Source organism: Mixophyes fleayi, chromosome 7 (genome assembly GCF_038048845.1).
Source record: "Mixophyes fleayi isolate aMixFle1 chromosome 7, aMixFle1.hap1, whole genome shotgun sequence".
NCBI classification, from domain to species: domain Eukaryota; kingdom Metazoa; phylum Chordata; class Amphibia; order Anura; family Limnodynastidae; genus Mixophyes; species Mixophyes fleayi.
The window spans coordinates 40412655-40556833 of record NC_134408.1 but is presented as its reverse complement, the minus strand read 5'-3'; the positions used below and the strand labels follow the sequence as shown (position 1 = coordinate 40556833).

The 144179-nt window shown below is 38.8% G+C and overlaps 1 protein-coding gene across 1 annotated transcript; it reads right to left on the bottom strand.

The window, feature by feature from the left end:
* Positions 1 to 31228: 31228 nt before the first annotated feature.
* GPR139 (G protein-coupled receptor 139) lies at positions 31229 to 111837 on the bottom strand. The gene is made up of 2 exons (XM_075181501.1): positions 111441 to 111837; positions 31229 to 34140 (listed from the first exon to the last, which is right to left on the bottom strand). The coding sequence occupies exons 1-2, from the start codon at positions 111550 to 111552 to the stop codon at positions 33206 to 33208; spliced, it is 1047 nt and encodes a 348-aa protein (XP_075037602.1). The 5' UTR covers positions 111553 to 111837; the 3' UTR covers positions 31229 to 33205.
* Positions 111838 to 144179: the final 32342 nt, after the last annotated feature.

Below are 144179 nucleotides of genomic sequence, written 5' to 3'. Positions count from 1 at the left end.
CAAACCATTTATTATACATGAGATCTGTATAGGTTGATTTTGTATTTTTTAATAGATCCCCCTTCTCCTTTATCAGGTTTCTTCCAGTAGCTGGGAAGATTGTATCAGCTGACAAACATTTTGCAGTCGATAGAGACGTGCGCATCGTTAGTTCTTGGAAGAAAATAGTGGAACATATTTTCAGAACAGCTGGTGTATGGAAGACAGTGTGATAATAGCTGGTAGACAAAGTTAATATTATTTTCAATCAATACTGTAGTAACAATCTACTTGAGTCTTCCAGAACAGAAATATGTGGCTATTTGTAACATTTAAAGGAAAACTACATGTAACAATCAAGTTGCTTAGGTTTTACATTAACAAAACAAATAGACAAAATGCGTTAATGCAAATAAATCCTTATTAGAAAGAGCAGAAGATAAATATGTTCTTAATATGGAACTTTATATAGAAATAATGGGGGGATCTACAGGGGCTGGCTGGCCCGGGGGGCAGCGCCCCCCCCCCCCCCCCCCCCCCCCGGGCAGCTCAGTCAGACCGCTACTCGGGCCGGGGGGGAAGGCCGACCGGCCACACCCCGGGTGCAAAATTCAACACTTCCCCCGCGGCTGCGTCAGCGCACAGGCGGCTGCATCACATGACAGGGGATGTGGCCGTCATCGCGGCCGCATCTCCTGTCATGTGATGCGGCCACCTGTGTGCCCCCCGGGCTTCCCTCTCCCAGCCCGCGCCTAGGGATCTAATTTGCTAGGACCCCTTCTGTCCAAAGTGCTCACCTCTCCATTGGCAGCTCCAGTGTCAGTATTCTAAAGACTGCAGTTTTAAAATAGTTAATAGTAAGTATATCTGACGAAAAGTGTACAGAGATGCTGATTGGATGTACGCAGAGGTACTCACTGCTTGCAGACCTGCTTAGATTTAACAATTTCTATGCTTTGAAGCCAACTATTGGAAATGCAAAAAAAAAATGCAGGTTCATTTGGAATTCACCTGGAAAATATAGGATGGTGTCAAAAGTCAGACTATTCTATAGCATGCCTTTTAGGCCAGCAATAGGAAACTCCATAAGCTGAGCTTTACCCATTCATTTCAATGTTTACATCAATTTCAGTGTAAGTAACACCTGTGGAAACAACATTGCAATGAATTGGCCAATTTGTTTCATTGGTTGTGCATGCATAAAAATATTTTTTCTATTCATATCACTGGTTTTGACTAATCTCAAGTGTCTGAAACCAGGAAAACATTTTGGTGATTTCTAAGATCTATTTAGTCATTCTTTTTTTCATAGATTCAACTGTTCTCTACGTATCACTGAAAAATCTGTGATTTTGCAATGTTGGTGCTTTTTCATGGGAGCTTTGGGGTTTTCACGGCAGAATGTTTCCTGATAGGCTGACTAATAACATAATAAACATTGGCTTGTTTTTCTATGCTTTCATGGTTAAAAAACCTTGGCATTGAAAAATGACTCTTTGATATTGGTTTAAGGATTATTTAAAAACCTACAAAATGTACATTGAGGGGGCCTGGGGCACTGAAGACCCCCCCATGATGTAATATGTCAATACTGTGTGCACTACTGTGATGTCCACGCAGCTCTGCCTTCACATGCAGTATTGTATGGAGCAGAACATACCTCATAACTGTCCTTGTAGTCAGATTACATCCTGACTAAGCAAAACAGTCACCCAAATTCGGGATTGCCCCACCAGATTAAGGGCAGACTGTTCTGCTCTCTCCTGCCTGTTCTTGTCACTTTTTCCACCTACAAGTGCTGGTGTCTTTAGTTGCTGCTTTACTAGATACTGGAATGATGGGGTCCTATTTAAAAAAAATATGAATACATATAATTTAGAAAACTTCAACCACTCCCAGTGTTAAATCAATATCACCCACGTTTAATAATTAGGCCTCCCTCCAGCCCCAACATTAAAATAATAGTTATTATATGCTTTGCAGTCAGTAACAGGTCTATCATCAACATTTATTTATATAGCACCAGCAAATTTCGTAGTGCTTTACAATTGGGGACAAATACAGTAATAAAACAAAACTTAGTAATACAGACAAAGAGGTAAGAAGGCCCTGCTCGCAAACGCTCAGGTCTAATTATTATAGAGTGAAAAGACCTACTTCTGAAGAAAAAGGTGCCATCAACACCTGTAGTCCAAGCCGGAGAAAAGATTTGCCACGGCTTATGAAAAGCATAAGTCTATGCAAGTTTAGTTAACAAGTAACATTGCAAACCTTCAGTTATTGTCATGGGATTAAGAAAATCAATTGGAAAATGCTTTATTCTTAGAAAGAGCATTTATTCAATGTCTATATTTTTTTATTTACATTTTTTTTTTATCCATTTTTTACCATCTTTTTTTTTTTCACGAAGAGGAACGGAAAGCACAAGCCTATGCTTTTAGTCCCACTATGCTAGCTGGTTCACGGCATGTGCATATAGCTTGAGTCTATCTCGCCATTGCGGTATTTTACCTCTTACCGTTCTAGGCCAGTATCGCTGAGGCAGCTGAATATTTTCTATTGCCAGATCTTAATAAATAGACCCATACGTTCTGCTCTTCACCTATTGTTGACAAAGCATGATGAAAGTTGTATTACAACCTGATACATCCAGAGATTTACCATTCATTGGCACTGATGTACAAGATACACAATACAATGAAATATGACAGCAGTTGGTTTATTAAGCAACAGTTTATAAATAGTTTAGAATGTAGCATTTGAGCATAAACAAACATATGGGCTGCACTTGAGAAGTCTCTAAGCTCCTCTATACATAATGTCACCCTTGGAAATATTTTCTATGTCTTAGTAAGTAGCTGCCACATTTGTTATTGACATAAGAGTCAAATCTAAAAAAAAAAAATCATCATCAATCTTTATAAAGAGCAAAAAGCAATTTAACATATGGTGATATATTTTTTTTGCTGCATAAATATGTATGAGGGAACATTTTCATTTTGCGGTGAATGATTAGTATGTAAATGGATGCACCCATAATAATAGGTTCCATCGAGGTAAGTCTCACAACTAAGTCTCTTGTGTTGGTTTTGTAAAATAATTGGTTCTACTTAGATTTTGACATATTTCAGTTTTTTTCACAGGTAACAACTAATAACGTCCATGTATATATATATATATATATATATATATATATATATATATATATATATATATATACAAGAAAATTAGATCAATATTTGTAGATCGATGCTGATCTACAGCAGGTACGGATATATAATATTTTATATACCTGCATTTTATGGTTTTTTTTTACCTTATGCAAAAATAACATAATACCATATATTGTGTCAACTTAAAAATGCAAGTAAATCAACTATTTAACATTAATATTGACCTTAATATAATTAAGACTGTTTATTACTGAACTAAATAATATACATGAAAGACCTGGAGGGTACTTATATATCCACAATGCTCTGTTTCCTTCCTCTGCAGCAGGTTGCCCTATTAGAAAGGAGATGCTTCTCTAACAGACTACTAGACTAGAGATGTAACAGTAGCTCAACTACTGCATTCCCAGCTTTCATACCTGTTTCAGGCACCCATAGAACTCTGACCTATAAATGTGGGAGGGGCTTCGGCTCTCTGTAAGTGAGTGAAGTGATTACTTTTTAACAGAGCTGTAGTATAATATCAGGTTAATACTGGGGGTGGGGCGAAAGTGACGCAATTCACCGCAAATCTTGTAATTGAGGCTCACATCCTGCCCACTTCACTGGAAAATGGGCAGGTCTGCTCTCCCAGGGGTCCGGAAGAGCTACCCGGAATTCGGAAGTCTCCCGGACATTCCGGGAGAGTGGGTAAGTATGCTGTACACTGAGGGGATCATAAAACAAATAAATAATATACAATGACAGTTAACCGAAGGTAAAGATGACCCTGCATAAATATACTTGCAGTAATTTAGTTAAGATAAGTTAAGATATATACACACTAGCATTTACAATGCATTTTTTATTGCATGTTCAAATGCAAATTAAAACACACGTAAGCAGCATTTCATATATGTATGTGTTTAATATGTCCTAAATCTGCATTTAAAATGTGTTCAAATACGTTTAGATGCATTTCATAAATGCATGTAGATATCTTCGTACGCAACTTGCACGCAACGTGCTTTTAATAAACGAGCCCAAAACTTGAGCATATTTCCGACAGTATTCAAATACAAGCGGATCTCAATATAGTCTGGGTAGAAGTACGATCTAGCTTAATGTTACTAGCCGTATGTAGAGAGACAGGACAGAATGCAGGATACGCTCAAGCATATGTGCAACATAAAGACACATCAGAAAGCATGCAAAATATATTTTATAACACAAATGTATCTTTCTTAATATTATAATCATTAATCAAATTATTTGCTAGCATATTTTTTAAACAGTAAGTACTTAAATCAGGATGTTCTTAATGCCTACTATACATACAATGTGTTTTTATAGTCAATATTCGTTGTATACATATGTTCTGTGCTATCTATCATCATCATCATTTAATTATATAGCGCCACTAATTCCGTAGCGCTGTACAGAGAACTCATTCACATCATTCCCTGCCCCATTGGAGCTTAGTCTAAATTCCCTAACATATACACACAGACAGACTAGAGTCAATTTTGATAGCAGCCAATTAACCTACCAGTATGTTTTTGGAGTGTGGGAGGAAACCGGAGCACCCGGAGGAAACCCACGCAAACACGGGGAGAAAACACAAACTCCACACAGATAAGGCCATGGTCGGTAAATTAAACTCATGACTCAAGTGCTGTAAGGCAGAAGTGCTAACCACTAAGCCACCGTGCTGCCCTATCTAGAGGCACTCACATATGTAGTTTTTAATGCAAAGACTATGCTGTGTCAGTCATCACTATGAGTCGGCACTTACACCTGCCCTGTAGCTGGTACAATTGATACGGCTATAAAACATGAGAAACCCAGGACTTGAATCAACCACATCTACCTCTTCTATCCCTTGTTCTGCCCTTCAAGTCGTAAGCAGTTGTAAGTGTCATTTGTGTTTGAACATGAACTGCATGCAAGTTGAAGTAAGTCCCGTTCTGGCACATTCTCCTAGCAATTTCACGCAAGATACGGCGCGCAACGAGACTTACATCTGAAGATAAATCAGGCCTTTACTCTGCAGCTTTTCAGCGTGCATCTGTATTAACTCCTATACCAGTTTTACCCACAATTCATTATCCTGTCACATCTCTGAGTGAAAATAAGAGAGAACACATATGTAAACACTTTTTGATCACATGTAGTTATAAATACGTTCCTGTTGAGATGAAGGCAAATTTTTAACTGCATTGGTGTAAGTAAGACACCGAGATGGAACTGGAAGCAAATAAAACATAACAAATTCCAACACAAGTTAATAACATAGCAATAATGTACATTTTCATTTGAATATAATTTTCAGATATTTGCACGTGTTTAACTCATGTTACAGAATGATTCTTAAATGCAGAATTTTAACACCAGTATATATGCAGTATTATACAGAGTTTAGGAGGATGTTTAATCAGAAGACATTCTGCCTGGAATACTGTAAGCTATGAAAGGGGGAAATATCCAGAGGTACACTGAAACATCCCACAAACATCACAAAAACTCATATGCTGCTCTTGCAGGACTGGAATGTACAAATAATATAGGAAATACGCAAGATGAGGATATGGGGACTTCTACTAGCTATAGGAACAGAAAAATAAAATCTCCAAAAGGGACTACACTTGTTGGAGGATTCAATGATAAAAGTCATACAGCTGGGAGAAGCTTCTGATGTAGAGAAACCAGTAAGGTGCTTACCTGGAGCCACAGCTCCAAGGGATAAAGAAGGCATATTAAGAATTATGAAAGCAACAAAATAAGATGGGGAGGTGGATGTCATTGTCCACCTAGGGACAAACGACCTGGCTAATGCTGAAGTCATGGCAGTAAAATATGAATTTAGAAAGTTTGGGGCTGCTCTAAAACAGGTGGCAACCACTGTAACTTTTTCAGCAGTACTGCCAGTGCGTAGAGGTGAAGACAGAACTCACTGCATCAGAAACTTCAATGTGTGGCTAAAGAAGTGGTGTTATGAGGAGAGATTTGGATTAATAGACCACAGTCATGCCATCTGGTAAGATAGGAGACTATGCAACAGTGACGGCCTGCACCCATCTACAAGGGCAACCAGAATACTAAGTGAGCAGTTTGAAAGCTTCATCAGGAACTATTTAAACTAGCAGAGGAGGGCAATGAACTAAACGGGAATAAAACAATCTGCTCCCCCAACTAAGAGGTATCGTTTCTGCAGGCAAATAGTACAGGAAACATATCCACAGCAACAGAAGACAATGCAGATCCAAACAAAATAAACATAGAGAGAGATAAACATAGAAGATAGGAACAGAAGATGTGCACACAAAATTCTTAGAGCTATGTGTGCTAATGCTAGAAGCTTAGGAAATAAAATTCCAGAACTAATTGCTTTAATGGCAAGGGATGATCTGGATATTGTGGCTATCAGTCACGGTGCAATGAAAATCATGACTGGGACATAGCTATACCGGGATATACTTTATTTAGGAAGGACAGTGTGGCAGGAATCGGAGGAGGGGTAGCAATGTATGTGAAAAAAAGCATAAAGACTACTTTAATACAAAGTATTTAAGAAAAAACTGAGGCCTTTTGGGTGACCATAGAAACGGAGGACAAGGCTATTCTTCGTACTGGGGTGATCTATAGACCACCAGGTCAGGAAGAAGAACTGGACAGAAACTTACTGCAGGACATCAATAAAATGGCTTTAAAAGGAGAGGTAATAATCATGGGACACTTTAATCTACCTGATGTGAACTGAGAGGAGTCTTCTGCAAGTTACACTAGAAGTAGGGACATTCTGAATTCTTTACAAGGAGCATCCTTCAAGCAAATGGTGAGGGAGGCCACTCACAAAGACTCAATATTAGACTTAATTCTTACAAATAGTGACAGAATATCTGATGTAAATGTGGGTAAGAACCTAGGATCCAGCGACCATCAAGCAATATGGTTTAGTATAAAGACAGACACCGACTCATACCACACAAAAACAAAAGTGTTATATTTTAGGAAGGCTGACTTTGTAGAGATGGGAAAATGTGTAAGTGACTCTTTGGCAGAGTGGAAGAACTTGAAAGGAGTGCAGGAGAGGTGGGAAAAATTAAAAAGTGCAATACTTAAAGCAACAGACCTTTGTATCAAAAGGGTTAGGAAAAGTACAAGGAAAAGGATGCCAATGTGGTTTGCAAAAGAAGTAGCAAGTATTGTGAAAGAAAAAAGATGGCCTTTAGGAAATATAAGCAGACTCAGAATAATGAAGACAAAGAGGTGTATCTTGCTAGACAGAAGGAGGCTAAGAAGGTAATCAGACGTGCAAAGGCACAGGCTGAAGAGAATATGGTCCAGTCAGTAGGAAAATGGGGAAAAACATATTTTCGGTATATAAGTGAAAGAAAAAAAACAAAAGGAGGAATAATAAGACTAAAGACAGAGAGTGAGAGTCTTGTTGAGGGAGAAAAGGTAATAGCAGATCATCTTAATAATTATTTTTGCTCAGTGTTCACTACAGAAAGAGTGGGGAAGGGTCCATAGTTAAGTTGCAAGTATACTCATAAAAATTTGGTAGATACAAGTACATTTACAGAGAAGAAGGTCCTAACAGAGCTCTCAAAACTGAAAGTGGATAAATCAATGGGGCCAGATGGGATACATCCAAGGTTACTAAAAGAGCTTAAAGGGGTGTTGGTAACACTATTAACAGAATTATTCAATCAGTCACCAGCTACAGGAGTAATTCCAGAAGACTGGAAAAAAGCGAATGTAGTCCCTCTGCCCAAAAGTGGAAGCAAGGAAGACGAGCAACTACAGACCAGTGAGCCTTACATTAGTAATATGGACATTGATGGAAACACTCATAAAAAAAAGAGTTATAGAATATCTCAAATCCAGTCATTTAAAGGATCCCAAACAGCATGGATTTACTGGGGGGAGATCATGTCAAACTAATCGTATTGACTTTTTTGACTGGGTGACTAAAGTAATAGATCAAGGAGGGGCTGTAGATGCAGCTTATCTAGATTTTACTAAGGCTTTTGACACTGTCCTACCTCGCAGACTGTTAAATAAACTTGAAATCTTGGGATTGGATTCAAAGATGGTGGAATGGATAAGATCTTGGTTGCAGGATAGAAAACAGAGAGTTATAGTAAATGGAGTACATTCACTGGAGGGAAATGTTACCAGTGGAGTACCCCAAGGATCTGTACTTGGACCAGTGCTTTTTGATATCTTTATTGGAGACATTGCAAATGGTATTGAAGGAAAAAGTATGGCATTTTGCAGATGACACAAAGACATGCAACAGGGTAGACACAACAGGAGGGGTAAAACAAATGATTGATGATCTAGGTAGACTAGAGGAATGGTCGAGAGAGTGGCAACTACAGTTTAATGCCAAAAATGCAAAATCATGCACTTGGGTCTCAAAAAGCCAAAGGCTAAATATAGTATTAATGACAATATAATGACAATATAAAATATAATGAGGAGAAAAGGGATCTAGGAGTCACTATTTCAGGTGACTTAAAGGCAGGTAAGCAATGAAGAAGGCAAGTCAAATGCTTGGTTGCATAAGGAGAGGAATCAGTAGCAGAAGGAAAGAAGTAATAATGCCACTGTATGGGTCATTGGTGCGACCTCTTTTAGAATACTGTGTCCAGTTCTGGAGACCATATCTCCAGAAGGATATAAATACATTAGAAACTGTACAAAGAAGGGCAACTAAATGGTGCATGGCCTACAACACAAAACTTACCCGGAAAGACCAAAATAACTTAATATATATAGTTTGGAGCAGAGAAGGGAAAGGGGGGACATGACAGAAACTTTCAAATATATCAAGGGTTTGAACAGGGTACATGAGGGAAACATGAGGACATGCACTGATACTGGAGGGAAGTGGGTTCAGAGAAAGTATGAGGAAAAACTACTTCACAGAAAGGGTGGTGAATAAGTGGAAGAGCCTCCTATCTGAGGTGGTAGAGACTAATACAGTAGAACAGTTTAAACATGCTTGGGATAGACAAGAATATCCTAATAAAAAATAAGGGATCAAATAAGGTTTAAGGTTACCATAGGTTAATAAAACAATGGGCAGACTAGATGAGCCATGCGGTTCTTATCTGCCGTCAAATTCTTCTGGAAATAACTATCTTCACAATCACTCATATAAGGGTCCATATTGTCAATTAATAATTAACCAGCCAGTGATTTTGGATAGCAGCAACTGGAAGACCCCCCCCCCCACACACACATACGCTTAAGCCCGCGCCTGGTCCCCCTCGGCCCCCCTGTATTATGCAATTGATTTCTGCTCTGTTCGTCATGCAAATTACAGCTGTCCTACTATGCAACTGTCATATGTTTGACCTATGCATATACTTTATATGCTGTTTGCGCTTTTTTTTTCTTGGTGTTCTTTCCTCTTCCCCTTGTAGGGCACTGTAAACCCTTTCCAGCACCTAATTATTAGATAAATAATAATAATTATAATAAAAGCACATTTCAATTGATACATTGGATGGAAAATTCAAAGCACATAATTAAAAGGAAAAAAAAAAGCTTTCCCTTTAAATTTGAGTTGAATTGTTTTAGAATTACGTCTCTGTTTTTTATTTCAGTGCCTTAATTAGCATGACAACATCAATGTCTCCTATTTCTGTGTGAGTCCCAAGTCTTATATTTCACAAAATAAAACTAAGAAGATGTGTTTTTTTTTTCCAAGGCTGGATGTCTGCCAACAAGGCAGCAGTGTATATGATAAGATTCATTCCCCCCTGTACTCGTACAACATGTGTGCAGTCTTTTCCAATATTTCCCTTTTCAGAAGTAATAATACAGAATTTGTCATTGTTACATGTTTAGTCCAGGGACTAGCATGGTGCTATTGATGTTCGTCATTGGAGACTCTGTAAAACCAAATGATTTTGGAAACATCATGTATTATCTATCTGAACAAAGGATTCTTATTGTTGCCGCCTGTAGCGTTTGTGGGCAAGCACCCAACCACCAGCTGCATATTCCCTAAGATTAGTGCCATAAATCTGCATATTGTACTGTGAATTATAAATACTTTCATGTCCTGGTGAAAACATATCATTGTTATTGCAATGTTTTTTGTTGTTTATGTGTTATTGTCATTTACATTTGTTTCCCCTGAAGTTGCAGCTTTTGCTTGAGGTACCTGTGTACTACTTGCTGTCTCTTGTGTGGGTTCCATTATATGTAGAGATGCTCACTGACACCCGTGTTTTGGTTTTGGTTTTGGTTTTGGATCTGGATTACCGTCGTGTTTTGGTTTTGGTTTTGCCAAACCGCCCTTGCATGTTTTGGTTTTGGTTTTGGTTTTGGTTTTGTTTTGCAATTTTGTTTACAAATCAATGTTTTTGGGCAGAAAATAACCTAATTTAGTGCTCCACCTGTTTCTTGGATAAGTAAGGTAATTCTAAAGCCAATAAATTATGAAGAAAACAGTTTAATCCCTGGTAGGCCGTCCTTAATCTGCACACAAACCTGGTTGTCTTCCTCTTCATCTTAGCCTATTGGCAATGCAGCCATCGTCTTTGGGTGTATATTACACCCTCTACTTGTAGTTGAATAGAAAAAAAGCAGCCTGCATAGACTGTAGAATTAGAAAGTAAAAATAAATGGACCAAGGTAGTTTGGTGGCTATCTATGCCTCCCCCCGCCCTCCACTTTTAGTTGAATAGAAAAAAAGCAGCCTGCATAGACTGTAGAATTAGAAAGTAAAAATAAATGGACCAAGGGAGTTTGGTGGCTATCTATGCCCCCCCTGCCCTCCACTTGTAGTTGAATAGAAAAAAAAGCAGCCTGCATAGACTGTAGAAATAGAATATACAAAGAAATGGACAAAGGCAGTTTGGTATCTGTTTGCATCAGAACCCCTCTCCACTAGGAGTAAAAAAGAAAACTATTCAGCCATTATATAATCTAGAATATAAATAGAAATTGAGAAAGGCAATTTGGTATCTGTCTGCATCATAATCATGAACATCATCATTAATGCCCTCGTCGCATACACAAATCTCCCCCTCTTCTAATTCCAAAGTGGCATCCTCAATTTGGCATCACTCGGGCTGTTCAGGCACACATCAGCAGAACTGCTGAAAGGGTCCCTCTTTATGGGTACACTAACAGAATGCTCACAATTAGACATCCCAATGTTGGATGGACTCTCCACAGGGATTGGTGTCATTTGTGATTCAGAGCAAACATTATCCTCTAATGCCGTACTGTTTTCTTGCAGCTCGGCTTTGAAGCGTAACAGTAGTTGTGCACCACTTGTAGGCTCGGTAACATTTTTTGATTTGGCACTAATAGACAAAGGTAAAGGCCTCATTCTCTCTTTGCCACTGCGTGTGTAGAATGGCATGTTGGCAATTTTTTTTTATCGGCACTTAACTTTTCCTCAGTTACACTTCTTTTGCGCTTCAACACAGTATTTTTTTTTTTGGTGTGTGCTTTTTGGACTGATTTCAAAAGACTGTGTAGTTTGACATCGCCTTTCCCAGATGACGTACTGGGAACACTACCATTAGGACTGGTGACAGAACCTGGTTGCTGATTCTGCTCATATGTGGACTGCTTTGAATCCATTATTAGCCCAAAGGACTTGTAGTGCTACAAATTGTTTTAGATACTTCTGACAAATATGACTTTTGACAGCCAGAAAAATTAATGCAAAAGAATGGGGGACACCCCAAAAGCACTTCGGAGTGCTAAATATTATTTTTTTAGACTGCTGACAAACAGGACTTTTGACAGCCAGAAATATTAATGCAAAAGAATGGGGGACACCCCAAAAGCACTTGTAGTGCCAAATATTGAAAAAAAGACTCCTCTATCCTCCTCTCTTCTCTATCAATTGTTATCAGAATTATAATCAGAATTGGATGAAGAATAAGGTATATTCTCTGTCCCTGCTCTAATCAGCCTGTGACTACACCCTGCTCTGTTCCTCTGTCAAATGGCGATGGATTGCTGTGGAGGCGGGTATTTATGGATTTTAATTATCGCGAGAACCGAGCCCCGAGATCCGAAGACGTCACAATGACATTCGGCCTCGATTTGGAATCCGAGCGGGCGGGAGAGTACCGAGCCGAGCAGGCTCGGTACTCGGATAGGCAAAGTTTGGGTGGGTTCGGTTCTCGGGGAACCGAGCCCGCCCATCTCTAATTATATGGAAGTAACACATGCATTTTTCTTATTACACGTGAAAGTTGTTTTCCTCAATACAGATTTGGAGGAGTTCATTGTAATGAATGAAACCCTATGGCACAAAGGGCCTGATTCATTAAGAAACGTAAATGCCGATACGTGCTGTATTCTGCATATGCCCAGAAACAAACCATACGCCAGAGAACGCAGCAAGGTCCAATTCATCTTTGAGCGCAAAGCCTACGATTCCTGTAACAGAATTGGATGGGGAAGGTGCGTATCCACGTTTGTACAGTAAGGGCAGCCCAAACTCGAAAGCTTTGGTTATCTCAAAGGTACGTGTTTTTCTGTCAAATTACTTGCAACAGCTACAGGACATATGTAAGTGCTGATTACTAGTGATGACAGTCGCGTATGCAAGCTAAAACGTGTTTGCAATCAGGAGCAACTTTAAACATGCATTTTATGTACAGTAGTTATTCATAACATCCTAATAAATGTATTTTATGGAAAGAAAAAAAACAAACAAACCTAATTTGCACCCCTTGCATTGTAAAATGGTTTGTCCAGAAGTAAAGTTACTCCTTTTTTTGCCTTACGTTCCTCAATGAATCAGGCCCATCCGGTCTGTTAGAGCAGTTCTAGACCTGTATTCATTAACAGACTTATCTTTGCACCCGCTCATTTTTGAATACAGATGTGCATATGCCCGATTTATGTGCATTTTAAAAAACAAAAAACGCACAATACGATTGTTTTGAGTGCCTTATGGTTAGTGCAATCCTGTCATTCTTGAAGTGAGGAAGACATGACACATCTTGACTCATAAACCGCACAGACTCCATCATACATCATTGGTAGTGTGGCACTGTTAAGCTCCATTCTGCCATTTGTCTAGTTTAAATGGCATCACGCAATAGGATGTTGTCCTTGTAGATAGAACCACTGCATCCATCCTATCCTTATTAGCCACAGAAAGGGACACATTATCCCATGGTTTACATGTTCTAAGAGAGAACATATTGAACTGATAGATTGTCGGGCTTCTATGCACATAATTAAATTATTTTCTGATAAGCTTATTAAATAATAATATTGACTTCCTATCATAGGTCTAGTTTTCTATCAGCCGCTTATTAGGTTCTGTAATAGCAGATGTCTTCTTATCTTTAAAAAACCTGGCATGTAGGTCTAAATAAAGCCTAATTGCATTATACTGGTACTAACACGCACACTTTTCTAGAGAAAAACAGCTCTAATACTGTGCCCTCCCTGTCCTGTACAACAAGCTATAATGACTAGAGATGGTCACTGACCCCCGTGTTTTGGTTTTGGATTCGGTTTTGGATCTGGATTACCGTCGTGTTTTGGTTTTGGTTTTGGTTTTGCAAAACCGCCATTGCGTGTTTTGGTTTTGGTTTTGGTTTTGTTTGGTTTTGTTTTGCTATTTTTTTGGAAAATCCATGTTTTTGGGCCTAAATTAACCCAATTTAGTGCTCCAACTGTTTTAAAGACAAGTAATCTAATTGTTGAGGTAATAAATCATCCAAAAAAACAGTTTAATTCTTCGTTGGTAGGCCTTCATTTATTCTACACACAAAACAGATTGTCTTCCTCTCCATCTATGCATATTGGCAATGCAGCCATCGTCTTTGAATGTATATTACACCCTACACTTTTCTTGTCACGTGCCAGAACTGCTGCCACTGGTGCAGGACTTACACAAACAACCTCATCCTCATCAACATCCTCATTAGCGCCCTCGTCGCCTGCACAAATCTCCCCCTCATCCTCTTCTAATTCCAAAGTGGCATCCTCAATTTGGGTATCACCGGCTACACTCGGGCTATTAAGGCACACATCAGCAGAATGCTCACGATTAGACATCCCACTGTTGGATGGACTCTCCACAGGGATTGTTGTCATTTGTGAATCAGAGCAAATATTCTCCTGTAATGCCTCACTGTTATCTTACAGCTCGGCTTTGACGCGTAACAGTAGTTGTGCACCAATTGTAGGCTGGGTAACTTTTTGGAATCTGCCACTAATAGCCAAAGGTGAAGGCCTCATTCTCTCTTTGCCACTGCGTGTGTAGAATGGCATGCTTGCAATTTTTTTTTTATCGTCACTTAACTTTTGCTCAGTTACACTTCTTTTTCGCTTCAATACAGTAATTTTTTTGGGGGTTTTTGTTTTTTGCACTAATTTGGAAACACTCTGTTGTTTGACATCGCCTTGGCCAGATGACGTACTGGGAACACTAACATCAGGACTGGTGACAGAACCTGGTTGCTCATTCTGATCATATGTGGACTGCTTTGAATCCATTCTGAGCGCAAACCACTGGGAGTGCTAAAAATTATTTGGTAGATACTGCTGACAGATATGACTTTTGACAGCCAGAAATATTAATGCACAATTAGGGAGGACACCCCAAAAGCACTGAGGAGTGCTAAAAATTATTTAGTAGATACTGCTGACAGTTATGACTTTTGACAGCCAGAAATATTTATGCACAATTATGGGGGACACCCCAAAAGCGCTGGGGAGTGCCAAATATTAAGAAAAAATAATAAACCTCTATCCTCCTCTCTGCACTAGCGATTTTGGTTAGAGCAATTGCAAGAACAATATTGTATTCTCTGTCCCTGCTCTAATCAGCCTATGACTACACCCTGCTCTCTCCCTCTGTCAAATGGCGATGGATTGCTGTGGAGACGTGTATTTCTAAAGTTGAAGTATCGCGGGAACCGAGCACCGAGATCCGACGACGTCACGATGACGTTCGGCCTCGATTTGGATTCGGAACGGGCGGGAGAGTACCGAGCTGCTCAGCTCGGTACTCGGATACCCAAAGTTCGGGTGGGTTCGGTTTTCGGAGAACCGGACCCGCCCATCTCTAATAATGACTCAGAAAAAAATTCAAATGATTTGGTTATGGGGGATGTCCCATGGGCAGTGTAATATATCTCTCTCTTTCTCTCTCTTATCTGATATGATATAAGCTTATGGTATATGCAGGGCCGCCATCAGCGGGTTACGGCCAGTACAGCAGTGAGGGGCCCAGACAGACTAGGGGGCCCGGACAGACCTCTCCGTCTGTCCAGGCTCCCTGGACTGTCTGGGCCTCTCAGCCTAACCAACCGTGCTGCCCCTTCTTCTCCGCAATGCTGCAGCTCCTAAGCTCTGATAGGCTGAGAGCGCGGCGCGGTGACATCATCATTGCGCTCCACGCTCCCAGTCTGCCAGTGACCAGGAGCTGCAGCATCGCGGAGGAGAAGGTAAGTTAATTGGGTATTCATTTGATAAGGGAGAGGCAGATAGAAGAGGGAGACATTTACTGTGATTGCAGGGAGGGGAGAGGGGGACATTAACTGTGAATGGAGTGGGGTGAGAGAGGAACAATCACTTTGGGGGGAGGGTAGAGGGGTACATTTACTGTGATGAGGGGAGGGGAACATTAACTTTGGGGGGAGTGGAGAGGGGAATATTTCCTTTGGGGAGAAGGGAACATTTGCTGTGATTGAGAGGAGGGGAGAGAGGGACCTTTACTGTGATTGCGGGAGGAGAGCAGAACATTCACCTTCAGAGGAGGGGAGAGGGGTACATTTGCTGTGATTGAGAGGAGGGGAGAGGGGGACATTTACTGTGATTGGGGGGAGAGGGTAACATTTACTTTGGGGAGGGGGGACATTTACTGTGATGAGGAAGTGGGGGGGAGGCATGTGCTGTGATGAGTGATAGAGGCAGGCCCGGCGCTCCCATTAGGCAAGGTTAGGCACTTGCCTAGGGCGCCGGGCTCTGGAGGGCGCCACAGAATGGTAAATGACTTTAAAACTGTGCGACGACCGCTGACCCTACCTGTCACGGCCGCCGCACAGCATTCAGATGCACGGGGAGGGGGGAAGAGACTATTGCTCACCACCGCCGCCTCTCTGCTCCGTCTCCTCCCCTCCACTCACTAGTGTCAGTGAGTGGAGGGGAGGAGACAGAGCAGAGAGGCGGCGGTGGTGAGACAAGGTAAGGAAAGAAGGGGTGAGGGGGTGCCGATTTTGTAAAAATACCTAGGGCGCCATGGACCCTAGCACCGGCCCTGGATAGAGGGAATGTACTGTGATGAGGGATAGGGGACGCTTCTATGGCGAAGAGAGAGGGGGGCACATGTATGGGGGGGGGTCCCTGCCAGATTAATTAGTACTGGGCCCCACAGTTTCTGATGGCAGCCCTGGATACATGTGTAGGGAACAGGTAAACTTGTGATGTTCAAATCGTTATATACTTCCAAATTGTGCAAATAAATGTCCAAGAGGTATTCTATACAATACTAAAATGTAAATAATTTAAATAAAAACATAAAGCTAAATAAAAAAAAACGGAGGAATCATTAAGCAAAATAAATGACACTGTGTTGTTCTTTACGTGGGTTTTAATCATATGATAATATGATTATTATATTATTTTCATTCTTTAATGTGTCATATATGCACAGAATTTATATAACAGAACTTTCCAATCTAATAAATGTTTTATGGAGCTTGACAATATCATCAAGTTTAGTCCTTTTTCTATTGTAATCCTAATCTGTTGAGCGCTAAGCAAGTAGAAATGACCATAGCACCTTTTGCAATGTTATTAGAATAAGAGGAAAAACAGCGCCAATGAGAATCATCATCAGTAAGTGAGACAATAAGAAATTGATGATCTTGTAGCTACACAAAGGTCAGGTTGTTTGAGGCTTTACCTACTAACTGGTGCCCAGTTCTACATAGCTATATCTCAAATAGGGCCACTTACCATTTTTGAATGTGTCTTTCCTTGTTAAAAAGCTCCAGCCTTTTAATCTTTATCCGCCATTGCAGAGTTCTCTAAGGTTATGCTTTGTTTTCTACATTATCATTACATTACTCTAAAAATAAAGCTTACATGGCCCTGCTGCGAGTTGTGCAAATGCGCAGAGAGCGCCTGCCCAGCAACTAGATGCTCTCGGCCGGAAGAGACAGGCGGCCGTCCTTGAGCAGAGAGAAGACGGGGGCCTGACAATATCATTTAAATATGGACCTACTTAGTACTTAGAATTTTCATATCTACAATATGGAAGGATGTCCACTCTTTTTATTAGTGCTTATATTGCTGCTTTTATTCGTGCTTATAGTGCTTATGTTAATATTTTTAGCCAATTATCTGGCACCAACATATTACACACCAATCCTTGTCCTAGTAATTCTTACAATCTAATTTTCCCCACAAATACAAAGCACGAGCTGTGGGACGGACGGACATCTGATCATGTTCTAAAACCAATGCAAACATGGGTAACAAATGGTGTATAAACTCCATGCCTATAAATGACTTCCCCTGGAGTGCCCTTATAACGCTCACTAAATAATTGCTGACATTTTCACATAACAAGTAAGTGAGATTCCTTCAGTCACTGTTTCTTTTCATGTATATCTTTTACCATATAATGCTCAACAAAAGATTTTTTACAAAAGATAGTAAAAAAATAATAATGTAAAGTGTATTCCAAAAGTAACCTCCAAACAGATGCTTTGATATATCTGTTTAATAGAGACATCTGGAGCTTCGAACTCTTGCTATTCCATAATGTTTTACACATATTGTTCCTGGATACAATAAAAATATACAGTACATGCCTTGTACGGATGTTCTGTTCAAGCCATTTATTTAGCACAATGTAAACAACCACAGAGCATGAATTCTATATTGATTGCAATGCCCTGTGGAAATACTGCCAATGTAATTCTCTACAAATGTTTTGCCGGCAGCTTTAGCATGTAAGGTCACAGAATAGTGAGGCAGAAAAGTACATGACTAAATCAGCTCTGTGCAATGACAGGTTCATTGTTAAATTTCCTCTGTGACTATTACAGTAAGGCCAAATGTCATAGGAATGCCTGTCCACAAGCACAATAGTGCTGTCATAGATATATATTCATCAGCTTCTGTCTTTGTATCTTTTTTAAGACTGAAAAAGCTCAGAGACAGGGATTGTTCATGTTCGGGCTGATACAGAGCGAGTACTACCCCAGATTGCATACTGTATCTGGAATGAAATCCCTTTGCACATGCTGAGAAAGTGGCCATACACATATGTGCCCATACAGATTTGCGTGACAACCGGAGAGGTGTTCTAATGTAGGCCATGTACACTAAGGGCGTATTGACGCACTTGCATATATATATGTGCCTGAGACAGCCGTATCATTTGTGGGTGGTCAGGGACAGGCAAAATATCGGATGATGATGATAATGGTCTCCAGCACTAGAGAACCGCTTTTGATTGGCTGGTTGCAATTACACAGTTGATGATGATTGGAGCTTTCTTCTTAGCTTTTGCATATGTTATGCTTTGGTGTGTGTGTTTAAGCAAAACATTGTTTTTACGTGCACGAGATAGGTAGTTGTTTCTGCTGTATTAGAAAAGTTTTATTTTAAGTTTTATTAATGCCTAATAACGAATAAGCCTGTTGCACATAAAACAAATTGATAATAGTGTAAATACACTATTTTTATGTGCAGCTTTTTTTGAGTGTACGTTATGCCCAATTTGCTCCCAATTAACAGGCCCAATGTATTTAAAATGAATACTATCTTTGTACATCTATTTATTTAACTCTGCTGTATTTTATTATTTCCGAAATATATTGCATATACTCTGTGGCACTATGTATTGTAAATAAAAAGTTAATTTTTAATTGATATGCTTTTCATTAGGTTGTACACTAATGTTAAATGTAGCTAAAGCAAGCAACATATTAAGAATATAAAAATGTTAAATATACTAGTGGTAGTACGCCATTTATATAAGGAACTTGACAGGGAGGTTGTTCCAAACATCTTGAAAAACTAACCACAGATCTTCTGTGGATGTAGGTTGGATCAAATCGTTCTGTCTTTTCAGTTAATTATTATTTTTATCGTTTATTTATAAGGCGCCACAAGATTTCGCAGTGGCCTACACAATACAAGACAGTAGACCATGCATGGTAAAACAGTACAGAAAAATAAATGAGTATTACCAAGTCTCCTGGTACTCCAGGCATAGCAATTGTAGTGAGGCTGGAGGAGAAGAATAGGTATGGAGACAGGAAGGAAGAGGGCCCTGCTCGTAAGAGCTTACATCCTAATGGGAGGGCAAACAGACAGCAGACACAAACGGAGTCAGAAGGGATCAAGCGCTGGAGGAGCGAGAAGGTACAGGGAAGAAAGAGGAGAAGAGAACGAGTATAGCGAGAGGCTTAGGTGGATGGCTGGTAGGCTTTAAGAAAGAGGTGAGTATTGAGTCCCTGTTTGAAGGAGCACAGATTAGGGGACAGGGGAGGTTGGTCCAGTAGAGGGAGGAAGCTCAGGAAAAATCTTGGATTCGGGAATGTGATGAAGTAATCAGGGTAGAGGAGAGGCACTGGTCATTGACCGAGTGCAGGGAGCTTGAGGGAGTGTGAATGGAGAGGAAGTTGGAGATGTATGGGGCAGTGGAGTGTGAGAGGGCCTTGTAGGTGAGGGGGAGGAGTTTGAAAAGGATTCTATAGGGGAAGGGGAGCCAGTGTAAGACAAGACAGAGAGGGGAGGCAGAAGAAGAGCGTTGTGAAAGGAATATGAGTCTGACAGTGGGGAAGGTCGGTAAGGAGAAGGTTACAGTAATCAAGATGGGAAATGATGAGCGCATGAATGATGGTTTTAATGGCATCCTGAGATAGGAAAGGGGGAATGCGGGCAATGTTCTGTAGTTGGAAGTGACATGAATGGGCAAGGGATTGAATATGGGGGCAAAAAAAGAGGAAAGAATCAAGTGTCACGCCCAAGCAGCGGATTTGGGGGAAAGAACAGATGGTGGTGTTATTAACAGTGATAGAAAGAGCAGGGGGGATGAGAGTCTAGAAGGAGGGAAGACCATGAGTTCTGTTTTAGCAATGCTAATTTTGAGAAAGTGTGAGGCCATCCAAAAGGTGATGGCAGAAATGCAGTCAGAAACATGAGAAAGGAGCAGGAGGGAAAGATTGGGAGAAGAGATATAAAGCTGAATGTCCAAAGGAATAGAAGAGAGCACCCAAGGAGGTAGTATAAAGCAAGAAGAGTCCGAGAACAGAGTCCTGAGGAACTCCTACAGGGAGAACAGAGGGGAGGGGGAAGTGGATGAGCCAAACGTGGAGACAGAGTAGGAGCGGTTAGCAAGGTAAGAAGTGAACTAAGCTAGGACAAGCCAGAGAGGCCAAGAGAGAGAAGGGTCTGCAGCATGAGGGGGTGGTCCACGGTGTAAAAGACTGCAAAAAGGTCTAGGAGGATGAGCAAGGAGAGTGACCCCTGGATTTAGCCGAGCAGAGATCATGACCAAAGTTGGTCAGAGCCATGGTGGTGGAGTGGAGGGGGCGGAAGCCAGATTGGAGGGGGTCGAGAGGTGCCTGGTGAGGCATTTGCAGACAACCCGCTCAAGTAGTTTAATGGCATAGGGGAGAAGTGAAAAGGGGCGGTAGTTTGCAAGTGATGTGGGATCAAGATTGGTTTTTTTGAGTATAGGAGAGATAAGGGCATGTTTAAAAGAGAAGGGGAGGATGCCAGTTGAGAGTGACAGGTTGAAGAGGTGAGCAAGGTGGGAGCAGGCAGTGGGAGAGAGGAAGTGAAGGAGGTGAGAGGGGATGGGATCCAGGAGGCAGGTAGATGGGGGAGAGGAAAGAATAAGGGAGTAGCCTTCTTCACCCAAGATAGGGCAGAAGGAGGACCAGAGTTGATTATATATATTATTGGAGAAAGGTGGAGTGAAAAGGGTGAGAAGAATGGAGGGAGGTGGAGATGTCAAATCTGATGGCCTCAATTTTGGAGGAGACAAGGAGGTAAAATCACAGACAGACTCGATGATGTTGAGATCAGGGCTCTGTGGGGGCCATATCATCACTTCCAGGACTCCTTGTTCTTCTTTATAATGAAGATAGTTCTTAATGGTATTGGATGTATGTTTAGTGTCCTTGTCCTGCTGCATAATAAAGTTGGAGCCAATCAGATGCCTCCCTGATAGTACTGATGGATAAGTACCTGCCTGTATTTCTCAGCTTTGAGGACACTATTAACCCTGACCAAATCCCCAACTCCATTTGCTAAAATTGAGCCCTGAACTTGCAAGGAACCTCCACCATGTTTCACTTTTGCCTGCAGACACTCATCATCAGTGTAACTGGATCACTTATTATGGAGGAAACCTTCAACATTTACCCATTTCTCTGCTTTCCAGGACAATACCCATCCCTTTTCCAAACAGGACCCCAATGTTCAATTCAGCAACTGAGTTTAAAACACCAGCAGCAACACCAGTAGGTAAAGTTGCAAAAACGTAGGAGATACAGTAAACGGTTGGAGGGCAGTATAACACTAAAGGTCTGGGCATGCACCAACATAAGGTTGGAGATGCCTCCTCTGGTGGTGCACGTTTACTCTCACCAAGATGTGGGGCAGAAATTTTCTCTCTCTCACCCAGGGCACTAAAATGTCTAGTTACAGCTCTGAGCGGCACTTTAATGGAGATGCAGCAGCTGTGCTGGGGAAGAATATGATTAGAAGGTTGGAGGAGATTTTAAACTAGAAACCGGGAGGGGGAGGGATTATGCTAATGTGTAAGATTAGAAAGAGAAATTTTATAAGTTGTTGATGGAGGGGTTAGAAGAGTGGAGAAGGAATGCATAAAATTAAGTGGAAAAAAAACCCAAATCTATGGTAACAAATGCTAGGAGTATTCTCAGGGCTGGTGGAAGGAGAGTTATGCAACAACCGGGCTCTGGTGTCTGTTGGTAGTCTCTTCATTCTTGGTTGCAATATGCATATGTGCTACCAACTAATAACTGGATTACACATAGTATTTTAATACTTTTTAACATACTTATGAAGGATTTTTAATTCACCAAAGCAATATACAGATATAGTGTTATTGCAGATGAACACCTTATATAAAACAAAAGTAAATATATTAAAATATGAAAATTGCACTATGGGCAACTAAAACTGATCTCCAATGTTTGATGTCTGCGTCAAAGTCAAAAGTGGTTGAGATCTTTTATCCAAAATATTTCTTGCTTATAGATGGTGTAGATTAAGTGAAAGTATTTTGAATAAGTTTATTTTTTATTATAAATCATGTAACTTGATATTTATTATCACTGTATCACTGTATGTAAGAAATCTTTATTCTATATACTTACCAGCACTCTTCAGAAAGCCGGAGACCTTTCACTGTGACCTCTTATCTCAGAATGACAGTTCTTCAAAAGCGCAATGAAACGTGGCTGCCTTTCATGTTTAAAGAGTAATAATATGACTATGCAGTTCAACTGACTGGTTATTAGTAATAAAAATGAACTGCTAATTACATTTTCAGTATTTTGCAACTATTCGCAGTTTGAAATGAAATCGATCGAAATTTTTTTTTTTTTTTTTTTTAAATGTTTTGCCATAAATGAGTATTTTATTAACAGGTGACATTAATGGAATTTTCATTTCCCAGTGCCTTCTTCTTTAATTTTATATTCTGCATATGTATTCAATGTATCCTGCAGTGTATTATCTGTTAGAGCAGAGCAGAGCTAGACCCGAATATGGAAGTGAGTTTGCCCGTTTTACATGCGATTTAAATAAACACATAATACGTTCATTTTGCATGCCTTAATGAATCAGGCCCTGTATGCTTCTAGTTTATATACCAGGTAGCTTAGTCCCACCACCTTACGACATAATTTTGTTCTCTGGCCTCTTGGAAGTATGGAGTAGCTGATTTCTGGCGGGGTGCGTAGGCGCAATGGGGGTATATAAAGGCGATACTGTTTGTTAATATTTACATCCCTGCAGAAATGTGAGTGGCACTGGACAGCTCTATATGTCTAAAGATATACTGTATATATATTACATTCCAAATGATGGCACTCAATGACTCAATACAAATCAAAGCATCACAGAAATACTATACTAGTTTCTGTGAAACTTGATTTTTCATTAAGTCTCTGTGTGCCACCAGTTGGCCAACTGGAATATGTTAAGTTAAATCTTGTTTTGATAGGCACCAGGGCCAGTACAATCAACTAATGGGTTCAGGAGTGCCAAACTCTCTTGAGGTATTGGCAATCTCCCACAAGCACCAAAGAAACTAAATTCAGTATATGACAAACCACTATTACTTAGATTTATGAATTACCACATAACTGTGTCTGTGCTACAATAGTGAAAGAAAGCAGATGTGGTAACAGTCTTTTAAAGGGAACATTATTGGAACCAGGAAATTATAAATCTGTGGACATGATATCAGTTTATTTGAAAGTATCCTGGGAGGATATGATTTTGAAATATATTGTAGAAAATTATGTGATTAAACAATTCCAGCATGGTTTGATGAAAGGATTGATCATGCCTAATGAATAGGATTAGATTTTATGAGCAGCTGGGGCAAATGCAGGTTTTGTAGAGGGGGGTTTGCACACCACGCCACCAGTGGGTGTGACCAGCATGCATGGGGGCGTGGCTATAATTTTAGACAGTGCTTGGCTGCTCTCCAACTCTTCATATCCCCATAATATACATGGGGAATGCTGCGTGCACTACTGTTAGGTGCACGCAGCTCTCCCTTTTCAAGCAGAGCTGTGTGAAGCAAGAGCAGGGTCCAGCCATTTCAATTATACAGTGCCCAAGCTTGGATGAGGGGTTTCCAGGCATTAGGAAACCCCCCCCCTCCCCTTGGTTTGCCTATAAGGAGGTAAGTTTCAAATTGGATCTTGGTAGTGCAAGTGAGGTGATATACTTGGATATTACGAAAGTGGTTGATACTGCTCCATGAGAACGTCTGGTACATAAGATGAGAGGATTAGGTCTAGGGAGAGGTTGAAGGATAGAAGACAAAAGGGTAGACCTTTTCAATCATTTTATTAATGACCTTGCAGATGACCTAGAAAATACTGGAATCGCTTATGCATCTCTATTACAGAATATAAGCATAAACCACATTAAAAGTCTCTTCCAATTTGTCCAAGTGAGAACTTTCATCTTGAAAATTTATTATAGAACTGTAAGAATACATGGTGTTTTGCTATGAGTGTTTTTATTATTGTTCTGTTAGTAAAACATAAAAAAAGAACAAAATGTCTCCTCCAATACAAAAGAGAATCAACATACTTGTTTTTCTTTATTATGTAACATAAGAAATGAAAACGCACAAGTACATCTCCCAAGTTACACATCATTCAAGGATGCTTAACATAAGATAAGGCTTACAATAAAATGTCATTTAATAGCAGCTTTTAAAAAGACAAAGGGGACAGGAGTCACAAAAATGTCCCTTGAGAAATAGAATTAAAACCACTTTATAAAACAGTGCAGTTGAACTCAGAATCTCTCTGGTCATTTATCTCTTCTTTGTATTGATGCAATTAAAATACTGAACTTGTTGCAACAGCTCCTATCACGCTGAGCCATATATATGCATACACAATGCCTTTAATAAATTAATAAATAGACTGCAGTTACTGTACTCTTTCCCGCGAGTTCAGGCAAGATTATGTGATGGTTTTGTCATAACAACCAAATAAATGAGGTCTTGAAAGCCATCCTATAAACCACACTTATGCAAAATACTAGCAACGTGACATAAATATAGCCAATTATAAATAATGAACAACTATACAGATATATTTCTAAGATTTTTCTAACAAACAATTTAGCTCTTAGTAATTATATTACTAGATTCAATTTTGTTTTGAAAATTTAATGTAACCAAATATTAACATACAAAATGAGTATTCTGTATTTTATTTTCAATCACATGTATTTAACTTTCCTACATTCATATCAGAATAATGCCATATTTAAGTACAACAGTATTAAAGAAATTGAGCACGCAGTGGGACAAGCTGAGTCCAGGTCCCTTACCTACTTTCAAGACTTTTGCGGCATTAGCTCTAGCAACAGGGCACAGACAACTACGCAGGACACACAAATGCTCATCATGCATGGCATAATAATAGGAGTTGCTTTTCTGGCAGGCTGCTCCTGGGCCTGTAAGAGAACTTGGGTCGAAATGACCCACTAGCAACCAAACCTTGGCTTACAACAACTAAATGCCTCAGGTGACACTTCTCGCCTGGTCAGAATCCTGGGGGTAAATGTATGAAGCGCCAATTTCTGCAAGTTGCCGGAAATCAGCGACTTTGCAGAGGAAATTTAAAGCGGCGATGGCTTATAAAAGGCCAATTTGCCTTTACAAGTCATTTCCGCTTTAAATTTGCCCTGCAAAGTCGATGATTTCCGGCAACTTGCAGAAATCGGAGCTTCATATATGTACCCCCTGGCATTAGTGAGGCTCATTTACAAAAATGCAAACAGGCAGACCCTCAGCACAAATGCCTTATTTGTGATGTCACATGCCTACTTTTGAACAAATGTGCCATGTTTTCCAAGGAAGCTCATGAATCTTTGGGCAAGCATCTGCGGGGTTACAAAATTTGAACTGTCTGTTGGAAGGAGTTGGGTGGATCAGGGTGTTCCCTTACAGTTTAGGTGCCTGAGTGCACCTTCTTTTGCGCCAATATGCAAAAACAAAAATTTAGTTTCGTGGAGTGAGATTATTTCAATGTGTTAAGGTTATACAAAGGGGTGCATCTACAGAGGTATGTCCCGTTTTGCAGGAGGATGCACAGGCTTTTTTTTTCTTGTAAAAGAACTTCATCTGGTCTCAACCTATGTTTTCATTGGAAAGCCTTCTAAGTAACAGATCACCTTCCAATGTGATAAAAACTTGTATACATTAAAAATGACTCATAATAAATTAATAATGAGAGAGGGGAGGCATTGGGCCGTCTTTATGACACAATGCTAAACTGAGAACTATTTTAGGTGAAAAACTGACATATTTAATATCAAGAAGGGTGCTGTCATAAAGTGTTAGCAGGTTGGAATTTGAAATGACATTTAACTCTCTTCATCCTGCACTATTTCAGGTGTATCTACAAGTCTGAAAGGAAACAAACAATGGAACTGTAGTCACCCGCTCTTTTCTCACAGATAATCAATTGCAAGAGCAGTATTTTAGGATAATCAATATTTTATATAATAAACAGGGTGTTTCTAAAGTGACAGGAGGTTGGATTTCATGGATGCTTACACTTTTGTACAGTGCACCTCTTCAAATGTTTCCACTTACCCAACAAACAAAATCTGCATTTCTAAATTGTAGAGGCATCCCCAAAGAGCAGAGAGTAGGTGTGCATCTTGAAGCATGTTGCGCTGTGCATCGTGTGAGCATTCTATGGGGTTAATTTATCAAGCTGCGGGTTTGAAAAAGTGGAAATGCTTCCTAAAGCAACCAATCAGATTCTAGCTGTCATTTTGTAGAATGTACTAAATAAATGATAGCTAGAATCTTATTGGTTGCTATAGGCAACATCTCCATTTTTTCAAACCCGCAGCTTGATACATTTACCCCTTGGTGTGGTCCCCTTGATTCTGACATTGTCTTTTGCAAGTGAAAAATCCGCACTCCAAAAACTAACCATGCTTATATATTTACTAACTCTGCCCTTGTTCCTATACAACTGAAATATCAATTTATTACTGGCTTCCAGTTACTTTCCATTGTTCTCTACAATGTTACAATTGTTGCAGAATTAAAACTGCATGTTAAAAACCATTGCATGGGCTGCGAATTAAACTATTTATTTCAATAGTTTATTTTTTTGTGTTGTTTTATTTCTTTATTTGCAGACTTTTAATGGCCATCTTAAACATTAAAATGTGCTAAACAACAGTTTTAATGGAAGCAAAATTGTTACCTCTAATAGACCCCACTAGATTTTTATCCAGTCATCTTTATAGCACACACAATTTTAAGCAGTGCAATTTTTGCACAAATTATTTCAGACCGTTTGCCTGCCCTACTGAGCTTACAATCTAATTTCTAAAAGCCTTGGGCAAAGGGACAGAAAATGACTCATCCAAGGTCGCAAGGCGCCAACACTGGGACTAGAGCTTAGAGCCGTTGTTTTATAGTCATTTGAATAAACAGCTGAGAAACTTATTCTCTCTGAAAGCTGTAATTTCCACTAGACGTTTACACATTCAATGTCTATTCAATATGAAAAATATATGTACAGACAGTATGTAAACTCACCCAAGCATTTAAAAAAATATGCTATCTTGGCATTAAATTACAAAATGGCTTTTCTCCGCTACATTTCTTAACTCTTCCTGGCTGATGGGAGAGTAGACCTAAATAATGTTTTTTTCTGCTTCTAAAAGGATCCAACTATAACAAATAGGGAACAAAAATATTGATATTATTGTCAAGACAGCTACTTTAAGACTATTGTGTCAAAAAAGGCCAGGCAACATATATTTGTAACCTAGTTTAAAGGGTAACTCCTGCCACACTGCAATGCGTATAATGTAATTGTTTTAACAGAAATCAAGTCTGGCAAGTATTTGGATGGGGTTGTCAGAAACCTCTCAGCCTACACAATACAAAGTTGTGAAGCTCGGCACACTTGTACCAGAAAAATGGCTTAAGATACTACTGACCTTAAGGATTATTGTATGTTAGTTTAATGGTTACAATAGGCTGCTGAGTTGAAATTTGTTAAAATGTTGCCAGCCCTTCCTGGCTGTGCGTACTGTTTTTCCAACTCTCAATAGAGATCAATGGTACAGAAGGGAGACAAATTAAAAACACAGAAACCCTTAATCAAATCCTGGAAAAATAGACTTAGATCACTCAACATAGCCTTATCCCACTTTCTGTATTTTTTTTCTGAGTAACAATATTTTTAAATGTTGATTTATTGGGTGAAACAAGTAATATATTCTAAATATTTACAGTCCTAATTTATTTAATTCTCATTTGTGTGGACAGGCAATTCCTTAGGGTTAGAGAATTTTGATAACATCAGTATTTAAGTGCCATTGGTAGTCTTACTGGCCATTTAGATACATTATTAATGATCTGATCATCTGAATTCTATGGCACATTTCTGTTACTTACACCATGTTATTAAAGTGAAGCACATTCATGTTTATCTGCGTTTATCAATTAATAACTAAGCTAGCATTGTTTGTGCTCAATTAAGCTGCCTGCAAGAGCAATCTTACAATTAGTATTATTACTATTATTGTATGGCTCTGGTAAATGTATGTTGTTAATTAAATTGTTCCTGAACAGTTTTTCAATAAAGTTTTGATTGTTTTGGGCATCATTTATATGCATAAGCTTTTTCTCCCAGGTTGCCACATCCTAAATGAGTGTATAGCCCTTGAATATAATACATTTACATTCATTGTGATGGCATCTGCTTTTCTTAGATCTGATAGCTGTACTCTTTTATAACCATACTGGTGCTAAATCTGCTAATTATTGATCATGTCATAATAAAGTAGTAAATCTAAAAGTATGCACCAGGCATCCAAATGTGCATAAATCCCAACAAATATTTGATTTTAGTAGCAATATTCTTTCAGTTGGGGAAGCCATATTGTATAAGGTAGTAGGTTAATAACACATGAGCATGAGTGACCAGCTAGATCTCTAAATATTGCCATAATTATTGTGCATTCTGTGATTTTAGGCTCTAAAGAGCAGACAGTGAAAGCAGCCTTTTTGTAGCCTTAACCAATATGTTCCTAAAAATTGACCACTAATTTCTTAGGAACCAATGCCAACACTTTGGTTGTGCCTTATGAATATTGGTCATAAAGTGTCTCAATAGTACATTGATTAATTTCCATGAATATTGGTTCAGTCCAGAATATGGCTGTCTCCATGCTGTATAGGTGATAGGTGTTCTTAAAACACAAATAATCCTCTTCTTAAAATGCTACAAATGTTTTATATCATGTGATTTTTTAATATTCTTTTTAGAACTGCCGACATTTATATACATCTTGGTTCTTGGGATCTTGGTAAAGTTTCCTTCCCAAATGATCTACTCACAAACCACCCTGATCTCAGTAAGTTAGTTTAATAAAAGAGATAGGACATTACATTTATTTGGTTTAGATTCTTGTCCTTGCAGCCTTCTGGGCTTTCCTCTGGCTCTGCTCTAGACTTCCTCTTGTTTCTGTACTCGGCTCTTTGCATTCGATGAAGAAAGTGAATAATATTTTAATGCACAACAACATATCCAGTTACACCTGTAGCTGTTTAATCTGTGGCTGAAGATGTTTTTTTTTTAATAATTGATAATAATGCTAATTATAATATTAGTAGTCAAGGCATTCCAGCAGAAAGCATTTATGTAACCAAAGGACTGACTAGGGTCAGAGCACCCATTGTCTTCAATTTTTAAAACTGTGGGCACACAAAGGAGAAGAGGATGAAGTAGGTGGGGATAGATGAATCTATACTCAGTTAAACCATTCAGGGGCAAATGCAGGATTTGCAGAGGGGGGTTTCCACACCACGCCACCAGTGGGCGTGAACAGCATGCATGGGGGAGTGGCTATAATTTTAGAGAGTGCTTGGCTGCTCTCCAACTCTCCCTATCCCCATAATATACATGGGGAATGCTAAGTGCACTACTGTTAGGTGCATGCAGCTCTCTCATTTCGAGTAGAGCCATGTGAAGCGGCGGGGGCAGTGTCCAACCACCTCAATTATACATTGCCCCAGGCTTGGAGGGGGGTTTCCAGGCACTAGGAAATCCCCCCTCGGTTTGCCTATGCCATTGGCATGTTAATTAAAGCACAGAGTATTTTAATTTAGTCAACTCCCGTGTCTATGTGTAGGCCCTTGGGACAAGGGAGGATCTAGGCCAAAATTCAGCAAAACGAAGCATTAAAAGGTAAACATCATAGAATAGTCATTTGAGTCTCCTGTCCATCTGGTGAGGGAAGACTGTGGGATCAAACGTACCTCCATACAACCAACATGTTTTTAGCTTGGTTGACCTTTAAGCTCACGCTGAAGCCTTGATTAGGCCTTGATAAAGACTTCAGTGGAAGCAAAAATGTTAGGACTATTAGCTTAATATCAAGGATCCAGCTATTATGTTTAGGTGTATGTACACAAGAAAAAACAATATACCTTAATTTTAAATCCAGACATACTATTAAGTTCCCACAAACAATAACATCTAATTTCCCTGAAATTAATAAGTGAGTTTCTAAGAACATAATCTTTAAACTAGTATAGTTGAAAAAAAAACCACTGATTTGAAACTCTTAAAGTATAATCAATACCAAAATAGTATCTATGACATTTGTAAGAACAAAACAAATATGCTTATGAAGTTTAAGCAAAAATGCATTCTGCCTCAATAAAATTGCACATCATAGGTAATTTAATTACATTCCTATTTTAAACAGCATCAAATAAAAGTTTAGATACAGAATTGTTAAATACTAGGTTATATTGTTTACAAAAAGTCATCAGCAGTGCAGATATATTGCACCGAATTTAATATAAGTATTTACATCTAGATAATTTAACATTCACATTTCAAATATATAAATACAGTTCAATTTGTCATAGTTTTTTAAGTAGCTTATATTACTTTAGTAAACACGGGGTTAACATGGGAGAGATGGTCACATACATGGAGAAAATGGTCATATAAAAATCGTTCACTGCCGAAGATGACATTTTAATGATATCTGCTTACTAAACATCACAAGTGACATTCTGTAAGTGTATATTTTTGCACACGGTATTATTGCAGGTAATCCGATACCACGGTCTAAATAGTAACTGGTCACAACCTTTCATATGAAAGCGTACTTTAAGTGTACTGACACAAAGTTGAGGCAGCCATTTTGATAGAGGAACCAATATTTATCATGCCTCAGTGATGACCCCTTGATTGTAATCATTTCATAGGCTGAATAATTGCATACCTCCCAACTGTCCCGATTTTTGCAGGACAGTCCTGATTTGCGGACCCCAGAAGTGGGCATAATTTCACTCAAAAGTGGGTGTTTCTTGGTGTATTGGGTGGTGTTTGGGCAGGTCACAGTTAGGGGTGGTCACGGGTGGGGTTTTGGTGGAACGGCAGTGCAATTTGGGTGGATCGGGCTGGGGTTTGGGCATATTGTGGGTGGAGCTTCGTTTGACTCGATTTTAAATGTCTAAAAGTATGTGTTAGTTTGGCACACAAAATGGCTGCCTCCTCTATCTGTAACTGATAGACACACTTTAACGATTTTTAAATTAGTTAATATCTATGACAAAACATTTTTGTGATTCTTTTTTAGCATAAAACTATATTTTTCAAAGTGCATTTCACTGTTTTGGTTTGCAGCGCATATACTATTCTAAAGCTATGAAGCAATATGCATATACATTAACTTTTACAGCATTATGTTCCTTAAAGTAGACCTGTTATCCCTACATAAAACTACAGTTGTTTGTTTCAAATATTCAAACAATGTTTGTAACTGTATATTTGCTTGAATGATAATGGCGTTGTTACTAATTCTGTTCTTTATTTCTTCATTACTGCTACACAAACAGGGGAGCAGTATGCAGATCTAGTATGTATATCACGCTCGGTGTGATTACAGCCCTAAATAGTATTTGTGCACCGTATCGGCCTCTCTTAGCCAACAACCCCTTCTCCGTGGTTGGTAGATACCAAGTGGCTATATATGAAATTAATGGCAAAATGCAATCAGTAAACCTCAGATTCTCCTTTTTCTGTACTGCCCTATACATTTGCCTAGTTTGCCTATAAATACAACCGTACAGGGAAAATTGTTCTGTTTAAAATGTTAGTATATGGGATTATGATTACCGCTAGAAATACTCTTAACATACAGTGATGATAACGAAAAAAGCTTTTCTGGGAAAAATTGCTGAACATATGGTACAGGATTTACTATAAGTTGAAGAAATATTCAGTACAGATGAGCTGTCAACTTTAAGGGCAAAAGGTTACAGCCAGAAACAAATAATGAAAAAACAGACAGCATGCACTGTGGATAAATATTGTACACAATTATCAGTTGAAATGTTTGTTTCCGCTCATTGTGCTTGTGTGTTTATATGACCGTACTAAGGCATGTTTAACAACCAGGTCAAATTGTACTGTCTATGCACCAGAGGAAGTAATGAAAAGTGTGGCAACATTAATAGATTGCACTGAAGCAGATGTCTTTTTTTCTTGTTTTAAATAATACCTTCATGAATAATTCAAGCCACTAAAATGTACACATGATTGCTCTGCTGAATACATTCAGCAGGTTGTATGAACACATAGCTTACATCAGGCATTGCAGAGCATAAGCAGTAGGTCACAGCATATACAAAACACACTGTTACGTTTGACATATCAGCAAGAAGAAGTGCAGTATAGTATGTGTTAAAAATGTAATATACCTTGAACTTCAATTATTTTATACAATATGTTCCAGACGATCTACTCCGGCTGTTCTAGTTGCTTTACGGTACTATTTAAGTGTATTATCTTGTAAAGCAAGATCACATAACTAGCTAACATTTCAATTCCAAAATATTCACCTGGTACAATTGAAGAATTACAATAGCTGCTAAATATACATGTCTATTGGGTTAACTAAGCACCATTGAGTGTCTTTATGAGATGTTTCAAGAACCTTGTATTGCACTACTGCTTATAAATGGAAAATTTCTAAGTAATTCCACAGTAAAAAAAAAAAATCAAGCCATCAACATCCCAAGATATTTTCTACTGGAAGAATTCTGAGCTTCAATATAACATTCAGCATGGCGCTTTCAACTCCACCCTCGATCTTGAGATCACTTTCACTGTCGGACCTGTGCTTTCCGTCACCGGCAACGTTAAATAATATGACCTTTGGAAAGCGCCTATGCACTTGAGTGCAAAAAATAATTCTAACAAGCTTTTTCAATCAGCTGTATGTATTCTCAAACCAGACAATACACCTGCCCATCATGGGGATATTTTCAGTGGCTTACCATTCTTGTCATACTGGTAAACAAACATTTTAATACAATGAGAATTGGCAGGTGAAATCCAAGGGCTACTGGTTATAGAGAAGTTATAGTTTGTATAAAACTGAACAGGTTGTTTCTGACACTTAAAAAAAGCCTTCAGCGTTCCAGCTGCCATTGTGCGAAACCTTTTACTTATAAAGCAATAGAGGAAGAAATTAATTGCGGTGTTCAGAAGCGCTAACATGTTGGCAATGTCTGTAACTATGTGCACCAGCCAACTGTTATCTATTGGCGATACATAAAGATGGTAAAGTATCATAATAATTCTTGGTGCCCACAGAATGGCAAAGATGGATGTAATTGTAAACAAAATGGCAGTGGTTTTCCCTGTGGAGTATCCTCGAAGTCGGAAATTGCTTTTCCGCCGTAGTTTGTAGACAATGATGGAATTTAAAATAAAGAAAATGGAACAAGGAACCAAGTAAACCGTGAAACAATGTATCCAGATGAGAATATGATGCAAAGATGTACTTGTGTAATCCTCGGTCCAGATGTTTGGCCACCAATAATATGGGATACTAGTCAAAAAGCAAGTGATATATACACTTACAATTACTTTCCGTGTACGAGCTGGGAAAGATACAGTGTGATATTTCAGAGGGTGACACACTGCTATGTATCTATCGATTGTCAATGGGACCGTAATCCAAATGGATGTATGTATGGATGAAAACTCCAGAACTTCAATAACTTTGTTTAGTATGTGAGGCATCTGCTTGTTAAGGATAAAGTCCTCTAAAATAAAGTCCACAAATACAATGAGGAAGAGGACCATTATGTCTGCCGCAGCCAATGCCAGCAGATAGTTATAGGAGGACTTCTGTCTTCTAGCCACCAACTGAGACAAGATGATCACTGTCAGGATGTTTGCTATGGAGACAGAAAGAAAGAATATTAGCAGCTTTGTCTATTAATATTAATGTGTAGCACATTACACTTATGGATTTGCTTTGGGATTCAGCCAATACTAAGTTTTTTAGCTAAATTCTGCATTAGTCAAAGCCTTGAGATTTGATCATCTAAAACCAGCTTTTGATTACCCTGCAGATTCTGTTTGTATATCATCACTTTTACAAGCTAGAATTAAAGATAATATTTTATTAACAGCTTATTCAAATATTGTGTTGGAATACGTTGAATCATGGTGTATTTTTCTTAAAAATAACAGTTTTTGTTGTTTTCCTTGTAAGTAGTGGACTTTTATTCATTCTTCCTGCACCAATAACATTAACCTCTAATAAATGATACAAAGGAGGTTATTTATAACAAAATCCAAAAGTACAAATGTACAGTAATCCATAGCAACCAGACAACAATTAGCTTTGATAGCTCTAGTGTAAGTTAAACAATGGAAGCTAATTGCTGATTGATTGCTATGAGCTTCTGCACATCTGTACTTTGTTAGTAAATAACGCAATAGGCTCCAACATTTTTATTTTTATCGCCTTCCCATCCATTCTAGAGTAAATGTTTGTCTTTGTGCTGAGCCTTAGTGCAACAGGTATAGATCATCATTCCAATTAAATAGTGGGCAAGTGCTTGTTCCTCCTAATCAGACTGGAAACCCAGACACTTGATAAGTAATAATGTTGGCACTGGAGTTACCATGGAAACCTGGTGACATTATAGTGATGTCACTGGAGATTTTTTTCATAAACGGGTAATTCAATATAGGAATATACCCTAGCACACCAGGAATAAGAAATACGTTGCAAATACAGTATGTTCCTATAGTAACTACTCTGTGATTAAATCATTATTCTAAGTGATTTTACAAAGCCGACGTGCAGGGAAGACCAGGAAAGGATCCTACCGCAACCGCTGTTTTAAGAAATAAAACAATAAGAATTAAAATAAGATAAATTATATAAAAGGAATAATAATAATATACACACGAGTAAAAGAAAAAAAAAATCCCTCCAACTCACTTCTCAGTATCATGACACCGTATCAATGAGGCATTTTACATGGGTGACAAGCATTTATTTATTGGGAGAATCACAATAAATGAATATTGCGCAAACCCATAAAAAGAAGCCCCATAATGTGTCCACCCACCACTGTCCTTTCTTCCTTCACTCTCATTTTATAGGTGGGATATATCAAAGTATGGTTTATTGTGAGATTTTAAAACCACGACCAATCGAAAGCAGTTTTAAAACACATACCACATTATTTATTAATCTGCAGTTTGTGTAAACTGACATACAATGTGTGGGTTTAAAATATACAAACTGCATGCGTGAATGTAACTGAAAAGTGTGTCCTTTCCCATTAGATCTGGTTTTCGCTATACAATGCCTATCGGGTAAAAGCATGTTTACAGAACTGTTTTACAAGAAGAAAGCTCTCTCCCCAAATAAACAATATTCGAGTCATCAGTGTAGACTATATAATACAAAATGTATTCCCAGTGAAACCACTAAGCCTTCTTGGTATGAAATTGTGTTTGGTCATTAAGGTTTAAAGGATTTTAGGTTCTGAATGGGTTAAGAATATCTACATGTCCTTGAGAAATTGCTTCTCATAGTTATTTGAGTGCAAAGCATGTTATGAGATGCCACATTTTCATAAAATCAACAGTTTGAAAATTGCATACAAAATAATTATTTTCATGGACAGTCAATTACCTACTACCTTATAGTCTCGATCTGTAAAATTTGATATTTTAAACCGGGCCAGGACAACCTGTGGCTATCCATCAGGCTCCAGCAGGCTTTACCAGCTGATCGCTGGCAATGTATGCGGAGACTTGTGGTTTTACAACACCGATAGAGCCACAGGTTGGCCAGGCCTGTTTGAAACCATACCCAAAATCTGCCCAGACTACCCACCAAACTGCCTATACCATGTCCGATTTCAATGAGTTAAACTGCTAGGCTCCAGCTCTTTTTAGCCATAGAAATTATGACTATCCCACCCAAAAAATATATTTTAGAAGAAGTTCGGTAAGTTCAGTATAACATTGCTCTATATACAGAGAGTCCCCTGAAAGAAGTGAAATGGATCCAGCTGATTACATGAAAGTTTGGGAGCTTTGCTTCATTCATGGAAATTAATGGAATGGAGTCCTGCTCAATGTACATCTCTATGCACACTCAATTTAAAATGTGGGGACACACGGATATCACTGACCTGACAACCAATACTATATGCGCACATACTCTAGTGCAGTGATGGGCAAACTTTTTCAGGAGCGGGCCAAATAAAAAAGAAAAACTTTAGGCGGGCCAATATAATTTATTAAAAAACTCAAATATCGAAATATATAATACAATTTTTTTGAATGGGACGGCAGGGTGTTATATAGCAGTGTTACCTCTATAAGTGCAGCGATCGTACAGATACAGAACTTATTTCAGTAGGTTGTTGCAGATCCGTCTTTCTGGTGAGCCACTAACTGACAACACAGCAGCCAATCGAAATCCGCCTTAGTATATGGCCCAGCCCATCTCTTCTCACATGACTTTCAGCCATTAGGGGGCGAGCAGGTGTTTGAGTGATTGACAAATGAAGTGTCCTTTTAGGAAGGAGGATGAAGTGTAATGGAGGAAATAGCTCGGAAGGCATAAAAATGAAGGTTCTGACACACAGGGTCGGCCCTAATAATTATATGCATATTTTAATGAATTTTTTTTAAAATATTGGCGGGCCGGTTAGAACCTCTAAGTGGGCCGGAACTGGCTCGCGGGCCGTAGTTTGCCCATCACTGCTCTAGTGTAATGCTTCTTTATAGGAAAGGTGCAAGTAAAGTTCCATTTATACAGGGTAGGTATGGCAAATTGGTGGAACATTCATTAAAACAATCACTGCGGTCATTATTAAATGCATTTTATGCACAATTTCATGTTCACCTTTTTATGTTTTAGTGTAAAAAAACCACAGCTACATTTTTTTGTAACTTTCCTCCACTGGTGCCCCCCTTCCATTCAACCACTCCCCCCTCCTCTGGGGTGTTTGCACCCTCTGCCCTTCTGCTGGCTGCTGTTCCTCCATTGTAGTGGTCAGCGACTAAGCTGGAGGCGCAGTAGAGAATATAAAAACACAGAATGAGTTACCGCCTTAAGGTCGCCTAGTGGTAGCACCATCCCTGGGTCTCCTCAAAATTTGCGATGGTGACATGTTATGTTTCTTGGAAGGTCTAATTATTTTGTTTGAGAAATGTTGACAGAATTAATGTTTGCAACAATTTTGTTACGTTTTTGAGAAGCTAAGTGCTCATCTAATGAACTGTCCCAATGGATTTGTGGAAGTCATGTGTCCATGGAATGCCATAGTCAATGCTAACTGGCACAAGAGAATATTACAAAAACTGTAAACATTAGTGGTTTTAAAAAGTAAGCTAATGTCTACAATATAGGTACATTCAGGAAGCAATGGATGTCCCATCCTGATTTATGGGTAAGTAATCAAGATAGCACAGTAGCATTAGTTAATTTGAGAAACTAACAAACTTGCGACTCTCAGTGGCTTAAACTGAACTGGGTGAATCTTGTCCTAAACAGCTCATGTCAGTTTATTTTTCATACAGTTTATTCCCTACGGCAACAATACTGTGTAGTGTGTTTTCCAAAGATCTTAAACTCTCTGTAAATCTATCATGCTATAGATATTTGTTTTCACAGTTTAGAAGCAGTTCAGAGTTAATGCAAAACTGTGAACAGCATGAACCCTTGACTCTCTATGGTAACCAATCAATCTGTGACCCAAGACAGTAGCTAATGTTTGGGATCTTTGATTTAAGTAAAAATGTGCCTGCTACTACAATGTGTTTATATGGTCTCATAACACCCCCAAATTTATTGAATGATTGCAGCTTCCATTCTCTATGTTGTATTCGCTTTCTATGAAGTAGAATCAATCAATTATATTTTTCATTCATTAGCCCTTCAAATATCTCTGTTTTACAGGAAAAAAAAAATGTTATTTCATATGTAAAATTTCATTGAGAGTCCAATATGACATAATATAATAAAGGTCAACACACATGCTTAACTGTTATTGATTTGTCATCATATATGATGACATTTAATGTGTTCGATGAGCTACAAGAACAGCTCAAAGATAATCTAATAGTTTTACCTCCATGCCTATCAAGCTACCAAGTAGAGATACCTCTGAGACTGAAGGTCACACAGCCTAGTCCTAGTCCTGCTCTATTGCCATTTGGAGGTTCTTGGGGTACCTCTTGGTAAGTTAGCTCTCAATTTAAAAACACATATGTGTATGACTCAAAAATAGGGACTCTCATTGATTGGGTTCACAAGGCTGGAAATGCCAACAGTACTTACCCTGACATGATTACACCGAAGACCTCATCGCCGTCTGACTGGTAACACAGGCTGCTTGAAACGGAGACTTAAAGAAACTGCGGCATCTGAACATCCCGACACAGTTCGATGACGTCACATTGAAGGGACACACTGTCATCCGAGCTGTTAAGGTAGCAATTTCAAGCAGTCTGTGTTACCAGTCAGTCAGCGATGAGGTCTTTGGTGTAATCATGTTGGGGTAAGTACTGTTGGCATTTCTAGAGTCGATATAGTGAGTACCACCGCATTGATTAGAGTGAGGACCGCCCTATTAGCAGAAGCACTGTGAAGTGGTGGGTGGCTTACCATACATTTGCAAATGTGTGTATCTAAGAATTCTGCATATTTATGTACAAGTAGAAATAGCAGCTTTGTTACTGGTTAACAGCAGTGTTCTGGGGGATTTTTCTTTGTATTCGCTCCTTTCAGGATAACCCCACCCTTTCAAGCACCCGCTGTTAGCCTATAAATTGATTGAGCAGTTTTCCTTTCTGTTTAGTCCTTGAATATATCTGTGCAATTACTTTCCTTTCGGATTTCGCCAAGGTGTTTGTTTAGGAATTTGTAAACAATCTTCAATTTTTTTCTCTGAATTATGATGACCTTATGTGCAGCTACTATAGGGTTAAGGTGCATGAATATCTTAAGTCCTTATAGATACAATTTCCTATTGAAATAATAAAACAATTAATCAAAATAGTCTAACCATTGTTAATAATAATGCTATACACAGGCTAGAAGAGAAGACCTCAGCGACCTCAGTTATGGTTGAAGCAGGTTTGGAGGCTGCATTGATTAAAATGCTAAGCTTGCGGGTACTTCATGGGGAACAGTGGCTACATCGCATGTTAGCATGATTGGCGTCTGAGAGAAAGACATCATTGACTAGTTGGATTCTATGGGGTAAATTCAATTAGGACGGCAGATCGCGGCTGCGCGCATAAAGTGCCAATATGGTACTGCAACATCGCGGCTTTCCCTTCACAGCGCTATGGGGTGCGAAAGGAATGCTGCGATGTTGCGGTAACAGGAAGTGTGCAGCCACACATAACCGTTATCTGCCGTCTTAATTGAATATGGCCCTATGTGTGAAAGGGCATAATCTTCGACCATGATGACAGAGCTTAGGTTCAACATACCGGAGAAAACAGACAAATGATTCTTAATCTTGTCAATCTGTTTTAACATTTTTGATGCACGAGTTATGCATAGGCACAGAAATATCTTTTTAATATCTATTTGCTGGGATTTTTTTTATGGATGAGCTGGTAAGTGCTTATGGTATGACTCATTAGTCAAGGATTGCAAATACTAGTAAAATTTGAAAACATCTCATTAGCGAAGCTTCTTAATTTCTATATTACTTACATTCTATTAATGTTTTTTAATTGGTGACCGCCAATATAGTGTATTCTGTTTCCAAAGAAAAACAACATATTCACCATTTACTAAGTTTAGCTTAATTTGCGTACACTTTCATATACACATACATTTATTATTTCAACTGATACGACGATATTAGATTTTAAAGCTGACTGACTATTGCTGTAGCCTACCCCTGCTTCCCAAATCCAGTCCTCACGGAGCCCTAACAGTTCATGTCTTCCAGGTCACAAGTGAAGCAATTAGCACCATCAGTTGATCCTGTGCCAGTCAGTAATGAATACACATGTGCTCCAGCAAGGATATATGGAAAACATGGACTGTTAGGGCTCCCTGAGTACTGGACTGGAAATCACTGGTGTGTACTAAGAACATGCTCAAAAAATGTCTATTTCCAGGCATGGTCAGGCTGGATAGCAGCTAGGCTGGTTAAGTATGCAGCACTATTGTCATATTGTCCCAATCATACTGTTTATGTGGCCCAAGAAATGATCATTACACTCAAAATAAATAAGACTGAAACAGTTGGGATCATTTTTGGAAATACCATTAATTCTGATCAGCAGATTACCACTATTTGTCTATGCGTGGTACAGTAACAATAGGCCTTTAGGTGTGTGGGTAGAAAATAATAATGTGCTCATAGTGAACAAATCTATGCAATCTAATTGTATCAAAACAGAAATATAAGTCATTTAATTTTCCATTGCAATTTATCTATATATCTCTCTCTCTCTCTCATATATATATATATATATATATATATATATATATATATATATATATATATATATATATATAAACACCACAAGGTAAAGTGAGATAAGTCATCTAGAAATATGTTTGTAGTTTTTATGTATTCTTGACCAATTTTGAAACTCTCGCCATTCTATTTAATGTACAACTACTATATGTACTCAAATTTATTTTGATTAAAAAAAAAAAAAAAACTATCTTCAGTTCTTGTTCGTCTGCTCGATTTGCCCTTCAAAATGAAAATATAAAATTCATATTATATGAAAAATACCCACTGCAAGATAATTACTGGAGCTCATCATGGCTTATTGATCATTGTGCAGTATTTCCTTAAAGTGGTTGACCCTGAATATAAGCATTGCAGCAAACCTTACCAAATTAAAATGTCAGCGAAGCCCAGCTGACAAGTTAAGTGAATTGCTGCCTTTACTCGTTCCAGCTCCTGTTCAGCCTTTTAAATCTAATGACTCTTTTGAACAAGATCCAGTCTTCCCTTCCAAAACTGTTTGCATTAATGATTGTGCTGTGTTATAGCTCGCCTCTGGTTTTCAGCCATGCTGTCAGATTAATACACCCCCTAATTTTGCAGGATATGTGCCAACAAATTCTACAAGTGGGAAAAATTACTCATTGATCATGTAAGCTAAAAATTATGTGCACCTAGTATTCTCAAATATTAAAAGCCGGATTAAGAGACTCTGCAATAAGTGGGTTTGACAAATGATGTGCTGGATAATGTGTCCATGGCTAAAACTGACCTTCAAGTGGCTATGATTTAAATGACTTATATGCATAACTATAAACCCAGATCTTAAACCTAGCCCTGTGCAGTCATACAAATGCATGATCATTTTGCTACTGAAAAAGTATAAACCCCAATTCCCAGACTGTGCCATATGTCCTGAAAGGCAGCCACCTATTACTATTAGCCCTATAGGCAGTAGTAATAGGTGACACTGCTATCAAGCATCCATTTTTTTTGGTGTGTGGTTTAATACGGAAGAGCTATCCCCACAATGTACATTGATGGGCATCATGACTCTACATTTATAATAATATTAGCATGTATGTAAATAAAGTTGAGGCAAATTAATCAATGGCTCAATCCTCCCAGACCCCACCTAAACCATACCCATTTTGAAGGATGCCATGCTCCATTATGGCACATTACCCTTCTTTTGATGAAAATCTGTAGTATTTTATGAATGGACTGTTGGCAAGTATCTTTATTATCTTCTAGTAATAACGTTTCAAACTGGGACACTGGTTCTTAGCATCTTGTGCATTCTAGTTGCCCTTTAGAAATAGATTTCCAGGTGAACTTTCTCTAATGTAAAATAACACTTTACAAAAACATAGGGTCTGATTTTGAGTTAGGAGCAGAGCAAAGAAAAGGAGTAACTTTGCACCTTGAGGCCCTTAATGAGCAACATATATTGAAGACAGTCCCAATGCTCCTTCAGGTTGCTATGCCTTTCTGCAAATCTAGGAGTATTATTAGTATGTGGAGGAGTCTCCCAATTATGTTAGGCATGCACCATGATGTTAGCAAGGTGGATCACCATGGCACATAGGTGCAAAACAAAGGTGTACTCATTGAGTGCCCATCGTAGAAGAGGTCCACTGTATCTATTCAAGCAAATAACAATGTATACTATCCAGTGGTCGAAGTGGAAATTTAGAAGTGGTGGTATGGAAAATGTTAGTGAATGGAATGTAATAGTTGGGGCAGCATGGTGACTGAGTGGTTAGCACTTCTGCCTTACAGCACTGGGGTCATGAGTTCAATTCTTGACCATGGCCTTATCTGTGAGGAGTTTGTATGTTCTCTCCGTGTTTGTGCGGGTTTCCTCCGGGTGCTCCGGTTTCCTCCCACACTACAAAAACATACTGGTAGGTTAATTGGCTGCTATCAAATTGTCCCTAGTCTCTGTCAGTCTGTGTGTGTGTGTGTTAGGGAATTTAGGCTGTAAGCTCCAATGGGGCAGGGACTGATGTGAGTTCTCTGTACAGCGCTGTGGAATTAGTGGCGCTATATAAATAAATGATGATGATAGTTTTACAATGAAATGGCATACCAGCATATACCAGCCCACTTCCACCACTGATCTATAAACACTCGTGAATCAACTGGAAGGCATGGTAAGCTTTTTTTAAGTTTATTAGCAATGATAGAGGGGTGATGATAGGTAGGGTATGTTTAACCATGTAACTCAACCTGGCGGAATTATTTGGAAGAAAGATACAGAGAGAATAAAGACATATGCTGTGTACAATGGTAGAAGCTGATAAATGAAAAACACGAATGAACTGCAGACTACGAGGATGCACAATGCATTTAATTAGACCAAATGTGACAATTTTTCTACCAAGCATATACAAGTTACAAATCTGCTTCCCACGCTTTTTGCAACTGTTTGTGGGATTTCAGGACCAGATGGAAATGTAGATGAAGGAAAGTAAAACGGTCACATCAAAGTCCAGACGGCTGTCACTTAGCGTTCACCCCCTTATTAGTTTCAAGTTTTACATTTATCTCCTAAAATACTATTTGTTCAAGCAGCATTTATGTTTCAGTGAAGTCAAGACATTAAAGGGGCAATGTCGTAGAACATTTGAATGTCTTTATTGTATATTTGCACTGATAGAAATGCACTTTAAAAGTCATTTAAATGTCTTTTCTCAACATAAAAGCTTACCATTGCTGCCACACAGACAATCTAAGCCATGTGCAAACCTGTTAAAATTGAGCAACAAGATGTCACAAACCAGAATATAGTACAGTTGTTTTGGGGGTTCTTGTTTCTTTGGTGAGTGGTTGTTTTTTTCTTCTTAATATTTTATATATTAACAATAGCAATATGTTTCACCCATGAGCTCTTGAAATATTTTACAGCATGAGGCCCAACCACAACTGCGGGAAGACTATTTGAAAATATATTTTGGTACCATTTCATCTTAAATTAAAAATGACTTATTTTGAAGACATACAATAATGTGGGTGTTTAGTGGTTCTCTGCTTCATTTTGTAAGCCTTTGTACCCCCAATGTCTGCCTTTGTCCCCAAAACTTGCTTATAAGTGTCTATTTGGTCCACTACTCTCATTAAACTAACTTTTTTAAGATACAGTTATATAACTGCTTGCTCTCATTAAATTATTAAACCATTCAGGAAAGTATAGAAAAATAGGGGGCATATCAGTTGTTTCACAAATACAGCCTGTTTGTGCTTTTGGAATTATATTGCTTAACATATGAAGAAAAATGAAAAGCTGTTGCTAATTTGTATGCATACACAAGCATAATGCTTAGCTCCCAACTTTTGAAGTTGGAATAATGGAACAGTGCACTTGTACCACGGAAAATGGGGAATAACCACGCATCACAGGGCATGGCCACATACCACATAGGGTGTGTTCAGAACTTCTGAGCAATGGCACGTCCTCAGACACCTTCACAACACATTCCAAATGTGCTGCACGCACCAGTAAAAGCTGTGCGAGGCGTCTTGCAGAGCTGCAGCGTACCCGGACATACTTACAAACTTTCCCACCTCGGGACAAAGCTTGGGACTGTTGGGAGGTATGATAATGGATACAATCTAATATATAAAAGCCTAGCGGCGTGTGTTAGTGTGTGTGTGTGTGTGGAAAAAAATACCGGGTGACAGAGTGCTCAAGCTGCAGCGCCACCTGCAGGGCGGAGTTATATACTACACTGACCTACTAAATTCTTAGCATTATCTAAGATATATAAGCCTAGCAGCGTGTCTTAGTGTGTGTGTGTGTGTGTGTGTGTGTGTGTGTGTGTGTGTGGAAAAAACTATTTTCTCAGAAAGGGCTCATCCAATTGACCTGAAATTTGGTATACTGACATTATTTGACAAAAAAAATTATAATAGTGAAGTCAGTTAACTTCCATCATCCCCCCTTCCCTCCGTGGGAGGGGTAGTAAAGGCTAAATTTACGAGTTGAGGGCTCAAACTCATTTTCGTGAGGTAATTTTACCTCATGAACACACATGCTGTGTTAGTGTGTGTGTGTGTGTAAAAAACTACCGGGTGACAGAGTGCTCAAGCTGCAGCGCCACCTGCTGGGCGGAGTTATATACTACACTGACCTACTAAATTCTTAGCATTATCTAATATATAAAAGCCTAGTGGCGTGTGTGTGTGGCGATGAAGATGACAAGAACCTTTTTAACACCTTAAGTAGCTTGATTTGACTAGAATGCATCAGTATCATGCACGGGTTAACTTGTAAATATATATGTATTATTGGTAGAGTGTGTATCTCAAGCTCAGCTCTGCTAGGAAAAGCTTTCCCGTTTATAAAACTTTATTTGTATGAACCTGCAGGTGACAATTCTGCTGCACCCTGTTCTAATGTACTTGCTGAAAAAATGGCAAATAGGCAAAAGTACATTTTAAACTGGCACTTAACACAGCATGCCAGTCCATGTCACATCTACACTTAAATAATGTCTAATTTATTTGAAATATTTTAGATGCAGGTGAAAAAGCAGCTATATCTCTTTAGCAGTACTTAAATGGATTGTTGTCAGAATCTTGTAGCAGCTAGACTTTCTTGGCAGTTCTAAAGATCAATGGGAGAACATGAAAAAGAATTACTTGGTTAACACAGGGGTCCAGCAACTAATGTTTTGCAGATAAAAAAAAACAAAGACTGAAAACCAAAATCATTACACAAAGCAGTAGTGAATGCTTCAAATAAAAGGAATCCAACTGAAATACATTGTAGCTTGTTTCTCCTGGTAAGACTTTTGCACACAACCTGCCCTATTTTGCCCTAGGAGACTAATACGTGTCACAGCACATTAAACAAACACTATGTAATGTAGGAAATAATTGAATGTATGCGTGGAGCCAATGCAGCCTGCTGGTTACATTTACTCCGGCATGTGGGTTTTCTACTAAATAGCCATATTGCTTTCATATTTGACAAATTGTGTCACAACAGTGAGTTGTACTCCTTTGGCATTAATTGCATGATCATGCTCTGTGAAGGAGATTTCCTACTGATGACTAAGAGCCATTATAATGATTCAGTGAGAGAAATGATGCCAATCTTCTTCTTAAATGCTATGGCTTTGTGATGACACATCGGTATAATGTGAAGATCCAGGTGGACAGATAACCTGACAATGCAAAGTAACTCATTGCAGGCCCAGTGACAGGAAGGGGGTTACATTAGTCATTCAGAAGAGCAGTGTAACACTATTCTCCACAAGGAACCTAGACCCAGTGTAACTTGAAAGACAGATTACAGGAGATCACTCAATGAACACCCCCGGATGACAATCCCTACCACTGGGCAGTCTTCTGTATCTGCTTCACATTTTAAAAGAACATCACATTTTTAAATAAAGTCATTACAGATAGGGTTTCTAGTACGGTTTCGAAAGTACAGTGGTAGACCAAAGCTAATCCTAATCTAAATTAACCCTCTGCCACAAAAGTAAAATGCTTAAGACATCCTAAAACAGACTCAATCTCTAACTGAAACCTAATCCTAAGGACATTCTTTAAAATGTGATTTATTGTCAAGATGACAAGAGCCATGACTGGGAATATACAGCTTTATCTTCAGTGGGGTCTACACGGGGTGGGAAGAGTGCTGAACCAAGAGGCAGCCCCTGCAGATTTACTGCTTAAGTTGGCTTATGTGGCTTTTCTAGAAATCTGGTAAAGCTATAGTCCTGTATAATACACAGGGGACTATAGAGAGCAGCCCCAGTACTGCCTGAAATTCTCTCTACACGTAGGCCTGTTCTGCTTAAAATTTTAAAGATATTTACCCATTACTTATAAGTATGGAAATTAAAACGGGCAACTGTATAACATGGTTTGAACGACTTTGAATTTCCAGTACAAAGTGAAAATAGCAACCTCTGTCTTGTGCCTAGTCACAAAAACTCATAATTTGATAAATAGAGATATTGGTAATAAAGTGAATGCGTAAGAATGGTTGTGGAATCTGACTAGTTTTCTAGTGAATATTGGATGTGCATATCAGTGCTGATATTTGTTTGAAATGTTTTAACTTAAATGGTTTTTATGTTCATGAAGTGAAATCATTAAAATATTGTTACAAGCATTTCATCCACGGAGACAGATTGTTTTTATTAATATATTTTTTATCACACATTTTCATTATGCTTTAGTGCTGTTGTTTGTACATTTCTGGTTTTAACTCAAAGGCAATATAGAAGATTGGGAAATGGTTGTTTTACAATGGGACCAGCTATATGTCCCAAAGCATCTTCTGAAAATAATTTGACAATTTCTTGCATGGATTATGGAAAGCAGATTTTTAGTTAGTGGGAAATGGAAGCATTGTTCTGAAATTATATCTTGAACAGAAATAAAAATCCCTCTAACAAAATGACAACCCTTCTGTCTGCATACCTATTTAGGTATGAAACAATTTCATCATCTCTTTTGGTTCATAACATCTACAGTATTTCCCTTATTCTTTTTAAAGCATCTAGATAAACTGTTGGAGCACTGCAACCGGAGCACTTATGCTAAAATTTTAATTTTTGTCCAAATCTACAACGGCCTTTGTTGTACTGCCAACTAAAACCTTTTAAGAGAAACTGGATGTTTTGATTTCTAACCACTCCCCAGAAAGGACTAAACACAGCCTTCACTGGTGTTATCTGCTTTATCCTATAGCTCAGTCATCACACTGAAGACTAACAACTTTATGCTGATGAAACTGTTGCTCATACTTAAGCCGGGTGACTCCACCATACACCTTGTACACTTTGCACATTGCCTTTGCCAAAATAGTGCTTAAATAATATTAACAAGGACAGTGAATGCTTGCAACCAGTTGGAGAAGGTCCTCAGGATTAGCCTATAATGCCTCTCTTCTTCTCCCACTCATCAGTCTAGCTATGATCTAGATTAAATTTATCGATATGTAACAATCAGAATATCTCTATTATTCATTCTTCAAAATATGCTCTTTAACTTCAGGCTTTGAACATCAAGTTGTCCTTAAAAGCAAACTCATCCATATGTGTCGGTCACACTTAACCTGTCCACTTTTTTGATTTTGCAACCCCCCGACACGTCCCCTTCTGCTTGACCTGGTCCTGCCACTTTGTTTGAACCACACAACTTATGAATCCAGTATGCCATTGCTCTGAGCAGCTCATTACTACTGTTTGACCCTACTGGCTGACCCTGCACAGTTACCTGGCCTTGCCCTGCTTAGCCACACTGCTACTGGAACTACTGACTAGGGGGCATTATACACTGGCCTCTTGTCTTACTAGTAATTCTCTACAGCAGACTCTCTGCCCCTGCACCATCAATGAGTGTCCAGATGCAGTGGTCAGCACAGACACTGCACTGTAGATTCTGACTACTGTCCCCTTGCTCTACTTATACGGACACAGAAGGAAAGGTACCATGTGACTCTTCGGCTGCTCCTGTTCATTAGCAGTTGCCCCAGAGCCCTTGTGGTCATGCCACTAAAAGTGCCCTCACAACAACATCGTCTTCTTCCATCCTCATAATAGACACTCACAGGGTCCATTCTAGTTGAAACCTCTGACTCGTACTGTAAAGATTATTGATTTTCAACTTTTCCAGAAAAAGCTCCAGTAGATAAAAAAAAATGTTTCCTACTTTTAATGAGAGATGATAATGCTCAATATCCTCTGTTTTTAAATCAATTTTACTTGGATTTCAGTTCATTTAAATTATTATATAGTTTGTAGGTGGGATAAGACAATGTAAAATGCTGAAATGTAAATTGAAAAGTAGAGTTTTTTCATATGCAGGTTAGTGTACTTTATCATGTCAAAGAATCACACTCCAGTATATTTTAAGGATAAGATAATAAAAATACTCTGTCAATGAAACATGGATTCTGATTTCAATCTATGACACCTGTAATCTTATATTGATTTATAATATTGATTTGAATTTGTGTCACGGAATAGAGATTGGATGCCACCTTTTTGACAGTTAAACATAAAAAGTATGACAGAACGTTTTTCTATATGCATGATGTAGTATAAATTGAAAAGGAAATGGATAATAGTTTTAGTCGTAAGGCTTTATAATGAAAACAAAATCAGTTTATTACAAAGTTATCACAGTTTAGTTTATATGTATTAGTATGTATTCGTAAGCTTACTTGCTGTATTTTTAAATTATTTATGACATTTTGTAAAAAATGGGAGGTGACAGAAGAGATGGCAAAAAGGTTTCAAAAAAAACAATTGAAATAACCCACAATAAAATAAATACTGTCAGTGCATGGCCCCAAACTTCACCACATCCAAATAACAGAAATGTTTCTGACTAACATAAAATGAAAACAGAATTTTTCAAAGTAAAAAAAATATTTATTCTCTCCAACCTTCTAAAAATTGATTTTCTTTTCATGGGGTTCCCAAGCCTCATACTTATATTTACATATTAGAAAATCCTTTCAGCCACTAATGAGCATAGTCACACTAGACAATGTCCTTAGTTTGCTCTAGCTGCAGCAAGGAAATATCTTAGGGGTAGCTGTCACCTGCCCACAGTGGGTCTCATTTAGGAAGCTCATTCAATGTGCACCATGGTTTTGTGCTGGTGCATGTGGATAATCCACCAAATACACATCAAGGTGCACACCAACCCTTTAGAGACAACCCCGCAAACTAGAAGTGTGCCTAAGGGCTATATTTACTAAACTGCAGGTTTGAAAAAGTGGAGATGTTGCCTATAGCAACCAATCAGATTCTAGTTATCATTTATTTAGTACCTTCTACAAAATGACAGCTATAAACTGATTGGTTGCTATAGGCAACATCTCCACTTTTTCAAACCCACAGTATAGTAAATCTAGCCCTAAGTGTCTTTCATTGACTGAGATTTGACACTTTTTGTACAAAAATATATTTCGTTCAGCATATTTAGCTTAAATAAAACAAGAAAGTAAGTGAACATAAGGACTGTGTTTATTATATGTGTCACTTTTGTGTATGTGAAGGCTTTTACTATATTTATTTGAGGGTGCCAAGAAAAGTGATTCTCCACTGAGGTGCAAAATGGGTCCAATAAAAGTAAAGACTAAACTCGAAGACTACCAGCATTCAGCTGGTGGCATATTAAAGTCTTTGGCGGATTGCAAATGGCCATGAGCCCCTCCACAGAGCAATGGACTCTACTACAAATGCACCTTTTCTGATACTTTCTTTTAATTTAATTTAATTATTCATGCTAGGCAAGTGACGCCATATCGCTTTACAATCCCCTGTGCTTTGGCAAGATCTAGGTGCACTTGCAAGACAAGGTACACGAAAATACCAAAGCTGAGTTTGTACTATGAATCAAATGTTTTGAACTTTATTAATAACATCTAGTGTTCTGTCATCTGAAACAGTATCCATAAAAATGTGATTATCAATTCAGTTGCAACTAGAGATAACACAGAGATATAATTCACAAAGTGACCCACATGTCAGTGATGTCCCCAGTTGTTAGTGCATTGATTAGTTAAATATTGGTTCAGCCCACAACATGTCTGTCTCCACGGTGTATTATTATTATTATTATTATTATTATTATTATTGTTGATTTGTAAGTTGCCACAATGCTCTGTGGTGCCAGACAGCGTTAAAACAATACATAGATTAAACAAAGACATAGTAGTTAGACAAAATAAATGCAGACATAAAAATAAATTCTATGGATGACCCTGCTCATGAGAGAGCTTATATTCTTTTTGGAAGAGGGCACAGCTGAAATAAAGTATGAATTAGAGATGTGATTAGGACACATGGGAGGATGCTTTAGTGTGGGCAGTGATAGTGGGAGTAGGTTAGGATCTAATATAAATGGTTTTTCAGAGAGTGTTTAAAGATTTGAAAGCTTAGGGAGAGTCTTGCAGGGGGGAGTTAGAGGTGGCTACCAGAGACAAGATAATGCGTAGGTCAGTGGTAGATCTAAGAGGATGAGAGGGAGAGTATTTTGAGATGTGTGAAGAGGTGGAGCTATTAAGAGCTAGAGGTGAGTAATTTGAATTGGATTCTGGAGGTCACTGGAAGGCAATTTAGGGATTTGCAAAGTTGTGCAGCAGATGTGGAGCAGCAAGAGGAAGATCAGTATTGCTGCAGCATTTCAGATGAATTGAAGCAGGAATAGATGGGTGAGGGGGATAACAGATAGGAATCGGTTACAGTAGTCCAGATGGACGATGATGAGAGAGTGGATAAGAGTTATGGTAGCATCTTTGGTAAAAAAAAAAGGAGTGTATTCTGCCAATTCTAAGATGAGGCGACAGGACTGCGAGAGAAAATGAATGTGAGGAATAAAGGGTGGAACCAAGGCAGTGGGTTTGGGAGACTGAGGAAATATTGTTATTATTGAGGGAAATTTGAGGGGAGGTGGTCACTCTGGGAGATAAGATGATAAGCTCGTTTATGTACATTTTGAGCTTTTCGTAGTACTTGGACATTCATGTCTTGATAGCAGAGAGACAGTTGGTTAAGCAAAATAGTACAGAAGGGGAGAGATCAGGGGAGAAGAGGTAGATTTGGGTGTTGTCAATGCAGAGAAGGTACTGGAGGCCAAATAGACAAATTAGTTCCTCAAAAGAAATGGTATTATAGCAAGAAAAGTAAACGGCCAAGAATAGAGCCCTGAGGGATCACAACAGATAGAGTGGAGGGGAGGGTGTGCTAGATGTAGGAGCACTAAATGAGTTTTACAGAAAGGAAGTGAAGTAGGACAGAATTGTGTCATGAAGGCCAATGGAGTGAAGGATATGCAGGAAAAGAAACTGATCAACAGTGTTGAAATTAGCAGAGAGCCCTTTGTGGATGAGTATGGTAAAGTGACCCTTAGACTTTGGTGTGGGAGAATGTTGTAGGTGAAAGTCTGATTGCAGAGTGTTGAGAATGGAGTGAAAGGACAGAAAGTGAGATAGCCAGTTGTACATAAGTCACTTAAGTAGTTGAGGTTGCAGTTTAGAGATGGGGGAGAAAGAGAGATGAGGTTGAGAGGGAATAGGAAAGAGGGTTCAAATTGTTATGTGAAATGATGAAATGAGTGCAGAGACTTTGTCTATGGGAGAAAATTAACTGTGGGTGGATTGGGGAGTGTAGGAGAAGGCGAGTGTAGTTTGTTGAATTTGGCATTAGGAAATATGTGGTCGAATGGTGTTGATTTTGACTTTAAAGTAGGTGGAAAAATCATGGGCTGTGAGGAAAGAAGGGGTGAACAAGGAAGGAAGTTGAAGGTGGCAAAGAGGCAACAAAGGTTTGAAGAGAAGTATGTTTGCTTGGCAAGTGAAAGGGCAGTCTTGTAAGATGAAATATGAATCTGTAGTGGAGAAAGTCAGCATTAGTAGGGAGACTTCCTCCAGAGGGGCTCAGGAGTGGGAGCACTTTTGTAGGTAACAGATCTGTTTGGTGTGCCATGGTTGAGGTTTCGATCATCAGAGATTATATGGAATGTCTGGAACTGCATTGTCTAGGGCTGAAGTAAGTGTTTTGTTGTAGAAATAGTCAGCCTGATCAGTGCAGGACAGAATAGTGATAGGAGAGTAGTTATTTGATTGAAAATAAGAAGTGGTTGGGGACAAGTGTATTTAGTTGTTGCTGTGTGGGTACATTAGGCACGGTGAGGCTGAAGGAAAGGAGATTGGTGTCGGAGAGAGTGAGATAGCCAAGTTGAAGAAACTAGAGGTGGAACAGAAGCAGGAAAGGACAAGGTCAAAGGAATGTGAGAATAGGCAGGTCAAAGGATAGCAAATAATTGACCCAGGCAATAAATCTGTCAAGAAAAAAGGAAAACTCATCCTGGGTGGCCATAAATGACAGTAACACAGAGGTGAATAGAAGGTCTACTGTAAAGAGCAAGTAAAATTAACCTTTGATACTAATATCTGTCAAAAGCTATGTATTTGTGAGTTGAATAGTATACATGCAATAAACTGAATGTATATACTTAACTAAGTAAGTCCAACATGCTCTCTGTTTCCCTCCTCTGCAGCAGGGTACCATCAGTAGATTCATCTAACACAGTAGACACATTGTGAATGACAGCTTGCTAGACTTGCCTTGCAGAAAGGCACTGTGTGGATTTGTTGAGTCATACACAGTAGTAGGGCCAGTGATGTCACATTAACTTGAGCTGTCTGAAATAGAGTGGGGACATAATACTTTACTTTTTAACAAAGCCTCAGTGGAATGTTAGGATAGCACTAAACAAATTATTTCAACTTAATGGTTCATATGTGAAAGTTTCAAATATGGGGTTTAGTGGTCTTTGTTTCTAATGGAAAGAGATGATACTGGTAAGATGGAAAGCAAAAGGTCTGTGTGGTCATTAGCAAGCCAGTAGCTACAATCATCATTGTTTTTATCGTCCTCCAATAGGATTTAATTAAGTGATAAATTGACCAAATATATGCGCTGGGGTCATGAGTTCAATTCCCGACCAGGCCCTTATCTATGTGAAGTTTGTATGTTTTCCCAGTGTTTGCATCCTTCCACACTCCAGAAACATACTAACAGGTTAATTGGCTGCTGACAAAATTAACCATAGTGTGTGTGTTAGGGAATTTAGACTGTAAGCTGAAGTGAATAACAAATATTCTCTCTACAGCGCTGCAGAATTGGTTGCACTATATAAGTAAATGATGATGAGATGATGAGGGGGAAGTGATTTATCTTACCAAAGCATACATTGCTGAGCAGGCTGTAGTGTACATGTCTTTTGCTATCCTTGACTATATTTTGAAAGATCTGTTGAGACAGCTGGTTTGTTTCCAGGCATTAGCTCCAGTCCACAGTAACACATGGTATCAGGGATGGAATCAGGATACACATTACTAGGAGTTTTCCTGTTAAGTTGCTGAACCCATGATATCATGGGACTGCCTGGACTGTGGTAGGCTGGGACGGGGGCCAGGTGTCCCCTTGGCCTGACTCACAATGAGCATTTTGGGCCAGCATTCAGTCTTCCTGGTGGTTCAGTGATGGAGCTTAATGCAGTCTATACTGCATAGAGGTATTGAGGGTGCAGGGGAACGGCCGCTACTGGGACAGTGGTGAGGGGTTTGGCGATCTCGGGTAGCCTTTGTTTTCCAAAGCCTCCACTCCTCACTTGACACCCCAGATTTCTGCATGAGAATGGCCAAAGAAGAGCAGAGGCCTCTTCTGACTATGGAGGTCACTTGCATTCTGTATTTTATGTCTATCATTAATGCTCTTCAAATGATCATGCAAACAATATAATAACTGCTTGGTTTTATTTGCAATACATTGTGCATGGCACATTCATGGGAGTATTTTCATGTAATTCAATTAAAAAAACATTTGTTGAATTGTTGATGCTAGTGTTTACAAGTAATAAAAGTTATCATTAAACATATGTACTTTTTTTTATCTTTGAAAGCCACCCCTGCCAACAAGAAGAGGACCTGAGGACAATTAGAGAGTGGAACCTCTTATTGAAGGTAAGGCCATACCCACCACCATGGTTGGGTGCAGGTAAATGGATGCAATGTGATTTATTTTTTCTTTTACTTTACTTTTATTTTTCACCATATTGGTGCTCAGATGACCTTTAATGGGCGAGATTCAATTCAGCGCGATGTGTCTCCTTCGAGACACATCTAGGTGATATCCGGTAAGGAATCCTCGCTCATTTTTTTCAGCCGTTGCTGGATGTCCCAGTGATGTCTGGCAGTACCTTGCGATTAATTCAATGTGCCCGAATTAGTGAGTGGCTGGTGGCCAAGTCGCTCCAGTTGGAGTCACAAGTGACTGATAACAAAAACCTGTGCAAACTGTAAATTGTCAGAGTAATCCCATCATTTCACACTACTATAAGAAATTAGTCTTCCTGTGGATCTGTATTATACGATACATTATGTTAATGCCTTGCAATATACTGTGATAAAAAAATGAGCTACTATAGACTGCTTAGGTTTGTGTGCATATTATTTCTATTCACCCCATGTTAGGTAATGTATACCAATATGCCTTAGGATCCCTGATATACATGATCTAAAAATATTTAGAAAATCAAAAGCACTGTTTTAAACACAGAAAATATGCATGGTCTTTACAAATAACTGTCTTACAAAAGTGCCTGGTTTACTTAGGAGCCAGCATTACACACATGCCACAGGCCAAGATAGGTGAAAAAAAATAATATTGGCTACTAAATAGAGTAAAATAATCCCCTTTCTGATAATTTGTTATGTAAATGAAAACTCTGCTTTTTTGCTTTCCATTTATAGTTTCCTCCATGGTTTATTCGATGTGTTGATGTCTTAGGTGACAAGATATAGCTGTGAATGAGTGGGTGTTTTATAATTTAGAGAGGCTACTGAAAATGTTCACAATCTCAAGAGGAGAATTATACTGAAACTTGGAGAAAATCACCAGAAGCGTTTTCTGGAAAGTGAAATGACCTTCTCACTCCTATATATTAAATAGCTCTGGTTTGTACAGAACACAAAATAATAGGAATTCTAAGCTGTAAGATTCAGCCATTCTTAAAGTAACTGTCAGTCATTATGGCACTATATTCAGTTACCTAAATGTATTGTTGACATAGTGAATGAAAGAATGCTATTCTGCATTAAACGTTATCTTTGTTATGAATTCTTGTCAAGACCGATACATTAGATGTTAAATAAATAATACATTGTTACTTGTATGATTGATGTAAAAACAAAACAAGCTAATTTCATGATATGCCCCTTATATTGTAGTGTGACTCAACCTAGCTATTAAATACTCACATTGAGAATGTATGTGTGCAGCAAGTGGGCCTAGCTCGAGCATTTGCAGCAGCGTTTGATTTAAGCTTTGCGTATCACTTGCACCAGCTACAGGGCAGGTGTTAGTGCTGAGTGATATTGATGACGGCTGTGTGTTCATGCTAGAACATGTGTTTGCAATCATGAGCAACTGTAAAAATGTATTTTATGTGCAGTGGGCATTAATAACATCCCAATAAATGTATTTTATGGGGAAGGGGGAATTAAAAAAACAAAACTATTTGTTATTCATGTTTTATCATTAATGACTATAATATTAACATGTGACGATAACAGATTACTTTTTTTTTCTGTGCATTGGGACGTTACATTAAACATATATATTGTATGTATCCAGCACTGTGCGTTTTGTCTGTCTCAGTACAGCAAGTGCTGTAATGGCAGAGCATACTTAAACTCATATTCAACAAAACGTGTCTTCAGATCCGCTTGTGGTTGACGTGCATTTTTTATTGTAAAAAGCACAATACGTTCATTTAGCATGCCTTAATGAATCAGGCCCAGAATATTTCTAGTGGAAACATTTTTAAAAATGATACAAAAACATTATACAAACTCCTCTCTTTTCCCAATGATGACTTGCCTTGAATTACAGCTTCTCCGCCCAGCTCTTTGGACCAGAAAATGTCTGGGCCAATAACTGCGCTACTTAGAAAGAGGGGCAGTGAACAGTTTAAAGAGATTATTTTAAATGTAGTAGTCATCACTTTCCATTTGTTCTTACAAACACTGTAGGTAGAGTTCAAAAAGAGGTTGGGATTATGTAGAAGTTGAACCGTGGCCCAAGAAGCGCACAGATGTCCTATGTTTTGTATAAGCTGATGCAGGAACACTGGGGTTTGAAAGCTCTTGGTAAGATAAGATTGGGACAGAAAACAACGATATCAGATTATGAACCATGTATAGAATTACATTGCCTTGTTCTTCTCTCTACATGCGTTATCTGTTCCTTTGAACAGATGTTGCAAAATTCTCAGTAAGATGTAATTTCTTACATATGAATCAGTTGTCAGTGGTGTTTCACACAAGAGTGTAGAAAATGAACAGCATATTTATGACAATTGGTACAAAGGAAAAAAAGGTTGTATTTCCCATAGCAACAAATACAATTGTCATTTTTTAATTTAGAAAATGAAAGCAAATATATGGCTGACTTTCTTTTCCTTTGCACCAGCGTCCCACTCTATGTTTTCGATATGTAAGTTTTATTTTCTGATGCACATGTTAACTTGTACATCCGATTGTAGATAATAGATCATGTAAAATAGTAATTTAAGAGTATTCCATTATTATTTAAAATTAATAGAAAATAATATTGATAAATTTAATTTAAATAGAAGAATATAACATTTGACATCAGAAAAAAAAGTCTAGATGTCACTCTAGTCTACCCTTTTTTGTGTTTTTTTGAGGTGAGGGTTTGTCTTTATGGGGATTTTTTCTTTTTTTCTTAATATTTCCAATTTAAGTCTTGATAATAGCAATATGGTTGTCCCATGCCATCTTTATTTTAGCATGAGTCCTCACCACAACTGTTGGGAAACTATACCATGGATCTACCTTCCTTTCTGTAAAAACAAGTCCTTATGGTGCCTTTCAGTCTATCTCCCTTCAAATTCAAAGTTTGTCCCCTGGTTGTAGAAATCCTTTTATGCTTAAAAATACTGCCTTCCCAAATCCTGTGAATACTTTTGATGTATTTGAATGTTTCTAGCATATCGCCATAGCTCTGCTTTCTCCAGTAAATTGTACATTCACCTTTTGATGTCTCTTCTGAACATTTATGTTATATAGCCTATGCACAATCTTAGAAGCTCTTATTTTTTTCAGTTTTTACCAATGTCTTTGGAGATATGGCCCCAGAATTGTACATAGTACATGGGGAAAGGTATTACTAGAGACCTATGAAGTAGCTTATGGATACTTATACCTTTTCCTAAATAACCAAACATTCTACTGGATCTTTCCACTGTCTGACTATACTACGTGCTTGCCTTCATATTGTCTGAAACTAGAACTCCATGGTCCCTCTTATGCTGTTGACATTACCTCACAATCCATTCTGTGTTATACTTTTGGATTTTTGTGTCTCACATTATTTTATAGTTTGCTGTATTAAATGTAAGATTTCCCACTTTAGTACATCCCTCTATTTACTCTAAATCCCTACAAATTTGTTTCTCACTTACTATTTATCAACCCTGCTACTAAACTTTGTATCATCTGCAAAGGCCTACCTTCTTTTGTATTCCACAAGTAATAACGTTAATGAATACATTAAACAAAGCAAAGCTGGACCCATGACTTCTGAGTTACACCACTAGCCCTTCTTCTGAACTTACACCATTGACTAGAATGCTTTGTCTCTTTACTTACTCAGTCGGAAAAATCATTAGATTTTTGTTGAACATAATCTCTAAGCAGCGAATTCATGTTGTCTTGGATCTTGTTTATTTAATTGTAAAGTGATTCCATTAATTTCACTACTATTAATATAACACTCATATGCTGCTGTGCTTTTGACACTAGGCGGTAAATGTATTAACATGCGGGTTCTTCAACATGCGCAAGTTCAGCGTCTTGGGCGATTAAATTTAAAGCGGCGCTGCATTGTAAAGGGAAGTTTCCCTGTACAATGCAGCGCCGCTTTAAATTTAATCGCCGAAGACGCTGAACTCGCGGGTGTTGAAGAACCCGCATGTTAATACATTTACCCCTAGATGTGGATTAATGATCTCATCAAAATACACTTGTTTTACATATCCTGTTTATTAAACCACTCTGACTAATGGTCAATAATCCCCAAGTTCTCCCTACATACACGTTTGATACTACGTCTTCATTTATGACAACTAAATCTAGGCTTGTTCCTGGTTTGTCAGTTCTCTAGCTAATTGCTTGATAGATGACTCACACAAGCAGTCCAGAATGTCCCTACTCTTGGCTGATTTAGCAATTTGCAGATTCTAGTCCATATTGGGCATATTGAAATCTTTCAAAGTTACCACCACTTTCTTTGACATGACAGTGATTTCCCTTATTAATAATCTAACCCAGTGGTTCCCAAACTTTTGCAGTTCGCGCCACCCTTAGAGTCTCTATAATTTTTTCAAGGCACCCCTCCAAAATAATTACTGAGCAGTCCTGTTTTATAAGTAGTTGGGTCAATAAATTGTAATAAGTATTTAGGTCAGGACAGAAATACTTATTTAGTTGTATGCAAAAATGCCCCTCTGCCCCCAAGCACTCTGCCCCCTCTGCATCCAGACACTCTGCCCCTTCTGCATCCAGACACTCTGCCCCCTCTGCATCCAGACACTCTGCCCCCTCTGCATCCAGACACTCTGCCCTCTCTCACGCTGCCCCCTCCTCTGCCCTCTCTTACGCTGCCCCCTCTCATGCCGTCCCCCCTCCTCTGCCCTCTCTCACGCCGTCCCCCTCCTCTGCCCTCTCTCACACCGTCCCCCTCCTCTGCCACGCCATTCCCCTCCTCTGCCACGCTGTCCCCCTCCTCTGCCCTCTCTCACGCCATCCCTCTCCTCTGCCACGCCGTTTCCCTCCTCTGCCACGCTGTCCCCCTCCTCTGCTCTCTGTCACGCTCCCTCTCACTCTGCTCGCTCTGCCGCGCACCAGCCATAGAAAAAACAAAGAACACAAAGCTTACCAATCCGCGCGGCGCCAGGACCCAACCCCCTCCTCTCTCACGCAGCTTGTCACTGAATGTCGATATTCAGTGACAAGCTGCGTGAAAGAAGTTTTTGTGTTCTTTGTTTTTTCTATGGCTGGCCCGCGGCACCCCAGTGACATCGCCGCGGCACCCCTGGGAGTCGCGGCGCACACTTTGGGGACCGCCGATCTAACCTATTCCTCACCATCTCCTGGTGGTCTATACATTGTTCCTGTGCTGGACAGCTTCTGGGACATTTCTATGATCCACAGTTCTAACTCATCCATGTCCTACTGTGGTCCAGTCTGGTCATCTGGAGAAGTGGTGACAATTTAAGAGGGGACTATCATATACAGAAGATTACAATTTCCTCCTTTAACCTAATCTATTTAGCATGCAAATGTAATAAATGCATACAGATTGGACAATGATTTTATCTCCAGAATGTTGTATGATACACAAATGTCAATCAGCCATAGCACTGCGGTAATCCAGCCATGCTTACAATGATATTACATATCTATCGATAAACTACTGTTTCAAAACTACTGATGATTATAAAATTACTCACTACAGTTGTAGGTCAGCTTCAGTTTCTTCCTAAAATATTTTTTCACAATAACAGAAATCAGCCTATTCAAGTGGTTATACAATGCCAATTAATTACAAAGTCAGAATACACACCCAAACCTAATTCCCCAACAAGACCTGCAAGCAATATGCACTTAGCAGTCAGGGTAACAATACTAAGGGATCTAGTTATCCTTGGAGGCTAGTGGGCAGCAGTAACTATTATTTTGTATCACTGCTGCTATGTAACATGTGTTAATTTAGCATTGGCGACCTCCAGCAAAAACACCCTTCCTAAACTAACAAAGAACCCCTTAACCTGCAAAAGGAGGAAGTGGCTATTGCTTTTTTTTAACGCTGGCTACTGTAATCATCACTGGTAATTTGCGTCACATTGCACATACTTGGCAACTCTCCCGGAATGTCCGGGAGGCTCCCACATTTTGCGAGAATCTCCCGGACTCCCGGGAGAGTGTGGCAATCCCCCACATCTGGTGAAGTGGGCAGAATTAGGTCCCAAACGCCGCGATTCCCGGTGAATCGCGGCGTTTTGCCCCACCCCCCACTGTCAAATGACGTGGTTGCGTCATTACGTCATGGGGGGCGGGTCCAAAATTCCCACATTTTGGAGCCCCGCCCCCGTCACGCCCACCTCCTCCGCAGGCTCCCGAAATTGAACATCATAAAGTTGGTAAGTATGACATTACAGTCTCCATAGAGGTTTCTCCTACTTTAACCCCTTGGTAAATTCAAAGAAGAGCTGAGATAGCCATTTTCCGCAGCAAACAGCGGTTTTCTGTGTTTGTTTGGCTCACAGCAGATTAATAAATAGACCACTAAATCTAAAAGTGAACCTTAAACAAATTGTAAAAATGATTTTAACAGAGGCCAACAAAACATTATAAATAAAATCTACAAGAAGAAAAATTGCACTGTACCTGATCCACAGTGATGTTTCTAAAACTGCGCACTTCTGTTTTTGTCATACTTGCCCACTCTCCAGGAATGTCTGGGAGACTCCCAAATTCTGGGTAGGTCTCCCACACTCCTGGGAGGAGCAGAAAAGTCTCCCACATCCTCCCCATCGGGTGTCAAAATGACGCGATTAGTGGGGAATTGCGTAATTTTGATCCTGCCCTCTCAACAAAATGACGATTTTTGAGGGACATTTAGGGCACACTAGTTCTTCATTGGCACTAGGCATCACTTGAGTGATGTGGTATCAACCAACATGCTGCAGCTACACCCCAGTGTGGTGTGACCTTGCTCCCCTTTTCACTAGCACCCATCTCTTTGTCCCAATTAAAATGTTGGGAGGTATGCTGTGGGTCAGTACCCAATTTGGGGTTTGCAAATCTGCGGCTGTCCCACAACTGGAAGATATACAAATAGGTATTATATACAGATTTGCCTTTTTTTGAGGTGCCAGAAAAATGGAACATTGATTCATGGTTTCCAGCTAAAAAATATTTAATCACTACCATAATCACCAGTGTAATAGCAGAAAGGTAGCGATCCTCCAGCTCATATTTTTTACCTTTTTACATGCTATAAACTAGCTCATTACACTATTGTATTTCACTGATATAAAACTTATATTAAACCAAATGAGATATATATATATTTTTATATATATATATATATATATATATATATATATATATATATATATATATATATATATATATATATATATATATATATATCCACAGCCTATAGGTTCAGAGGGGGTTAAATCTGCACGAAAACACACACACATAGCACAGGAAACCAGGTGGAGCACCTGGGTCTAAACAATCAAGGAATCAGCTAAAGTAGTGCTGGGGACGAGGCATAAATAGCTATCTTGTGTTGTGGGTGGGAAACTGGTGCCAAAAAGTGGCCAGTGACTAGTTAGGGACCTAACTGTTATAGCCAGTGTTTAGGGCTATTGGACTATGTTTATTGCTGTGAAAATTTCATTTTGTTTGCTGAAGACACTGCCAAGACTTTTTATTCATCCTGACAAGTAAAATAAACGTCAAAGTGCTTCAGAAAACCCTTGTGAGGAGCCATCTGTTTGCACACTTTCCACAATATATATATATGAATACAATGTCATTACAGTCCCTGTTGGTGCGATAAGCAAGCGACCAAACACTGTTGTCCATATAGTAGTGTATGTCTGTATGTATGTATGTATGTATGTATGTATGTATGTATGTATGTATGTATATATCTCAGTATCTTATTTTTTGGGCCTAATTGTTTTTTTATAGGCTTACTACTGTTAGTCCACGTTTTATAATTGTTGGCTGTTGTTACAACTAGACATATTGATATAATCCCTTTATATTGATAGAAATCAAATCTTCATGTAAGATGGATATTAGTTTATTATGACTGTTTTTATATAACTACAGTAGTTACCAGTTACAGTAGATTGCTGGCAGCATCTAAAATAGGTCTGTGCAATCAAAGCACCTATGACTACTAAGTGGTAGGAGAGGTTCTACTGGCCTCTCTAGCATTGCACATCAGTGTCTGGTGAACTTCCCTCTGTGAACCATATCTTTTAGTGGTCATTTAACAAGTGAAAACCATTTTATGAAAATGTATTCTCATCAACCTGCCAATCCTTGATTTTGTCTGAAATGCATTTTGCACACTTAGAAAGTGACAGCTGAATCCCATTTCTCTTGAGTGATTGTGTTTATGGGACCTTCGTAGCAAGGATAAAATAGGCTACAGAGTTAGTAGCTGGTTTGTCCGCTTTCCTTGTACAGTAAATGTAGGCTTGTCTACTACAATAACGCTCAAAACCAAGCTTAATATAAATTAAGATCATTATACTAGGGGAAACAACAAGATGCTTGTATGAGGTGAGCCCCGTACTATATGTTGGTGTGTTTGGCCATCTGTGTCTATCACTGAAAATGTAACATTTTGCTAGCTGCATAATTTGATAAAAAACACATCAAAAGTTACCAGCATATTGTTTTTTTGTTGTCAACTAAAACTAAGTTATACTAACTGTACTGAATGAAAGCCAGCCACCTGTATCTGAGGAAACAACCTCAACTCTGCTGTAATGAGCAACTCATTTTATTGCTGCCTTTCTTTCTGATTCCAGTCTTTGAGAACCTCCAACAGCCTCCACATATATCTATCTGACACGGTCAGTAATTATACTACTTGTTTCCAAGAAGTCCCCAAATTATGACCTATACTTAAGGATTAGATTTAGGAAACACTGCTCTAATTATATATATATATATATATATATATATATATATATATATATATATATATATATATATATATATATATATAAGGCTGCTCCTCACCTTTATAAATACACAGACAAAACACACAAACAAATTTGCAAAAATGTTTGCAAAAGACTCTTTTGTGTACTTGACTATTGCTACTAACTAGATTTCCCTCATTTCTTGGGTTTATTTTGTTTGGTTTATTTAGTTTTTTGGGTGGCAGTTACCATTTACACCGGCCTTTGTTATTCCAAATTAACTAAAATTTTCTATTCATTCCATTTATTTGCACTTAGTGTTAAATTGATAGGAATATACTAATTAATTTAAGCAACAAAGTGTAACTGCGATTCCACCTAAAAGGCAAATGTCTGCTGTCAGAGTAACGAAGGGGTGAAGGGCAGAGTGGGATAAAGACTGACGACAAACTATTACTGATGACCAAACACGAACGAGAGAAAATAATCGAAGAGGGATCAGGACAGATGTAAAATCACGTCAACGGCTACAAAGTCATCAAACAAGATGCCACGCCATTCTCGATTTCGGTAACTTTGATGAAATGCTCATAACTGTGGTCCCATGAACAGTATTTGCTGCCACAAAGGTAAAGTCAAATTGGGTGTAATAAGGTCTGCTCCTGTTATTGAGCACTTAATGAAAGGACAGGATGAATATCTAAAACATTTCTTTGACAACATAAGATAGATTAATAGTACTTTAGCATTTGCGTCTATAGGTGCTAATATTGCCCCGCCACCTGGCTGTGGTCACTATTGTTTCTGAACTAATGATCAAATTTACCATTTAATCAATACCAAAAAACGTCCAACATGATCTTACTCGTATTTTTTTCCGTAATTTTGACGGGCATTTAACTAGTATTTCTATAATGCTAGAGTAATGAGTGCTGCTAATCGACTCACTCTCACCTACAAAGCTCTCAACATCACCCCATCATACACATCAAACCTCGCCTTGAAATTCTTTCCCCTACGTCCTCTGAGATCTGCCTGTGACCTACGTTTCGTCTCCTCTATTCACCATCTCTCAAGACTTTTTCTGTACCACTATCCACATGTTAAAATTCTTTTTGGTAATTCAAATTTTTGCTAGAGCCCACCCTACTTCCATCTATAGTACTGACACTGGTACACACTTGCTGCTGTCCTAATCTCCAATCTCATAGTTCTACTCATGCCTCCTGTCTCAGCTATACCCTTCTTTCACTAGAATCTAAGATCTCACATGCAGCGTCCTTCCTATCCTTTCTTTTTGTCTGCAGTTATTTTGTTTACCTTGCATGTCCCTGTTTTGTGTATGTATTTTCCCCACTGTCTGGCACTGTAGAGCACTAAAGTCAATAGGAGCATTATCACTAGTAGTTAGGAGTCCACTTTATATTATTGGGTGCAATTGTGCACCTGGACTTTGTATCAAAGGTTGAGGATTGGTATTAGTTGCATTTGGTTTGGTGCAATTCTTATCTCATAGGAAGATTGCTATTACCCAATAATTACTACTGGCCTATGTTATTTTGAGCACTGCAGAACTAACATTTGTATTTTCTTTAAAATGGTACAGATCAGTGGTGATTATCAGCAAGTCATAGACTCACATGATTTGGAACAAAGGGAGAAATCCTCTATTATTTTACATTTTTAAAAAAGTTCTTTTTCTTGTTCTTTTTACATTTTTTTTTAGTATTATTGTTGTTTAACATTTTTTTAATACTTATTATATATTGCCTCACTGCAAGCATGTTAATGAGAGGGGGAAAGGTTGACTTTTGCAGAGTTCCACCGAGGTCACTGGGATTAACGTCTCATTGGCCCAGGGTACTGCCAGTAGAATGGTAATATCACTGGCCCACAGTAATTGCAGACAATATTGTGTTTAAATTTGAGGTTTGCAACAAAAATCATCAAATTCAATTCAAATAATCGAGAATTTATTGCAAATTCTCCAATTTTAGAACCTGTTCAATAAACCAGTTTGAGGTCCACTTTGAAACAATATCCAGCAACTCTACCTAGTATCCCCTTGAGGTTCCTATAAACCCATGATCAGAGGCGATGGTGAAACAGGAAGCAGATGTGCTACTTATAATAGAGAAGGACATTCAGTTCCTATGTATGTAAATATATTTACATAGGATCTTTCCAAAGTTATGGAGGAAGCTGGAACATTCTCCAATGCTGAGCAGAGACCCTGATAGATAGTGAAATCCACAATCACAGTATACTAATACAGATGTCTCCCCCTCTCCATTAAAGGCCAAGGAATTATTTTATTAAAATGCCAAAAAACTAAAATATACATCGAGTTAAAGAACATCACTGTCTCTTTCACTTACAACACATGCAAATTTCATGCTTGACATCTGGGCATATTACAAACCCTCAGCACTCTAAGAGTTAACAGACCACTACCACTACATCTACTATGACAACCTCTTACTTAAGAACCTATTTTATTCCTAGAAATATAACAATTGAGCACAAATGCTGTTTAATGACATCACACAGCTACATGCATGGATATCTGGCCCGGATAGTATCTACAGAGGGATGAAGGTCCACATTTTATCTGGTCTGACTAGAGGAACTCTGCTGAGTCAGGTGAGCATGAATCAGCCTAGGTATCCACCCACATGCAATAATGAGTTGAAGTTAAACAAGATTATTGTAACGAGATTCAAGGAGTAGAGAAAGCATAATTAGGGGCAATGTGTATTTCAGGGCCCTTTGAATCCCTCTACTGGCACTACATATAAATATATTTGCTTTCATCTTCATTTGATTCAAATATTCATTAACCACTATACTTTGATCCATTCAATAAAAGAAAACTGAACCTTAATAAACTTCTAAGCTGTCCATATACATTGGAATCTATTATTTGTGCTTGTATGCCTTTACAAATGCTGTCAATATTTCTGTGCATAAATCAACTGTTTCAGCAGTTTAAAGCATGGCAGGCTGTTTTTATGTCCATTACTTTCAGGAACTATGGTTAATGCATCCTGTGAGCACATAAATATGCGGGGCTAGTGAAATTCAGAGGACACAAGGAAGGTCACCCAGTCCATATAACCAGATAAAATGGGCTGTCATGCACTATTTAGAGAAGCAAAATTGCAATGAAGGATCATTATAGTACAAACTCCATCACTGCTACTTACTGAGCTATGAATGAAAAACATTCACATTTCAACTTTTAAAAATGTATGCTTTTATCGCATACATTTAGTTTAAAATTTAGGCTGATGTTCACAAACCCGAGCCGAGTAAGAAAAAATATAATGCTTCCATAGGCAAACCGAGAGGGGGTTTCCAAGTGCCTGTATACCCCCCTCCAAGCCTGGGACACTTTATAATTGAGGTGACTGGACCCTGCTCCCACTTCACATGGCTCTGCTTGAAGGGAGAGCTGCGTGCACCTAACAGTAGTGCATGCAGCATTGCCCATGTGTATTATGGGGATAGGAAGAGTTGGAGAGCAGCCAAGCACTGTCTAAAATTATAGCCACGCCCTCATGCATGATTGTGAGGCCTACTGGCGGCGTGGTGTGGAACCTCCCCTCTTCAAATCCTGCGTTTGCCCCTGGCTTTGAGACTGGCATCCCATGGAGATTGTCTGTATAATTTTTCTCAGTCCTGGGACTCTATAGTAAATGGCTGTCTGTCTTCAGAAGATTTTAATCTATTGGTTAGTATTGTGCGTGCCCTCCTGCTGCTATTTATAAAATACATTATTTTTCCATTCTGACAATCTTCAGTGCTCTTCAGCAAGGTTTGCATCATCAGTTGTTAATTTTTGTTGCCCATTGAAACAACACTAATGTCTGCTCTGTGCATTAAATATGATTGTTTTGAGTGGGTGGGGTAGGTTATACCGATGCTGATAATTCCGACAATCCGTATAGTGACAAAATAATGGCGATTTTAATAACCCCAATATAAAGAAAACACACACAGCTTGTATACATTCGGACATCAGGTAATGCCAGCAATTCAAATTTACATAATTTACAATGGAGATAGTGAGATATACTGTTTTAAAGCGGCAATGCCAGGATCCTAACCCTAACCCTAACCCTTTGATTACTTTATCCAAGCGGTGGGTGCTGGCATTGCTGCTATAAACCAGCTGATCTCATGGTCTCCATTGTAAGTGACGTAAATTTGAAATGCTGGCATTTCCTGCTGTCAGAATGTATACAAGCCGTGCAGGAGGCGTGTCACACATGTTGTCTATCTTACTCATAGTAAGTCTGCATTTTCTCTATATCGGTGTTATTGCAATCAGCATTATTTTGTCGTTACATCGATTGTCGGAATTATCAACATCAGTATAATGACTACCACCCGTTTCGAGCGAGCCTCTGTGTATTGTTATCCAAAGGCAATGGCAATTTGTAGCTCTGAGTCAATGAAGTTAAGTTTTGCTGAAAAAAAACAGAAGAAAACAACAAAACTATGTATTTAGTAAAAGCTGCTGACAATGCGTGTACAAGCCAATATTTTAAAGTTAAAGATAAGAAAACAGGCAACTCTATTAAGTGTGGATGTTAGAAAGGAAATAAATCCAAAATATATTCTAGCAATAAGTGTGAACAAAGATTTGGGGTCATAGAAGGAATCCAACCTACTTGAAGAAATATATGCATACAATTACTGTACTCCCCTGCCAAATTTAAAAGGGGACCACAGAACCTTGGTGCAACTTCTCAGTAATGCTGAATGATTACCCCTTTGGGATTCTGACATAGATGACTGAACTCTGTATATTAGTATGTTTACATTAAGTACTTTCTGAATTGTATTGTGAATACAACAATATGAAGCCAGAATGAGGGGGGACTTAAGATGTACAGTCCAGTAACAAAGCCAAAGGTCAAGACAGGCAGCAGACAGGGAAATCAAGGGACAAGGCAAAGGTCAGGCAACCGGTGGTCAGTAGTAGAAAACAGCAGCAATATAGTAGGATCCAACACTGCAGGAACAAACTAATCACTAGTGGCTGGATAGAAAGTATTTAGAGCTTATTTGAAACACAAAACGATAGAAGTGACTCTCGGAACAGACAGATAAGTGTCCTTACTGGCGAATTAAGCCACCATGTGGTAAATATATCAAGCTACGAGTTTCCAGCAGGTTTGAAAAGTGGTGATGTTGCCTATAGCAACCAATCAGATTGTAGTTACTAAATAAATGATAACTACAATCTGATTGGTTGCTATAGGCAACATCACCACTTTTCAAACCCGCCGAAAACTTGCAGCTTGATACATTTACCACCAGGAGTGAACGCCAGCTTCCAGGAGATCGGTCCAGTAAAGATAAAATAACCCCTGCAGGATCCCTCTATGTTTCATCCTCAACACTTTGCCAGGGATGCAGTCCTCAGGTGAGCAAATATATTCCACTTACTATAGTCTTCTTAATAGATCAAATGATCCTTGATAATAATAGTTGATGTATAAAAAGACTGATGTACAATTGTTATATACTTTAATTATGCATGATAAAGGAGTTGCAGCCTGTAAGGAATTCCTAGACATGGATTTTACTCTTATTGAGGATCACAAGTCTTTTATCTGTGAATTTATTTATTACTAGAGCATCATTATTTTAAATGTTTAGATACATTTTATTTAACAATATGTGGGATGGCTATGGGTATGGTATTAAAAAAAAAAAAAAGACATGGCAGCTCTTGGAGCTGAAAAAGTAGATATAAGCAGAACTCTGTTAGGCTAGGAATCTTCTGGTTTTTATTTCGGTAATCAATGCAGTGTTTGTAAATGTACCTCCTCCTAAAGGAAAACATTTAGTGATTCCAATAATTCTACTGTATATAACATCAAAACTTTAATGAACTGTACATGCGACGTCAAGATTGTGGGTAAGACCAAACGTAATTTGAAACTAAGAATTCAAGAGCGTATTAGAAACATCAACAATAAGTGACTTTGCATTCAGTTTCTAAGTACTTTGCACTGTATCATAAAGGTAATATCAGTCATTTGATATAAAGCTATTAAACATGTGGCTGTAGGGAATAGAGGTGATGATGTAGAGAACAAACTCTCTAGAAGGGAGACATTTTGGATTTTAAAATCACAAACTTTAGGGAATTGAATAATATCTTTGAAATTGCTCCTTTTACTTGAAATATATTTTATTTAGCAGACAATTGATGAATAATACTCCGTTTTAGATTGTGTGAACTATGTTTGAAATACGACTCTTGAAAACTTTCCAAGTGTGTTGCATTAATCTGGTGTCGAAGTCAGCAAATTGGATAAAGTAATTTCAAATAATATCGAGTCTTTGTCTGAAAAGATGCATATTGCACGTTACAGCGTGGAAGGGCGTACGCAGCCACAACACGTGGCAATTGCGGTTTTTACACATTTACAGACATTCGCAGCAATACGCATCTTTATAAATAGTACACATTAATTATAGTCGCAACACATAGTTATTTATGTCCATATATAGTAGCGTTTATGTGTAATATTATAAGTCATATGCACATTAATAATACATATGGTACAGGTTAAAGGAAACGTGTCATGTCTGGTATCATATTGATCCCCTTTACATCAGCAGCTGTCCGGTTCATTCAGCGAAGAGATCGCACATTGCATACTCTAGTTTTGATGTTAGGGAATAAACCTTTAATATGATGCTGACTATAAAATGCTAATAGACTAGTTGAAACTGGAGTCGTGGCAGGAAGAAAGGAGCACATCCCCTGGAGAGATGACCCCCACCTTTGGATTCTTTAGTTTGAACTAGCCTATGATCTGCAACCCCCTGGACCCTCCTGAAGCCTGGACCAATAGAAGCAAGCCACACCATCTGCATGGTTTTACTGTATTTCTGTTTGCATATAAGCAGTAGCTCTCATCTAGTGTTCAGTCACATTGACCACAGACTTCAGACCTGAATGACTGTTCACTGGATCCAGAGCGCCTGCGATAAGTAACGGCTGTACTTATTATTATTTTGCTTGAATTATTCTGCTACTTATTGAGAATAAATATTTGTGCATTGGAAACACAAATCGAGATTAGACAATCATTATTGGATAACGACAAAATGTGCATAACACTGAATATAGACAATATGTGCTCTTACATACTTTTTTGGTCCTATTTATTGGAAAAGTGCTTTAATGTATTCTGATTACTGTAGGATATATCAGTTATGGGTAATAACTGATTATACATCACTGGAAGAAACCTCGAAATAAACTGGTCTCCAATATGGCTGAACCATAGTGTTGGCCGAGCATATCTTTTATGTTGCAATATTGTGATTAATGTAAGAAGAGGTCTCCAATATGGACATCATGGCCATTAATAACTATGATGAATGCATTCTCAAAGAGGGTGGCTTGTTGCTGAATCAGCCGGTGCAATCCATTAATGTTAATAGTTATTCTAACACTGTGCCTAAAAGGATTACCCTGGGGTTTTGAGCTTCAAGATGGCTATGGAAGCATTAAGCACGCATGGACCTTACTTGGTGAGCGATGGATAGATGTTGTATACTGTATAGTGGAGACTCCTGTGCATTATTTCAATTTGCAATATTATCAAATTTGGCCACAATTAGCATACAGAGCCGGCACAACTTTCATTCTATCACTAGGGCACAAAATTATAACTCTTATATTGCAGGCTTCTGTCTGCAAGTTAAAACAGATATGTTGTCGTGTTTATTTCAAATTGTTTTTTACACACATATAATTATATCTACTACTATATTTTAGATTATTATTGTGCTAAGTTATCTGTTAAATAGTTTTTTACCATTGATGATGGGACTATTTTATGCAGAACCATTTGACCTGTTAACACTCATTAAGGAGACTATAAAAAAAGGACTGTTCCATTTATGTTTGCTTAACTGAGGACTGTAAAAGTCTTGGGGACAAAACAAGCGGTGTTCATATAGGTGCAATTCTACCTTCACCGGACTGATCTCCTCATTAAAAAGATTTGTAAAATTATATAACACTATTCATTTGCATATCTTTTTGAAGTTTGCATAAAAATGATGTCTTGCGGGAATTACCTTGGTTAATTCTAAAAATATATGAAGAGACGCTGTGACAGATTGAAAAGATCCTCTTGTGTTTCAGATAAGCTCCTAATACTTATCTATCGGGTACGATCAGTTGTATTTTATCACGGTGCAATATCTTGAGTCCCTTCACCAATGGGCGCTCCTTGTTGTTTTCCACATATTTATCTTTCACTGTGTAGAGAAGGGTCATTACTAATGACAGCTGCTACTGTTATAATGGGAATTAAGAATTAAGAGGTCTATTGGTGGTGTTCATTTACGTTGTTATACTTCTATATATGTTTACTTAAAGTTACATTTGTCAGCGCCTATACCTTCTTCACGTATTCATTATGTATATAGTGTTTAAAAATATTTTTTCACAAACCCCCAACCTTGAATACAAACAGCGTGTATTCCATCACAAATGGCAAATGCAAACTGCGAATGGGAGCTGCAACCTTCGAACCACAAATTGTATTGCGAAAATGTTTGAGGCTTATCAGTGACATTCGATTACATTTTAGAACCTTGTGTCCCAATCAACAAAAATAGATGGTAAGTTTCCATGAGAATGGACATTTGTACATGATCAATTCTATCTACACCAATATGTAAAACTGCATGCGCTACATCATCATCATCTATTTATATATATAACACACTCACATCAGTCCCTGTCGTCCCATTGGAGCTTACAGTCTAAATTCCCTAACATACACACACAGACAGAATAGGGTCAATTTGATAGCAGCCAATTAACCTACTAGTATGTTATTGGAGTGTGGAAGGAAACTGGAGCACCCAGAGGAAAGCTATGCAAACATGGGGGGGAACATACAAACTCCACACAGCTAAGGCCATGGTCGGGAATAGAAACTCATGAGCAGAAGTGCTAACCACTAAGACACTGTGCTGCCCACAAAAATAATAACTACAAATACAAACTTTACTCTCGTTTTCAGTGGTACGAGCTGCGGTGGCCAGCCGCTCGCTCTTACCTGTGTCCCGGCTATCATGGCAACAGCCGGGTCGTCACTTATGGGACTTCCGTCCTGGCCGTTGTCAGAGCAACGGCCGGGATGCTTCTGTAATCAACGCCCTGTCCCAACATCTGGGCTAGCCGGCTGCGTACGCAAAGGCACCTAATCATTTAAGCACCACATGAGAGGCTTATTAGCTGGCCTTCCTCCCCTGATTCTGATTGGGCAATTTCTGTATTTAAGACATGGAGGGCTTAGCCTCCCTGCCGGTTATAGCTTCTGGATTCCTGTTGCTGACCTGTTTGTGTGCTTTGAGCCCTGCTGATTCTTTGGATTGATCTCTTGTTGTGACCTTTGACTCGTTACCCGGATTCTGCTTGTTTGTTGGTTGCCCTGACCTCTGTACCTGTTTCCTGGATATTCCTGTTTGCTGCTGGCCCTGACCTTATTGCTCATTCCTGACTATCCTGTCTGCTTCAGTCCTTTGACCTTAATCTTCTGGACTCTATGTTAATTTTCGGATTGGCTCCTCCTACCTGTCTGCTGGGGGCATCCGAGTACCGGTGAGCAAATCAAGCTTTACGGTACAGGTGGCTGCTATAGGTGAAGACCTCTAGCAACAGTTTTGTAAGCTCAGGACAAGGCCTGTCAGCATAACATTCAGTTGTTGTACTCTGTCAGGTAACTGGTGCAAATTCATTGACTGCTATGGCTGTATCTGTACATGGGAGACTGTATAATGCATTGTTATTTGTTGCAGATATAAAAGGCCTGTCCAATGAAAGTCTTTCAATGCATAAATAATGTTCTAATTTCCATTGCACTTTGACTTGTTTTCAGTAATATGACATATTATATTGTACTATAATAAAATGTCTTGTCTGCTAAAGAATACTAAAATGGTTCACTCTAACAATGTAATTACACCAACATACTTTCCTTCCTAACCTTGCTGGCTCTTCATTCCAAAAGACCTTTTCAGATTTTTTACATAGCTAACAAACCTATTTCTCATGAAACTACAATATGATTCATTTCTAGGCTGTAAAGCGAGATCAAGTCTGCCTCAGATTAAGATCAAGTTAAGATTCACAAAGCTTAAAAGATTTCTAGACGACTGCTTGTAATAAAGATAGATGAATGACCTTTTCAAGGGCAAATATATAATGCAGGAAGAACGAAAATGATGTATTTATTAAGGCCTGGATGCCATAAATTGTACATTACAGTACTGAAGACAGATAATTAGGCACTATAGAGAGACACAGAGCAAAAAGCAGTTTCATTTTTATTAACTTGTTTATGTCACATCCCTTACACTACTGTACTAAAGTTGTGTAATGATATGCGGATTTATCTTCTCCTACAAGTTCAACTGACATTAGCTTGGCTTATGTCATAAATGCTAACCGATTTCATCATGCATTTATGACAGCCAAGGTGTTCTAGGAAATAAAGTTATATATAACATATCTTCTATGAAAATTAAATAATATAGACAGCATTGACAATTCATATATAACCCATTCAAAAATTGTCTGTAAGCATTTGTTTTCTGGAAGCCGTTAATAAAATGGAGCTTGGTTTTACTAGTTCTCTCTGGGTTTGTTTTTTCTTGACATAGTAGATTTTAGGAGTTCTGTTTATGAATGCGACTCAAGGCTTTTAGGTACCGTGGTGCTTGATGATAAATGACTAGTGGTGAAATTTGTCAAAAAGAATTATGTGTCTAAAATGCTATTTAATAAAGTTATTTATTGAAGCAGCTATTGCGGTTCAATAAATTGCCAAATCCTCTCCAGCAGTTTCAGAGCTTAAGATGTGCCAGAAAAGCAACACTAATCACCTGCTGCTCTGCTTTGATAAGAATGATGGGACAAGTATTCCTCATAACAATGCAGTAGCTCCAGAACATATAGGGGGACATCTATGAAAACTCTTGCATAGGTAACAGAACAAAGCAGGTGCTGTAACCTACAGAGATGTGTGATTTGATTTCTAAACTGTACTGATTTTTTTTTTTACTCGGTCTATGGGTTACTGCTGTGTACCTGTGAACCCATTTTCATGAATGGTCCCAATGTGTCTATATTCAATAACTTACAGTACACACCCTGAATTCTTAGACTATACCAACAACTGTATGTTAATGCACTTCCTAGACTCTGTTGTGGCATTGGGACATATCCATAGTCACATACTGTACGTTGAATGTGCAACACTTATTTATAATCATTGATGCAACAGCTGAAGTGAGGCTATATATGAAATAGATAAAAAAAATAAAAATTTTCATACTGTCCAGCAGAATATTTGACTCATTGTGAATCTGGCTGGAATTTGACCTGAAATCTTCCACGTGGATGTCCCCCTATAAATGTTATTGCACCCAGACTTTTCTCCTTGGTGTCTATTTATCATCCTTACCTTTTTTGTTGTTGAAACTTTTCAATCCTTATCTCCTTGATAAGGATTGAAAGTTTCCGGCAATGTATAAAGAAAGATCTCCGGGACAGCAGTGCCGATAACCTGCTGTCCCTGAGAAGTGACTCACCTCTTCATCGCAGTCTCTTCTCATCCGAAGAAAGCTGCGTTGAACTTGTCCTCTTTTTTTTGTTAGTGCATGCGCCAACCGAAAACCTCGGGAAGGCGCACTAACATCCTGGACGTCAAGAAGGTGAGTCATGGGGTAGGGAGGGATCACATGATCCTTCCACACATACACTGTCCAGCTTTGCTCTTCGGAGCAGAGCTGACAAATGAGAAAGTTTTCAGTTAGGAGAATGTACGCCAGCTTTACATGTAGAAAAAGAGAAAGATTTCATTTCTTAAAAAGAGATATGCATCATAATATATTTATTTATATACTTTTGGAATGTTATAATTATGTTCACAGGGCACTTTTTCATGTATGTAACATATTTTATAAATATATAGCATATCATAGATATTTTAAAAATATCTGTAATTGTACTATCTACATATTACATATGTAACAGCCCACAAATGTGCATCATAAGTCATCCCAGCTCTATATCCATTATTTTATACTGTCTGGCTGAAACTCACAGGAGTTGGGGTTTGCACACAAATGGCAACTCCTGGCCCATTTCCAAATGTAACATTGTTTGTTTTTTTTATCAACTCTTAATTAACTCCTTACTTCTTCCAAAAGCTTCGGACCATATGGTGGCATCTGTTTACAGTTTTAAATACACACTAATTATACAGATCTACAGATGGCTATTTTTCTGTGTGTACTTATTTAGTTAAAATAGTATGTCAGGCCGTCAGTGACAATATCAACAGGTGGCAAAGGCTATCAGAAAGCCATGTTTGCCAAATCGGGAACTCACGGAATTCTGGTAAATGACACTGGGGTGTTCATAGTAGCATGTTATATACAATGAGCCTGAGTCATTAAGAAAAGTAAGGCAAAGAAAGGAGTACATGTACTCTGGGACAAACCATGTTACAATGCAAGGGGTGCAAATTAGTTTGTCATTTTGCACATAAGTTAAACACTGGCTGTCTTTCATCTAGCACACAAATACTTTGACAGCTTTATTTTTACATGGAAATTTAAAGTTGATCCAGGACATGCCCTACCTCAACTATAAATCTGTTCCCACGTTTTAAATGTACTTCCCCCACCAATGCAACATGGTTTTGCCCACGTGCAAAGTTTCTCCTTTTTTATTTTTCACCTTAATGACTCAGGCCCCATATCTGCTATGGTAGTTAGTCTAGGTTATGTCATGCTTTCCATGCGGTCAGCAAAACCGTGACTGCACATTGCACTGTTGCCATACCTAGCGTTCGCACCCTAACTGGTAAGGCTATCAAAACTTCCACATTGTTATGAAAATGCTACTTTTATTCTCTAAACCTCTTCCTTCCCTCGTACCGGTACTCTTTAAAATAAAATCATTATAACCCTTTCATTGCCATGCTATTTGAGGAAATTCCAGACACAGTTTAAAACTGGTTTTGACAATCTGTAGTTCTCCGTCTGTTCTGACCTTACAGTGGCTGAATGCTCCACAGCCTAGTGGTGTGGATTATCTTATCATTTGTGACACCACTGCAGGTTGGGTGGGATTATTCATTAGTAGATGAACATCTTCCCTGCACCAGTCAATAATGCAAAAAACACTGTTGACCACATCCTACACAGTCTTAGGGGTATATTTACTAAACGGCGGGTTTGAAAAAGTGGAGATGTTGCCTATGGCAACCAATCAGATTCTAGCTGTCATTTTGTAGAATGCACTAAATAAATGAAAGCTAGAATCTGATTGGTTGCAATAGGCAACATCTCCACTTTTTCAAACCCGCCATTTAGTAAATCTAGCCCTTAAAGTGTTTGCAAAGGATTAGTCCTACCCTCGATCTTCAGAAGAAGTGTTAATAATACACTGGAATATTTATGTTTTTAATAATCTGCAATTTGATAATTGAAACTTGGGGACACAATCTTGTCATTTGGATTCACCAGATCCATTTCCAATTTGGCCACATAGAAAATGACCAAAATGTTCAGGTCCAGCAACCAGATCATTTAGTGGCCAATTAGTGCAGTTGGTGTGCAGCGCAAAAACAGGCAGCCATCTGCTGAATGGATGTAAAGGCATACCAAAAAATGATTTAGTGGGTCTCAATTTGCCTATCACAGGCCAAATAACTATGTGTGTTGCCAACTTAAGAAGAATGCCTACCTGAAATTCTGCTTCTGTGTTCCAGTAAAACACACTACTCATGCATTTTGTAAGACGTAAAAACATGACATCTGTAGCCAAGATCTTCTCATCAGTATGCATAGTTTGGTTTGTTAACATTTGGGAAATACAAGATAATAGGATGATAATGTTGTCTGATCTGTAATTACAGATTATAGTCATTATTTTGTGTCTGTTCTTGAGTAAGTGTTATAAGTAAGCTACTGTTTAGAAAAAAATATAACCATTAAGTGCTCATTCATACACAGATGATGGGGAAATTGGTAAAAACACTAAAAATTTGCCCTTCAGACAAGTTTTAGTGATAAGATTTTAATGTTTTTAGTGCATTGTGCTTTTAGCGATATAATCTGTTGTATTAGTCTGTCCATTAATGCAAAAAAATAGGTTGTACCTGCTAGCGCAATATTGAGAATGAGCCCTGAAACATGAATGCAGCTATTGGCTATAGATAACTAGCTTTCAGTACAAGCGTACTTTGCATAGTAGCCTGTCAGCTTTACACTTACAGATCATTTACTAGGCACTCTGCTGTGCTTTATATGTAACAATATTGTTTATACGGGAACAGTTTATTCACCTCTGAAATATCTAAAATAATAACTTAAGACAATATCTATCTTTAAAAATAAATGCTAGACACGTTGCTACAGTCATTTGGTCTTCAAATGATTTTACCTATTTTACATTTCAAAAATGACAGAAATTTTTACATTATTGAGTGCATTGTTTAAAGCATGCATAATATATAGTTATTCGTGCATACACGTGTTTGTCTTAGAGTACCCATGTGTTTGTTACTTAGTTAATGTGGGCCCACCATCTACACTCAGTGTGGACAGCCTGTTGTTTGAGGCAGCAATATTCCTGAGAAAGCAGCTAATCAATTCATTGGGAACTAGTCACTAATGCATGAAGTACTTTGCGCCTCATCACTCAGTGATGTCATTGGTTCACTGATAGAATGGCTATGCTGAATATCGGTTCCGTTGGCAAATGGCTGATTCCACAGTACATAAGTGACGGGTCTACTTTAAAATGCATAACTATATTTTTATTGAAGAGATTATAAAGAAATAAATAGACTTACCAATGGTCCTACCTCTTATTTTGGAGCAGCGAGTACAGTCAACTACAATATTACTATAGTCAATATAGAATATTTTTCTTTTAATACAGTACATACCCTTTTATATAGCACTGCACACAAGAGATTCCAAACTCTTTCCCTTACCAAAAGAGGGTCACTAGCAGGTTTCTCAGTATATGGTATATGATTAGTGTAGCACTCTTAACAGAGCTAATCCAAATATGTGTACCTTATAAGACGATAGCCACTGATTACATGCTAAGCAATTGTGCATATGAATAGCTTGCCTGCATCTTTTCAGATGTCTCTCTCTGTTATAGGGTAATCAGCAATCATGACATCACTGGGAATTTCCCCAGATGTAGGATACATAAATCTATTAAGGCAGCTCATTGATCCTGGTGAAGTACGAGCCTTAGTGCAAAACCAATTGTGTCTTATTGTTGGTTCGTTCAATGCATCAATAATAGGTAGTTTTTACTTTTTTACTAGCCTGCCACATCTGCATGTATTAATTCTACTCCCCTTCCACACGTTCATCAATCAATTGTATTTATCCCGAACGTTGGGTTTACAAATACGTGTGAAGAGTAGCCTGTGGGAATGGGTTAATGAGCATTTTTAAAGTGATATGAACACTTTTTTATTCCAGTTTGGCAAGTGCTGAAATCATGCTGATACAAGGATACAAGCTGAAAAACACATTTTCTAGTCTACACCACATTTTCTTATGCACATTATTAATAACATGGGAAGGTTTCCCTGCTGCAACTGGTGTATTGTTAACAATGCACATATTTCCAAAGTACATGTTTATGCCTGTGTGAAAGGGATCTGGTGGATGTGGATGTGCTCTCTGCATATAACAGTGTCAAATAGCAGTAAAAGCAGTTTGTCCCCCTCAAACAAACCTTGCAGAAGGCGTTTTCTGAACTAATGGGATGAGGAGGTTTCATTGGTTCTAACTCTGGCCCCAAACTAGTTTTAATGGTAGGAAACATACTGCTGTCCAGTAATGAAGCTGCAGTAGTGGAACTGTAGTCAGGAGATAGATATTGTGCAGATTTGGTAGACACAACTATAGTTGTGCTGTAGAAGATATAGTAATGGTGGTGCTGTGGTAGATAAGTAATGGTCTAGTTATGGTGGATACAGTGATAGTGTTGGGGTATTGGTTACAGCAATGACAGGGGCTAGCTGGGCTGGAGGACATGGGGGCTTTTGTCCCTGGGCGATCCCATAGTGGTCTAACTTGGGCTGGGACATTGGGCTACCTGCATTTTTTTTTCCATTAAAATGTTCCCGATAGGCTGCTGAGCCAAGTCTCACCCCTTGGGATACAATTTGCCAGCCAGCTCTTGAACGATGATGAAGCTGAGGTGGACATAGCAATAGTGCTGTAGTGGTTATGCCAAAGGTATAGCTGAAGTGGGTGCAGCATTCATGAATCTGTAGTACTGGGCAGCATGCATGGTTAGTAGAACAGCAGAAAACATGTAGCATGGAAGATTTTATATGTGAAATTAACAGAAGGTGACTAAAATACAACATTGGGACACCTCCTTCCAGATGTTGAAGGTGAAACACAGCAGGATACCGAGAGTGTCTGGATACAAAGTCATTGATATGAATGTTATAGTATATATGTGCAGTGGTGATTTGAGTGCTTGATTGCCAAATTGCGGAGGTCATTTATGAATTACAAAATGTCCAAAGTGCAGCCAAAATCAGCCTTGGTCCCACTGCTTTAATTTGTGTAAGTGTGCATAGAGTTCTGCCACAACTCGTCTGTAACTGTAGCATATACAATATGCACAATAAAACTGCTATGGAGTTAGTAATTAATATATCATGTTTGCATGTGTGAAGATTTATGATAAGCATTATGTTGCTGTCAGTACCACCATAAATGCGGTTATTAATATAATATCTAAGGAATATTTTGTAGATAGGTATTAATGTAAAAGCTGTACTAAAATGCAACAAACAGTACACTGCCTTAAAAATAAGAATTTAATTTTTTTTTTTTAATTTTGTGCTTATCTCCGTTATTAATAACCCTGAGCAATGTACCCTAACATTTGTAGCGTTATAAAATCTTTATTAGCAATACAATAGTTTATACACAAATGTTCTTCTTCTGTAGATTTTTTAGCACTACAGCAGCTACACTATGCTTAAAAATGTGATTTCCCCAAGGCTCTCAGCAGACATAACAGATCTTAGAAGTAATTGGTTAATTATAAGAGGCTGTTATTAACGAGGAACTGCAAAATGAAGAAACTGTTGCAATCTCATACTACTAGCATTAAAATTTGATTCTAAACGGTGACTTTATTTACATTTATAACAGCATGTTTGGTTTTTGATGCTGTATCTTTGGTAGACACAGAATATGCTTTTAGAAACCATACACTTTTACACCCTACATCATTCAAAATATAGTTTTCTTGTCCTTAAAAGGGTAGATTTGTCTCAAGACAATGGACACAACTCCAGCTTCCAAGGCTGACAAGGGAATCATGCGTGTCCTGAATTAAGATTAAAAATGTTGGAAGTATCAATGTTGCTCTCTTCTATCTTGAGAATGACATTCATACTTCCTCCATCATGTTATGGGGCACAACTGATAATCCCACACTGTAAAGAGGCAAATCTGCAACCTTTTTTGCAAGCAGTCCCTTAGGAGCAAATGCAATACTTCCCCTGACTGATGTGTATCACACCATTATAACCCAGTATTGCATGTTCTTGAATTGCACACTAGCTCCTCTATTCTCAATACCCACAGAGGCCAAAGAGAAAGCCAACTGAAACAACTTAACATTCTGTAGTGTATTTCTGTTCAAAACCAACCCATTGAATTAATATTTTTAATAAACACTGTTCTTCTCACATCATCTCTCTCTTTACCTTTTCTATAGTGCTGCATGCCTTCAATGTGAAATCTTTTGTATGGTCTTTTATTCCTTGAAACTTAAATAGAAAGGCTAACCCAGCAAGAGGCAAGTGCACCTGTTCTCGTTGTAGTCCTAAATGCTCATGGCCATTATAGTAATCACCCACTCAGGCCACCCAGCTCTGCCTCTCACACCATACTGTACCCCATAGTTCCCCAACCAACACTATTGGAAACAGTTCCACGAGTGCCATATTATTTGTCAACTCTTCTTTGACCCATTCCACTGACCATTTTCCATTACGCCATTTATCTTTAAAGTATGCCCTGAACCTTTCTGCACCCATAAACAAGGGCCGTACTCAGTTATCTACCACCTCATGGCTAAAGATCTGTCCTAGAAGGAGGATCCTTGTCACAAAATTTAGCATTCCCAGGAGAGACTGCAGCTGGAAAAAGTAATCTTATGCAGGGGCGCACGGAGGATCGTCGGGGGGGAATTTCTCCCCGCCGACCGAAAAAAAAAAAAACCACAAGAGAGAGCTGCTGCGCATGCGCCCGCGCAGCAGCTCCGTTTCGCCAGCGCTGTCCTATACAGCAGCCGCGGCGCTGTCTAAGAAGCGTCTGCGGCGGTGCTGTATACAATACAGCACCACCGCGGACGCTTCTTTGACAGCGCCGCGGCTGCTGCATAGGACACTAGTTAGCGCAGGGGGGGTTTCTAGAGACTCAAAAAACCCCCCCCTGCGTGCGCCACTGTTATGCGCTGTACGTACACCGTGTACTGATGCCCTTACAGCCATTAAATAATTCTGTGGAACATTCCCTCCAAATGTCATCAATTTCTATACCCAAAAACTTCACGGCGTACTTGGAATCAAGCACATACATACTGAAGTCTTCCCTAGATAGTGAATAACCAACTTGTTCCCTGTTTTCTCTCTTGTAACCCACTCTAAGAAGGAGCTAAGTCAAGGCTCATGATATTAAACATCCCAGGGGGCAACCTTTTGTCCACATAAATCTTTTCGTACATACACATCCTAACAAGTGGAGACACTTTGGATGAACTGGGAGCAGACAAAACACAAATCTGTTTTTGCTAATAACACCGCTTGCCTCAGCTGAGTGGCTAATTCAAATGAGTTGTATGGCACAGAACATATCTCCTCACTAATCCCTTCATTCACAGAGGTGCCCCTTTTGAAATGACAGACGATCGATTATCCTGAACTTCCCGACCTATTTAAGGAACCACACCCAGAGGGAAGATGTGCAACCTATCCAAAGGTGTCTGCTTAAAGAGGCCCTCCATCTACCCCATACTTTCACTAATTTGACCACCTCTGGGTAATTACCGTCCACTCACATATTCTTTAAAGAGAACCTGTCACCAGGTTCTTCATTGTCTGATTTGTTTATTACATAGTGCCATGTGAACTGCTAAAAAGCTGGTCACAGTATTTAATGCAATCAGCTGGGAGACACAATGGACAAACTGGAAACAGTGGGGCATATTGGTTTAAAGAATGTGAAAAGGACAATATGTTACATGAGCCATTCACATCCAACCTTGTGATGCCTTTTTCTGCCCAGAAGGTTTTACTGATGTAGTGTTATAAACTATGATCAGCTACCATCATCTATTTATATAGCGCCAGTAATTCCACAGCGCTGTAGAGAGAACTCACTCACATCTGTCCCTGCCCCAATAGAGCTTACAGTCTAAATTCACACACACACACACACACTAGGGTCAATTTGGTAGGAACTAATTATCCTACTAGTATGTCTTTGGATTGTGGGAAGAAACAGGAGCACCCGGAGGAAACCCAACCAAACACAGGGAGAACATACAAACTCCACACAGATAAGGCCATGGTCGGCTATTTAGTTCAGAGGTGATCCAACCCATTTAATGTGACTGTTATTTACAATACATTAGTTTGATGCATTGATTGATTTGACTGGTCAAATCATAGTACATAAACTGATATTTTGTGGCAATTAAAATTGTTAAGAGATCGAAAGTTGGTCCCAGTGCTGACTTATCCAGTAGCAAATTTAGGGTCTCTTCCAGGGCTCGGATTACTCCAAAATGTTTTTGTGTGTGTTTTTTTGACAAATGCAAAGGGCAAGGGGCCTAAACCAATATCTTGCCTAGTTTCTGGGGTCTTAATCAGGCTCTGAATTGTTCAAAGCCTTAATAGACAGCAGTGTCATTTTGGACAGAAGGAAAACAAGAAAAGAGGTCACTTTATTTTATCCTTGCATTTTCTGTATTTTGTCTCTCAGTATATACATCCATATATTCTTTAACTCTGCTGATACTTTATAAAAAAAATATAAAGCAAACTAAATACAAATAATTGCTATAGAATTTGATAAAGTAAAACTTTAATATTTCTTATCAGCCAGAAAAACTTCGAGTTTTGTTAAGTTTTCCTTCACTGTCACCAAATGCGCTGTTACTTCCCCCCTGTAGATGCTGATAACCGAAAAAATATATTAAATTGGTACATTGCTTAAATGAAAATCACAAATGTCTGATAATACTCTAAAATGTTGACAGTGATGGCTGAAAGTAAATCATTGTGAGAACTCTTTCAACATGTAAGAAGATTTGGCCAATTTTGTTCATTTGTTGAGTTTGGCCCTAGTCCAATTCTATGATTTCCTACAAAGAAAACAATTTTAGGTGGGTGTAGCTCAACACGAGCATTTGCGTAACAAATACTGAGTCACAAGGTAAGCTCGGTAAATGCTGAGGGCACGTAGAAGCAAGGGATAGTCAGGGTTGAATTAAGATTTGTGGGGCACTAGGACAAGTAACTTGTGGGGCCCCCACTACAGTTTTTCACAGGGGTCCCTGGATGGTGCTGTCTTTGTAGCTCCGTGATGTGTGACCATACCAGATGAATAGGTAGCCAGAGGCTGTCTTTTGCCATTTCATAGTAGGGAGGCAAATTAGATTGTGGGAGCCCTGTTGTGTGGGTGCTTTATGAGTAAGTATGAGTGAGTATTTCAGGAACTGCAGGGATAGTATATGCTTTTATTAATATGTCCTCAAAGTGGGAATCCAGGCCACATTCAATATTTTTAGTATGATGTTCTTTGCACCTTGCATGTGTACTGTATATGGTAAAGTACAGTCATCCATGCATATCTACCAATGTAATAAAACACAAAATAGACACGTCAGACGCAAGCTGTGTTTTCAGAATATAATATGCTTTTTTACTTCTGTGCATACCCACAAAGTATAAGTTATGCTTGCAGCCTTATGTAGACTGAGAGGCATCTTGTGCTTAAGCCTGCAACTGAAAAGATAGAACGGGGGAAGGAGGGTCATGTAAAGGCGTCTTATGTAGACTGAGATCCAAACACATATGTGCTCAAAAGGAGACTGGAAGCTTGAGCGTGCTGGTGTAAGTTACGAACTGTTAGTGATGCCGATCAGCTTAGATGTGTTCAGTTCAACATATCTGTGTAAGACGTGTGTTTTTTTGGGATGTAATTTCCGTCTAGGTTTTAGATGGAGATGGAGTCCAACTCTACTTGAGGCCCTCTGTCGCTAACACAATGGTCATTATTTTTGGGCAACTACTTTTAACACTATTTTGCTTTTCCAAACAGTCAAAGACATGAAGACATGACAATCTACTATATTGCACTAACAACACTATTGTACGCATAAGGCCAGCATAACGTTAAAGACTTTAAAAAAAAGTAGTAGAAATGATCTGAGGAGTATCTAGATGTACAGGTCACATGCTATATGTACCGAATGGGCCTTAAGGGAAATGTGTGCAATAACTGTTAGACAGATAGAGTTAGCAAATTATTTGCTACTTTCCCACTTTAGGTTGTAAAGACTAATAGCATATATAATTGTTTTGCTTCTTAACACTGAATGCAACAAAGAAATGTTCTATATAGAGCTCAGTGTGATACCAAACAATGATTTCAAAATTACATATAATTTATTATTTTGAGTTATAACTTGGATCTCTGTTCTGGAAGAAGGTTTATTTAAATTTACCTACTGAAATGAGAAAATATTCCAATAAAAAATAATATATGAATTAAATTGAAAATTAGTATCTTTTAGAGTATTTTAAGATCTTTTCAAAGTAACCGTGCCAAAAAAAAATCTTACTTTAATATAAACATTAATATACACACACACAAATACCATTCTAGACAAAAAAATTACCATTACCTTGCCTCGTTCTCTACGCCTTGTGCCTAAAATACATTCCAGAGGCCCATACAGTATGAGCAGGCCTTTACAAATTTGTCTAAAATCTAGAAGCTATCAATAATTAACAGGTGTGGCCAAATAATTTTGTCCAGGTATGGCTCAAAGCATTTTGGCTCCTAGCTTATAAAAGTTAGGAGCCAAAAGGCCTTAAGCCATACCTGGTGCAACTACACACATTTAAATTATAATTAGACATACACTAGATGGACAAAATTATTTTGCCACACCTGTTAATTATTGAATTGAGGTGTTTCAATGAGACCCATTGCCAGAGGTGTATAAAATCAAGCACCTAGCCATACAGTCTCCTTTTGCAGACATTTGTGATACAAAATGGATTGTTCTGAAGAGCTCAGTGAGTTCACGTGTGGTACTGTGACAGGATGCCACCTTTGCAATAAGACTTCATCCATGATGGAAATTCAACGGTCAACTGTAAGTGATATTATTAAAACGTGGAAGCGTTTAGGAACAACAGCCACAAAGAAGACCATGTAAAGTCACAGAGCAGGGTAAATGACTGCTAAGGCGCATGGTGCGTAAAAGTCGCCAATGCTCTGCTGAGTCCATAGCTGAAGAGTTTCGAAATTCCACTGGCATTATTGAAACAGAAAAACTGTGTGTCGGGAGCTTAATGGAATGGGTAGCTGGCCGAGTAGCTGCATTCAAGTCTCACATCACCAAGACCAATGCAAAGTGTCGGATTAAGTGGTGTAAAGCACACAGACACTGGACTGTGGAGCAGTGGAAACGGGTCCTGTGGAGTGATGAATCACACTTTTCTGTTTGGCAGTTAGATGGGCGAGTCTGGGTTTGGCGGATGCCGGGAGAACGTTACCTGCCTGACTGCTTTATGCCAACTGTGAAGTTTGGTGGAGAAGAGATAATGGTATGGGGCTGTTTTTCAGGGTTTGGGAAAGACCATTTATCTACAGTGAAGGACAAACTTAATGGTTCAGCATACCAAGTCATTTTGGACAATGCTATGCTTCCAACTTTGTGGCAACAATTTGGAGAAGGCCCTTTTAAATTCCAAACATTACTGTGCCCCAGTGCAACAAAGCAAGGACTACCAAGACATGGTTTGACGAGTTTGGTGTGGAAGAACTTGACTGGGCCGCACTGATCCCTGACCTTAACCTCATCAAACACCTTTGGGATGAATTGGAACGGAGATTGTGAGCCAGGCCTTCTCGTCCAACATCAGTGCCTGACCTCATAAATGCTCTACAGAATGAATGGGCACAAATTCCCACAGAAACACTCCAACGTCTTGTGGAAAGCCTTCCAAAAAAAGTGGATGCTGTTATAGCTGCAAAAGGGGGACCAACTCCATATTATAGTATATGTATTTGAATACAATGTCATTACAGTCCTTGTTGGTGTAATGGTCAAGTGTTTGAATACTTTTGTCCATATAGTGCATTTGCAGCTAAGTTTAATACGCTGAGCCAAATATAATATGCTAAGCAATATCATACAAAGTTAAGCTATATCTGCTGCCAAGTATAATGCCCAAGTATAATTCACTGAGTCACATATGATGCCAAGTATAATGTATAGATTTATATAGGGTGCCAAGTGGGAAATACACAACAATATTTAGTCCCAAGTCTAAATCTGGTGCCAAACCTGATAAGCTATCCTCTATTTGGTACCGGTTGCAATATGCAGAACCATACATGACTCTAAGAATGATATGCAATGAAACACCTGGGGGTATATTTACTAAACTTCAGGTTTGAAAAAGCAGAGTTGATGCCTATAGAAACCAATCAGATTCTAGCTGTCATCCACACTCATTACATCCTACCATTCCCAGTTACAAGACTTTTTTCGGGTTGCACCCACTCTATGGAATTCTCTCCCTTGCACATTGAGACTCTCCTCTGGTCTACAAGCTTTCAAGCGTTCTCTGAAAACCCACCTCTTCAGACAAGCTTATAATATTCCTCAACCACCCTCTTAACCTCACTACATTACCCTATTACCACCCGTTATACAACTACCCCTTGAACAACATTGTTGTGTGACAGGATCATTTAGCTTGTGAGTCACTTTTACCTTTGCAGTCTGGCTGGGCCGACTGCAAATGTAGACTTAACCTCATGTGTCAAACTCTCATTGTCCAACAGATTGTACGCTTACGAGCAGGGCCTTCTCACCTCTTTGTCTGTTTTACCCAGTTTGTTTATTAGTTTACTATGTTTGTCCCCAATTGTAAAGCGCTACGGAATATGTTGGCGCTATATAAATAAATGATGATGATTATTTTGTAGAATGTACTAAATAAATAACTAGAATCTGATTGGTTGCTAAATGCAACATCTCCACTTTTTCAAACCCGCAGTTTAGTAAATATACCCCCAGGTATCTAATCTTATAGCTGTATCTGATGTCAGGTATTTGTAATACTCACTTTAATGCTCTCTCGTGCCATGTCCCAGACACCAACTTCTTGCTCTCTTCTTCATTATTTCTGCCAAGTTCCACTCACAGCAAATGACAGTCTATGAGATTTATTACTACCATGCAGCATTTGCGCAACTCCCTTCCCTCCTCTCTGTGGCAATGTCCTCTGTCACATTCATAGTAATGGAATCATCTCTGCTCAATTTTGATAGCGTAGAGAAGAATTGTACATTGGAAACAATTCTTACTTATTATGCCGCTGTGCTCCAAAAGCACTGCCTATCCTGCAGTGTGCTCTGTCTGTCTGTCTGTATACGGCAAGTACCATATAGCCTAAGCGTACTTATACCCATATTCAAATGGAAATCTTTCTTGAGATCCGCTTGTACTTGAATACGGGCAAAGGTGCGTGCAATTTCTGTCCGATTTAAAAAAAACACAAATTGCGTTCACATTGCATTCAAAGCTGAATCCAGCCCTCTGTGTGCAAAAAAAAATTAAGCACACTGATTGGGCACATAAATACAACACTTTTGACTATCATTATATAAAAAGTTATGGTGATGCTGAATGCTGTTGGGGAACAACAAACATAAAGAAAGTGACATGCAATGTGGCAATAAGATAAATGTGGGTGTGGAGAGGGCCGTTGCCCTGACAGTTTACAGTCTACTAGGTATGGGGATAGAGTTAAGGAGAATGTGTTACTCAGGTTGAGGTTTGGAGCGATGAGAAGAGAGTCAGGTGGTTGTTGAGTAGGCATCAGATTATAGGTAGGTTTTCAGAAAGCATTTAAAGCTTTGGAGGCTGGGTGAGAGTTTGAAAAGGTATATGGCTGAGATTTGCAAAGTGCAGCAGCAGAAGTGGTACAGCAAAAGAGGAAGACCAGTCTTGCAGCAGCATCTAGGATGGTTTAAATTAGGGACAGACAGGAGATGATGAGGGAGTGGTTTAGAGTTTTAGTTGTTTTTTGAGAAAAGGGGCATCTTCTGCCAATGTTTCAAAAGTGAAGGCAGGAGGATTTTGAAAAAGACTGGATTGGAGGAATGAAGGAGAAGGCAGAGACAAGGATCACAAGCAACAACAATTGTATTATTATTGAACTTGAGGGACAACTTGGGGTGGGTGACTCTGGGAGGATGTAAGATGATGCAGTTGAGGCACTCAGCTGGAGATATCAGAGGGAGAGTTGGTCACACAAGTGATGAGGAAAAGAGGTAGTCTGAAAGTCATCTGTGCAGAGATAATACTGGAGGACAAATGAGTGGATTAGGTCACACAGAGAACTGTACAGCAAGGGGCGCAATGAGACAACAACAGATCCTTTAGGTACCCTGACAGATAATGGGAGTGGATAGAAGGATATGTCAGAGGTGAAAATGATAAAGTGGTTGGATAGGTAAGATGAGAGCCAGGAAAGCTGTATCATGAAGGCCCATAGAGTGAAGGGTGTGGAGGAGAAGAGGGTGATCAATTGTGTCGAAATTGTCAGAGAGGCCCATATGGATAAGTGATAAGTGATCCTTGGGCTTAGATGTGAGCTAATCATTGGTCACTTTTAAAAAGGATGTCTTGGTGGAAAGCTGGAGACAGAATCCAGATTGCAGAGGCCAAGGAGGGGGTGATAGAACAGAAAGTTAGTCAGTTGCAGACAAACCATTTAAGTAGCAGCTGTAGTTCAAGTAGATTGATGGTAAAGGGGAGAAGACAGACAGGGTGATGGTTTGTGCACAAGCAGCTATTTGTATGTTTGCTTTATAGATTGATGATTGGTAGAATATGTATGATGTAATTGGTTCTCTTAGAATGTAGACAGTTACCAGTGACAAGGATATGTGCTTAATTGTTCACTTGCCACAGATAGCATCTTAAATGGGGCTTTTCTAATTTTTTTACAAGAATTAATCTAAAAGCAATACAACATAGAGAGAATATCAAGTAAAGTAAAAATGGTATAGATTCGCTGATATAAACATAAATGGAAGATTATTCAATCTCATGACAGGTTGATATCATCAATGCACCAATTGCCCGAAACGACTACGAAATATGATGTTTAAAAATATTTGAAAATATTTCAAGTAAGCTTTTGATATAATAAGTATGTTCACAATAAAGTGACATTTACATCTTTGTGACATTTATGTCCCCAAGATCAAAGTGGGAAACACTTTGTTCTGATGACCAATAATTTTGAAAAAATCTCCCTGACCTTTGGATACTTAAAACATTCTGACATTAACCTGTCATTTATGGTAGTGGTACACTGGCGCTTAGTACGCCCCGTGTGTATCATCCACAGGAACCCAGGGTTTAGCATATCCTTATGCCTGCCCACTGCATTGGCTCTCTATGACACTACTATGGATACACTCTATGAACACTGGGCCTGATTCATTAAAGAAAGTAAAGCAAAAAAATTAGTAACTTTGAACCTTGGCAAAACCATGTTACAATGCAAGGGGTGGAAATGAGTTTATTATTTTGCACATAAAGAATATACTGGCTGTTTTTTGTGTAGGATGCAAATACTTGATAGCTTTATCTTTACACTGAAATTTAAAGCTGATCTAGGACATGCCCGATCCCAACTATAAACCTGCCATCACATTTTAAATTTACCTCCCCCTCCAATGTAACATGGTTTTGCCAAGGTTCAAGGTTACTCATTTTTTTGCTTCACTTTTCTTAATGAGTCAGGCCCACTATGTTTTGTAGCTGCTAAATGCAGGCAGCAGAAAGCCTGAGCACCATTACCCTTACAGTAGGTTCACTTGGACAGTTATTGTGAAGATTTGTTTTATCTTTCGTTTTTATTGGGATTCCAAGAATAGTGTTAAAATACAAATATTGTTACATTAGTGTTTGCAAGCAGAAGAATGATTTATACAAATCAATCATATGATGCGATTATAACATTTGGGGGTAAATGTATCAAGCGGAGAGTTTTCCAGCGGGTTTGAAAAACCAATCAGATTCTAGCTATCATTTATTTTGTGCATTCTACAAATTGAAAGCTAGAATCTGATTGGTTGCTAATGGCAACATCTCCACTTTTCAAACCCGCCGGAAAACTCTCAGCTTGATACATTTACCCCTTGGGGTCTGATGGTGTAGTTCTCATTAGGACCATTTGCACGTCATATTAGATGCGCCTCCAGGTCTACAGCTGAGCTAAAATACACATGAACCTGATGTCTTGGTAAGTGGGCTCCAAAAATCGATCTCCCTGTGTACTTTGTGGATGGCTACTACAAGCACCAGTAGAGTATAGAAAATAATAGGTTAGGAAAATAATGGAGTTAATTTGCAGACTATTTGGATTCTTTATGCCAATAATAATAATAATAATAGCTACATTTACTTCCATTTATAAACCTTTCTAACCATGCTAGGGGATCTTGTAAAGGTTATGTGGTGCAAATATTCATAGCTCAAAGAAGCTACGTTTAAAGGACTTGTGTGCATTTTTTCTCACTGCATATATTTGGTATGTGTTAGATTAACACACCTATATGCATACTGGGAAGCTAACTGAACATTATGGGAATTAATTTTACATTCACACTTTTTGGTATCATACGGAGCTGCTGGCTAATGGTTAATCTTTGTGGGGTTTTTGTAGTAAAACCAGGTGACCTGCCTAAAACAAAACAAGTGACATTCTGTGTATATACAGTACATTTACCTTTTGTATAAACATTCATTTATTGCTTGTCTTTATGTGCAGCTCTTGCGAATATTGAATACACTATGCGCATTCTGGGAAACATAATTGCATCAATTATGTACGCCTTTTTTTTTTAATTATATGTGCTGTATTTATGTTGGAGAAATGAGACTATTCCATGAATGGCACTGGTACATTTTGATGACATCACAAACATCTGGAGAAGAGACTAATTTATGTCCAAATGAGGCTGCTTGCATAATTTTTTGCATCATAGTAACTAATGATCTTTTGTTTAAGGATGAAGATTAAAAAAGATTGAGGACATGGACAAAATTACATTCTGTGTATTCATTTTCACTAACTAATTTTTTTATAGCTTATTTCTGCTAGGTAAATGAAATTGGTAAATGAAATTTAAACACATACTTTATTCACTATTTAGTTCACCAAATATCTGTAACTATTATTTTTTTAATATAAAATAAATGAATTACTTGACAGGCATTAGGATGCATACCCATTGGCATCTAAGTTACAAGCGCATTTCAACACTTTTGATAGCTAATAAATTCTGTCTAGAATGTTAGAAAAAAAGGCATATCAGCCTCATATTGAATGCAAATTTGTTTTATATATGTTTTTTACAATAATTAAAAATTGCATCTCAAACGCCAGTGCTTTAACTATTGCAATGCCCGTGTGGTCCTAAGACTTGGCAATATTGAAAACAGTAAAGCAAAATTCATGGCTGCCTTAGGCCTTCATGGCAGGGTTGTCATGACAACCTAACACAGATGGACTGAAGACACATTTTGTGAGCACTGTAAAGGGTTTAAATAAATTGTCCTTTGAAAGACATGAGGAGACGACAGGATAACACTGCTTAATGTACTCTATCACCACAAACAAATAATAATAATAACAGTTTGCAAATGTTAAATTACAAACAGAGTTTCAAAGGGAACAAAATGAGTTTTATATGAAAAAAAGCTGAATTCCGTAACTTTAAACTGGAGTCTGAAAACCATGAGATATTTTACAGCAGTTTTAACTTTTGTTCTAGGAAATAGGATAGCCACCTAGCAACAGCTAGTGATTTAGACAGCAAGACACCAATCTTCACTTAAGGCATAGTTGCCTACTCTCCCGAAATGTTCGAGAGACTCCCGAATTTTTGGGAGTTCTCCCGGACTCCCGAGAAAGCAGGCAAACTTCCCGGATCCAGCTATCTCCGTTGGTGAAGTGGGTGGGGCGGGGGTACACACTGCATCGTGTACCCGCCTCCTGCTGTGATTGGCCAAAATTGTCAATGATTGACAGGAGCGGGGGTCTAACGACGCAATTCACGTGGCTACGCCCCCTCGACGGACCTCCTCCCAGACAGCTTCTTTGAAAAGACGGCAAGTATTAAGGCGGAGTAAGGCTCATGTCACATGAGCCGAGCTAAGACCCCTGGTGGTTAGATTTTTTTGGAATGTTTTCATGAACCCAGGATGGAACAGAGATAATATTCCTGTGAGTAGAGAAAAACACAAATGACACAAATATTTTGTAACCATTAGTCAATGTTTTTTTAGTGAACTGTAACTCATGAAGATACAGGATAAGTAAAGGCAATCTATCCTATTTAAAGATAACAAATAGTGACAGAAAAACAATCTTATCCTTCCTAGACAAAACATACTATTTCAGTCTAGGAATGTGAACTGTGAAACTGGTGGACATATCCATTTTCAATGTTGGAGTTGTAGTTGCCCACTAACAATGTCTCTGAATGAGACATTGTTAGTGGGCAACTAGGGCGGTGTAATTGCCCACTGACTATTTCCCCATGCTGCAGTCCTCAGGTATAAATAAATGTGGTCGCCTTTCTGCATCTGTCCTGAGCCTGGCTCCCTGCAGCACTGTAACATTACGACGCTGTCAGTGGAGATGAGCTGAGAGAAGCTAGCAAGCAAAGAAGAAAGAAGCAGGTAAGTGGGCAAGAAAAGAAAAGAGGAAGATGATTACTACATTACTGCAGATAAAACAGCAGAAGAGGTGGCTGGAGAAGATGGGTTGGGTGGGAGAAGGGAGCTGGAGAAAACAGGGGGGAGGGGGAGGTGGAGGAGCCAGAGAAAACACGGGAGGAAAGGGAGCGGGAGAAAACAGGGAGAGGCAGAATGGAGCTGGAAAAACAGGGGGAAATAGAGCGTGAAGAAATGGAGAAGAAAGGGAGCTGGAGAAAATGTAGGTGAAGTTGGCTGAAGAAAAGAGGGGGCTACAGAAAATGGGGGAGGGGATGTGGAGGGTTACGTTCAGAAATCCCCACAAGTTACATACTATTAACTTAAAGGAACTTCAAGTATGAGCAACTATTTTATTTTCGTTTTTGGCTATTATTTGGATCTTCCCTGTTGCAATTTATTACTATGTTTAATTTTACATCTGCAGAATACGTTAACACATAAATAAAGGTAATCTAAATGACATACAGACAGCATTAACCTGTTTATTTATTCAAATCTGGTGGGCAGGGGGGCATGTGAGAAAAGCTGGTGGACTGGGGGTGAAATGTGTGACAAAAGTCGATGGGTATTTGTGGCATATGTGAGAATAGCTGGTGGGCAGATGGGGACAAGTCACTGTGTAACAGGTGAGTGACGTATGATCTAACATTTGGAGTCTCCCCTCTAGAAATCCTGCTTTTGCTACTGGACAGCAGAGAAGCCTGTATAGCATTCTGCGTCAGACATCAGTACGTCTGAACATCAGTGCACCTGTACTACAGCCTTGCCGGTCAGCCAGTAGAAGGTAACAGTTACTATTTCTATTTTACAAATGTCAAGCATGTGAGGGGCTAGGGAATGTAAATTATAGGGAGGAAGAGCAGTAGGCTGAAACTTTGCCTAGGGCGCCAAGCACCCTTGCACCGGCCCTGGGTGTAAGGTGAGCAGATTGGGAGCTATCGATAGGTGGGAATCCTATTCCCTAGAACAAATGCAGTTTTCCAGCCATAGATTCTTGCAACAAGTGTTTTCTCATTGAGAGGCTTGTGGGCATAATACCACACACTTGATGGTTATTCTGAAAGCCTCAATTTTTTTAGATTGGTTGGTATCCAAAAATGCTCTGCAGAGGCTAGTGGTGAGCACCAATATGCAGTGTGCCGAATACTTACAAAGAAATGTCTTTAGCAGCTGCTTTGCTGGTGGTTGCTCCCTGCACTGATTAGCCTCTGAAACGGTTAGTGTCTATATTTGCATTCTTCATAGTTGCTAGAAGGCAAGACTTCTGATGAAAGAAGCATGTATGGACAGATGGTAAACTGCACTATCCTACTGTCTCTCTAGAGAGGTCTTGTAGGAGCACAAAGGTTTCAGGAACATCCAGAGGTCAAATACAAATTAGTCCTTGTTTTGGTGTGGCCCTGTGGTTCTGAAGACCATTGCTCAGGGAAGGTTGTAGGCCTTCACTACCACTAGCTTTCAGGTATCTTGAGACCCATTCAGATGTATCCCCTCTACAGTGAAAACCTCAAAGCGGATTTGGGCTAGGAGTGGCTTAGTGCTTCAGAAACACTAGGGTCACCACTGGAGATTGTGGCCATGTACTCTTGCATGGCATTAGATTGTTCCTCTATACAAAGATTACTCCATATGGGAATATCATAGCATCACCTCTCACTGAAAGGATAATGTCTGTACCTCCTACCAATGTGACTGATGTGCAACCCATGTGTTGCAGGGTGCAGCTATTCTGGACATCCTGACAACATGACGGAGCATGTTACAGCCTTTGTGATCAAGTGATGATCCGATTTGTAGTAATTGTAGTATTGGGAACTATCCCTCAGCTACCAACCTGCTTTAATATCTCTGTATAATCAATAAAAAAATTATTTAGCTAACGAACAGTCATTAGCTCACATTGTTAGGAAAAATTTGTCAGCCCTTGCTGTGTATTCTTTCTATAGCCAAGGCGGGTACTCCTCTACTACAGAAGTGACATCTTGTATTGTCAAGTTAAAATGTAGTACTGTAAAACTTGTTACCTGGATGATCTTAGCAAACGGAATGCTGAGTGTTACTGCTATTTTGCTGCATTTTGAAGGATATGTCGTTCTACCTTGCCAAAGTAAGCACTCTTGAAACTCCCACACATTGCATTAATAAATGCAAATGTGCAGTGAAGGGAAAGATTTACATATCAAACCATCATGTTAATTTGATCATACTCTTTGAAAATCATTATTTCATTAGGGCAGTGGTTCTGTGTGAGACATTTCAAGGGGTGCGTGTGTTCACTCTAGATTTTTAACAGGGAATTATTTATAATGCCCGCACTCAAATGCCATTTGATAAAAAATGGACTTGAAATAATTCTAGTGTGCTCAGTTATTACCATTTCCACAACTGGCAAAGGCAGCATTACAGATACTGATTCCATTTGCCATCACCTACCTATGTGAGATGGGATTTTCATCACTTCTGCATTTAAAAACAAAGGCCAGACACTGCTTTACTACATGTGAATGATGATATGCATGTGGCTATTTCTAAAAAAAAGAGCCTTGCTTCAATGACATTATTATTAATGCACAACAGCAAATACAAATTACTCATTGAGAATTGAGCCTAGGTTTAATTTTTAAGCTGAATTTTAACAAACATGTATGTTAAATTATTTTGCATTAAATGTATGCTTTCCTGATGTAAACAACTGAACATATTTTTCAAAGGTGTGCAAGAACATATTGTAAGAGTCAAAAGGGTGCTGGCCACCAAAACTGGTTAATAAGCAATACCTTAGAGGTACACTGTAGCTTAAATAGTATTGCTCATTCAAGCCACCTAGTTGCTTTCCTATGACCTCCAAGGGGTATATTTACTAAACTGCGGGTTTGGAAAAGTGGAGATGTTGCCTATAGCAACCAATCAGATTCTAGCTGTCATTTATTTAGTGACAGCTAGAATCTGATTGGTTGCTATAGGCAACATCTCCACTTTTTCAAACCCGCAGTTTAGTAAATCTAGCCCCAAATGCCTTAAAACTAGTATAGGGTCCTATTTCCACTTTTTGCTTAATCTACTGATTGACTAGGGAAAGCTGGGACCCATATGAAAAAGTGGTGTTTGTTACTACTAGATAATAATATCCCCCCACTCATTTAAAATAGGCTAGGACAGTGATAGGTAACCAGATACACTTCAGGGTTGCTTGGACAGCCCTCTATCTTTCAATAAAGCTGCACATTAACCTTGATCTGAGTAAGAAGTTAAAACAATACATTTGTTCACAGAAAGAAGCACCTATCTGTAATAACATATCACCAGATATTTTAAACAAGTGTTACAATCTATAATAAACAATTCCGACAATAAAACAGGAAGAATCATGGGGCCAAAGTTGAAGGTTCAGAGGCCCTCCTGTTGCCTACCACTGTGCTAGCAGACTACTGAGCTGTTCGCATACTTGCCAACTCTCCCGGAATGTCCGGGAGACTCCTGAATTTTGCGAGAGTCTCATGGACTCCCGGGAGAGTGTGGCAATCTCCCCGATCTGCCCACTTCCAAGTGAAGTGGGCAGAATTAGGTCCCAAACGCCACAATTCCCAGTGAATCGTGACGTTTGGAGCCCCGCCCCCGTCACGCCCACCTCCCCCGCAGGCTGCCGGAATCGAAGATTATTAAGTTGGTAAGTATGACTGTTCGTCATTTAAAATAGGATAACAAAAACAGAACTATTATTTAAAAGAAGAGGGTAAGACCTGAAAATAAGGTATAAGGTATTAAAATATGTGTCCTATCTTTAGCATGTTATCTAGTTCTTTTTTGCTAACAGGCCTGATATGCAGTCATTACTGATGACCTTTCAGTCTTGGCATAGAAATCCTCTTCTATTAGAACGTCCACAACTTCAAAGTGATCAGAAATTGTAGACACTGACCAGTAAGTTTACTCCACACTACTGATGAATGCCACACAGGGAACATCTTGAAACACTGCATCTCATTAAATTAAATCCCTCACGCTGAAAGTGCCTAACGAGACCCTTCAACACTGTCATCATTACAATATATAGCACACACCGTTTCATATTAAACATCCACTATATTAATTGCCTTGTAAATCTTATCCAGCCAGTTTGCTCTATTATTTCCCAATCTGCTGAATTTTATTCTCTCTGTCAACTGGCTGGGATTTGATCTGAAATACAGTAAGGGCACTTATCACCTGTGAATAACATTAGTTAGCACCCATCCAGAAACCGTATCACTAACATTACATGTGTTATATCAGTTGTCTGCCCTTGTAAGCTTTCATTTATCGCTGTTCGTCTCACTTTAGCTCCAAATTCAAAACAGGATTTCATTTCTTAGTTTTTCAGTAAAAAGCAGGCCCATGCAACCTTGGCTTGCCCATATTATTTGTAATATAAAATGCTTGCTATGCTGATTTGATCAGTTCTAGGCATCTAATGGGTAGTGAAAATGAACTAAACTCTGATATCAGCTGTCATTATGCAACATATCTTTATAATATACTAAGTGGCATACAGATCAGTCAAGCCTTTGAGCCTGGAAAGACTATAAGGATTAGTTCATAAAATGTTGCAAGTAGAATAGACGTTACGTAGCCCAGCAGAACAGATATTAGCTTTCCTTATCCTGATTCTACTAATGTGTTCTAAGCTGGTATCTGTTTGGTTGTTATGGGTTACAAAATAACAGTTCTCTTTGTTATTAAAGAAATTCTCCAGCTCTTCTCTGAATAAGGCAGAATGTTCTATTAATCTTGTGTCCTTTTGCAAATGTTTTAGGAATTCAACACAAGTTAATTTATGAGTGTAGAGAAATGTGGAGGCATAGTGCAAATTTCTGTAGTCGCCACTGCCATTAACTTTTCTTCTTTTTTCCTTGTCCACAGGTCTGCTTCTTCTTTCTTGCTTCTTTTTTTTCTTCCTGGAGTCTCTCAACTTCTCTCTGCTGGCATCGCTATGACGTCACAACGCTTCAAGGAGCCCAGCATCAGAGGGATGAGGGACACACGGCTGCATGGGGAAATAGTGGGCACAACCTAAATAACGTTGTTAGTTAGGCTATGCCCGCTATTAATCATTCAGAGACACTGTTAGTGTGGGTACCCGGCCACCGTGCCACTCCCTACAGTCCGGCATCCTAGGCAGCTGCCTAAAGCTTCCTAATGGTGGAACTGGCACTAACAGTAGATAATTTAGTTAAATGTGAAAAATGCTGGATGAAATTTGAATATACTTTGAATACAGATGTAGATATTTTGAACTCTGCAATGTCTTAATTGGATAAGTAAAGTATGTAAAATAACTGCAATGTTATTATGTCACTAAGGTGTCTATTTATCTACTCTATGCCCCATGGCTGCACAGAGTATCTTCTTTATTGATCCATCTTGCAACAATAATGGTATTTTGTCTCAATTTGTATTATAACGGTACAAAGACTATTACTGGGCTACATTCCCTATACTAATGATGGGGCAATGGATAGGATTTTTTTATGAAATAAACAGCAAAGTATAGATGAAAGTTAAAAAATGGAATAAGTAACCGTGAGGCTCAGCAGTTGTAATGTGTTATCCAACATAATTACTATGCATGAGGGTCTAGGACCCAGCTGAGGAATCAGAAAGACAAGACAGGCAAGGCTGCTGCTTTACTCTCCCATAGTCAATACCATTCTGAGATGGCGTTAACTTTCGGAGAGAAAATATTTATTTCAGTGATGAGTATAACTTTTCACTGCTTGATAAATAGGTCACTTTTATCACCCACTTAATGCTGAATGGGGACAGTGATAGCAAAAACCTGGTTATAGCCATCATTAGCTGTGTTATTGCTGGTGGAAAACCACTCGTGTAGGATGAAGCAAAAAGAAAAAAAGAAGCCCTTTTGCCGGCACAAATTTGCATTTTTGCAGGCAGTAGAGAATTTTGGCCTTTTCATAAATATGCACCAAAATCTCTTTTGCATGCTCCATATCTCTCCAAGTTGCATCACTTTGAGACAGTGCAAAAGCCCAAGTATAAGTGACAAGCTGACAAATAGTCTCATTGGTAGCAGAAAAATTTTGCATAGGTTACATTCACTCATGGGTTCATGGCTGCTGTCACAGCTGAACACACGTTCTTCATAACCCATAAGCTGTAGGGATTTTAATTGGTGCTAACCAGAAGAATATTATGATAAATACTCTCTTATCTAAGCCTTATGGTGACTCTCACAGTTTGGGGCAATGTTTCACTCTCTCACAGTGATTGTGTAATCTTTGCCGATTATAGATTATTTGGGACCAATTTGCTGAGAACAGTGTCCTGTGACATTGCCCTGCACCCTACATGCTGCTGCTGTGCTTTTAACTATACCAAAGCTTTAGCAGAAGGATAGGTCAGACAGTCAAGGGGAGTGATGACCGGATTCGGCATATCTAATATATATAAGCCTAGCGGCGTGTGTTAGTCTGTGTGTGAAAAAAAAAAAAACCAAGCTGCAGCGCCACCTGCTGGGCGGAGTTATACACTGACCTACTAAATTCTTAGCATTATCTAATATATAAAAGTAAAAGCCGTGTGTTAGTGTGTGTGTGTGTGTGTGTAAAAAACTATTTTCTCAGAAAGGGCTCATCCAATTGACCTGAAATTTGGTATACTGACATTATTTGACAAAAAAATTAGATTAGTCAAGTCAGTTAACTTCCATCATCCCCCCTTCCCCCCCGTGGGAGGGGTAGTAAAGGCTAAATTTACGAGTTGAGGGCTCAAACTCATTTTCGTGAGGTAATTTTACCTCATGAACACACATTAAAAAGGGCGTCAGGAAGTAACGCTCTTCCCCTGAGGAGGCCTGGGCTAGGCCCAAATGCATGACAAGAACCTTTTTAAGACCTTAAGTAGCTTGATTTGACTAGAATGCATGAGTATCATGCACGGGTTAACTTGTTAGAGATAAGTAATGTGGGTCATGGGAGAGTAGGGGAAAAATAGGAGGATATATTACATAGTCTCAGGTTTAATATACATACCATATTGAGCCTTTTGAAACTATGGGAATATTGGCTATAGAGAGGCATATTGACTATCTGATTGTATGTTAAAATATATACAGATATATTGGCTGTATGTGATGGCATATTAACTACAGTGGGGTATGTTTTATGTGTACATTTTGCCTAGGTAGGCACATTATATACTGTACTGGCATGTGAGACTATATGGGGGTATTCTGATGATATGGGGCATATTTGCTATTTGGACATTTATGAAGCTACATGGAGGCATTTACGAGGACACTTGTGTCTGATGTACATTTTGCCATATTGTGCCCATCAAATATTTAAACTGCATTCCATATATTATTTTTACCATGCACGTCTTTTTCATAAAACCATGCATATCAGGGATATATGTTGCTATATACAATATATATATATATATATATATATATATATATATATATATATATATATGTGTGTGTGTGTGTTAATTTGTTGTCATGTACTGTGCTTCATGGTTTTTTTTCGCCACTGCAAAAATAAATTGGCAGGTCGTGATAAAGTAACATGATTTATTTTTATCAAATATATATTTTTTTTTTACAAACTAAATGTAAGTAGTGTAGTGTATTGGATACATTTGAATTTTTCTAAATTATTTGATACTGTTCCGCATAACGGGTTAGTATGTAAGGTGAGAATGCTAGGACTAGGGGGACATGTATGTGTATGGATAGATTACTGGCTCAAAGATAGAAAGCAGAAGGTTGTTATAAAAAAAAAGTATGCAAACTGAATCACAGTGGTTAGTGGGTTACCACAGGGATCAGTAATGGGCTCTGTCCTTTTTATCATATTTATTAGTGACCTTGTAGATGACCTAGAGAGCAAGGTATTTTCCATATTTGTAGATGATAAAGAAATGGCAAAATAAGTTTAACATAGATAAATGTAAGCAGGGTCGGATTAACCGCTAGGCAACCTAGGCAACTGCCTAGGGCATAGCGGTCCCCAGAGGGCCCCCCCAGAGCCGACGGTGAGCAGGGTAGGCAAGGCAGAGGGGTGCTCCCCTCCACCTGCCACCCCCCTCTGTCCGCCGGCATAATAAACAAGAACTGCGGCCGAAAATTGATTTAAGGAAAAAAAAAATCAAAGTCAGCTGACCGTGCGACGGCTCTTGGCAGCCTCCTCTCCTCTCTCCCACTGAATGTCGGGTGACGTCATTTTCAGTAAAGATTCGACGAGGAGCAGGAGCACTGCCAGAGCAGAGAGGAGGAGCAGCGGCTGCGCGACTTACAGGAAAGAAGAAAACAAGACAAGAAGAACAGAATAGAACAGAACAGAAAAGAGAAAAAGCAAATGAAAGGTAAATTAACTAACGGATGCACATAGGGTGAGTGGCAAGAGAAATGTGGGATAGGCATTAATGGCACAAAGGGGCAAGAGAAAGGTGGAATAAGCTTTAAGGGCACAGAGGGGCATGAGAGAAAGGTGAAGAAAGCATAAAGGGCACATAGGGTGAAGGAAATAAGAGACATGTGGAACCAAAATATGGATGGCACAGTGTAAGAGGAAATAAACAAGGGGAACCAAAATATGGAGTGCACAGTGTGATGGTGAAGGGTGCACAATGTAATGATAAAGCGGCAACAGCATGATGGAGGGCACAGTGGGATGATGAAGAGAGTACAGTGTACTCAAGGGGAAACGTGATAAAAGTGATGAAGGTGGGGACATTTTTTTCTCTTCTATACTTCTCCAACTTATTTGCCAAAATACATTTTTTGCAGGAGGGAGCTGCGAGAGCTTGCGCAGGCTCAGTGTGCTTGCACTGGGCGTGCAGGGAATGGAGTGACATCATACGGAGGATCGAGTCAGACTGCGCAGAGTTGGACTAATAATAGCAACCAGCAGGGAGTGAAATAACCTCTTTTCATCAGCAAACTGAGCAATGAAAAGTAATCATTATTAAAGATTAAAGCTATGTACAACATTGTTTGCACTCTGTTTTATGTAAGGATTTAATTAAAAGTTAATATTTTTTGGTATAACATTGTCTGCACTATCTTTTCTAGTAGGTATTAAAAGTTAATATAATCTATGCTTTAAAAACAAACAAAAAAAGTAGTGCTATGGATTGTTTCATGGAGGGGAGCCCCAAACCAGTATCTTGCCTAGGGCCCTATGAGGTCTAAATCCGACTCTGAATGTAAGGTTACTCCTATTAGGAATACTAGTAGACAGTAAGCTGAATAGCAGAACCTGATGGCAGGCAACTGCTGCGCTGCAAAGAGTAACAGAATACCAGGATACATAAAAACTATTGCATGTGATGCAAACATAGCTTTGCTGCAGTGTAAGTCACTGGACCACATCTAGAATATGGGAGTTTAGAAGTTTGGGAAACTGCATCTGCAAGAAGGATAAAAGTGCTAGTGAGGGCTCAGGGAGGGGATGTGTACATTATATATATATATATATCTCTATATCTCTCTATATAGAATACTTGCCAACTCTTGCAATTTGCTTTCCAGGAGGGTTCGGGGGGGGGGGGGGGGGGGTTCAGTTGGGTGTGTGGGAGCGGAGCTCGGAGTATTGCGTTACTGGCCCTGCCCCCTAAATGGTTATAGCCATTCCTGACCTAAAACAGCAGGGGGCGGGGTCACAATGACACATGAGTCTCGTCACTAAGCCCGCCACTTCAATTTAATTTACCAAACTGGCCTGGAACCAGGAGGTTACCCTGCTCTCCCGAAAGTCCGTGGAGACTCCCAGAAATAAATATATATATATATATATATATATATATATATATATATATATACACACACACACACACACAAACAAAGAAGCAGCAGCATTCACTTAATGTGGAGTTCAAATACCTTTTAATTCACATATGTTGTACACAGTATGAATCCGTGATTCAGATCTTTATCAAGGTACTTTACAAATAACAAACATCACCTTATAACGTGTTCATGGTGCGATAACAAAACTCAAAAAGTCGCAATATCCCCGCAGCATTTCATCATGCTGTGCACTAGATACAGTGAGGTGCCTTAGACGTGACCTAATTACTATGTATAAATATATCCACGGTAAATGCCAAGATTTGTCTTAGAAGGTATTCATAGCCAGGAATGTACAGGTAATAAAGGGATATATGTATGTGAAATTATAGAAAAGAGTTCTTCACTGTAAGAGTGGTCGGAGTATGAAATTCTAGAATAATAGAAGAGGGGGTGTCCTATACTTTAACTGCATTTAAAAGTAGATTTCATGCTTTCCTTCAAGAAATTATATCTCTAGCTAAAAGTATTACATTGATTTATTGGGGGCTCATTCAGTAAATTAATCTGATTGCATTGTATTGGTTCTGGAAGGATTTTTAAGCCCACCATGAGGACAAATTGACAATGCCTCATTGGAATTTTGTTTCCCCTTCCTCTGGATCAATACAGATAGAACATATGGTAGGTGGAACCTTAAATCCTAATATTTAGCAGCTTCCAGGATATAGGTAAGGTGCTTGTAGCAAAATATGGGCTTTATCCTTACGGCCATCTGCAAGGGCTACTTTGTAAATAGCTAGGTAGCATTCATTTTTATTGAAGAATAAGAAGCAATTAAGGTCCCATACCTTAATTGTTACTCCAAAAGTCCAAACATTTAAATAGGGGAACTAACATTGTATATTAAATTACATTTTCCTTATTGTGTTGTCAGACATGCACTTGTACATTGACAGAAGCAGGTGTATAATTTGGTGTAAAACAGACAGTTTTAGAAGTAAAGGAATTTATCTACCCATATCTATATTAGTCCAGATGAGGGGACAGTTTATTAAGCAAGACCAAGCACAAATCAAAAGAGACAGTTTGGGTGATTTTTGCAAAGTAAAATGCAATGAAAAGTAGCCATTGTGTCTTGCACCTTAAAGGGGTTGATGAGCTTAATTAATTTTTTTATGTTACCTCCCCAGCTAATTAGACAAGGGGTCTAATGCTATCTGAATTTGCCATTAAACCAACACTCCCCTCCACCCAAGCAAAATCCACACTCTTTTTCTCCCCAATAACCAATCATGTTTCAGCTGGTGACTGACTGTGTTAAGCACAGGAAAGGGAGGGTATTTCCTGCACTCCTGCTGTCCCCACACTCAAATATGAACTGCAGAAGGAAGGCACATTGGTTGTTTTGTGTGTCACTTTGTGCTTCTCCCTGATTGAGGAGCATGATGGGTAATTCCAAACATTTAGGTTTTGCGCAAGTAACGCTGAGAAGCAAGATAAGACACTCATCTTCTGTTACTAGAATGATACAGCTTGATAAAAGGTTCTTATCTCATAATGAATGTTGGAAACTGTGAGGAAATAGGGTGCTACTAGTCTGAGAACTATTTATTCATCACTCGTTTCTCACAGTTTAAAGTACTTTTTAATTCTTGGTCCAGTCGTATATACACCAGAGCATCGGTGTATTATGTGTATTATTATTTCATGTTATTAGGTACATTTTGCCCTTGCTATTACCTGAAATATTGTATGTATTAGAAATAAAAAGAATATTGCCATATTGTGTGAAAATAACAGGACAGCAGAAGTGATTTTGCTTGTGTTAGCTAAGATAATTACCATTTTTCTCAAATGTCCATTGTTATGAGGTGTGGCTTAGATCTGGTTTGTAATCAAAACAATGTCTGAGTGACTTGACATAGCTAGCTGGCAGCCCATGTTAATTAGCTAGGTCAACAGGTAATTAAGTTAGAACTTCTAGAAGATATGCACTCTGCCTCCACAGTAATATACTGACTGAAATAGCATTGGGAAATGTATTAACATGTATCAATATAAATGTTATTGTATTAAAATGTTTTACAGACCCAGATTGTGTAATGTTGCAAATACAGGGGTAAATGTATAAGGCTGATAGTTTTCCAGCAGGTTTGAAAAACCAATCAGATTCTAGCTATCATTTCTTTAGTACATTCTACAAAATGCTAGCTAGAATCTGATTAGTTGCTATAGGCAACATCTCCATTTTTCAAACCGGCCGGAAAACTTTCAGCTTTAAAACATTGTGTCAAATGTTTTGTTGTTTCACACAAGTGTGATGTGTCATTCCTTGATGTTATGTTGTAACCCTTTGTTTAGTGTATCCAACAAAATAGCTAATTGAGTCAAGCCATTCAATTGTATAATCAAGGTAACAGAGACAGTATGTCTAACAGTTAAAGTATCCACTGTTAGACCTCTGCTGAAAGGGGGAGGATTGAGACATTTGACCATACTCCCTGTGTATACAGCCAAGAATATAAGGAAAGCAGGATGCCAAGAGAGCTATTCTAGCTTGGAGGATCCTGGAGTATGACATCGGTGAAAAGGACTCTGGACAAGCATTATAGTGCCTACCAGGATAGGGTCTGTGTGAGCCAGTATCCCAGGCTGGGCAACATAGTAACTGTCTAGCTAAACGGTAGTGGTAATATTGCGGGTGGATAAGACTCTGAAAGAGACTAAGATTATTACTTTGGAGTGCTGACTGCAATAGGCTGCTGGAGGATACATGCTACCATTTACCCTGTATCTTGTGAATGTCTTGAGGGGTTGTGCTGTGGTGGATATACTCTGGTCTACCCGAGTGAGTTGAATCCCACAAAGGGTAACTGCCATCGCAGCTGAGTGGTATCCTCACAATTGGTGGCAAGCAGTGGGGTCACTCGGCCTGGTGTCACAAGAACCGGGAAGGCTGCAAAGGAGGCTAGCGGTTGAGTTCCAAGAGCCTTGTAGGTACAGCACAGCACGGGCTACACAGCACCCAGAGAAAGCTTATCAGAGGAGTTGCAAGAAAAGTGAGCCATGAACAAATATAACTCCCTAAAACTGGATGAACTCCAGGGATTAAGCCGAGCAAGAGAAATTGCCACTACCCATGATGACTTCAGGCCACAGCTAGTGGAAAAACTATGCAAATGGGACCTGTGCCTACTCAATGATGCAGGATCGAAATAGCAGAGGTACCAGCAGTGGAAGCCACCCAAGTTGGGACTTATATTGCAGAAATCCTAGAAACCAAGGAGTCGGGTAAGGAACAGGATCAACCTCGTATATTAGTGCTGACTGATGGGTGATTCATATGTGCAAAACTGTCTGAAGTGGACTTTCTTAAGGAAAGTCAGGAGAACTTCCCAGATGTGGTGGAGGAATGATCCAAGGAGACTGGGATAAGCTACAATACCACCTAACTGCCCAAGGAGCAGGTGCTACTGGAACCCTCAGACCTTGCCCTGCTCTCTCAGAAGCAGCCAGTAAGGATTCCAGAGTTTGCAGCTACCATATAGACATCCCCTACCTCATGCCAGTCAGCAGTGCACAATGGAAGCTATGACTATGATTAGCTTCTTCCAGAGCTGCTGCAAGTCCTCGGTCGATGGATCCAGAGAAAAGGACTTGAGCTGGTAAAAGCAGGGCTGGCTGAGATATTACCCAGCCTTCAGGATTCGGTGGCAAAGTGTAACCCACAGTCCTGGGAAAAAAAACAGAAAAGGGGCAGAGTGAAGCCCCAAGGCGACCCAGCAACCAAGGACCAGCGATACCACACTCGGGGCAAGTCTGGAAGCGGTGCCATTGATGTGGATACTGGGGACATCTTCGACAGGAGTGTCCCAGGAAAGGAGGTCAATCAGACCATTTCACACCCACAGGGGTTGTTAGCAGGAGCCACCTCCAGAAAAACAAACACTATCACCCTGATGTGCCAGAGGTGAGGGGGGTAAGTGCCACTGTCATTTCTGTGGCTGGCGTGAGGCAAACAACAGGAGGATGCCTTTAACAGCACTTGCAACCTGTATGGGTGGATAGCAGAAAAGCCCAAGGACTTACTCTAGGGCAGCCATCACCCTGGTACAGCCGGAGTTGGTGGATTCCAGAAGAATTATCCCCAGCAAGTATTAAAATTTAATTGGCGGATGGGCAGAGATTCCAACAGTCCAAGTCCAGTTGCACTGGGGCTAATGTAACAAACTGGTGGAAGTTGTAGTTATGGCAGGAATGTCCAATGAGGTGACTTTAGTCAATGATTTAGGGCAAGAATTACTTTGTTGGAAAAGATGCCTATAGAAAGACGAGCCCCAGGCAGACGAAGAACATCCACCTCTACACGCCAGTGCAACCGGGTGTCAGCAACCTCTCTTTTCCATCTCCGGGCCTCTGAGGGTGAGTAGCCAAGACTATTCTAAGAGGGGGTTAGTCCTGGGGGAGGAGGATAAATATAGACTGTAAGAAGCCCTGTTACTAGATACAGATCTAGAAGTGATGCGGGCACTAGCAATCATTTAAGACTGGGGTGGTAGATGAATGTGCTTGATTGGACGGGTTACTTTACAAGGTGTCCAGCCCAAATCATAAGTACAGGTTGGTAGTCCCACCCGAATATCGGGATTGATTCATAGCTCAGGCCCATGGGGAAGGGGGAACCGATCAGAGGAAAAAGGAGAATACGAGCCAGGTTCAGACAGCAGTTCATGTGGTTAGATTTAGCGAGGGATGTAGACAGTTACATAGCCCACTGTGCAGACTGCAAGAACATGTTAGGGAAGGGCTGCAACAGTGACAGTCAGACAGAGGAGAGAAGGCAGTGTAGAAAGCAGGACATTAATGATTGCATGATCTTACTCTCAGTAGTCCCTGTAGGAGATAGTGTGCAGCAGGATTCCTGCAAGTAGTCGGATGCAGAATGGGGAAATTAGTAACCCCAGAGCAGGAAGTGACTGGGGGGAGGTAAAGGGGTAGCCAGGGAGGATCCCAGACAACCAGGGAAAGGCAGTCGGTAGGGCTCTCAGGCAATAGGGCTCAGAGTAGCTACTGGAGCAGGAGACTGAGACTTCCCTCAGAGGCTCTGGGAATTGACTGGTGCTGGCGTCTACAAGAATATAACAAGGTGCAACAAGTGAATGCTGAAGGCTGCGCACAGCCCAGCAGGAAATTGGTTCATCCTGCGGGAGACTGCATAAAACCTGCAGTAGTAGCTGCAGAAGAGACTGGGGCTCAAGTTTAAAAAGTGGGGGAGGATTGTAAGGAAACGGGGTGCTACTAGTCTGAGAACTTTTTATTCATCACTCGTTTCTCACAGTTTACTGTACTTTTTAATCCTTGGCCCAATCTAAGTATATACACCAAAGCATCGGTGTATAATGTGTATTATTATTTCATATTATTAGGTACATTTTGTCCTTGCTATTACATGTATTAGAAATAGAAATAATATTACCATATTGTGTGAAAATAACAGGACAGCAGAAATCATTTTGCTAAAGTAATTACCATTTTTCTCAAATGTCCATTGTTATGAGGTATGGCTTATATCTGGTTTGTAATCAGAACAATGTCTGAGTGACTTGACATAGCTAGCTGGCAGCCCACATTATTAGCTAGGTCAACAGGTAATTTGAGAGGCAATTAGGTTAGATTTTCTAGATCATATGCACTATGCCTCCACAGTAATATACTGACTGAAATAGCATTGGGAGCTGTATTAACATGTATCAATATAAATGTTATTGTATTAAAAGGTTTCACAGACTCAGATTGTGTAATGTTGCAGATACAATGGGTCAAATTTTTGTTGTTTCACGCAAGCGTGAAGGGTCATTCTTTGATGTTATATTAAAACCCTTTGTTTAGTGTATCCAGACATATAGCTAATTGAGTCAAGCCATTCCATTGTATATTTAAGGTAACAGCAACAGTATGTCTAACAGTTAAAATATCCACTGATAGACTCCTGTTGAAAGGATGAGAATTGAGACATTTGACCCTACTTCCTGTGTATAAAGCCAAAAATATAAGGAGAACAGAATGCCAAGAGAGCTATTCTAGCTTGGAGGATCATGGTGTATGACATCGGTGAAAAGGACTCTGGGCCAGGCATTGTAGTGTCACTGGAGGAAACCCTACCAGGACAGGGTCTGTGTGAGCCAGTAACCCAGGCTGGGCAACATAGTAACTGTCTAGCTAAACGTTAGTGGTAATATTGTGGGAGGATAAGACTCTGAAAGAGACTGAAATTATCACTTTGGAGTGCTGACTGCAAGAGGCTGCTGGCGGATACATGCTACCATTACCCTGTATCTTGTGAATGTCTTGTGGTGTTGTGCTGTCGTAATAAAGCCTTATTTTGTATATACTCTGGTATACCCAAGTGAGTTGAATCCCACAGAGGGTAACTGCTATGCCAGCTAAGGGTGTTATCCTCACAGAAACTGTTACTAAGATTGACACCTGTAAAATTTCTTATTTCCTATTTTCTTTTTGTGGCCCGGAGTGTGTCAGGAGCATCTATTGGGATGGATTCTAAGGGCATAAATGGACTATTTATCTAAAACATATGTCATTTCATGCACCTAAGTGGTTCTTACAAAACAGTGTTCTGCTGCTGTTCATTACCAAAATGGCCAGTACCAGGGCTATAGTTTTATTAGGCACAGTAGGTCTGTTGTACCTCCATAGTGCATATGTCAAACTTGATTCTTCAGAAAACAAAAACAAATGGACTCAAACTATATGAAAAGTCAATGGATTTGATTTTAATTGAGGTGAGGACACAATAAACTTGAAATATGGACATGGCAATAGGGAGTGCAGTAGTTTCGGGACCCGGAGGTGAGGGACTCCCAGCAATTCCAGTTCCCCCATCCCCTCCTCTGAGGTTCTTGCTCACCTGCTCTACTCTCAAAAGAAACTTGATGGAGGCGAGAGAGTGGCTTTGCAAGGTTCCTACCGATTTTTTTCCCCAAAGATGCACTGTTCCATCCCTGCTTGGAAAAATGATGTATTTGAGAATTGAATAGCTATATTTTATTGTATGATAGGACTTGCAAGGCTATGAATTGTTTTATGTAAAAAATAGTGGTGTTTGTGGACAGTGTATGGTTTTGGGCACCTAAGTTTGTGTACCTATATAATCCAGGCTGGATCATAATTTACATAAGTCTTTTGAATTTATCATTTTGCAAATCAGGTGCTATTGCACCATCAGCAATAGACAAACTAACAACAAGATCCCCAAAACATAAAACAAAATAAAAGCAATTCAAACATCGGAACACTTATAAAATATATGCAAGGAGTAGCACTGACAGCATTGATCTTACATGGTACATATCATTTGGTCAAGCTTTTGGAGTTTCTTGGCTGAATGCTTAGACAATTAATATCTAAGTAGATCACTCAGATATGGATGAACTTCAAGCATTGTGTGTGAAATGGTTACTACACGGTAAAACATGAGCAAACACAGGCAGTCAAGAGAGCATGCTAGATGTGGAGCCTTTATGAGATTGCTTAAAATTACTTATCTGTAAGATCGCTGCAAAACGTATCAAGGTTAGTGATTTCTTAATTTGTCTCCATAATCTCTTACAGAGCAGAGAAGCAGAAAAATGAACAGAGTAAAACGTGTGGCTTGATTTTTAATGTTTCTGTCCTGGCTGTTGGAAACATTAATTTAATCCACGAATGCAACACTATATTAATGGCAATCAAAATAAGAACACATTTTCCTGATTTACAGTTTTCCCCTAGTACTTCATTTTAAATCTTATTTCAACTCCTTTCATAATATTGTTTAAAGTTGCTTCATTTTTTTTTCAAAAAAATAATTTTTCATTATGTTTGTACATATTTTGTTGAAAGATTATTGTATTTTACTTAAATAACATAAAATGCATATAACAGCAAATATAATTGCTAATGCTGGAACATGGTACAAGTCAATCAAGTTCAATTGAGTTCAGATTTTAACTCAAACCAGCTGTTGCTGTGGATCCAGAATAAGGTGCTCCCACACATTGTTTTATTCATAGTTAAGGTAGCCTTATAGTTTGAGAATGCTGGGAGCCAGAGACAAAAGCTGATTAAAAGATTAGGTGCATAGATACATACAATATAGAAAACATTTGTGTGAGAGGCTGACAAGCTATACTTTCCATTGACAACTCAACTACCTTGTAAAAGGTTAAAAACAATGACATTAATACCCTACACCTTTTTAAACTAATGTGTCATCCGCAAGGTGCTCTCTAACATACATGCAGATGTTTTTTGCAGATGTTATCTATCACAGTAGAAAGAGTTACACAGTTACTCTGGTTCTGTGTTATATCTGGCTACTGCACAATACTTTGCTTATTTCCTATATAGGCTAAAAAAAAAGTAAATGTTGCCTTAGATAAAATGTGAAAAAAATGCACTTACCTGGTAATCCTAGACAAAGCAAGAGACTGTAGTATATGACAGGTACATATCCCAAGCCACAGCCATGCTTGTGTGAAAGGAGAGAGCTGTTGTAGATATGATTGTGCTCCATTTACTTGCTTTTCTATGTTGCTTGGAATCTGTTCTTTCAAAGCATAAGTGAAAGAAACAGAAGGATGCTAGTCCACCTCTTAAGAGAGCTGTGTATCCAGCAAGCGCCTTTGTCCTTCAGAGGATCCCTGCATCCCAGGACTCCCTCCACCTGCTGCTCAGTGTAATAATTAAGAGAAAGTGCAGTGGTGCCGCTGCCTGCTGCATGCTTTACACACGGGAGAAAAGAGCTGAGCTGTCCTCAGGAAGACCGATTTTTAATGAGAATTGTGGATGAGTGAGCAGTTCTGTGCAGTGGATATGAACACCAGTGGGGGAGAATAGTGTGTGTGTGCTATGAGAAGCAAGGCAGGGGAAGACTATACCCCTGCACCACTTTGCAAAAAAGACCTACAGTAGGTTCAAGTGGTGATAATGAATTAGCCATTCAGCCCACCATCCCCCACCCCTTCTCAGAAATGTATGTCTATGGATAACGTGGTATTCATATGCTGGTGTAAATGAATTTAAAAAAAACCCTGGAAATAATACAATGTTATTTTTACAATATATATGTTGTTAATATTTTCTCAAGCTATAATATTTTGGATATAGTTTATGAATATTGTAATAGAAATGAGGATAATGTTTACATTTTTCAGATAATCTAAGATTGACAAGAAGTACTTAGTAATAAAATATATAACACCATTTGCTTATTTTTAATGTGCCTTTCAAAGGTAATAGATTTGGATCTGAAGACCAGAGTGGATAATATTTTTAAAGTGGAAGAAACATCTCTGATGATAATAAAAATATTTTAAAATATTATCTTCTTTTTCAGATGACATATGGTTGAAATATATCACTTATGAGCTTTTTATATGCTTGTCTGGTAAGGGTAGAATTTAAAATACATGAAATGTATTATAACCATGTCCTGTTCTCATACCATGATAAGGGCTGCCTTATATGAACATAAAGGATTTCATATCTGATGCAAAATCTATCTGAAAACACATATTTCTAAACCATTGTGAGCTAAGTTTAAGGTGCCAATACTTAATTCTAAATAAATAATCATCATTTTGTTATCTAAATGAGTATGTGATATATTATAACCTTTTGCCAACTGTAGCTATGCAGCGCGTGACAGCTTACACTTAACATGATGTAAATATAGATAAAAACTAGAGCCATGAATTGGGGTCACCAGGATACCCAGTGATATCACCCTGTCCCCAATTTATTCTTATCCTGCCATATATAATGTGCATTAAACTAAAATGCCTAATATGTCCTGAAGTGCACATTATATATTGGACTGCACCTCTTTCAAAAGAATGATCAGCAGCATATTGTAATACCAAATCACAATCTATTCTAATATACTAATTGAATAGCATATTATACAGGTCCCTAATTATCTTGCATATAATCTCCTTCTTGCCTAGTCAACGCTCAATAATAATAGGTGATCTCTGTCCTCTTCTTGTATCTGCCATGTCTTCCTTCTCTTTTTTCACCCCTATAACTGGATTATGGAATGCATTTTTCACTTGCACTTCTGTGGAAAGTACATTTTAGTGTGTACAATGACCAGTGTAATAAAAAGCTTCAAACAAACAAAAGCCCAAAAAAGTCTGTAAGACCGGATGTGCCTGATGGAGATCTAGGACCATGTCTCTTATACTAATCTAAATCTACCTAAATCCAAACTTTTCACACCCCATCACCCGGACTCCAACTCATCTGTATCTCCTCTGGTTTTGGTACCTATGCCCCCGGATACATCTGGTGGCCTACTTCTCCAGGTTCTACTGCCATCTTGGGACAGCTGTGGTCTGACTTCCATCATGGAACAGTTTCCTCATCACATTGCCTCCCCAGTAAGGCTGGACACTCTTACGTTCTCACAGCACGCAGATTAACATTCTGATGGCTCTCCCTTGCAGACCCTCCACCTTTCAGTATCTGCCCCTTTCATCCTCAGTTGAATTTGAATTCCCCTCCACAATTATTACTGTTATTTCTACACCATTTAGGCCTCTTTACCACCAAGGCCTCAGCTCCATTGATGACCCCACTCCATCATGACCACTACAGCACACAGCTCCATCACCATATCCATACCCTAAATCTAACTGTCCCACTTAATCCTTCTAACTGTCCCACTTAATCCTACTGTCTCTATTCAACCCCCCCCCCTCTAGAATGTAAGTTCTCATGGGCAGTATCCTCTCTTCCTTAAACCTAAACCTAACTGTCCCACTTAATCCTTCTAACTGTCCCACTTAATCCTACTGTCTCTATTCAACCCCCTGTCCTCTATGCCTCTACCTTGTTTGTCCCTTGTAATGTATAATGTAAATTTTATTCCGTATGTCATTCCATTTGTTTTGTTAATTGCAGCCATGAATTTATTATGCTGCTCAATTGTACCCTCATTGTTGTTACTGTGGTCACCGTCTTCATGTATGTCAAATATGTAAGGCGCTACGGAATCTGTGACGCCAAATAAACACATGGGGCTTGATTAATTAAGGAAAGTAAAGCAAAAAAACTTAACTAAAGTAACTTTGAACCTAGGCAAAACCATGTTGCATTGAAAGGGGAGCTAAATTTAAAATGTGATAGCAGATTTATAATTGCGGTATAGCATGTCCTATATCAACTTTACATTTCAGTGTACAAATAAACTATCAAGTATTTGTGTGCTACATGAAAAAACATACAGTATGTATCTTATGTGCAAAATAAAAAACTAATTAGCACCCCTTGCATTGTAACATGGTTTTGTCCAGGAGCAAACTTGCTCATTTTTTGCTTTACCTTCCTCAATGAATCAGGCCCATTATTACTAAAGTGCAGGAGTTGCCAGACTTTCGGTCTAAGTAATAAACTCTCAAAATAATGTTTTTTGATCTACCATTGTATATAATGTAATATTTATAAGGTCAATCAGTCAATTAAATGTAAAATATCATAAAAATATCAAACATTTAAAAGTACAATTTACTATAATTAAAATGTGTTTTTTACCAAAATTTATAATACAATTTGCTAAAATCACATTAATGTAAACACGACTTCACACATGTGTACAGTAGTCTGGTTGTATGAACCTACTACTGTGCTTGGTGTTAACTGGAATTGACTGGTGTGCAAACAACTTAAATTGAATGCTGTTGCCACATTCAATTAAGCAAAGAGTGCAAAACAAAATAAATTTTGATACAAACCAGTGGGGTTATTCAGTAAATAGAAATATCTTTGGCACCTAGCATTTCTCCCAGCAGATGATATTTCATGCTTTCCTAACTTATACCTTCAATTGTGGTTTAATTAAATCATTTTGAAAAAATCGGCCACGATTAACCAAACAACTGGGTGTGGTCAACTGTTTGACCAGCTCTGTTTTAAGGCATAAATTATGCTGAGCAGTAATTTAGGAGAAAACCTGAAAAGATCAATTAACTAAGTAGTCCTAATAGCTAGGATTTTGATGTTAGTTTTTCATTCTTTCCATGCACAATTTCTGAACCATCCGCCAATCAACCAAACTAGATGAGATTATTGAATTTATTCAGGTAATTGAAACATAAGACATGTAGGAGGAGTGAGGAGGAAGTCATCTATACTCTGTTCACCAGTTTGCAACTGAACATACTGGAATTGGAATGAGAAGATGTTAGAATAAAGTTTTAGTTTCTTGCTTCATTATAAGAGATAGTCTAGATCCCATTAATATTACATTGATATACATTGCTGCTATATATATTGTGACAAAGGGAATGTTTTGGTACAGGCCTCTAATTGAGGAGTTAGGTGTTCAGCTGACCGTCTGCAAGGCAAAGCTACAGACATAGTTGTATATTTGCATAACAGGGCACCTAGTTTAAAGATAAACAGGTGGAAGACATATGTGTGAGAAAATAATAGTATAGAGCAGGGGTGGTCAACCAGCCAGAGACTAAGAGACAGAAAATATTGATAGATTCCATTAAGAGCCAACTCTACATTTAACATATGTGTGCATATACATATATAGATATAAGCATACACATACATACCATACACACTTAGGGGGGAATTCAAATAGCTGCGATGTTGCCCAGAAAATTGTGATTGCGTATTTTTACTGTTAGTACGGTAGATTTCCTTGCGCCTCTGTTAAAACCTCGCTAATTTAATCCCCCCCATTGAAAATATAACATAATTTATTATATCTTGATAATTTTAAGAGAACATACTGGAGATTGACAAAATGTGCACAATAACTATCATATTAGCACAGTTCTTACCTCGCTGCAGTGTCCGGTAGAGGACTACGGGTTCAAAGGGTACTTACAGTCTCTTCACACTTCACACTGCTACTGTATCCACAGTCGCTGTGAAAGGAACTATTAAAGCGGGGATAAAAATAGTATTAAATGATCAAAATGCCTCTCAGACCTCTTCACATGCCCACCCTATTTCCTTACATTCCCCAGAAATGCCCATCAGATATCCCCACATAACCATCAGACCTCCTCAAATGCCCATCAGACCTCTCCACCTTCTATCAGCCTCCCCATATGCCACCCGATCTCATCACGTGCCCCATAATTGCCTCCCCACATGCCCCATGCATACCAATCAGCCTCTCCACATGCCATGAGATATACCCACATTCTTTATTAATGCCATTAGACTTCCACAAATGCAGTTTACATGTCCACATGCCCCATACATGCCAATATGCCTCCCTACATGCCATGAATTCTACCCACATTCTTCATACATGTCATCAGACTTCCACAAATGCACCTTACATGCCCATCAGCCTCACCACATACCCCATACATGCCAATCAAACCTCCACACATTCCAACAAATCTCCCTAAATGCTCTCAGATTTCCTTACATGCCTTTCAACCTCACACATACCGCTTACTCACCTCTCACACAGATGCTGGATCCCGTACAGAGGAAGGAGGGAGATTGCTGTGATAACATGACCTCCCTGCGTTATGCAGAGGAGATCACATGACACGACTGCTCTCAAACAACTGAGCTGTCAGAAGTATAAATTCACTAATCTGCGGCTGTTGGCACCAGGAGCACTTAGGTACTAACGGCTGGGAGCCTCAATTCTAGGTTTAATGAGTTTCATATGTGTGACAAAATAATAGTATAGAATGTGATTTAACTTGCATATTTTGAAGTGGTTTAGAGGCATCATTTTCCACAGCTAACAGCATCTGACAGGGTTTGTCCTCAGTAAAAGTAATTGAGGAATTTACATGCAGAGAACTCCTTTTTAAAGTTGGGAGTGTCACCTGTCCATCAAGTTAGAGCTATGTGAGGAGTTTAAAGTATTTAAGCTTCAGTTGTCCATTATTCAATGTGACCAATGCTGAACAAGTTGGCTGGTGTCTAGGGAATTGGTCTCTGTTAGTTTAGCATTAGGGTCACAAGAAATTATGTGGAACTTTGTATTATGTGTTCATTTGCCATCCTGACAATAAAAGCAAAGTTCAAAACAAAAAGTTGTTTGTGTGTGCATAATCAGAATGGTGCACACATATCCCAACCTGAGATGACCTACAATTTCTACTGCTACCAAGTTTCTCTAGTTTTGATATAGTACGTCTCAGGAAATTATCTGGCTAATTCTCAATAGTATATACGATTGTAATTCAGAAGGTCCCCATCCCACTGGAACCTAGATAGCCACCTGCACCACCTAATGGATAATCTAGTCCTGATGCAGGACTCATCTTCACATCAACACACAACACCCTGAGTGACATGAGGGGTATAAGCTAATACACTAATTAGCTAATACCAATGTGGTCACTTGAAAAAAGTTACAGAGGTATGTATATTACCCAAGTGTGATTAGACAAACAGACCTACACCATCACACCAGTAAACAGGATACTATATTAATAGAATGACATTTTTTAAATAAAAAAGTCTGAACTTTGTTAAAGTAATATATGTGAGTAGAACACCCACTTTTTAGCAAACAGACCCTAAATTGTACTATTCAGTTACCTAATACTTCTAGTATAAGGATGTTTCATTTCAGGGTCCCTTTAACATTAATGTTTTTATAGAAGTGTACTCTGAATTTTTGCTCAAGGGCTAAAAGCAACCATAGCAAGCAAAAATAATGATATATCTAAAACGTAATAACTTTTCATCTGATTTCCATCAGTTTTACAATTTGTTGAGTGAAACATTACTGTGTGCAACACCAAAGAATTAAGCAGTATATTGAGTTTCAATGTATGCAGTAATTATAGCTATATATCATTGCTCATGGCACAGTATAAAACAGCCCCTAACTGGTTTAGCATAAAGCTAGTTAAAAAACGGGGAATTTGAAATATAAATCATTCCATTGCACTCAAAGATTCTGTTTTATATGTCTAAAGAAGCTTGAAGTCACATTGTAAAGATGTTGGCAATGTCACGTAGAAAGATAACTTTGTTTCATTGGGGTAAAAAAAACAGAACACAATAAGCAAAACATCTCAGACTGATTAGTTTATTTGTCATCTGGTAACCTGGGAAGACACTGGGAAATTCTCTTTCTGCTTGGAGTGTCATGTACGATGTGACATGGGATTTCCTAACATTTAAATGTGTGCAATGTTCAAAACTTTCAATAATATGTAATTGCTCTGTAAAATTGTTCATGCAGTGGGAACTATTAAAACTCTCCAAAATGGTTTTCTATTCTCTATATCTAACAGTGATACTTCAGCGGTCTCTAGACCACAACAACCGGGCCAGGCCCAGGATAAGTACATAGCATTCAATTTTCTAGGACACACTTGTCACTAGCAAAAATGGTAGACATCTACTTTTGGTACAAGACGTTTTAAGATCATGTTTCGCACCATTTCATAGACGTTAATAGTGTCTCACTTGTGGATTTATCAGACCCATTATAGAGTAAGCAGCGCCAATACATTTTGAGTGAATTCATCCCCATTGACCTGTTGCCTTATAGTACCAGCACTTAACAGAAAGCCATTTACCAGGCATTCTTCACAATCCCAAGCAAAATGTTTCTCCTACTACTTGCTTCTAGCCCTTTAATAGCATCTAGGATTAATGAACAGTCAAAGTGATAGTGCATGATGTGAGCCAAGGAGAGATTACACTGATTTGGCTACAGATGACATTGTGAGAACTCCCACTGGTTGCTCCAGTCATTCTGACTCAAGGTTTGGCAATATTGATTTGGTGCATGTGCTTCAAGCTTTCTTTAACACTGGGGAGACAAGACAAAGGTTTAATTTGTGCAGTGGTGATAAGGAGAACGGAGAACAAACTGACAGTGACAGAACTGATATTTGGACAGTAGCAGTGAACTTGAGGGGGGACTCTTTCTATGCTAGTACTCCCATCTCCTTGAAGAATGTATAGTCTTGGATATTGGCGATCCTTAGTGTGCTAGGGAGTTTTTCCATTTCTCCTCATCAGCAGTAGCAACCCCTATACACACAGCCTATAGATTCTGTCTGTTTTCCTTTAAATAGATCCTGTCACTGGATAGTACAATGGCTTTCAATTTACTTATTACATAGTGACTGGTGCACTAAGCAATAAGCAAAAAAAAACATGGTTCCTCAGCGACCATGTCACCATGTCATACGACGAGAGAGCAATTAATGCAGAGCACTTTCTGTGCTCTCTCCCAAGATAGCTTTCTTTATACTTTACAACAGGAGAGCTGCGAAGTATAGAGAAATCCAACCCTGTAGAGAGCATAGGTAATTCTGACAGTATGATTTATCTTATGAGTGTGCGATATTACCTGCTCTCTCCAGGACAAATGTGGTCACGGAAGTATTCTGTTTTGTTTGTGCTGATTACAAAGTGCATAAGATAATATGTAATAAACAAATAAAGATTTGGTGTAGACAGATTCTCTTTAATGCTTTCTTCTTCTATAAGTAGAAGCAGGTAGTCTGCTCATTTTTTTACAGGTGTTAAAAATATTTGAGCAAATACAAATCTATTCCAGTATGGGGTTTATAGCCTTAATCTGTTTTTTAAGACACAGTGGCGCTCCGATTGTTTTCAGTTATTTCAAGCTCATACGCTTTAAATTGCTGTCAATCTAGGCAAAACACCTCAATTATCTTCCACCTGAAAAAGGGGGAAAAGCCTTCCAGAAATGTTGTGCCCTTGGTAGCATTTTGTCAATAATAATAAACTAACTCTATTGAATAGAAAGATTATCTATCTTGAGGTGTGTAGCCTGAACTGATAGCAGTGTCTGTGATTCATGAACTTCAAGCACCTGAAAATGTGTTGGATCACCTCCGTTTCTAAAGAAACAGATTAAGGATATAAACCCTAGACTGGTATAAATTTAACGGAGGACATACAAAAGCACATTTTCAAAATAATTACATGAAAATGCAACAGGTTATTTTGTTTCAGAAGGAAGGCTGTGGTCCTTCTACAGACTAAAACAATTATTTATAATTATTACTTTAATTAATAAAGCATTAAACTGGGTTCTCTCTCAGTAGCTGGAAACTTGTAATATGATATACTTTGTGTACCTTTATATTGAATAAATATAATGTACAATCAGTAATGAAGTGATGTTAATAGCTGAATAAACTCCTGTAAATGATATTAGTACAAACATTGAGTTCTGATGTCATCACCTGTAATTGGTCAGTTGTGATGTCAGTGCTGCAGTAATCATTAGGAATACTTGTGTACTATAAGCGATAACACATACTGCACTGGAATATTGGAAGTCACCTCAACTTCCTGTGACCTGCATAAAAGCAGTTCGGTCTACAGCCACATTGTTGGATCTGGTCACAGAACACTTCAGTGACTTCTAATATCCATATAATTTACAGAAGTGTTCTATTACCCTATATAATTGTCATCATTGTTTATATGGCGCCACAGATTCTGTAGTGCCTGACATAATCATTCAGATAAGACAAACATGAGAACAGAAAGCACAACAATGGGTACAGTTAAGCAGAAAAATTAATGCATGGATGCAATTAACAAAACAAATTCAATGACATATAGAAACAATGTGGATTTCTTGGGACCGTTTGGAGAACAGTGTGAATTTGCATAGAATATATTTGAACATTTTTGTTGTTAATCACTAAGGTTAAAGTGCACCACTTGGTTTATTTGTGTTGATGGAATTGCATTATGTTTTTTATGTTTTGCATTCACATATTCATTAACATTTGAAAGTAAGGAGAGGATAAGATAAGAAGAATCACAGAATCACTGTTTAAAATATTAGTATTTATTTACTTATTTTTATACACTTTAAAGATTGACAGCACTGAAATTTTCTCTTATTTATTTAGACAGAAACAATTCATCATAAGACATGACATGACAGGGGCAAAGACAGGTACATGGATACAGAAAAGCAGAATAATAAATGCATGTATATAATTAACAGAACAAATAGCATGACATACAGAAACAATTCATCATAAGACATGACAGAGGCAAGCAAGGAAGACGGAAAGTGGACTTACTGTATATGAGACAAAGTGTAGAGTACCCTGCCTATGGAAGCTTATATACTTATGGGAAATGGGTAAAAAGAGACAGTAGGAGCAAATGTGACAATAGGATTAGTGGTGTCCACTATGGTGCAGAGGTTTGCAATATGCCAAGATATTGCAGAGGATATGGTGGGACAGGGGCCTAGCTTGTACAGAGTCATGGAAGATCCAAATGGTGGAGAGGCCAAGATGGGAGAGGGTCCTAGATTGTACAGAGTCCTGGAAGATCCAGATGGTGCAGAGGCCAAGATGGGAGAGGGTCCTAGATTGTACAGAGACCTGGAAGATCCAGATTGTGCAGAAGCCAAGATGGGGTAGGGGCCTAGATTGTACAGAGTCCTGGAAGATCCAGATGGTGCAGAGGCCAAGATGGGAGAGGGTCCTAGATTGTACAGATACCTGGAAGATCCAGATTGTGCAGAAGCCAAGATGGGATAAGGGCCTAGATTGTACAGAGTCCTGGAAGATCCAGATAGTGCAGAGGCCAAGATGGGAGAGGGTCCTAGATTGTACAGAGACCTGGAAGATCCAGATTGTGCAGAAGCCAAGATGGGATAGGGGCCTAGATTGTACAGAGTCCTGGAAGATCCAGATGGTGCAGAGACAAAGATGGTGCAAGGTCCAAGATGTCAAGGTAGTATAGAAGGCTGGATGGTTGTGAGACATGGATATACCATTATGCAGGACGAAATTATTCAAATGAGATAAAGAGATGAAGAATGAGCAATTGGCAGGTGTTCCTGCTTTGTGGGCACCACAAAGCATTTTCCTTCCCACTATGGACTCGTGCTATACTTTGAGTGGGGCAACTTTTGTACCCTGTCCTTTTGCACCTTTACAGGAAAGCGCATTTCAACCAATGTAATGAAAATCTTAAAATAATAAAAGGGCAGCACGGTGGCTAAGTGGTTAGCACTTCTGCCTTACAGCACTGGGGTCATGAGTTCAATTCCCGACCATGTAATAAAGACCGGAATCAAGATGTCCATGCCTGGCAGGTCTCCCTGTTATAGTGTCCCCTGCTCAGCCTGGCCTAGTATTGCCCTGCCACCACTATTGCCATCATAGGTCCCAGCAACAGCCCATTACACCCTGGCAAAAATCTTTCCATTGTTCACGTTTTCTCTTCTCTAGAGATATAGGTTTAAAATAAACCAGCTTTTAAGTGGCTTCTTTCACATGGTGTAATATCTCTGACAATAATCTGTTACAAAATAAATTTGATACTTCAGCCTGTTTTATTGTTTTATGTTCCTGAATAATGCACACATAGGAATCTTTATTCTTGTCATAGTAAAATAAGTAACAGCTCAGCAATCTGTCTTCAAGCATCCTGGAAACTTGGATATTAAAAATATAGGTGTAATTTTCACTTCAATCCCTGCCCTTACTAAAATATCAATAAATTATAAATATTTATACGTGTAAATATTTTGTGTTTCTCCTTGGCTTTGAATGATTTTTTTAAGAATTACCACTAACATTAAAAAACATTTTTTTTACAAATATTTTATGACTTTTAAATTTATTATAGTGCACTGTAAGGACAAATGAGTCCCAATGAAGGCTGAAATAAGATAAACCCTCAGTTTGGGCACTTTAAATCGGCACTCCAAGGGGTTAATATTATTAGCCCACCCCAGCTCCTCCCTGTTAGTATGTTAACCTCCCACAGTTATATTAACCCTGCTGCTTCCTTTATCTCCCTCTTCCCTTTTGTATTCCCCAGCCTCCCGCAACTTTTTGGAGTTTATGTCTTTATCACCGTTTTTATCTGCTTAAGGTTTAGAGAGGAGTCGGGCCATGGTGCCACCTGAATTGAGCTATATTGGGCTGTATATATAGATTTTGACTATTCAGAGAGATATGGAGCCTGCCCTAATTGAGCAAAAGGAGGGGGTGTTGAATATCTGTGCCACAAGCGGTACCCGGGGGTAGGGGGTAATGTTATGGCTGTGCCCTCCTTTATTTATTTATTTATGTATTGGGTGTATTAGCTGATCAAAGCTATGTTTTTCCACCAATTTTTACAGCAATTTAATTAAAGCTGTGAACTCCGATTTTTTCCAAAAATCAAACTTGATGTCTGTAGTTACTTGCCATGAACTTTATAGTGTGTATGCACAGTTAATGAAGTGTTCAAGGGAAAGATATCAACCAATAGGACGTTTATAAAATGTCTGCTTCTGCACAACAGGAAACACCCCTGTAAATGTGCCCTGTCTACTCCTTATCTCATTTAAGTTTTTCGGCCTGAAAAATGCAATCTTGTTTTCCATTTCAGGGCAAAACTAGGTGTACTTGTGCGCCTAATCTGCACTTATCTAGCAATGTACTCAATACCCTCAACTCCTTTGGAACAAACCTTCACAAAATGTATAAAAGTGGGCGTTTGGCATCCCAAAAGAGCATTCGTGCAGCAGGTTTGCATATTTGCATCTTTAGAAACCTTAGGGATAAATGTACGAAGCAGCGTTTTTTTTGGTGCTTTGAACATGCCCAAACAGTGATATTCAGCTCCAAAAGGCGGTCTACACTATCCTGCGGTTTGGAGGTTGAAAGCTAAAGCCACTGGTGATGTGTGGCAGTATGTAAACAGCTAAATCGCCTATGATTTAGACTAAGCCGCTGCCAATATAAGCCAAATGTAATGGTAAAGCTGACTTTCTGATTTTACCACCTACGTTATCTTCCAGCTCAGCCAACTCAGTGCTCAGGTGAGGGGCCCCCAATAGTTTTTTGTGCCCCCTCTAGTGAACCCAGGCACAATGCTGAATAGCACTGGTCTTTTAGTACATTGAGGGAAGGGGGACAATTTGTTTTTACTTTATTTATTTATCTCTTTTTTTTCACATACTGACAGGCAAGATAGCTCAAACAACACGATGTATGAGCTTGCTCGCCTATCAGAACCACTTCTGCCTCACAGCGCCAGGTTCATGAGATCAATTCCCGACCATGGCCTTATCTGTGTGGAGTTTGTATGTTCTCCCCGTGTTTGTGTGGGTTTACTCCGGGTGCTTTGGTTTCCTCCCACACTCCAAAAACATACTGGTAGCTTAATTAGCTGCTATCCAATTGACCCGAGTCTCTCTCTCTCTCTGTCTGTGTGTGTGTATTAAAAAATTTAGACTGTAAGCTCCAATGGGGCAGGGACTCATGTGAGTGAGTTCTCTGTACAGCACTGAGGAATTAGTGGTGCTAAATAAATTGCTGATGATAACAATGTCTAAAAATACTGACTTTTTTCTAGCGGTTTTATATGTGGTTTTTCAAAACGTAGCTTCATAAATCGCACTGATTACACTTTCCATTCGAAAAAACCAGGATGGCGGTTTCAAACTCTGCGGTTTAAAAACATGCCATTTTATATTCAGTTTGTCCTTTAGTAAATCTCACGGTTTCCAGACTGCACATACAATCGTCAAACACAGTGCGTTTTTCAAATATGCACTTTAGTAATTCTCTCCCTTAGTGTCTCTACAAGACCGTTGCGCAGCAGCTTGGTCTCATTTGCTGATATTTCCTGCATCATTCACTCAGCCTGGTTGAAGGAGCAAAGTCTATAGACAATTATAGGCAACATTTTCAACTTGTGTAATTAGTGATAATATATCTATTATCTGCAGCACATTGAAAGTAAAAAAATAAAGCGTACCCTTTTATGGAAGAAACATTATATAGGAGTCTGCTGTCGACCATAAAACGAAAAGCTTGATGGTTGTACATATAAACAGATACCTGGAACATTACAGGTTTAAATACAATAAACCACTCTCTTTGGTCTAAATACCTCATTAGACCCTGTCCTCCACCTATGTATGTTCAACCTAGGAGTCTTAGTCTGCAAAATCTTAACCTTGTCTGCAGCCTGTACCTACAACTCTTTGTTATTTCACCTGTTCCTATGCAGGAGAGCTGTGGGAAATAACCCTCTTTGTCACAATTGGATGATATAATTCAAGATGATATTGCTACCTTTGAAAGATCAGAAAAGATAGTTAAAAATAAATATTTGAGACTCAGTTAAAAAAAGTGGGTTATTTTACTTGGATTAACAGGTTATTTGAAAAAACAACAATAATGTTTCATACTTTTTTCCCCTGTAAGTATAACCCCCTCTAGATACAAATACATTAGAGCAGTGGATTCCAAACTTTTTCAGTTCAAGGCACCCTTAGGGTCTCCAAAATTTTTTCAAGGCACCCCTAAGCCAAAATAATTACCAAGTAGTCCCCCGCCTTGCTTACCACTGACCCTGGCTGAGGCACCCCTATGAGATCTCCAAGGCACCCCAGGGAGCCTAGCCACACAGTTTGGGAATCACTGCATTAGAGTATTGATTACCGCACAGCTCTGCCTCCTCTATTACCACCCCATATAATTCCCAGCAACTGCAGAATTTGCACTGGCGAAAAGAATTTGAATCTTGACATTTTCTATTTCTAGATATTCAGATCTTAAATAAACCAGCTTTTAAGTTGCTTCTGTGGCATAATGTAATGCCTCTGACAATAATATCTGACAAATTAAATTTGATATTTCATCCTGTTTTATTGTTTTATGTTCCTGAATAATGTACGCATGGGATACTTTATTCATGTCATAGTAAAATAAGTAACAGCTCAGCAATCTGTCTTCAAGCACACTGGAAACTTGATATTAAAAGTACTTCAGTTACTGATGTTTCCCTTAAATATAATACAAATAAATTAAAAATATTTAATAAACTTAGGATTTTTACTTTGTTGTTTTTCTTTTGCATTGAATGATCTTGTTAACCACTATCACAATATCGAAATGGACCTTGTGCCAATCAGGGAAGAGTGTCCCTGGAGCCTACCAGGTATGGCTCCTTGCTAATACATCACTTATCAGGATATGTTACCACCTTATCACCGTTTGTCCATAGTACTGTAAAGTGAGAAGGTGTCCCCCGGAGCCCTTGAAGAAAATGAAGAAAAGTAGACAGAAAGGAAGAAGAAAAGAAGACTCACTTGTTCCGGGATCCAGCGACAGTAAGGCCATCTTTCTTTTCTCAACAGGAGCTGGCGTGGTCGATTGCTGTCAGATGAGCCAATCATGGCTCACCTCTGGCTGTCACCCAATTGGCAGGAACTACGGCAGCCATTTTGTTCATGTGAATCTTATTTTCTTGCTATTTCTTTCTCTTTCCATTACTTATAGTGCTGTGCCATAGGTAAGGGTAGGTTCTCTGCCAAACTATCCCCTCATGCCCATGTTAAGCCCTGTGGTTTATTAGTTCCCTGAGGTGTTTACCAGATTCCAAGTATTGGTGGCAGAGTTCCCAGTTGGTAGTGCACCATGACCCTTTTTTATGATTTGCAGTGGTGTAAGATGGTGGTTCTAATTAAGGTGCCTATATTTGAGTTCCAGCGATTAGTCCGGCGGTTCCAATTTGGGTAGTGTGTTCCGTGGGGTGTTAGAAGTACTTGTCCTGAGTTCCAGCAACGTCCACTGATGGTTCCAGGTGAGAACTCTTAACTTTGTGTTGTGCTATTCCTAGCTGGCCCTTGCTGGACTGCAGTGGCAATCAGTCTTTGAAGAGGGTGAGCCTCTCTTAGTAAGTGAAAGAATAACCTCCAGGGTAAGTTCCGGGAATTAGGACTCAGTCTCACCTGTGATAGGGATTGTGGTACCTGATTGTGCATAATTTGTGGTTGAGTGCGTGTGTTAGTATTGGTAGAGTAGTACACTACACCTAGACTTAGGCTAGTTTACACTGCAGAGGGTAGTTAATTCAGTAGATCTTGCGCGTTCAATTAAAGCTTAACATACGATGGGTGGCCTACTTTGCTGGAGCTAGAGTGAGATGAGTTGCCCGGTTGGGTATGTGAGCATCTGTTTGAATTCCCTTGGACCTCACGTGATGAGTTGCGTCTTCCTGTGGTGAAGAAAATCAGCAGGCGACCACAGAGGTGACTGGTGTGTCTCCTTTCTGGTCGCTAGTTGGGATATTCTGAGTGTCTTCCCCCTTAAAACAACTGTAGATCAGCGGAGCATGTAGGAAGTAAGCTTGGTGTTGTTCTATAGGCGTCCCTCAGGATTGGCAAGTACCTGGGGTGCTGGGTAAGGATTGTTTGGGGTTGCTGTCTTTCCTTTCTAGGCACCTTTCAAATTTAGCATAGTTGGCAGGATCCTGACAGAATGCTATGAACCCCAATGGTCAACAACTTCCAGCCGGCGTCTTGCCACCTGTTTGCAATCCCATGATAGACGCTCTAAATCTACAGCCAGCCATGGATCAGAAGGTGAGAGGGGTGGTTCACACAGCCTTTATCTCAGTGGGGGCGGCACGCTCCCACCTCCCCAAGTATGATGGGAGGAATCTTATGCTGTCTGATTAGGAATAAAGTCTCAGAGGAACCGCCCGACTGTATGGCATAGACGAGGAGATGCTGGCGGAATTAGTCCTTTATTCTTTGGATGTAGATCATAATTTCTGTTTTGGCCTTTTTCAGCTTTATGTAGCTTAGGACATAGCAGAGAAAAAGTTGATTACACAAAATAGTTCAGGAGGGGAGAGGTTCGTGGAGGAGAGGTAGATTTTGGTGGAATGCAATTGTAGAGGTGGTATTGAGTGAATGAGCGAATTAGTTCCCCAAGAAGAAGTGTACAGTGACAAAAGCACAGGGCTGAGAACAGAACCTTATGGAACTCCAACAGATAGTGGTAGTGGAGAGGAGGATGTGCCACTAAAGGAGCATTTGAATAGGTAGGAAGTGACTCAGGGAAGAAGTGTTTAATGAATGTCTTAGTGGAATGTTGGGACAGGAAATAGGAATAGTTCAGAAGGATAGCTACATTTTGGGGGTTCCAGATGTTTTCTAATGCATTCTTATGGACCCATCAGATTATGGACCCATCAGATAAAAGAAAAGCAAGATTTGCTGGTGGGGCAAGATTTTTTTAAACTGCAGGGTGTATATTTACTTAACTGCGGGATTGAAAAGTGGAGATGTTGCCTACAGCAACCAATTAGATTTAACTGTCATTTATTTAGTACATTCTACAAAATGACAGCTAGAAACTGATTGGTTGCTATAGGCAATATCTTCACGTCTTCAAACCCACAGTTAGTAAATATACCCCAAGATGTCCCGGGCAATTAGTTCTCTTAATGGGGATTAGATATCGTGAATATATTGTTAGATGAAGTTCTCCTTATAGGCTGTAATATAATTGGCTTACTATATTGGTCCTTCAACATCTTGGCACTGCAGAAGATCCTAGGTTAACTGATCATTAAACAAGAACAGTAAGTGGGTCCAAACTGTTTGCTGAAAGCAGCAAGAACTTCAGCTCTTACTTTTATTATTGTCTATTTATTATTATGCGGTGTATCACTTTTAGAAATAGATATTTCTTACTATTTGTACTTTAGCTCCAGGGGATTTATTTATGTATTTGTATAGTGTAAGCTCCAAAATGACTGTAACACTAACAAACTCGTGTTCTAAGAGTGTTCAGCAAGCCATGAATGGTTCAAAATAAACAAGGAAACCCTACAGAAAACAAGTGAGACACTAAACAATGTGCGGTATATCTTGACATTTCATGTCTTTGTATGCTGTAAGCTGCAAAATGGCTGTAACACTAACAAGCTCATGTTCTAAGAGTGTTCAGCAAGCCATGCATGGTTCAAAATAAACAAGGAACCACTACAGAAAACAAGTGAGACACCAAACAATGTGAGGGATTTCTTACAATGTTCTGTAAAATCAGGTAACTGTGTATTGCTCAGAGCAACCAATCAGATTCTGTCAACCCTGGTTGATATGGGTTACAGCACCTATTCTTAAGATTGGAACAATTTTTTATAAATGTCCACCAATGTGTTTAATGCTCACCCCACATGTGGCAATATAAGCACCAGTATCAGCTTACTGGCTTTATATTGTTGCAGATGTGGACAAGAAGATTGGTAGACCAAGAATAATTCAATCATAATTGATCTGATAATTACCAATACCCACATATAAACTGACCGTGCAACAGTCAGTGACCCCTGCAGGGCCTGATCAACCATTAGGCTGATAAGGCTGCATGGGGTGCTGGGTCCATAGGGGGTGCAGCACCAGTACAATTAGCAAAATTAGTACCTAAAATGTCTGGCACTGCCTCCTCCGTAATCATCCGCACCGGTCTCAAGGGGGAAGTCACAGCTGTCGGTGTATTCAATTACACTGATGTAGGCAGCTAACAGCAAATCCAATGCTGTTAGCTGCCCTGTAGCGCTGCTGCAGTGCTAAGCTTAGTGTGATTATGTGAGATGATCACATGACCACACTTGGTGCACTGATAGGGCAGCTAACAGCATGGGGTGTGCTGTTAGCTGCCTGTCAAGAAGACAGAAGTGCCGGAGAGAAGAAGAGCAGAAGACTTCAAGGTAAGTCCTATTTGTTAAATATCAGGGGGAGGAGGAGGGAGATGACTGGGGCGGGCTGAGTGGGATAATTAACTGGAAACTGCTTGATGATTGGGGGGGTTAAGGAAGTAGCTAGGGGGGTAATGTGGTGACTGGGAGGGGGGTTAATGAAGTGACTGGGGGGTTAATGAAGTGATCGGGGGCGTTAATGAAGTGACTGGGAGGGGTTAATGATTTAACTCGGAGGGGTTAATGATTTCACTGGGGGGAGTTAATGAAGTGACTGGGGGAGTGTTAATGAGGGGGGGTTAATGAATTGACTGAGAGCGGTTAATGTAGTTACAGTGGTTAATGAAGTGACTGGGAGGGGTTAATGATGTGAATGAGGGGGGTTAATGATTTGACTGGGGGAGTGAGCAAATGAGTGGGTGGTTGGTGAAATGGATGGTGGGGGTCATAAACCTTCTGTAAAAATGGCTGGGGGGATGTAGTGGCGGGGTTGGGGGGGAGCTGATGAAATAGGTTGTTGGGGGCATGATCTCTGTATTGTGTGGCGGTGACTAGAATGCTAAATGCTAGACAGTCAGGGCTGGTAGATGTTAGTATATGATTGTAAATGCTTTTCATATATTTTATTGTCTATATCTGTACTAGTGGGTTTGTTTTATATGGTCATAATGGAATGATGTGTTTGAATCATTCAGAGTATGTTAAAATGTTGCACTATAATTCAATTATTGCACATTTTAAATACAACACTCCAAGTTTCCAGAAGTCAGATAACTGACAACACTCCAAGAACAAGCAAAATAGAACATCAGGTAGTCTAAGCTGCAAGATCAGGTAAGAAGGTAAGAGATGAAGTGCAGAATGAAATGTGGTTTATATTTTGTGTGTGTGTATATATATATATATATATATATATATATATATATATATATATATATATATATATAGATATATATATATATATATATATATATATATATATATATATATATATATATATATATATATAAAATCAGTGGTTGGGTGGGGCTGCAACTGGTGTGGAAGCCTGGGGCAGCTGTAACCCTTTATCAGGCCCTGGACCCATGCTACCTGGTATAAATGCTCTGGTCCCAAACTTCCCCAATAACTGTGCTGACTTAATTAAGTGATGTGAAAAGGAGGGGAGCTGTTTAAAGTGGTCAGTATTACTGTCTAGGCCCATAGATTAATTTTCAATCAGGGTAGTATCGATGTGGAGTCTGTTATCCCTATATTTTCGTGGGTTTACTCAAGGTGCTCCGATTACCTCGTACAATACAAAAACATACTGGTAGGTTAACTGGCTTCTGACAAACTCAACCCTAGTGTGGTAGTCAGTAAGCTCCAGAGAGGCAGGGGCTGATGTGAATGATTCAGTGGAATCATCCTGTGGAAAGCACTTGATAATATGTTGGCACTATACAAAGAAACAATAATGAATGTTTTCCTATGTGCGTCTGAGCGCAAATTCATCCTTCACTAAACAAGCCCCTGAATACTTTAATAAACCAGTGTATAAAAAAAAAAAAATATGGAAATTATAATACATCAAATAAAAGTAGCCTCAATTCCCCTTTACTTGTATAAATTACATAATATGTAAATGAGCATCAGTTAAACAACATATATGAAGAAGTAAGGAAAAGTTAAAATTAAGTAATGACAAGGCACTCCAAGGGCTAGATTTACTAAGCTGTGGGTTTGAAAAAGTGGGGATGTTGCCTATAGCAACCAATCAGATTCTAGCTGTCATTTTGTAGAAAGTACAAAATAAATGAAAGCTAGAATCTGATTGGTTGCTATAGGCAACATCCCCACTTTTTCAAACCCGCAGCTTAGTAAATCTAGCCCCAAATGTCCCCACACATTTATATAAGAGTAAAACAGCCACAAGTATTGCTTAAACCATCTGCATGGACGGTCCATGAAAGTGCTGAGCAGGGATGAGCATTTTTATGCATGGTCCGGTAAAACAAGTATTAATCTTAAATGGAAACTTTACTTGCTCTTTAAACAGGTTTTTGCATATATACAGCACATAACTCCTACCCCTATCTACAAATGCTACAATGTCACTCGCTTAGTTGTATCCACTATATCATACTTCTCTTCCAATGTCATTAGTTCTAGTTCACCTATTTTGGGCATATCGAGTCCATATAATTGGTCTGGTACAAAAACATGCCAGTTATGAAGTGGTTACATAATGACCAAATTAAAACTGTATTGTTTAGCTGTAAAATATCTATTGTTTGTATTTCAATTCAGTTGCCCTTTAATAACAAATCAGTGGCTGTATCTATATTTGTACAGGCAAGACACGTAAGCTAGTGACATTTTATCTACTGTACGTCCATTGCTCATATAACCAATCAATAACCTACTATTAAAAAGTAGCCAGTCAAATCAATTGCTAATTGTATTTAAACATTTCATCTTGTTTGTTTCACGTGCTCTTAGCAATTAAAATAGATCAGCTAATATAATGATTCATTGAGATTGAATCATTGCAAACTATGACTTGGGTGTATGAGGGCCTATTTGTTTTGCTAGAAAAAAAACACTTAACCAGAACTGTGATGATGATTAATTCTCAGATCTTTTCACTGACCTAATTCTCTGTATTGTAGCTGATTTCACCATACAGTAAAAAGAATAAATCTTGTTTGATCTCAAACCATGCCGACTTCTTAAATGTGATGTCTTTGGGGAAAATAGATTCTGGTAAACTTAATGACAAAGCCAGCATCAATACTTTACAGCATGTGTGGTATGCTGTGAGAAGGAGCTTATATCGAAAAATGAGTTATCTATGTGAGTTACTCATGCTGAGTAAATGCCAGATATCATCATCATCATCAGCTATATATATAGCACCACTTATTCCACAGCGCTGTACAAAGAACTCACTCACATCAGTCCCTGCCCTATTGAAGCTTATAGTCTAAATTAACAAACATATAAACAGACCGAGAGAGACTAAGGTCAATTTAATAGCAGCCAATTAACCTACTAGTATGTTTTTGCAGTGTGGGAGAAAACCAGAGCACCTGGAAAGCCATGCAAACATGCAGCCTTCACATAGGTAAGACCATGGTCGAGAATCGAACTCATGACCACAGTACCGACCACTAAGCCACCATGCTGCCCATGCACATAATATAGTAGTTTCTAATGATAGGTTGGACACAAACTTGTTTTTTGGCTTTTAGATAAAATTTGAGTGACCTATGATGAAGCATAACAGTTTAAAGGTTGCAAGGGCATACCTGCCCCTATTGCTGCCTGAGTCACACTTCACTGTACTTATACTCTCTGAGCCCCTCCTAACAGAGATGTCTTCCCTCCCCAGAACTCTTACTCCTGCACACCTTATACAGGGTGTTCAGAAAGTCACTGTGCACGTTTCATAAAGCAGGGAAAACAGTGGAGAATTGAAGCAGTGGAGAAGTTGCCCATGGCAACCAATTAGCATTGAGATAACATTTCTAATTTGCATATTATAAAATTATACGGAGCAGCTGATTGGTTGCCATGGGCAACTTTTCCACTGCTTCACTTCCTATCACTGTTCCATCAAAATCATTACGAAAGTTAGCTCAGCAGCATGATATTGGTCTTGGAACTGCTCATAAGGCAGTGAGAAAGCAGTTACGGCTCTACTCATACAAAATAATGGCGGTACAAGAACTGAAAGCAACTGACCATGAGAAAAGAATACACTATTGCAGATGGTTTAACCAATTTATCACAAAGAATACAGATAATGTGTTGGATGTGACTTTTTTCACAGACGAAGCGGGGTTCCATCTCTCGGGTTATGTTAATTCACAAAATTCAAGATTGTGGTCATCCAATAATCCTCACGTTTTGCATGAAACACCCCTACATGATCTCAAGGTTGGTGTGTGGGTTGCGATTTCCAGACGTCGAATTGTGGGCCTGTTTTCTTTATGAACACAATAAACAGCGAGCGCTATTGTTTGGAGATTCTTTACCCCTTCATCGGTCAGATGACAAGTGATGAAATCAATTACTCATGGATTCAACAGGATGGGGCTACTGCCCACACATCTTACAGATCTATTCAGTTATTAAAGGAATTTTTTTGGAGATCGCATTATTTCGAAAGATAGGTGGTCACCACGCTCACCAGATCTAAATCCACCAGACTTTTATCTATGGGGAGCAGCAAAATCTTCAGTCTATCAAGATCCTCCGCGCACACTGGATGACTTGAAAGCAGCGATGACAGCATTCATTCAGTCTATTTCAAGCGAACAAGTGGTAGAGGTGTTTAGAAAAAACAAGATCCAGGCCTGTCTTGATGCTAACGTTGGTCATTTTCAACATTGCTCATAATTATCATTCGTGTTTACATTATGTATTATACATTGTATATTGAAACATGTGTGTTAATAAATATACATAAGTGCACAGTGACTTTCCGAACACCCTGTATAATCACTGACAAAGGAAGTGCATGATGATGAATTCTCACTAGGTTCTCCATCTGTGAATGTTTACATGGGGAGTGCGCTGGTGTAAGACGTAGGGGGAAGATCAGAGTTAAATATCATATTCTCCTATCAATCACCAGTATGCTCCTTACTTAGTCACTGCAGGTTGTATAGTGATTAGTCTTTGTTTCACTATGCACTACTTCTTGCAGTGGCTTTATAGGGAGTGTAAGCTTCAGCGAGGAAGGGCATAGATGCTCTGGGCAGTTGGTGAGAGCCTTATCTCTGCTGCCCCTATAAATTTACCACCAGATGTGAGATTCTTAACTCCCCTCGTGATATAAACGTCTTTCTAGGGTGAAGCCCATTCAAAAAAGGTGTCAGCATAATGTAAACTATTATGACTAACATAATAACAGACAGATTAAAGACAGTCAATTAACCACTGAGTATGACAGTGGTGCTGAAGGAGGCAATGCACAAATTGTCACAGATGGGGTATGGCAGTCAACAACCCAGACAAGAATCACTCCTGTTTGGAAATAGCAATAAAATGTAGCTGCATTACCTAAGGAACGAGCTTGAGCGCGCTGCTGATGTGTTCACCTTGTCAAAGACTGAAGTAAGGCTATTTCTTGGATGATTAAAATAATATTGTCCTGTTTGGTGATTCCAGATTCAAGCTGATAGCAAAAACCACGTGAGTCCATGAATATATCCTTAGCAGGTCAATAATGCAGTGACTGTTCAATATTAAGAAGTATATTTCTGTAGTTTTCTTTAATATGAATTGCAAAACATTTCAACACATTGTAGTTTGATGTTGTTTGTAGTATTGATCACCACCCCAATACCGTAAATCAACACCATGTTGAGTTCATGCTTTTCTTATAGCAAATGGTATAACATCTCACTATTAGGTAGATGTACCTTATAAAGTGGCCATTCATCATATATTATTATATAAGATCCCAGTAATAATATAAACACATGCAGAAATTGAAGGATTCAAGGATAATGTAGATAATACATTATTATATACCATTAATATATAGTCATTTAATAGTTTTAGCTAAGTAAAGCAAAATAGAACCCTGCTTGTAAAGGGAGTTTACTTTCTGTAATTATCAATACACATGGGCCTGATTCATTAAGGAACTTAGGCAAGAATTTGAGTAAATTTTCTTACTTACGTTTTCTGGACAAAACCATGTTACAATGCAAGGGGTGCAAATTAGTTTATTATTTTGCACATAAGTTAAATACTGGCTGTTTTTTCATGTAACATACAAATATCAACTTTAAATTTCAGTGTACAAATAAGCTATCAAGTATTTGTGGTGCTACATGAAAAAACAGACAGTATTTTCCTTTTGTGCAAAATAATAAACTCATTTGCACCCCTTGCATTGTAACATGATTTTCCAGAAAACTTAAGTAAGAAAACTTACTCAATTTCATGCCTAAGTTCCTTAATGAATCAGACCCATGGTGAACACTGTGGTGAAGATCACAGGATGCCTTTCCAGGGCAGAGCTATATAAAAATTAATATTATAACCATTGCTAGTCAGGCAACCAGCCAGTTCCCATCTGAAAAAGTAGGTAATTGAAAGCATAATACAGACGTATGGCTTTAAACCTCCTAGCAATAATACAATTATTTAAAATATGTCACTTAGCAATCATGTTTCTACAATTCCCAGACAACATCAAAATTCAAAAGAGAAGTAATTAACACAGTACAGCAAAAATCACCAAACAAAACATCAACAGGAATAATCAGACAAGCTTAAATTATTTGAAATAATTAAAGATTACCATGACAAGGTGAATAACTAGGATGCATCTAACTCTTTCATGAATATTCAATTACATTTCTATGTACCTTATCATTCTTTGCTAGATATTCTTTCCTCACTCCTCATTCTTTTTATAATTTTGCAAAGTCTGATTGCTTTTCTAAACTTTTACAAAAGCTGAGTGTACTGACTGTCTTCCAATCATGACATAGCTCCCAACTTAACTCTTTGCAACCCGGTGAATTGTAATTGGAGTCATTTAACCATGGAAAACATGCTGCTTGTCCTTGTTTTAATGTTATGTCCCAGTTTTAACAGGTAAAACATGGTTAAATGCATTGTGATGGTAATGACTGTAGGGGTGCAAAATTTTGCTTCATCTACGGGAAGGCGCTAGACAGATTGGGATGTAACTTGTTGAATGAGGAAACCACAGTAATTTGCCTGTCTGGCCTAATCTATTGCTTTCAGAGGAGCAACTTTCTCTCCAGCCTGGAGAGTTTGATACGTCTAAGAGCATTTATATACACTGAATATCAGCGATTTGCCAGAATCGCACATGGTTGCCTCCTGGTGTCCTTTGCTGTCATGAGTTACTTAGGAATTTACAGCAACATCTTTAATTTAGTGACATTTGCACCATCTGGGCCCGCACAGTGTTGGCGCAGGTGCACTTTCCAATCCAGGGGGTAATTTTTTTCAGAAATCGTGAATAAGAATTTTCCTCAGGAAAATGTATTATTTTCAGGAAAACGCCGATTAAATGATAACATTTTCTAATGCTTCTGAGTGGTTGGCCAATCAACCAAAACAGATAATTAACCACAATCACACTCATTCAGCACCATGTGGTACAGCTGAACAGTGGGTCATTTTATTTTGGTGATATTCTGGGGGCTAGGGGGTTGTTAGGAACACATTTTCCATTTTACAAGTAGGTCCCACTCAATTATTACACATTGGGACTTTGGACGATGCCCAGTGTGTTTCAGCAGGGGGCTGGTAGCTTCTAGAAGTAGGTGCCATGCCTCCTACTTTACCCCTGAACAGGAGCACCAGCCCACAGCTCACCAGCCTTTGAGCTAATTTTCCTATAACAAGAGTGCCCTATGCTTTTACTTTCCCTGCTATAGAAAGAATCAGCCCCAGATGACTGGGGATGGTTGTAGAAATTGCAGGGTGTCACACTTGTCTTTTTATTTACTTCTTTACGATTAAACAGGGCTGCTTGTTTTGATAATGCCATACCCTGGTCTGGGATGACAACATTTTCCAATGACAATTAAAGTCATATCCACAAATTAGTGAAATACATTGTTTTAATTGATGTGGATGCTAAAAGGAAGAAAATTATTTTCTTTGATAAATAATACACTTCTGTTATCAACTATTTTGAGCCACCTAAAAATTGATAAGTGACCCCCTAAATAAGGTTAGCATCAGCATATTTTTGGGGTTATTACATAATTCTTAAATGTGCTAAAGCTGGGAAGTCAGAAAGACACCAGACGCTGGTGAACTTTAACAGACACTAAGCAAGGAGCTGTCCAGCATCCCAGGTACTGAAGTTCAGTAAGAAGAGCAACAGCTATAGGTTTAAATGCTTGCAACGTTCTTATGTTACTGCCTTACTTACAGCCACAGTGGTTGTCCTTTTGTTACTTGCAGAATCTATTGTGTAGGTTCATTAGTACACCTCCAAGGGTTATTATGTATTCTTTGGTCTTTCTATTGTAAGGTCTGGTGTCACAGGCTTGCTAGCATGCACATTTTTATAATAAACACAAACCAAAGCGCAGGAGCATATGTTAAAGGAGATTTCCAATTCCACAGCAAATCAGAAAACAGCTCTAGAGGTTACTCACAATTGATTCCACCATTATTTCTTCAAATGCATTTTTATTTCTGCTCTACCAGCGATAAGAAGTTGTATTTAATAAAATGTGGAGCTTAGTGAGCATGTAAGTGCTGCTATATGACCCAGCTCCGCAGCCATCAATCTAGGTGTTTTTAATCAAAGCAGTATATAGCCAGATTTCTATCAGCATTATTTGTAGTATTTAGGCAAATGCCACAGAGAGACAGGTAAATTCCATCTTACAAAAATAAACTTTTTAATCAAAATGTGCACCAAGAACCTCATTTTTATTCCAGATATTATACTGCAAAGTTTATTATACATATTTACTAATGTGCTTCATTGGCTATTTATATAGCCCGTTGCAGCAGTGTATCATTTTCCATACATTTGCTTCATTATAGGGTGTGGGTCAAACCTTCCTGTTAATGCTCATTTCTGACACAGACAGGAGTCCAGCAAATGTGTTGGCCAAGCATCTGCGTGGTGGCACTTAAAAAAAAAAATCATAATAGTGCTGTAAACCTGTGTATGCTTACAATAAATAGGCACATTAATGTACATAAATGGGCTGTGTGCTTACTTAATACCATGGTGGATACAATGTTTCTAAGGGGCATGGCAGTGTGGTCTCTGCACAATGTATAACTGTCATTGGAGGGATTTCTGTGCAATGTACTGGCAGAGAATGGTATCACTACACATGGCTGACAATGAAAGGCATCACTGTGCAAAGTATGACTGGCAGTTATCAGTGTTATATATGGCTGGCAATTCGGTTATGAGTATATAGCTATATCTGTTGCCTAGGTGAATCCCTATATTTCTTGTTAATGTGCATGGCTATATCTTAAGTCAATGTATTTAGTTATATTGTAGCCTAGGTCTGACTTCATCCTCTAATAAATGTGTGCAGAGGCCAACACTTGCAAGGAAAGAGGATTGTGGCCATTTACTGGATAGGAACATAGAGGTCATATGCTGCTTAGAAGAACAGTGGCCATCTACTGTTTAGAGCAATAGTGGTCATTTGCTGTTTAGAAGAATAGTGGCCATCTGCTGTTTAGAGCAATAGTGGTCAGTTGTTGCTTAGAAAAATAGTGATCATTGGCTGGTTATGGGAACAGTGTTCATTTCCTTTACAAGAGAATACAGTAATTATTATGTATGCTATACTTATGTTATACTGGTGCAGTGCATGTAGGGATCCTTTGCAATGTTAGTTCTAAGAAAAATACATTCATAACCCAAATAATCTAAAATCACTATCTTGCATAACAATAATTGCTTTTGCTATTTTCAAATCACCCTTGCTGCAAGATCTCTCCAACAAGTTTTCCAAGGTGAAATTTTTCTTCACCGGAAGAAATTCCTGATCATGTGACAGTATTTAAGGGTTTATATATGCACAGGTGCTGTAACCTTTTCATATATTTGTTATTACCTAAACTGTACTACCAACAGACAGACTATCCAGGATTTAATAGTAGCTGTCATATAAGCTGCAAAGGAAATTCAAACTATATCAATAAGCTGTTACATATGTGTAAACTATATTAAATCAAATGTATTGCCATTGCAGTTTCACAACACATCACAATAGGAAATCTCTCTCCAATGACTGGTATATGTTTTAGATGTTTTTTGAGTCAAAAAACATTTTGGACTAGATTTACTAAACGGCGGGTTTGAAAAAGTGGAGATGTTGCCTATAGCAAGGAATCAGATTCTAGCTTTCATGTTGTAGAATGCACTAAATAAATGATAGCTAGAAAATTATTGGTTGCTATAGGCAACATCTCCACTTTTTCAAAGCCGCCATTTAGTAAATATACCCCTTTGTCTCAAGACGTTGAGTCGATCTATTAAAATATCTTACAATTTAATGTACATATATTGTCATATTAGTTTTGAACCACAAAAGAAGTAAAAAGTAAGATATAATATATACATTTATTGTGGCAAAAGAGGCAGTGTGCCTCATACTATTAAAGAAGACACTAATAGTTTCCCTGGGAATCTGTAGGTTCATGCTGCAGACAGGGTTAAGTCTGCGCACTCTTTCACACAGCACAGGGACAAAGGTGGAGCACCTGGGTGTAATTAATTAAGGAAACAGCCAGTGCACTGCTTGAGAGGAAGCTTAAATAGCTGGACTTGTGCTATGTGTGGTGTGGTTGAGGTATATGTCTCAGGCTTTCTGCCTTGTGTACATTAAAACCCCAGAGAGATCGTTTTTGTGTGTGGTAAAAGTTTCCCAAAGTGTGTTTCTCAGCTGTAGAAAAAACTGGTAAGGGTCCCTGGGGATTATCTATGGAGAGAGAAGGGTGGACTCCATAATTAAGCCCAGTCTGAGTCTTCTGATCTTCCAGTCTCACAGCAGACTAATCAGGAGTTGCACCTGCAAAATACTGACAAAAAGCTTCTAGGTAGTTTCCTCTGTCTCTCACAGTCCTGTGAGTAAGTTTTGTTTTTTTGTAGGTGTCTGGAGCACAAGGTCCCACAATTAAGAGAGGTGGTTCCTGAATGTTTAGCTAGTACTGGACAGGCAAAGATGTTGTTTGTGGTACACTATGCTATGTTCTTGAAGTTCTTTTGCCTAGTAATGAGTTAAGGAGGACCTGACACTAACAGTTTTCTTAAAAATCTAATAGAGTATACTAACAAAGTTTTATGCAATGAGAATGCCAAAGATTTCGATAAAATGAGTCCCCAATGGCTAATGAATATTCATGCACATAGTGTTCCTGCCATCAAGCTCTGTGTGAGGGAGGCTGAGAACATTATTAGTCATGGTTGGAACTTTAGAAATTTTAGCTTATAAAACAGATTTATATTTTTTTAGTGTAGAGACTGGACATATCAGGGACAAAGCTGATGCTAGTTGGATAATCTTATATTTACCTCACTATCTAGAACTAACAATATCTGCTTTAGTACATGTGCACACAGTTTAAATTCTAAAATGTCTAACGGTTTGCTAATATCTTACTAATGGTGAGCCTAGTTCTAGTGCAAGATCAAGTTTTGCTTCAGGCTTTCTCCAACAGTTCATGTTAAATATTTCAAATACAGGGTGTCATTGAAGTAATTTTAAAACTTTTAAGGTGCATCTAAAGTCTATCAAAGGCTCTGCATTATTGAAGTGAATATTAGACATAAAATAACAAATATGTCTATCATGCTCACTTTCAGGCCCCTGTAGCAGCCTGTCATGTTAGGAGGGTGGTACTTCTCTAACTAAGCAAGCAGTGTTTGAGTGACAGCTTTGCATACTTTCTGTGTAGAATTGTGTGAATTTTGGAATTCATAAACAGGGGCAAGGCCAGTGGTATCAAGTTAACTTATATTATTGCTTTCTCAACTTGTGATTGCATCATCGGGACAGTAGTATCCTTAAGGTACAGGAGGAACTGCAGCTATCTGTAATAGGGTAGGAAGGGAACATCTTACTTTGTAACAGAGCTGCAGTGGAATGTCAGCTCAACACTGAACAATGTATTTACCTCCATGGCTCATAACTAATAATTTAAATGTTGTGGTTTAGTAGTCCATTTATATCTGCCCAGTAAGAGGATGCCTGTGAAGATTATAACAATATAGAACAATGATGGGAAACAGATGGACTGATGAGTTTTCAGCTGTGGCCCCCAAATTTATAGATAAAAGTCCCCATATCTAGACTGGTAGATAAATAATGGAGATCTGGCATTTTATTTTACTATAATTCTAAAAGCATCTGTGTATACAGTTAGTAAGGTTATACATACACAGGTCCATCATGTTCATCCTTTCTTAAATTATAATTGAGCGGATCCAGTGGAAGACACAGTATGACAGTTGTCAATTTAGCCTTGCAGGGAGAAAAAAAAAATCTGCTGACCACATAGCAGCTTCAAGTTAAGACAACCTTACTGAGACTACAGCTGTCTATCCTCGCATGTCCTTGCCATATTGCATGCAAGCTACCATTGAGTTGATAATGGTCATCAACATGTTGATAACTTATTTATTGTAATTTATTTATATAACACCAACATATTCTGCAGGGCCGAACAGAGAATATTCAAATCAGTCCCTGCTCCATGCAAGAGTATTGAGCGGCATGTGGTGGAACTTGGGGTATGTGGGGGGAGGTAAAATTAAAATGTCATCATCATCATTTATTTATATAGCGCTAGTAAATTCCATAGCGCTTTACAATTGGGAACAAGCATTAATAAAACAATACTGGGTAATACAAACAGACAGAGAGGTATTTATAGTTGAGGTAGGGCATGTCCTAGATCAACTTTAAAATTCAGTGTAAAAAAAAAAGCACATTTGTGTGCTAGATGAAAAAACAGCCAGTGTTTAACTTATGTGCAAAATAATAAACTAATTTGCATCCCTTGTATTGTAACATGGTTTGTCCCAGATAACATTTACTCCTTTTTTACCTTACTTTTCTTAATGATTTTGGCCCATTGAGTTTCTAGACCATCAACAAGGTAATTAATAAAAAGACTAAAAAAGACAGGGCTCAATACTGATCCCTTTGTTGCCCAACTAAAATCTTTGTCTGAATAAAACTACAATTTTTCTTCTTTCATCCAACTAGTTATCTACCCTTGTACATCGTCTTTTCTCTAGAACTAGTACTTTCATCTCATGCACAAGACTTTTGGAATATGATTAAGTGCTTTTGTAAAGTCCAAATATATTAACATCAACTGTACAACCGACTTGAAACTTACCTTCTCATAAGAATTGATCATATTTCTTAGACATGGACAGTCCTTCATGCTAACACTGTGTTACCAAAATACAACATATTTCAGAATTGCATGCCTCAGAATACCTTCAAGTAATTTACTCACAATTGAAGTCTGACTCATTTCTGCCAATCTTGTGGCAGTGACCTGTTTATGAGAGTTCATAAATATAAGAAATAGTGCTCAATAAATTACTGAGCTTAGTTCCTTAGCACATGTTGGTTGATGCCATCTGAGCAAGGTGCTTTATTTGTCTTATAGGTACATTTACTAAACAGTGGGTTTGAAAAAAATGGAGACGTTGCCTATAGCAACAAATGACATTCTAGCTGTCATTTATTTAGTACATTCTACAAAATGTCAGCTAGAATCTGATTGGTTGCTATAGGCAACATCTGCACTTTTTCAAACCTTCAGTTTAGTAAATATACCGCTCAGTTTTGTTTATGCTGTGTTAGAAAAGTAACATTTACATACATACATAGGTGTGCATATGCTATTGCTACTGGTATTTTTTACTTTCTTTGTAAACAAAGATGAAAGTAACATGTTTACAACAATAGCATTCTCTTTCTCTTATATATTTATTTTAGCTTATGATTTACTTGCTATTTATTCTAAGTTTTTTTTTTTGCTGTTTGTGTACTTAAATGTTTTGGGATTAGAGTTGCTATGTTTAGTAATCCGTTTTTTAGCCTCAATCTTTGCCAACCTAATTTGCTTCTTAAATATTTTGCTACATTCCTTGTATTTCCATGAAGAATTTCAATGTCTGCTAGTTTTACTAATTTAAATTCTCTCTTTCTTTCCCTTTTACCGCCTCCAATATTTTCTTATTTAACGCCATTGGTTGCCTTTTAATCCTAGAAATGTTGTTGCCATACGGTATTTACTTGCAATAATGCTTATTTAAGCTTCAATGCTACACTGAGGCGATTCAACTTTACCCTTTTAAAATACAATTTTTTCTGTAGCTACCTTACAAAATGTTTTGTTGAAATTCAAGTCGAATATTACATTATTGTGATCACTGTTTGCTAAATGGTCCTTCACATGTACATTACTGGCAAAAGATAGTCGTCTATTCAATGGCATAACATTTGGCTTCCTCCACTGTGATCCCTAGCTTAACTGTCCCATTTTTTAATGCTAGTTAAAATCACCCACAAGGCGGACTATGAATTTCTTAGTTGGACTGTCAATTTGTAACTGAATTTCAGCACAATCATTTATGCTATGTGGCGCATAACAATTCCAAATCAGTACTTAACCGTTGTCTTTATCTCCATGTATTTCTACTCAGATGGGCGTTACATTGTAATAATTTTCAACAATGTCTCCCTGTGGGGCAAGTCTTAAAAAATCAATTACATTCAGTATAAACAAACCCCTCCACCTTTCTTTAAAATTCACTGCCCAGTTATGATTTCTATTTAGCTAATTTCTCTATTATCAGACATATTTAGCTAAATGTCAATATCTTTACTCATAAGCTCCATACACTCCTGCATATGTGTATGTGACTGTTACTTGTTGGTCTTTTATAAAAAGCATCTTGTGTTACAGGTTTGGAGGAACGTTTAAATCATCTTTTTACCTCCCAGTTATTCAAAATTTCAGTTTAGTGGGAGGGTCTTCATTTAACTACACGTCTCTCTGTGAACATGATCATGATTCTTACAGAACTACAGGGCATGACATGGACTGTGTTTTTCACACTGCACACGTCTTATAACACGTATCAAGACTATAATCCCCAACATACCCTGTGGCTCTGCAAGAGTGATG

Excerpts from the sequence above, each read along its gene's own strand:
- GPR139 (XM_075181501.1), bottom strand. The coding sequence starts at position 111,552 with ATGGAGCACAATCATATCTACAACAGCTCTCTCCTTTCACACAAGCAT. Across the intron at positions 34,141-111,440 it reads GCTTTGTCTAGGATTACCAG|CAAACATCCTGACAGTGATC; the intron begins GTAAGTGCATTT and ends CTGTCTCCATAG.